We start from the raw sequence: 144,027 nt of genomic DNA, 5'->3' as shown, positions 1-144,027 counted from the left end.
AACTTTGCTTCCGAAAGGAAGGCACGTGCTTCTTGCGTAGTTCGGTCGCGTATGCCGCAAGTGTCGTAAAACGTCCCGAATTAGGCCCCCGCAACCCTCGGCGATTGGCTTCAGATGTGAAAACTTGTACACGTTGTGCAGTCGTCATTACCCCGCTGCACCACTCCTTCAGAAACTCCCATCGTTCCGGTGCGCAGTTAAAGCGCTGCTGTCAACGGGCGCTCGATTTTTGAGCCTGGAGCACTAATGACGATGGCGCACAACAGTACCGTTGTCAGATCAACCGTATTACGCGGCCATACGGGAAAAAAAACTAGCTACCGTACCCCCCTCTATTAGCAGTTAGGAGGTTAGCGGTGCTGGTGCCGACTGGAATGGCGGCTCTTCTATCAACATGCCTGCGTGTCCATAAAATCTGAAAAAAAAAAGAAAACCCTCCCGAACAAGTGCGTAATAAAGCTGTCACCACGCCGTAGCGTCCCTGCATTTTCATTTGCGTTGCCGTAGCTGGCGGTTGACGTTTAGTGTAAATAAGATAGTTGTTTCTGCATGGCAATTTGTTTTCTTTCGGTAGAAGTCACTCACCGCGTTATATGCTCGAGGACATGAGCAGATTTCATTTCTTTGTTATTTCTCTCAGTTTTCAACAAAACCTTTAGTATACGATATTACATTCGATATTCGATATTTCTGGCCACTATTCGGCACTATTCGATTCGAATTCGATCTGAAATGAAATTTCACTATTTGCACACCCCTTAAAAAAACATCTGTGATCTCTCTGTCATAGGAATCGGTGTAACACGAAAGTAAAACGTGTCTTCACAGACGTAGTTGAGCATTTGTTGTGCATTGTTTCACTCCGAGGGCGAATGAATGAATGCTATAGCAATAAGTTGTAATGTCACGCGAAGAACAGCACAGAGCTCGAAACTTGCAACGCGCTGCTCAAGCAGAAAGGACGCACGTCGGTATATATTCAGAAGAGCTTGTGTAAGGAGCGTTCAAACGTAATGGATGATAAAGGCAGCGCTGCAACGTTCAAAAGACAGCAAATCGTCTGTGTCATTCCTGTTTGCTTTCTTTTGAACTCCGCAGAGCTGCCGTTATCATCGGTATGTATGGCAGTACCGCATTACTGCAGACAAAGCAGGTCTGCACAGTTGCCACTACATGTAGCCATACCATACACAGTATAGTGTTGCATAAGTGATGGCTAATCTTGGCTACTCTTGGCTACTCCTGGCTGAATGATGAATAGTGATGTTTTGCGTTCGCTGATGAAATGATGAATAGTCCAAAAGAGCTGCTTCTTCGGCGAGTTGGGGCTTAGATTGCTTAGGCACGGTTGCTTGTGGAGCGAATTACATTTCGTGAAAAGGAAGATAGAAAAGAGAAGAAAATGAGGCGACAAAATACAAACTGTTTAATGACATTCCTAGAAACGTACAGAAGAAAGACACCTTGCGCGCAAGACGTGGAACTATATGGTTATAATAACCTGCTTTCAAGAAAGCACATTTCTGAAGAATACAATGTTATAGATATGTCACTAACACAATCGTACCTTTTCTTTTTAATGTGGAGAGCTTCCAATAACTCTCTGGCAGTTTGTTCCTTACTTTTGCCGAGAATCAACGCTTGCGCTCGTGTAGGATAAAGTGGGCTACAGTGTTGCCAAGCGAAGCCACCACGGTGAGGTGTCCCGCCTCTTTAATGGATCCCCGACTCCAAAATTGCAAACTCGGGAGGTTTGTGTTGTTTCATTGCCCAGCGTACATGGGCATCCCTGACCGATTATTGGTGACCCGTAGTAACACTAAGCGAGTGAATATTGTCGACGTCACAGTCAAGTTGGCCCCGACGGTGGTCCAGTGGTTATGGCGCTCGACTGCTGACCCGATGGTCGCGGGATCGAATTCCGGCTGCGGCGGCTAAATTTTCGATGGAAGCGAAAATGCTTGAGGCCAGGTGCACGTTAACAAACCCCAGGTGGTCGAAATTTCCGGAGCCCTCCACTACGGCGTCTCTCATAATCGGATCGTGGTTTTGGGACGTTAAAGGGGCCCTGCAACACCTTTCTTAGTTATATTGGAATAGTCTCATTATTGACGTATGACTCTTCACGAGTCATATGCCGCAAAAATTTTGCGAATCCGTCAAGTCTAAGTGGTCTTACCAAATTATAGAGATCACGTTCCGCAGCTTTCTCCCTCAACTCAACGCCGCGAGCGCGCGGAGAGCTAGGCTGGCTAGGCAGCGAGTCGAGGGAGGGAGCGCAGACGAGCGAGGCTCCGCCCAAGAGCGCCGGCGGAAATTTTTTCTTCATTTTTCTCTCTCTGACGTCTGGGCGCAACCACGTGGTCTGTGCCGCCACTTCCGGTCGGCTTGCGTCGTTCTCGTAGAGCGGAGTCGATCGCACTGTGTATCGCGCGTGCTTGAAAACTGCGCGTCGGTTTGGTAATGTTGGGTGTGCACCTCGAACGCCGTAGTGTTTTCATCGCTTTGCCAACCATGGAAGCAAACCTGCGCGCTCGTTTGGAACGAATGACAGCTGAGATCGGTTTCGGCCCATACTCCGATACACCGCCTCGTAAGACGGCACTGGCAGACGACACCGAAGCGCCGCCATTACCGGACGCCAGCATTGTTATCGGAGACATGCTGCATGGCTGCCTCGGTCGGTCGTGAGAACGTGCCGACGATGCAGTTCCCAGCTGACGAGGCAACACTCGAACGGCTGCCACTCTCAAGGGCAACCGGCGATGGTCAAAAGCACAGAAATATTCACGTTTTCGGCACTGCGCATGGCGAAGAAAACGGAACCACGCAACTATGAGCAGACGAGCTGTCGGTGAGACCGGAAGTGCTAATATTAATGTTTGTTCGGTGTTTTTAACGCGATAACAGAATATAAACATACATATTATCTAATTATTCAACTCAAAATTAACGAAAGTAATAATGAGGGTGTTATCGTGATTATAACATCAGCCAATGCTGGAACTGCCGACAATCGCGTCATATTTTGCGGACTAATACATCATTTGTCGAGAGAAGAGGGAGCGATTTTCAGCTGACTTTGAGAATTTATTGTAAATTCCAGGCCGTGCGCATCGCTATAATATTTGGCTCGCGTGTTCTCGGGAGCCTCGACTACCGATCGGCAGCGCTTTTTGAGCATTCTCGAAAAGTGTTGCAGGGCCCCTTTAAACCGCAGATATTATTGAAGCGGTCTGCAATAAGCGCACGGACGAAGATGAAGTGGAGTAGGGAAGTGAAGGAGGAAGAAGTTTGAATAAAATGGTGGATGACACCAGTCTGATTGAAGCCATGTCTCTTTGTCACTGATCCCGTTAATGCGGATGGCAATCGCTGGGCGGATTCTAAGGGATGACGTCTCGGCCCTCCAAAAACGCACCACGAAAGCGCGGACAATTCAGATTTGGTCCTTTGGTGCGCCAGCGAACGCCGGTTGTGGTCCAAAGACCGAGTCAGAGCCGAGAGTCGATAACACAAACGAAAACGAAATATATTCTCAGTTAAGGCAATACAAATATCACAAACACATGCACACTCGGCTGGTACCAGTTACAGCTTCACAATATAACTCAGATGGTGTTTACACAACGGTAACTAAACAAACAGATCACAAGCTACAAATGCAATCGCATGCATTACAACTATTCAAGGACAGTTAAGTTCCGGAATATACAATGGCGTATCCAGTCCACAATTCTTGGACGATACTTGAATGCTTCTCTTCAAGGAAACACTCACGCCAACTCCAGCGGTGTCTGTCGTAGCTCAACCGTCGTCGTAACTTGTCACGGCTCACACGGCGTCGTCATCCGATTCTTCCAAATCGACGATCGACTGGCCGCACAACATCATAAACACGTCTTCTTTCGCTGACGGAGCCACACTCAGCATAACTTCACCATCTCCTGGCCGACTGACTCACTCACTCACTCCTTCACTGTCTGATCGTCGTCGCACGCTTTTATCTCCTCTCCCGGTTTCTAGAAGCGTCGGGAGCGTTCTTCGGCGTATAGTACAGCCAAGGCTAGGGAAAGGGCGATAGCTTTCTCGTAGGTTCGAATCACGGCGGCGTCGCCTGGCATTGCATTACGCTCCAGATGTTTCCAGGCTTTGCCGGGCGTTTGATCGCGTTGTCTGCGTCTGGCTCGAGTGGGTGAGGAGGATGCGGCGCGTCGGCGTCTTTTGATACTTGTTTTCTTTTTCTTTTTTCTTTTTTTTTTTTTGTCGTGCGCGGTTCTTGGCCGAGCGGCTCGCGCCGTTTTATCCCGCTGCTGTTTGAAAGCGGCCGCGCGCGCGCTTTATAATGCGCTCGTTTGTGACACTCTTATGTGTTAGTTCTTAGAAGGAACGCTACATTTTGGCGCAGCCATTTAGTCACAGTCAAGTTTCCGGGGCGCGCACAATACCAACACTAGCGCCCGGCAGGGCGCCCGACACCTTCGCTCTGTTGCCGGGCTGTTCTCGAGGCCTTGGCTTTGGCTGCTTACGAAAGTGGCGTTCTAAATATCCTGCCAAGGAATTACATTTTCCTTGTGCAGGGGGGGGGTGGGGTGGGGGAGGGCACACTTTTGAGAGTCTAATTGGACGCTTGGAAGGCGGATGCGTTGCGTGGCGTTTCATAGAACACAGAAATTCCGGCATGATAACGTGTCTGCTACCACAGCACCCACGTTGGTTCATTATTTCCAGCACACGGGAGCCCGATTAAAAACTGCGCTCTCAACGTCACCGAAGTTTGAGCGCGCGTGGTTTATGCCACTTAGCCGCGGCGGGGTGCTAGATCTAATGATTTTAGGCGAGAATCTTGAATTGATGCCATAATTAGTCATAATTAACGACGCTGGCATTAATTTCCCGATGCGATAGAGCATTTAACATTCAATTTCTGGATTGTCAGACACTTACCTACTAATTAAAGCATAAAGGTCACATAAAGCATAAAGTTTGGCTGTCAGGGGTCATTTTACACTAGTGACGGCGCGACAGTAATCATACATGTGCGCCATCGGAACCTCGTCGTCACGCACCATTTTACAGTTTACTTTTAAGGGCTCGTTTTTCTTTGTTAGACACAATATTAATGAGAACTGACAGACAATAATGCCAAGGAAAGTATGGGGGGCGTTATTTGTAATAATGGGGATATAAACGTGAAGAAAGTGGCAAGTTGTCTTTTCGTCCACTTTACTTGCTTCTCATCTGTATCACAATTGCCGCGATACACTTAAGAGTACAAGTAACGTTCCCTATACCTCCCTTGGCTTCATTACCCAAGCAAAAAAAAAAAATGAGCTCGGCGGGAAAGCGGGCCGACGCGCATGGCCAGGTACGAAGGCGGTGGCCCGATCGCGGCCACCGGGATGGGGCCGGGCTTCGTTTTTGTAAGTGGCCAACCAGTTTGCCGACCACCGGCACGTAGTCGGCAGTCAGCGTCGGGCCAAGGTCATGGCTGCCAGCGACTTTATTGTGGCTGCGCTTGGCCCACGCTCGGGCCAGTGACCTTAGCCCAACGGTCATTGCATGGCTTTTTCACGGCCAACATTCTTTTTTCAGTATTATATCTAGGCTATGATTTATACTCACATGCACTGAATCCGCTTCTTCAACTGGCTGAACATAATGCAAGGCTGGAACTCCAGCCTTGAAGAAGACAAGTCCACTCGTCGAAACGTCGGCTCGAGCACCCACCCCCTGTTTACGAATTTTTTCATGAACCGACATATGGCATTTAGTTGTAACCAATTTTATAAACTGCAGTTTTGAGATGTGTTTAAGTGTGCGGCGAAAATGCATTGGCTTCATATAGTTGTAGCTTCACTGGGAACATATGTATTACTAGAGGAGAGCAATTAAGACTCATTTTGCCGACATTGACTTCGCACGTCTCGAAACTGTTTCTGTGGTTGAGTAACTATCAAATAGTTCGTGCATGCTGACGGGAATTAATGCCGGCTATTCAACATGCACTGAAGCTATTCAAATAGACAACGCGACTTTTTAAAAATAAATGGTTCTCAACTAGCGACTTATCCTAAATATGTATATTAAGTCCACTCGTCGAAACGTCGGCTCGAGCACCCACCCCCTGTTTACGGATTTTTTTTCATCGCGAGCTTCCATCTTCCACGTTCTGCCGTTTTTTTTTTCTTTTGATATGTCGGTCGAGAGGTTCAAACACGACCATTTAAGACGTCACCTGAAGTCAATAATTAAAAAGGTTTTAAGCAATCTACTGCTACACTTGTATTTTTCATGAGATAGTAATTTATACATGTTATAGCGCAATAATAAGGCAGCAGAGGCAGACTATACATTGGTACATCTGCACACAAATTTTATGCAAAATTGATATGAGAAGAAGAAACACCTAGTATCTTTGTTACATGCATGTGCGTGTCTTAAAGCGCACTATAAAGTGAGCGCTTTGCAGAAAAATTACTACAAGAGTGGATTTCTTTTTTTCAGTTTATTGATTGTGCTTGAAGAGGAAACAGTAAAATTGAAAAAAAAAAACAAGATAAAGCAATTATTGAATGTATAAATAAATATTTAGAAACTCCCATTAAGATAAGGAATATGCAGCCATTTAACAAATTGCCAAAATTTTCTTGCCTATCACTAAATAAATGAATGTAAACTATAACAAAACTGAAGAAAATTGGCTCCAAGAAGTGAATACATGAAGGAGTTGCAAATTTATGACTAGAAAAAAAGAAAACAAGAGAACAAACTAATTTTTTTGGCTGTGGTTTCGTCTTTCGCTGCGGCCTCCCTCCCGTTCACTTGCTCCAGAGAGCCACTTTTTCACAACCTGTCCAACGCTCTTGAATGACGTCTCCTGATATGTGCCCCGTACACGTGCTGTAACAAAAATCAAAACAAAAAAAATGTAAGCTACTGGAAACAATAAGCTTTGATATACATGCTATAGAGGCCATTCGAACTTGCCGCAGAAAATGTGAGGGCCCGTAGGACGGAAATAACATTTATTGTTGTGGGTGCATATAACAGGAAGGTTCATCGTTTACTATGGATGATTGCACACATTGGTAAATAGGTAAACCTAGCAGGATCGTATGCTACTGGCTTGTTTACACAGTACGCGCCTGTGTATCATTAGAAAGTTTGTAAAATCATTCTCTGACACTTTATATATCGTCAAGTTTTAAGTTGAATGCTCAGGCCTAAGTGATGAGTTACTTAGGACAAATACGTAAACGTTACAAGTCTATTGTTACTACAGGAGGAGAGCTAATGATTTCTTACCTAGTATCATAGTAACAATGTTGTGCGATTTCTCGAAGGGTTGCCTTTTCCCATTGAGCCTTTCCAGCTGCACTGCATAAGCCAGCTGTTTCGTGATGACATGCCTCAGCAGGCTGTGCACAGAATCCTGTACGTCTGTCCCTCCAAATCTGGAGTGGTAGTCCACCTGCATAAATTGTAGACAGGTGTTATAAATTGGCATGATGAGGGTACAAAATTGGGCTCGTTGGTTTGCAAATGCAATATATGGTGAACAGTGCCGAGAACGCAACAAAGTCAAATTGTACGCTGTGAATGTGTTCTGCCATAAAAGAGCTTACAGACAGTTCTCCTATTATTTGACAGTATCGCGTCAGCGTCAATTTGGCCGCCAGTAAAGACCTTGAATGTGAACAATGATGCAAAGCAACGACATCAGCAAGAGTAGCACATGCGCACAAAGTGCAAGGACCTTCTCGCAGGCGCATGACACTGCCCTCTTATTTATTTGATATCCTCAAGGTACCTAGATCATTACAGATGGGAAGGGAATAAATGTAAAACTGGCAACTTAACAATTGCAGAATTGCAGAGCGAAATATACACTACAACATGAATAAAATTTTCGGATAAAGGAACTTAGCAGGCACATGCTAGTATAAATCCCAACATAAATCCATGATAGCACAACTTCAGGATTTACTTCTCATGGCATACTCTACAAACTGTGTTTACGACCTCATCGCAATTAACTCAGCAGAAGCTTCCCGCTCACTGGAGAAGGCGATCCAGCAACGTGCAAGTGAACCTGTGTGCGTCGTTTTTATTTATAAATTATTTTTTTATTATAATGAATAATAAAATTAAATATTTATTTCCTCTACATGTGCACTAGACCAACACATGGTAAAAAGGAGAATAAAAAGGACGCAGGCCAGTGGCACACGTTCATCCCATCTCCATTAAGTTTGCAGAGAATTAATCGTGCCAGGGACTGTGATGATGGCAGGATGGGACTAGCTGGCAAGAGGCGCTGACTGATTGGCCAGCCAACACGTGCGCAGTACTGTAAAAAAATATATCAACTGTATTCTATTTTTTTCACGTGTACTCACCTGTGATTACCCCAAAACTCGATAAGATGATGTTCCTGACAGGAAAACTGAACAGGGTTCATTAGTTACTGATAGCTCTGCTCAATCAACTTCATTTTGTTGCGATGCATTTCTAGTAATATGAACATTCTGGCTATGTGCTATGCACGCTAAAGCTCACAAAAGTCAAGAAAAGCAGGTCATGCATAACTGACAAGCTTCTCGGAATTTTCTGGAGAATTGAGATATTCTTCATGTTGCAGCAGCGCTTCAGCATCTTCAGCTGGCAGTCGAGGACAGTCTTCTGAAAGCACTGGGGCTACGGTTGACTTTGTGCCCGTAACCCTTCATAGCGTGGCCAGTTCACTCAAAATCCTAGCATGATTGTCGAAGACTTTGTTGCGGAACACTGGAGGTATAGTGGTAAGTCATACATAAAATGGAATTGATGACAGTAAGATTCTTATTACAGCATTTAAAATTTTTTCGTTGCCGAACTGCATAATTTCATTATTACCAGAATACTGTTGCGCCAGGTCGCTTAGCTGCTTCTGCAGTGACGCTGCTCTGACATCTGAAATGAAAACATATTACGCCAGTTTCAGAAATTGACACTTATACCTGTTTTTGTATCCCAGTATTCATTTACACATTGGAATTAGCAAGTTTCTACAAATACATGATTTCTCAAGACAAACACTACAGTAACAACCGTAATTGATGACATAACACTGCAGAATGCTCGAAGTGCGTGCTCAAAGAAAAGCTCGATCGAACGAAATGTTTACTTGTTCCGGTACGTTGTCATCTACCTTATTAATGAAACTAACTTGGCCGCCATAACCCAATTTAACGAAGTGTTTTCTGAACTGAGCGAGTAAAATAGTCGTTGCATATTTTTAATTTCACCACAGGCGCAAGTTTTCCATCGGGAAAGAGTCGCCTGCTCGAGAGCTGTCCAACTGCATGGCAAGCGTCGTTGGCGCGGCAAACATATACGTTCCCGCCTAGCGCACTCGCAGCATCCACGCGTGGCGGCGAGATCGCGCGCACTCGAAATAGCCCAGCGTGTTGAGAAAGCCCGGAGACGTGTAAACGCAACTGTGGAATTAGACAACGCGTGTGAAATTAGACAACGCGGCACTTCGATGAAACAATGGCTGAACGTGGCTTATGTTTTAACGCGCCGAGCCGCGCCAGAACTACGATATATACCCCTATAATTAATACAAAATTAGTATTATCAAGGAATTTACCAGCGGCCCCTGCTACGAGTAATGCATTGACAAAAACAGAAAATTAAGTTGATCTTATTCTCGGTTGTTTCGAATTGCCTGATGCAATTGTTCACTCAAAGAAAACTATAAGACGCGTGCAGCACGCATAACGCGATGACAGCATATGTAATTGTGCGGTGTATAGTATTTGAGCATTGGTGTGGTAATTAACTCAATACGCATCGCGCACGCAGCCTCGCATTTTCTAGCCGAAAAAGAGGCGTCGCATTGAACCTGTTGACGAGAGCGGCGCACAATGCACAACTGCAGCGTACTACAGCGCGCACACGATGGGCAATGCCCCAAAACAGCGGTGCTTCAAAAAAAAAAAAAAAGCTACTTCCACATGCTCAGAATAGATTTCATTCAGTCTCGAAATATGTGACAGGCAGTTCAACATGTCGGATGAAGAGATCGAAAATCGCAGACGAACTCTCTAAAGGAACAAAGCCTCAACGGTCTAGGCCTCGAAATTAACTGTTAAAAATATAGGCGCGAATAGTGTAAACAAGACGCACGACTTACGTGTAGATGTGGGGGCCCGTAGGTGGGAAAAGTTGGCAGCGCGGAAACTTGGCAGCGCACAAGTTGACAGCGCGGAACAAAGAAAGCGTAGATGCAACGACCACCACAGAACTTCTTCCCGCCAAAAGGGCCTTGCCGGTCTCCCACGTGACCTGCGAGGCTAAAGCGCCACTCTCCTACTTGCGGTCTTTTTCCGGGTTTCACTCTGAGAGAAAGAGGAGGAAAGGAAAAGCGAAAGACGCAAGGGTCTTTTATAAAGGTGGAGGAGGATGGCGGCTGAACTGCAGGCGCGCGCGCGCGGAGCGTCATTCACCGGCCAACAGCGTAGGGCCAGCTCGAAGCTGACGTCTCTGGCCAGCCAAAGCTCTTGAACTCGGCATTACACCGTCCAAAGCATCCGAGCCAGCATTCGCGGCCGAGCTAGCGCCAACGAGGTCGGCAACACAGATTGGCCTTTTTGCTACCCAAGCTCATCATGCCGACTTTATTGGCCTGCAGCGATCTCCCGCATATTGCCGGTGATCGGCCATCGGCCAGTTTTATTGGGTATCTGCTTGTTTTCATTACTGAACGAACATTGGTATTACTCACGAAAACATCGAAATTCTGCTCGGAAGATGCGGCTGTTCCGATTCCCAGCAAGCATGCCGAGCATTTTTGAAGGGACGCGGCTTCCCCAAGGCGGCTCACTGCATCCTACACAAGTCATCAAACATAGACACATCCAGCCCACGCGTATCCACTTGCCCTGGACTCCTGGCCATGCCTCACTGCCGGGTAATGACCACGCTCACGCGATCGCTCGAGAAATTGCCCACCGAGCTGCCCGAATGGCGGGGCCGAGAGTCCAGCTCAAGTGGGCCCTCCAGTCACATAACGAGACATATTAACATACTACACCATAGCTAGACAAACCATGTACCCGCCACCACCTTCGTTCTCACGAGAGGAAGAGGTGGCACTCCGCTAACTTCAAAACGAGTGTTTTCCCCAACCTCATCTCCATGCATGTAAATTCTACACTGACCGCTACGCACTCTTGCCCGGGCTGTGGCAGCTCCCCAACGGCGTTCCATGTCATGGTGGAGCGGGCCGCAATATTATTCCCTCACCTTCCGGTCATCCTGTGCCCCTTCCGCACCAAAGAGCTGCGGGGCGATGCCCTCTGCGACGGGCCTCCCGAGGTCCGCCAGGCCTTGGTTGAACGGGCCCGTGTCGTCGCTGAGATCATCATAGGGACCCCGGACGACGGTTCCCTCCCACATGCTTGGTTTATATATTTTTAATAAAATGTTTCTCTCTCTCTCTCTTTCGATAAACAGGGTTTATTTCACGTAATCTTGAACAGTTCGCTGTATTTTTGGGTGGATTGTCAGCGCGGTGTGGATGCACGCGAGCGCTAGCCGTGACGTCACATTCGTCGCGGCGCATGCAGGGTGCACGTGTTCCTGTCCTCTTTTTCCCTTTTTCCAACTCTCCTTTACATCTCATTCTCCCCCCCCCCCCCCCCCCCCCGAAACAAATTTCTGCCTACGCCACTGGCGGACATGGAATGCCAACTAGCCCGGTCACACACCTTGCTTCTGTAACTTGAGTTTGTCGTACACGCACATCATGCTATACACATTCTGGCGAATAAGTATAGCGATGTAATGAAACGATCACGATAGCAACTTGTTAGTGTGTCATACCTACATGTCATGTATTTAAAGCCATGACGCGTCATTCAAGTTCGTCATACACTCATGTCATGATATGAAAATTTTGGTAGCGACAAGGCGTAGACGTTGATAGATAGATAGATAGATAGATAGATAGATAGATAGATAGATAGATAGATAGATAGATAGATAGATAGATAGATAGATAGATAGATAGATAGATAGATAGATAGATAGATAGATAGATAGATGGATGGATGGATGGATGGATGGATGGATGGATGGATGGATGGATGGATGGATGGATGGATGGATAGATAGATAGATAGATAGATAGATAGATAGATAGATAGATAGATAGATAGATAGATAGATAGATAGATAGATAGATAGATAGATAGATAGATAGATAGATAGATAGATAGATCTAGTTATCTTGGCGTTCCCCTTGATTAATTCTGCAACAGTAACGCACATTGGTCTGATTGTGGCATAAAACTTCGTCATGCACCTTAGGCTTGTGGTGGAAGAGATCTGTCCATATTTGCAAGGGCAAAGGTGTATTTTTGTCTGCCAAACTAATTTACGTGCTTCACGTCCTTCATTTGCGCCAGAAAAAGTATTCAGTTATTTCGCAGAATATTCGCCCGCTTCGTCTGGCGCTTCACTTGGGAACCAATGAGACGAGATAACTTGTTCCTTCCGCTTGAAAAGGGTGATATTGGCCTTGCACAATTGTTTATATGGCAATTAGTCGCGCGTTTTATTTACTTTCGCAATGTGACACATCCGTTTCTACGAGAGATGATTCAAAGTCGTCTCTCACTTCATTTATCATCTCTTATTGTGTCATCATTTGTGGAAAATTGTTCGCTGTATAGGCTTCAAAAGGAATTGTTGATGCCGTACTATTCCTGCAAACAAGATTTTCAACAACCTATTTATTTAGCGCAAGCTAAAAGAAGTTGGTGAAGAATGTTATTGATGTGTGCTTTCCTATCCCACTATATAGGGCTACGTTTGAAAGTCGTCAGTTCTCTGATGTATTAACTCGAGTTCAAAAAATACGCGTGTCCCCGGAAACAGAGAGTTTCTTTTCAACACGAAAGTGTTTTATGCCGGGGTCCACCAAGACTTCAGTGATGTATTTCCGTCATGGAAATGACGTCGAAAAACTTTGCACGATCAGATGACAAAGAAAAAGTTCCGTCAACGGGCATCGAACCCACGACCGCTCGGTCCACACCAACAGATGCCGGGCACACTATCCACTGCCCCACGGTCTTTTCTTTTTCTTTATTGCCTGCTTTTGATGAGAAACAAACAAGCACAAGAAGAAACGCTATTTACTCCCTTTTTTTCTGTCGATCCCTCTCCCTTTTTACGCTGCGCCACGGTCACAGCCCCTAGAGTCTTTACAAACGCGCCTTTTATATCTACCACTCTCCCGGTCGGCGGGGTGGTGTTGCCCTCTGGGAGCGGTAAGGTAATTCGTCATTACTGTGGCCTCCGCGATTAGCACCTGCAAGGCGTTACACGTCCGTCCCATTCGGCGCGTTTTCAATAGACGTTCAATTTTGTCAATGCCTTAACGCGCCGCGAGGTGGCGACCTTAGCCAAGCGTCGTAAAAGCGTCGGCCTCGCTCATAGCTCTGCGACGCACGCCTGCCTCACCTGGCTGTAACTCCGAGTTCCCCGCTCACGCACTCGCCCCTTGAAAAATCGCAGCCGGGCTACCGGGGCTGCACGACGCGCTTTGCATTTCCCTCTAGTCCGGCCGTTGTGTTCAATCATATTTGAACATGCCGCGGGATGGCGACCAAGTTCTGCGTCCAATATGCGGCGCTCTTCTGGCTGTCACACCTAGTTCTCTGATTAGGCTTTCACCGTTAACTACTACAGATGTATCAACGTGGGTGCATCCACGTTAAACGGTGCTATAGCTGCCAGACATCAATATACATTGTACAAACTCTCTTATATCAATGTACAGTAAACATTCAGTTACTTTTGTAAGGGCACGCTTTACTTTCGTGTTATTCCGATTCCTATGACGGAGGGATCAACCATCTTTTTTAAAGGGACACTAAAGGCAAATATTAAGTCGACGTTGATTGTTGAAATAGCGGTCCAGAAATCTCGTAGTGCTACTTTTATGCCAAGGGAGTGCTTATTTTGAAATAAAATCACGTTTTAGTGGTCCGCATTGCGTTAGCGCACTTCAAATCACCCGCCTGAAATCAGACTTTCATACCTCACTGCTGACATGCCCAACGTTGCCCGGCTTTACTGCGCGGCCGCCGACACTAGTAGCAGCAGAGCGAAAGTAGCGGGACCCACAGCAGCAATAACGGACATCGAAGCCATCGAAGCTTGCCGCATTCGCCGCAATGGATGTGGACGGAGAACTTGACAACGAGACATTCGCTCGCGACGCTGGGCTCCATTTCAGCGACTTGAGCCCCGATGAACGCGGTATGCTGCTGAGGGCTCGTAGTGCCGGCGTCGTTGCATGCGGCATTTTGTCGAACTTTCTGTCAGAGCAACTTTCACGAGCGCGCAAAACACACGCGGCAGTACGCAATCCCGAAACTACCACTGAGACGCGGCCGCGTGAGCGAAGCAGGGCGCCGGGCGAAGCGCAGTTCGGCGAAAACGGAACCTTTGAACCACGCGCGCCGTTCCCCATGGCAACGCCACAGAGGTTCTTTTTTTTATGAATGAAACGAAAACGAACAAACAGCATTTTATTACGTCTTTTGATGCACGGGAGGTTCATTTTTTATTGCTGCTAGTTTGATTAATAGTGATTTATTGTAGGCAGACTCTCATACGTAATCGGGATCACTTCGAAAATGTCCCACTCGTGGCGCTCATCATGTGATACATTTAGCTTAATTTCTCTGTAAGTAGGGCACTGCTGTTTATAATATTGCCGTTTTAGAAGTTCTCATACATTGAGCTTTCACTCTGACATAAATTGTTATTTGCCTTTAGTGTCCCTTTAAGATGCACACAGGTACTCTTCATGTGAAGAAATGGCAAAGGACTACACGATTCTTTGTTCCCTGGGAAGTAAATTGTAGATTGGGCAAAAAGCCTGACGCTATTGATCATTGTTTTATTGATTGTTTTGATGCAGTGTTCTTTTGGTATGTTCTACAGCGAACACTGATAAAAGACTGAAATCAACCCGGAGAACATTAGGTACCTTGATGTGATAAAGGACAGGACATTACCATGTGACCTAATATTTCTTCTTGGTCTGCACACTCTCTGGAGAGCAACTCATTGACAGAAATGCTGAACCTCTGCGAACAACAAAACACATCTTCCAGGAACAACTATGCAGTATGCTGGATATATGCACGTTCTAGTGACGCTCTAGACTGCTTTCCTGTGTTTGATTTGTGTGTAAATATGCCTGATTAATAATTTTTCAAATGTCAGTCTAAGTGCAACGGTTTCCTTCCCTGTAAAACAGCAAAAAAAAAGTGTTTGGCTCTGTGGTAGAACACATGCTTGCCACGCAGAAATCCTTGGTTCGATTCCCACTCGAACCGTAGATTTTTGTGTTATTTCTTTATTTCCATCTACCTCGAATTTTCGCTCACAACCAACGACAGCGACGCCGACACCTACAGCGGAATTTCTGCGAAACGAGCTGTTTAACGCTATCGCGGACAAGAATAATTAACGCTATCGCGTCCAAATCATTCGGGAGTTCTACGGTACGGCGTGCTTTCGTTTTCTTTTTCTTTTTTTGTCATCATAATTGTAGTCTTTCAGAGGCACTGCCCAATTATTGTGCGTTATAATGTTGTGCACATGCGCCGTAAAGAGAAGGATTAAAAGAGATTTGAAAACGCAAGCAGCGTCCAGATCACCCGTAACACTCATGAAAATGAGCAAATAAGAGGCTGTTTTGTTTAGAAGTATTTGCAGGGCCTTATTTCTTCTTTGTTACATGGGAACTATTCCTCTTCTCAACACTTTATGCATTCACGTGAATGTCCCGCTGAAATTGCGGTGAGTCTGTGCCGCTTACGCAGGCACTGCATCCGCTATAATCACGTCTGCATCCATCATCACTGCATCCATCAACATAAGGCGAAGAAAGCCTTAGGCATCTATGTTAAAGGTGACCTCGCGTGGAGGCGAGCGAAATCCGCGCCGTCCCGGAAAATCTCGATGGGAGCAAGTAATAAAAAGCAGGATTTGTGCCGAATTCAAACCGAAGCAGTGCAGCATTCTGTAGCACAGAGCCACGACATTGCTTCAAACTGCTTTGGAAAAAGACCCGATACAATCGCCATACCGGGCAAGGAGTCAAACGTAAAAGTGCGTGACAAAAGCGTAGAATTGCACCAGGCCTCACACTATGTGAATTCGCCGTCATCATCGTCATCATTGTTCTCCATCATGATCAGCGACCGCATCAACGAAGTGCGCGTATTGCCTCTCAGACGTGTAGTGGGTATTTCGCAACAGGGGCGTACCCAGACATTTTTGTCTGGGAGAAAGGGGGTTCTACTATACCTTAAGTACATTCGTGCGTCCGTTTGTATGTGTGCGTGTATATATGCACATGCAAATTTGAAAGAATTTTTTTTTTTTCGGCGGAAGGGGGGAGGTTGATACTCCCCACCATCTCTGATTACGCCAATGCCTCGCAACTCTAACGGTGCGAGGTACCCTAAGAGAACTTACAACGGCCAATTACTTCGCGGACTAATAAGCTAAAGTGTGCAGAAAAGTGGGTGCGTGCGCACGGCGCATTGACGTCACATTCGGAACAGCTGCGGCGGCAGGGAATCGATCGCGATGGAGCGTCCACAGCATGAGAGGCTGCGACGCCACTCCAAAAGAAGCTACGGCTGCTGCGTGTGCACGAAAACGATGTCGAAGACAAAGAAATCTCGAGTTGCGGATGCCGAACAAAAGTCTGCACACCTCATGAAAGAACAAAGACAAAAGCGCTCGCATGAGGCGTTCAAAGGGTCGATTTAATGCCAAACATATGTACTCGATCGTTACGGCTCATTTGTCTTACATGAGGGCAGCCAGGCTTTCGCGGTCTTGTGCTGCAAGACTGTAACACCTGCCGAATTTTCTTTCCTTAATATTTTTTTATATGTTGCACCAATATTACGTCTTGCTTCTTTATCTGCCGCACCTCACCCTTTTTGTTTAAAACAAATGTCATTATTATATATATATGTATTAGTACACCATATCAAGCAGCGGGGACATTATGGTAGAGTTACTGTATCACCGTAACTGTAATCGAGGGCGCGCAATCACGTGATAGCAACCACGTGACGCTCGTGGGGGCGTGCAGATGAAAAACAAACGCAGCTCGTGAAAGATGTTGTTCTATAGGCTGTCAGCCAGAAAATCCGGCTTCGCATTCGGCTGTGCCACTGTGCTTGCGACCCCGTCCTCAGACCTGGCGAGCTCAAGGTCCACGCCACGCTGCCCGACGCACCAGTAGGGCTGCTCCTACGGAGGTCAGTGCAAAACGGTTATTTGTTGTTCACTCGACGCGTGCATACCCCTGTACAGCACGCCGATATCGATGCAAACAGAAACGTTGGCTTCTGCCTCGAACTGAGGCGTATTTTTTACCATGAGGTTATGGCTGTGTTCAAACAGTATTGATAGTCCTGTACAGGCCCGTAGCCAGGAATTTTTTTCGGGGGGGGGGGGGCACTTGGTGAAGCTCTTGACTATTTGAGAAAACACATATTTTCAATATATATTTTTGGTAAAAATGGCAGTATGTAAGTTATCTGACCTTCCAAATACTATTTATTGGTAGTTTCAAATTTTTAGTTTTGAGATGAATCTTCATAGTAGTGTAATATTTTATGCGGACAATTCGTCTGAATAATTGCATGAAAAAAAACTCAGAGCCAACATTTAAAAGACGGAGAATAGAAATGTTCGTTTTATTGTGGCACACTCAAGAGTAGCTTAACCCGGCGTCTGGCGTGGAACGGTCGGCAGTGATCTCGACAGGTACCACAAGTCCGTGGCGCTGTGCGTCTGTTTGCTTCAAAGTTCTCCGTACTGGCTCCTTAAGTACGGAAGCCTAAAAGACAAGTCTCCGTGCCTTATTCGTAAACGTTGCGATTACGTTGCTCACGTCAACGGACTCTCTGTAGAGTGACATCAGAGCCAACCCATTCAACCGTTCCTCAACAGAGCTGTTGCGAAGGTAGGTTTTGAGGCGCTTCAGCGTCGAAAAGCTTAATTCTCTCAGCTGCAGCTGTGGTGACAGGAAGTGTGGCAAGTATCTTGAGCAGAGTGCTGATGTTAGGAAACAGGTTGGTGTTACAGTGCTTGAGGGCCTGAGTCGCATATCTCGGCATCTCTTCCGGAGGTGTTGCTTGCCATTTTTGCTTCCATATCTCCCACTCTCATTTGATCACTCTGAGATTTTTCGGTTCCAAGTCCGCCATGTAGAACTCTACTGCCGGCTGTAGCGACTCAAAGCTGCTGTGAGCGGCGTAATTCGGGAGCACGAGTTGAAGACTGTACAACGTCGCTCTGTGACCGGTGAAGCGCTCGGTCAATGCAGCACGCAGACCGTCCAAATACGGAATGAAGCATGCACGTCTGTAATATTATTCAGGAGAAGGGGAATCGTGGTTCTCTCTGTACTTCTGAGAACCGACTTTTCTTGGAATCTCTGGCTGAACACCGAATCCTTTCGCCGCTCCTTCACATGATTAAAAATCTCCTTGAACTGGTCATGAGCATCTTCTCTGATGTTGCCGAGCTCTTTCAGCACCAAGTCTATATGCTCGAGGACGACGCTGATGTCCACGAAATTGCCTTGCAGGTACTGAGACAGACGAAGCGTTAGACTGAGAAACCTTTTGCTCACTGCGAGAGAGACGAGAAAGTTGAAGCTGCGCAGACGACTGTGAAGTGCGGAAGCAGTCGCATTTCTCCCAGTTTCGCTCTCCATGAGTTCTTCCAGCGACTCGACGACGTCAGGTAACGCTTCACTGAAGAGAGTTACGGCTTCGTGGCGCTCAACCCACCTGTTCTCGCAATATTTATGAAGGCGTGAAAACGAGCACGACGAAGACTCGAGGTGCTTCTTGAGAACATCGGTTCTTCTTGAGGAGCTTCTGAAATAAGAGCAAATTTCGCTAATCGTTGCGAAAGCGTTTAGGATATCGCTCACCTTCGATGCATCGTTCAAGCAAAGGTTTAGCGAATGCGAAGAGCAGTGCGTATACACTGCCAAAGGATACGCTTCGTGAATGAGAGCCTGAACTCCACGAAATGAACCACTCATGACAGCGGCTCCATTGTAGCCTTGACCTCTCATACAATCAAGGTCTAAATCGAGGCGAACAAGCTCGCTTTTTAACGTTTCCACCAGACCTGATCCTCGGAGATCTGGAACTGGCACAAAAGTAAGAAAATCTTCTTTAATGTTCATCGTTTCATGCTCCACATACCGTACACAGAGGGGGAGAGAGAGAGAGAAGTGAACTTTATTAAAGCACCGGCGGAGGTAGCAGGGTGCCACGCAGGGCCCTCTTGCTACCCGACTATATGCAGTCATCAAGTTGCGTCTCGACGCTTACGCCGGGGAACCCAACGTTCTCCACGAGGCTGTCGCCCCTGGGTCCCGTCAGGTGCGTCCCTGCGCGTTTGTCGAGCGAGAGCTGTCTCGATCCGCTGGACCGCCTGTAGCTGTTGCCCTAAGTCCTGAGCCGTTACGGCACTGGCAATGTCCGTTGGCAGTCTGCCTGGGTAGGCCGCTGCCTCTTCTGGATTCAGTTTACAATCCCACAACACGTGAGTTAACGTGGCGGTCGCACTGTTACACACACTACACTTTGCACTCTCGTAGACGTCGGGGCACATGAAGCGCGCGAGCGCAGGCGTGAGCACCGAGTTCGTTTGCAGCTGTCTGTAGAGTACCGCCTGTTCTCTGGTGAGCTGCGGGTGTGGGTCCGGCATGGAGCGGCGTGCGCTCCGGTACCATTCCAGCACATCCGCGTAGCTCGTTACCAGTTCGGCTTCGTCGTCTTCATCGTCGGTGGCTACTCCCTCCGCTAAGACGAGGGACGCTGGTGCCACCACGCGGCGAGTAAGACCTCGCGCAGCGCGTTCGCCGTCTCATTGCGGTTTGGGGAGTTGCTCCCGAAGGAGCAGCCTTGATGCGCCGGGAACCATCGGAGACGAGTCCGCAGTCCGTCGGTGCACTGTCTGTCACTGCACTTCACCACGCGCACCGCACTGGCACACACATTATTTCTGCCGTAGTTCCGGACCGCTGTGCGGGAGTCGCTCAGGATCGTTGTACACTTGTTGTCGGCGAGGGCCAGCGCAATGGCGGCTTCTTCCGCCTGATGCGCTTGCTTCGCACGGACGCTGCAAGCACTGTAGATTTCGCCCGTTGTGGCGCGTATTGCTACGGCCACGTATGTGTCTTCTTTGTCTTTGTATTTAGCGGCATCCACGTATAAGGCGCCGTTATCGTTGGCATGTGCTTCGGTGGGGGCCTTGGCTCGTGCGTCTCGTCGGCCTTGGCTGTGCTCCGGGTGCATGTTCTTTGGTAGGGGCGCCACCACCAGTCGGCGGAGGGCCCTTTCCGGGAGGGCGTGATGTCTCTTCGCTTCGTTGTTAGTAGTGTTCGTGCCTTGGCCTAGTCTGGCCAGGATGCTTCGTCCCGTTCATGTGGTTTGGAGTCTCTCGCGCTGAGATGTTCTTTGCGCTTCTGCGATTTCTTCGAGGGTGTTGTGCACCCCCAGCTCGAGCAGCTTGGCTGTGCTCGTGCAGTTGAATAAGCCGAGCGCAGCCTTGTATGTCCTTCTGATGGCCGCATTTATCCGGTCGCGCTCCTGTACTTTCCAGTAGTGGAACACGCCTACGTAGGCAATGGGAAGTCCGAGCGGTACTACAAGAGCTCAACTGCAAGTCGGCGTCAGGACCAGACCGGCTTCACAACCGGGCGCTGCGTAACCTCAACGATGGGGCGATCGCAGCACTCACAAGATACTTCAACCAATGCTGGAGAGAAGGCAAACTACCGAAACAATGGAAGACGGCTCGCACGGTCCTCATACCGAAGCCCGGCAAGCCACCCAACATTGAAAATCTACGGCCCATCTCCCTGACGTCCTGCGTCGGAAAAGTGATGGAACACATCATGCGTAACAGGTGGAACCACTACCTCGAAGACAAGGGCCTCTACCCGGACGCAATGATCGGCTTTCGAGAGAAGCTCAGTACCCAAGACGTCATGATACAACTCCAGCATGAAATCCTGGAACTATCAGCTCCCACTCACGGCAATAGAGCAGTTCTCGGCCTAGACCTGCAGAGTGCTTTCGACAAGGTACGCCACTCGGCAATCCTGTCGCAAGCCTCACGGCTAGGACTTGGACGAAGATCCTACAACTACATAAGGGACTTTCTGTCTAACCGAACGGTAAAAATACAAGCGAATAACCTACAACTAGAAGAAAAGACCCTCGGAAGCGTCGGCACACCGCAGGGCTCCGTGATATCGCCGCTGCTCTTCAACCTGGTCATGATAGGAGTTGCGGAACGACTAAACGCGCGAGTCCCGCACGTCCGTTGCACGATCTACGCGGACGACATCACGCTATGGGTTGCCGGCGGCAGCGACGGGTACATCGAAGAAACGCTACAAGAAGCAGTGAACACAATAGAAGATGAGCTGGATGGCACTGGTCTCCGATGCTTGCCACAGAAGTCCGAACTCCTGATCGTCCCACCACCCGGGCGATATAGGAAGATAGCCACTGAAGACTCGGAGAAGATCGTGCTCCGAACCAGAGACGGCATCGTCATTCCGAAAGTCTCTAAGCTCCGTGTCCCAGGCATGGTGCTCGAAGCCAGTAGGAGCAACGGCGTCACCGTCGACAAGATCATCACTAAGATGGGTATCGCCACGCGACTCGTCAAGCGAGTTGCGACTCGGCACAGAGGGATGAAGGAGGCCAGCCTACTACGTCTGGTGCAATCAAATCAAATCAAATCAAATTTTATTCATTCATAACATAATGTACAAGATAAGGATATACAGAAGGAGGTCCCGTAGTGTAAACTGAAATGGGACCTCCTATGCAATATTAACATAAATATTTGATTGGCAACAGCAGTAGCAAAGAATAGAAATATTACAAAATTCAATAATAATGAGATACAGATACAATAAAAAGACGATGTTGTCATAAACTATGTGTCATCGATAATAAAAAAAATATAAGTGCAAATAACATGAAAAGAGAAAAAAATAAAACAACAGTTTCAGGTGAGATGACAAGTCGAAAAACCAGTTACCTTATACAGAACAGTGAATGTCACATAACAAGAACTTTTTCAATTCATGGCGAAATTTATGGGTTTTTTGGATTTTTATTAGAAATGGTAATGTATTCCACAATGATATGGCTGCAAAGTGAACTGTTTGTTTGCCATAATTAGTTCGCACTTTGGGCAGAATGAAGTTGTTATGCTGCGCGAAACGAGTTGGGTTAGTATTAAGTAAAAATGATGAAGGAATTAATGACAATGAGATTTCTTCATTAATTAGTTTGAAAAGAAAAGTGGCGAGATTGTATTTTAAAAGGGCGGCAACATCGAGAATGTTATTTTCTTGAAGTAACTGTTTAGCATTGTATGTGGGTGGACTTGACGTGATTAATCTAATTGCCCGGTTCTGAATGATTTGTAGCGGTTTTAGGTGAGTATTGTACGTGTTACCCCAGGAGGTTATGCAGTAATTAATGTGGGAGTGTACAAACGCGAAATAAAGTGAGAGTAGTACCGGTCGTGAAAAAAATGAACGTGCCCTAATGAGGATGCGTATTCCATGTGATAACTTTTTTGTTAAACGTGTTACATGGTTTTGAAATTTCAAGTTACGGTCGATATTTACGCCTAGGTATACGCATTCTTCACTAGCTGATAATGGGTGGTTATCAATGAACATGGGCGGAATGCACTGTGGTGATTTATTTTGTGATGAAAACACAAGAAATTGAGTTTTAGAGGGATTAATGGTAAGTCTATTAATTTTACACCATCCTAGCAAGTTATGAAGGTCACTGTTAAGCCGGGTTATTACTAGTGATAGATCTTCGTCAGAATTAATGATTGTGGTGTCATCAGCATATAATATGCACTTAGAAGAAGTAAGGCAATTAGGCAAGTCATTAATATACAGTAAAAATAGTAAGGGGCCCAAAATTGACCCCTGTGGTACACCTAAATTAGTTATTTTAGGTTTAGAATAAGCATTACATACACCAACAACCTGATACCTGTCACGTAAGTAGTCGCGTAGTAGTAGTAAAGGAGGACCAGTTATACCAATTGAGTCTAGTTTACTATTAAGAATGTCATGGTCAATGGTGTCAAATGCCCTGGAAAAGTCTACGAATATGGAACCTGCAAATTTACCCTCATCAATAGCTTTCCTTAATTGGTCAGTAAGAGATACAAGTGCTAGGTCAGTAGAGTAACCAGATCTAAATCCAAATTGGTCACGTGAAAGTATATTAAATTTATTCAAATATTTTATCAATCGCTTTTCAATTAATTTTTCGGTGACCTTGCTAAAAAAGGGCAAGACACAGATTACATCAGCCACGACACAGAGGGAGAACTGCTCAGTTTGAGTGCCATCAGTTGTGCCATCGGCGAGAACGGAGAAAAATCCAGACTTGTTCACAGCTTTAACGATTCCGTCTTGTATTTGCTTGCTGATTATCGCAATCAACTCATTTTGGATCGTTGGGCTTGTGTAAAGGGCATTTCCACCAGACATTTTTATGTGCTCGGCAAGAATCTGATCGCCCCCCCCCCCTCACCCTGTAGCGCAGCAGTGCTCTAAAGTTTCCGTTTTTTGGCGGTTCATCCAGCGTAAGTCTGCCGGAATCTATGTCTCCCCTCAGCGCGATTTCTTGACGGCCACAAAGCAGTACTGTTTCGATGACTGTCTGCAACATTAACCTGTTTTTTTCTGATTCCATCTATGCTTGCTTGTTCAGATGAAGACAAATGTTGTCGGTTTTTCCATGCGTCACTTCCAGAAATGACTGTGCCGTGATCGTTGCGTCTTTGTGGTACTCCGTTCTCGCGTGGTTTTTGAATGCCTCAAGTGCATTTTTCCACTTCGTAAAGGGTGAAGTGACGAGACACCGCGCAATTTCATGAGAACCTTTTCCTGTTCCAGAATTCGTAGAAAAAAGGACGCAGACCTTGCACAAGGCGCCTTTTTGTACGTCTGAGTAGGCGAGCCAGTGGAAACGTTGCAGCCAGTTCAGCTGGAATTTTCGCCTTTTCCCGTCCTTGGAAACAGAAACCTCAAAGTCGTGCCTAGAACAAGGTGTCCACGTGCTCGTGTAGACACGTTCTTTTGTGTCTTCGGGAAGGGTCGGGCAGCCTACGTACATTCAAATATCATTTTGATTAGGTGGTTCATTCAGCTTCGCGGTCAGGCTTTCTGAAGACGGCAATTCAGCGACTTTCTCGTCGTGGACGACCGCAGCTCTCGGATTGCTACCGGTCTCATCCTCTTCGCACGACCGCCCAGGTACTGCATGCTAAAAAAAATATTACCGTTCGTAAAGAACAACGTCGCAGCTCAAACCCCCATCAAATTATACGTCTAAAACCTAAACCCTTTGTTAATTCTTGAAGCAAACTCGAAATAGGTAATGTATGCAGTTGTATATCTGTATGTTGTCGCCACTCGTTCGATTATACTCTTGCGCTTATCGAAAATTGCACAAATCTGCGAAGCTTACCTTCGGAAGCTTGTTGAAGTATCTCATTAGGTTGAACCTTGCCGCTTCTTTTTCGTGCTCATAATGACGAAACGCAGTGCCCACGACACATCAGAGTACGAACATGCGTAATATTCCCGCCAAAACGCAGGCTGAACTGCAGTGCGTCTTCTCCATTGTGGCGGAATAGCAGGGAGGCAAAGCTTTCTTTAGTGGGTTGGACGACGACGGGGGATCAAAACGTCCGCTCGGTTTGAACGCATCACGAAGACTGCTTTATTTGTACACTATTTACAGTGCTCTCGTAGAGAGGGAAAAGGAAAGTAGATATGCAAAAACACACGCACAGTCGAAAGAGTTTTCTCTGCACCCCGCACGTGCAACAGACTTGAAGAGCAGAGGGAGAAAACGCCTTCCCTGTGTTGGATGACGGTCCATGTGTTTCAGTGTTCTTTCACGGGCTGGGCGCGTAGGTCGTAAAACGACGATGTCACAGACGTTTTCCGCTTTTCCCGTACCCGTCGACGCCTCCAGATTGCGGGCCGCTGCGGTTGCAACGCCGAAAACGCGTGCCCCCGAGTTGCCCTTCTTCCTTCTTTTCGCTGCAGGGCCTTAAGCTGCTCCCAATCTTCAACAAATACAACATTCTCTGCTTCCACTGCGATAGGCTTCGCCAATGAATTTGAACCAGTGGCGCCCGCTGTCGCGCCGCGTCATACATTTTGCTTCGTCCGTGCGTGGCCTCCACGATTAGCTCCGATCACGCGCTTTTGAGCAAAGGTGCGCTCACGGAGCTCATCTCGGAGGCCACAGTCCGTGCAACGCCGGCCCGCTGGCCCGCGTGCAAGGAACCCAACCTCGACCGTAACCAAGTTCGCGCAACGCCGCCCGTCCCCTCAGAGGAGAGAGGTCTAAAAGAACTTGTTGTTGGGCTAGTTGGTAGAACATTTTCAAAACTTAATTAGAGCGCAACCGCTGGACACATTCACACACCCACACACCCAGACACCAACGACGCAGGACGTCGCACGCAGGACGTCGCAAAGGTCGCACGGACGTCGCTTGGTCGCTCGTGTTCGCATGTGTTTTATATTTCGTGCGCGGAAAGTGTATTTCTGGAGGCTTTTATCTCGCGTTTGTAACCACGGCGGAAATATCCAATTTTCCTTGAAAGTTTCTTTGCGCAGCGTAGTTGCGGGAGTCCTGCTCGAGAACAGCCTTCCCCCATCAAAATTTCGGGTGGGGCCCGGGCCCCTTGCCCCCCCCCCCCTGGCTACGGGCCTGGTCCTGTAACAAGGAGCGTGGTTCAGTTTGATCACAGACCCGTCAATACATTTAAATAACCAAAAAGTATGTGTCGAAACCAAAACTGAAACAGGCAGCGCGTAAAGGTCTACAATGACGTCACATAATACCCTGGGGGAGAGAGGTACAACCCCTCTCTTTCCCCCTCCACCTCTCTGGCTAGGCCGGTGGCTTGTTCCTATCCCTAGAAAAGGGAATCTGGCGTTGTCACCCGACGCTGGATCGCGCTGTGTTAACCTTTTAGAACTTGACTGCAACGATTTCAGCGACTCATTGAGAGCAGAAGGTTTGCGTTCGCTTTTCACGAGCCGCCGCGCGAAGCGAGGTAGGCAAACCGCAGAAAACAAACGTAACGAACACAGGGTGGCCCGGGGCAATCGGTGATTTGATAGAGATTGAAGCCGGCGTACACTATTGGTGCCGGACCGCTCACCAGCTCTAAAGATTTAGCCAATCTGAGCGTGCTGAAATGGACAGCTAGTCCACTTAGTGGACACTTACAGAGTACCATTCCCGCATTAGTGATTCCGGAATAGGCTACCAATCATACAAATTCATTCTCAAAAAACAACACAAGTTAATTACAGCCGTGTCGTTTGTCACACGCCATCACAGTACCGAAGCAAAGATATGTTGAAAGTTTTATAAACATTTACTGCTGCTGAAGCTTTCAATGCAACGCGGAAATTAATAATTGCGTAAAGAATTTCGACAGAAGCTCGAGGCAAAGAACTCTCCTCTGGAGTAAATAAAACACCTTCAATCATGCTTTGTAGCGCAATTACTTTCTGAAAACCTGCCTTAGACACAGTGCCTAGACTGATAAGTAAAGCTTGATTGATATGTTCGAGAGCCATACGCGTCCTCGGTAGGGTAGGCGTGTGCGAATAGTGTATTTTCGCACTGAATCTAACACGAATCGAGTAGTGATGACACCTAATCGAATACGAATACTAATCGAATACTCTTCGAATAGTTTTCGAATAGTAAGACAACCATTTTCAAAACAGTCCTAGAACTCCACAACACTTTAATTTAAACGAATATTCTGAAACTTTTCCCAAAGAACATTACGGTTACTTTTAACCGACTCAAAATACTTCAGTTAAGAAAACTAAGGTACATAGCAACGAACCTTTTTACTCATAGGACATAATTTAGGCTTTCGCTTTAATGAATAACATGACAACAAAGGTGACCATCAGAATTGTGGCTAGCATTTGGGCCTATAGGTTCGGCACGGACACAAAAAGAAGTCTTCTTTTGTGTCCGTGTTATTTGCGCTACAAATTGTTACCAAGGTTACCATATCTTGAAAAGCAAAAAGTAATACCTATGCCAAGTATGAGACTGGTAAAGTTTCCAATTTAGGAGTATTTTTGTTTCTGTAGGAGTAGAAGGATTTCTTCCTCCTCCTATTAAATAAACATTTTTTTCAAAATTGGGTAGCGCGAAATCGACCAGGACTACGAAAAAATTGGACCATCTCCCCGAAGGGAACCCTGATGGGATGCGAAGCAGCAGCGTTGCGCACGGGTGGCGTCACGGGTTGAACGGCGCTAACGCGGGTGCTGCGGTGAGCGCTGGAAGATTCGTTTGAAGCGAAACTCGGTGTAGCGTTTACTGGTGTAAACGTTTGTTTGAACACGGCCGGTCTGGAGGCGCGCGCTCTAGACCGGCCGTGGTTTGAAACGCAGACACGGGAGCGAGCGGGCGTTGGAGCCGGCAGCTGCGGCGCTCCGGCGGGTGAGGAAGAGAGTGACGTACGCGCGCACCTGCGAGGGAAGCGTGCGAGGGGAGCGTGACGTCAACGCCCAGCTGCGGCGTGACCTACACCTGCGCCGAGGGAAGCGCGTTGCCTCGCGTATGTGCGGACGGAGGGACAGCGTTACACAGGCTAGTCAAAGAGCTGCTTCGCATCTAAAACACAGAAGCTCAGGGCCCCCCGTGCTTCTGTGTTCTTTCGTAGTCCTGGTCGATTTCGCGCTATCCAGTTTTGAAGATTATGAACCAACTAGCCCAGCAACGTATTCTGTTAAACGTTTATTGTTCGAAGCGGTATCGCCGTGCTAGTCCCGCTTCTACCCTGGGTGGGAGGTCTCCTCATTCCAAGAATAATTTATGTCGGGTAGAAGAGGCACTAGGCAGGAAAAAAAAGGATCTTGCTGGCGCATAGCTCTAAGGGGACGCTCGCAGAATCCATCCACTCATGCAAGAGCTATTCTGTTATTTAAAGTGAAGCAAGTAAAAGTTTGGCTGTTAAACAACAGCATACATAACTGTCGCATTGGAAAAGTGCCATACCTGACAGAAATTGTAGGACCGCCGGCAAAACCGGGCGCACGGTTGTTGTTTTGCTTACTTGGTGCGGTAAACTTGGGAGGCCACGCCAGTCGGGGTGCTGCGTTCCCTCCGGCGCGCGGCGCACCTTGGGCGGCTTTTGCTCAAAGCAGATGCGACCGGATGGGCCCTGTCCGCAGGCTTCGAAGTGCCTGTGCGTCGCCCCTTAGGCTCCGGAGGTGGGTGAGCCCATCGGGTTTCTTGTCGCGCCCAGGACAAAGGAGCCCGCGTCGCGCGGGCGGCGGCTGGAAGGATTGGAAACGCCGTCGTAACGACCTCCCTGATTGCCCAGCGATGCCTTCCGGCTGCGCGTGAATGGGCCGCTTCCAGGCCCCGGCGCGGCGGTGGCGACGTTTCGCATCGTTTCGGCCCCGCCGTTTGCCGTTCGCGCGCTTCGCGGTCGCCACCCGAGGAGGTACAAGACAAAGCGGCCTGCTTTTTGGGCATCGCGCTGTCGCCGGAGGCATTTGTCATGTGTGGCGTGCATCGGATGTCTCAGACGGAGGGGGCCCTTGACGCTGGAATGCGTGAACGACGAGGAGCGGGCCCACGTCGCGGGGCAACGGGTGCCCCGGTCGGCACCTTTGACAATTGTTTGCGCGCCGGCATTCGTTCGGCGTGGTAACCATTTCCGCACTTTGCTTTACAGTCCGGTTCGGCAGAATCGCTGGAGCGGGATTTGGGGTGACGAGCTTTTAAGTGGTGCCACATGTCACGTCGTGCGCGAAAGGGGGGGGGGGAAGCAGCGAAATGGCCCGAGGGTAGCCGGAGGATGGTGTCCCTTCAGCAATGTGTTGACATGCCACCCGGGTTGTTTTTCTTAAGGAAGTTTTTCGTTTCTTTTCTTATAACTGCACACGTACATTTAGCTCTAGGCACGTGTCGCATCAGCTAAGTCGGTGCATGCACCGCCCAATTACAGGGCAAACAGGTGACTATTCGCCGGCAGTAATGTGAAGGCGGAGCATCAGGGCAATAAGAAGCGGCCCCGCGGTGTTCCGTCTGGGGTTCTGAACCTGGCTTAAGGTGTTAGGCACCGTCGGCTCCGCCGAATCTCGTAGGGTCGCCGTACAGATGGTTCATTTCCAGCGTTTGTTTTCTTTATTTATAATTGTACCACGTATGCCTGTAATTCTTCTGTAAGTCTGTAAATATAGGTTGTCTTGATTTTCTTCTAAGCTTCTCCAGCGTATCTCATTCTTCAAGCAACCAGCGAATCCAACGCCGCTATTCGCATAGCGACAGTTCTCACTTAATTCCTCCCACTTCGTTTACACCACCTCGGGTGGTGCGTCTTGGGCGCCAAGTGTGGAGCGTTGTTTTCTACCTTCAATACTTAATTTCTCCTCCCACTTCGTTTATATCACCTCGGGTGGTGCGTCTCGGGCGCCGAGTGTGGAGTGTGGTTTCTTATCATCTAGAGAACCTGAACTTTACTGAAATGTTCATATAATATGAGTAATTTCCCAACCTTCTCCCCACTCCCTCTTGACTCCGGAGCAGAGCTCTCTCGGCTGCGTAGCCGCCGTCAATTCCTGAAGGGGTTGGAAGGTTGTCCGTAGCTGCCTTGCCTCATCGTGGTTGTTCACACTTCCCAAGGATGGAGACGACTCCTTTCTTTGCAAAACAACTCGATATTTATATACACACTGTAAACCATATTACACCCATATAGGTGTTTTTTGGTGTCTATAACTCACACCCTTACAACCCACGGAAAGGGCGTAACAGGCAGGATTACACCCTTCTTATGGGCGTTCTTCACGGACTTACACCCTTTATGCATCAATTTTCAAGGGTGTAATATGAAAACTACACCTTTATGGCAAAAGTGAAATGGGGTGTTTAAGCCAACATACACCCTAACACCCTTCCAAAAATAATTTAATAATAATGATTGTTGGGATTTAACGTCCCAAAACCACGATATGATTATGAGAGACGCCGTAGTGGAGGGCTCCGGAAATTTCGACCACCTGGGGTGCACCTAAATCAAAGTACATGGGCCTCAAACATTCTTGCTTTCATCGAAAATGCGGCCCCCGCGGCCGGGATTCGATCCCGCGAACTGCGGGTCAGCATTCGAGCACCATAACTAGGCCACCATGGCGGGTCGCTTTCAAAAATATAAATAAAGCGGTTACACCCGCCCCCTTTCCTCCTTTTCTTCTGAAGCACTATAAATCAAATCACATAGCTAGTTCTTCCAGGGTAGAACTATAGCTATAATTCATACTCTTAAAAAAATCGCGTGACCCTCGCTCCATTAAGAGAGAAACGGCGACAACAGAAGGCTGATGCAGAGGATTTACATACATTATATTGATAGCGCACGTTAACCGGTATGCGAGACACGTAGCACACACTCACTTAATTCAATACACAATTCATTCATACATATACAACCCATAGTACACACTCACTCAATTCAATACAGAATTCACTCATACGCATACAACCCATAAGATGAACAAGTCACTACAGCCGCGTATATATACAGACCCGTTAACACATACCCTAATAGAAAGCGTGGCGCTTATATAGTCAGTGAATTACGAACAACCCTTGTGGGTCAAGCGATGCGTCATTTTTCTTCAACTCTTCACAGTTCATGGCTGCATCACAAGGTACGCAGACATTATCATATTGTAGCTATCACTTGGCCAAGCACATTTTTTAGTCTAAAGTTGCATAATATTGAATGTTATAATTACAGATTTGATTAAGTTCATGTGAAAACGACCACCTTCACAAAACTGTATAGGTGTAACATTTCAAGAAACACCCCCACACCCTACCAGTTATTTAGGGTGTTATATTTGAACATATCCCCTTCATGCACCCTTATTTCAAATAAGGGCGTGCAAAGGGCGTTTGTGTTGTATTTACGCCCTTTGGATAAAAAATTGTCAGAAATAAGGGTGTACCAAGGGTGTTTCAGTGATTGAAACACCCATATGGGTGTGAAAAGGTTTACAGTGCAGTGTACAGTGAAACCTTGGTGATACGATCACAGCTCATACGAATTTCGGGGTGATACGAATTTTTCGTTGGTCCCGGCCAAGGCCCATTGGCTGCAATGTAATGGAGTACGGTTGTTGCGAACCGATTTTCACCCAGCGACGTTTGATACGAACGTACGCTACCGCCCAGGTACGAAGAGGTGCTGTCCGCGCTGTCGCGGAAGACGAGCCAAGCACGCGCGAGCGCGGGAACGCAAGCGTGCATGGGCATGCGCGCCGCACCGCCAAATGGTCAGAATCACGGTGTAAGAAAAAAACTTTTCTTACGGTCAGAATAAACCTTCAGAGACGCGTCACGGCCTCTGAGATTGTACGCGCGAATCTTTGAGGCCCTTATTTGCCTCTGTGTGCCTTCGCGTTTAGATTACAGAGGACATTAGCGCCATGCTTTTTTTTTCTTCTAACGCGTCGACGCGGGCTGCTGCCGTTGTACTGTGTTTACACGTACCTGCCTCGTGCACCAGATATCATATGAAAGGTGGACGAGGACCGAAAGAAGGCGAGGACGGTCTTGGAGAAGGAGTCAGGCTCCACAACGTCAACATGCGCAACCGCTGAGGTCGCACTTTTGCGGGCACGGCTGTAAATCTACCAAAATGCATCCCAAACACCTCCGCAATAACAAAATCATAACACAGGACCGTGGTTTTGTGCTGGTAAGATTGCCGACATCTAAAAACTTAACTGACAATCATTCAGGGTTCTTCCTGACGTTGCTGCGGCCCTGAAAAACAATAAATGAAAATGTACGCCAGCTTTCTTTTGTCGCATGCTAATTTTCGATGCTTTCTGGTGATACGAATTTCGGATGATACGAATATCTTTGCTGGTCCCGTGAGATTCGTATCACCGAGGTTTCACTGTATATACAAGGTTATAAGGCAGTTATGTACATTGGAACTTGCGCAATATAACTCGGCAGAGCCGACAAGTGCATAGCACCGCTCCTGCGACAAGAACCCCTGTGAGGAGCCGGGAGCCAGGTTTTAACACCTTGATTGCTCCTCCCAGTTCTCAGAAACTCAGCCCGCTTATTGGACCAACTGTAAATTCGTCTCCGGGGGCCTCCTCTCTCTCTCTGAAGCCTTCTGGTCCACCTGCCTGAGAGAGAGACGTGGGAAACGGCCGACAACGACATTCCTAGAAGTGCACTAAAAAAACACACACGATGGTGGCGTCGTTAAGCTCGTCTGACTGTGCTACATACACTGTGCGGCCGGTTAGTTAGCAGGACCCTCCTCGGCGGCATACCGTCTCCGTTGACAGGCGGTTCGCGGGCACTAAGCGAGATTTATTGGTGTCAGCGTCTCGGCTCCCTTCTCGTCGTCTCCCGGAATCCCGCGGGCCGCTGCGATCAGGGGCGTAGCCAAGGGGGGGGGGGGGGGGGGTTTCAAACCCCCCCGAAAATTTTCAATTTTGCTTGCGTATATATACACGCACACATACAAACGCACGCGCGAACATACAAAAAGTATGGTTGAACCCCCACCCCCCCGAAAAAAATTTCTGGCTACGCCCCTGGCTGCGATGGTTGTTAAATCGATGGTAAACAGGGCGCGGCTTTTGTTCGAACTGTTACGGGCAGTGAGAAGTGTTCGTCTGCACCACGGTGTAAGAATAAGTTATTATTCTTATTTAGTTAACTTATTCTTACACCGTGGTCTGCACCCGCGCCTCCTACGTTCGAATCGAACGTCGCTGCGCTTCGACCCTCGACTTCGGGGCTGGCTTCTTGGAAGACGCGCTTCTCGAAGACAGACACCACCATTCCCCCCCCCCCCCCCCCTCTCGTTACGCCAGACCTTACAATATGTCGGCAGGTATCCACAGTTAAGAGCATATCCAATTTGGTAATGGTAAAACTCAAAATTTTCTTCTTGTCTTTTTGAATGCTGTAGCCGCAATAGTACTGTAGATAAGTTACTGCAGTGAAGGTGTACTAATAATATTAATTGATATAACAATCATTAATAATAATGGAATACTTTTATTATTAATGTAGGAAATTCCTTATAGCTATGATCTGTACAAGGAAAGCGCGGTCGTAGGTTGGTGCATGGTGGAAGAGTTTCACACCACGAGCAGCCGGAAAGCCACCATAGTCGAGTGATGCTACCGGCAACAGGTGTGCAATTGTATAATTGCCCGGAAAGAAAACCGCGCGCACGTTCCCGCGTGATTGGCGCAAGTCACGTTTTTCATGAAAGGGCTATTTTGAGAAATAACGCCAAGCTGAGCGAGCAGTCGGACATTGTGGAACCGTGGTAGTGCTTCCGAGTCGAAGCTGAGAGCGCCTCCGAGCATAGGCATGCGCAGGTTTCCCCCTCAGTGGGGGGGGGGGGGGGGGAAGGGGGGGCGAACGCGGCCCCATTTCCCTATTTTAAAGGCCAACTCCGGCGATTTTTTGGCCATGTCAAAGTAATGGTGCTTTTATGTTCCTGAGACGCTCCTGTTACGGGCCCGATAGCAGAAATACTCGGCAAATTGGAGAATAATTTTAAATAAGCAAAAAAGCGCAACACAGAAACCGAAACTCCACCGAGTGTACTGTCTACGTATGACGTAGACGTTGTTACGAACAAACCGGAAGTCGTGCAAGGCATGCCAGTCACGCCGGCACGCACGGAGTGTGAAAACTGTGACAGCCGGGACGAGCAGGCGCACAGTGGAGAGGTGAGCACGCCGCGTATCAGCTGTAATCTATGCGACTGACAGTGCCGCGTCTGATAATGACAGTGTCTCGGCCAGCACAGCTAGCACAGCAGACGCTCGCTGTAGCGGCCGAAGTTAGCGGTGCGCTCGGCTGCGTCACTTCCGCCGCCTTCCCAACACTGACGTCCCAGACGTAATGTTGCCAATAATTGTGGGAAGCCAAATAAACGTTTGCAGACAATCTTTAAAATTCATTTGCAAACAATCTGCGCATGTCTCAAGCCTGTATTTTGGCATAGATGACGGAAACGTGCAAAGGAACGTATCCAGCGAATTTCATTGAGATCCATCGACCTCGAAAACTGGCCGGAGTTGGCCTTTAATAATATATAGTCAATGTGTGGAGCATACTTTGCGCCCCCCTCTTCTTGTGACTAGGGGGGGGGGGGCTGCCCCCCCCCCCCCGACCCGTGCGCACGCCTATGCCTCCGAGCTATCTGAACCTCCGAGCGTCTGCTATAAGTGGATTGTCAATCTTAGCACGCTCCGATTGGCTAAATCTTGACGGCGAGGGGGTCCGAGAACATGTCCGACAAGCCAACGTTTATAGAACCATGTCAGTTGCAAAACTGAGCGATGTTGCGCGGCGCCGCCACCATCAGCGACAGATGTGGCGCTGCTGTCGCAACAGGATTCACTCACTCCGGCCGGCGTTGCGGCGCGTCGCGTCAGTATCCGTGGAGGCTGCTTTCTGCGCGAACAGCTTGGCGTTTTCTGTTGTGCTTCGGATATGCTGCGTGTCTTCACCATGGCGACATGTTCTGTTCCGAGACACCCCGACATTTCTTTTGTGCCTAGGGTTACCAACTCTTCAATGAATGGAGTCGGGACGGGTCGAGGGGGGGGGGGTTCAATGGTTCGGCGCCTCTTCAGCTGGCTACGTGCTGCTCGCGACACTTCCTCTTGCTGGAGAATGTATCCGTAAAAATTGTCGCGTTTCGCACAGAAGTTCAGAGAAAGTAACTGAAGCCCTTCGCAGCCCTTCGTGCGTGCTATTCGTGAGAACTTGTGTTCTGGAGCGTGACGCGCGTTGTCGGGCGTGCGTTGGATCACATAAAAAGTTCTAACTGGACGGTACGGAATAAATCCGGGACATATAGCTGTCCCGACAGGGACGGCTCGCAACGCTGTATAAAAAGTCGGGACAGTCCCGCGAAATACGAGACGGTTGGTAACCTATTTGTGCCCCGCGTGACCTTGACCAGCGAGCGACGTGGGATCGCGCCATTCCTCGTATGGACAAGAAACTGTCCGACATATCACTTGTATGTGATATGCACATTCATGAGGAAGACATCCTGAAGACTTTCACTCACACGGTCAACGATAAGAATTAAGGTTGAAATCGCCAGCGGAAAGGAGCCTCGTCGAAGATTGCGTTCCAAAGGTATTCCCGAACTTGCCTGATTTGAGTGATTCTAAAAATTGTGCTGTAAATAATTTTTTACAGTTAATTAGAGCTGTCTTGATAAGGTTTAATGCCTGACACTGTAAATAAGTTGTGCCGTTTGTGTGCATCACACCATACATGCAATATCTGAAAAATTGTTTCTCTGCATTACGTGCGAAAAATAAATACAATTTTTCTTTTTGTTGCAGGACTGAAATTGTGGCGTGCAGTACACACTCGGCGATTTCACCACTCAATAATTACAAGTAACGGCAGCCGCGGTACAAAGTGAAAACTCCTCACTTCAAAAAAGTGAAAGTGAAGAATTATCGAAAAAAAAAATAGCGCGAAAAACTACGGAGCACCAGAAAAAGGACTACACAAAGATTTATTCGTTAACACCACGCAATACTTGCACAGTCAAAAACGAAAAAGATATAAGTAGCAACACGCTCAAGCATCCGCTTTATCTAAATAATTACGCTACGAGAATGCGCCATATAGTTAATTTCTTATAGGGTAATGGACAGACTCGTATGCTATGCTATCAAGCGTCAGTTATCTTGGACGGTCTTGAAAGCCATAGCTTTACTGACTTTGCCTTACCGCTGCTAAATGTTACTCAGTTTTAGATTGCAGCGCAACGAAAAATCGCGATAATATACAGTCGGCGAGTAAACAACCGAGCCCTTTCTGAACGGCTGCCCCGGCGTTTGCCACGCAGACTACGCGTTTTCGTCTGCTAGCAGAAGCTTGTTGCGCCGCCAGCGCCACCAAACCGGAAGCTGTCCCGGCGCCGCGCGAGTCGCGACGGTAGCGACGGGTTGGCTGACGCGGGGAGTTTTGCAACTTACCTGGTTCTATAAACGTTGCGACAAGCTGACCCTCCATGGCTTCGATCTCTATCCAATCAGAGCGTGCTACAGTGGTGGACACTTACCGAATACCACCCCTGCAGTGATACGAACTTGTTTCCAATAAAAATGAAATACTCTCCAGCGCCAACGTTGTTCAGCGCTCAAAGGCGACTTCACCATCACACTTGAAATCAGAACGAAAAAAAATTTAAATTTGCTTTAGGTTACATTTTAACTTTTTTCTTGTTAACAAATTGTAAAATTTACAGAAAATGTTGCGCGCAAATTATTTTTTGGTGGCGTGAGTTGATGTCGTTTTTTTTTCTACAAAATTAGACGGTTAAGGAACGACGGCTGGCTACCATGGCCACGTCGCAGCCGCGGGTTCAAACAGGTAAAAGCTGTGCAGTTTGTTACGGCATCGGGCCCGTTTTTATGCGAATTCTCGCTTTCCCGTTGTACCCTTGGAGTTCGCGAACAATCCAGTAACGTTGTATTGCATCTGGCTCGCGTGAAAGTGCTTCACCGAACCTCCCAAGCGTCGCGGTAAGACAACAAACCCCGCACTTGGCACCAGTTTTCGTTGCAGACGACAGTTTGCATCCCGCCTTGCGCGTTGAGACGCGTTTCTTTGTCCTCTGCAGGAGCCTTTTGCAGGTTTTCATTTTTCAGCCCGGCCGATCAGCTCTGCGATGGATGACGACAGCGTGTGCGTGATAGAGTCGCCGTCGTCGTCCGAGGCCGACGACAACGACGACGTGGACTACAGCCCCACGGCGCCTCGGGCTCGCAAGGCGGGAACCAAGAACCGCGCGCCGGCGCCTAAGAAAGCGGCCGCCAAGAGAGCTGCGACACCGCGGCGAAAGCAACCCGAGCTGATCGACCTGGTGTCGCCGGCTACCCAGGGCACGGTGAGTGCACGGACACGATGTGTTGTGTAGAGTCGTGAGCAACAACGAGAAAGAGCACCATGCAGGTTTCTTAATGAGCACCGATCACGTCACAGTAAACGTTTTCCTTCTTTTCAGTCTTCTCATGTAAACTCTGTGTATCGAGTCGACTAGTGCTGCAATGCGGGCATATCGGTATGAGCACCGACGTTTGGGCGAGTTGGTTTTGCTCAGCAGAGCACTGCCAAGCACACGCAAACAAAGACAGAGGGAGGTGATGTCAACACAAGCGCTTGTGTTATGATCACCTCCCTCTGTGTTTGTTTACGTGTGCTTCACAGTGTTCTGCTATGTCGGTATGGCATCTTGGAAAAATAAATGCGTTCAATTCACCACAGGGGCGTAGCCAAGGGGGGGGGGGGTGCAACCCCCCCCCGAAAATTTTCAATTTTGCATATGTATATATGCACGCACACATACAAACGCACGCACGAGCATACATAAAGTATGGTTGAACCCTCCCCCCCCCCCCCCCAAAAAAAAAAATTTCTGGCTACGCCCCTGATTCACCATCTGCAGCGCTCTGGACCGTTTCAAACAGCGGTGCACGAAAAGCTTGGCAATCGTGCAACACAAAATCCGTGGCGCAGGCAAGTGGGGAAACGAATGATGGATTGCCATCACTGAGATCGGGCTAGGTGCTGGTGTGCCGCCACGGTCCACGCTGTACGTTTCTGTACGCCTAGTGTAGCGCTCTCCACGACAGTTCAAGTGGTCACGATCCTCACACAAGTCGTTTTCTGACACAGCGGACACGCGTAAGCTGTATTCAAATGGCGCCCAAGTCCTTGTGCTGCGTCACCCGCTGCTTCGTGTCCGCACGTATGCACCAAGACGGCGTCGTCTGCATGCAGGGTGGCGAAAAATTGTGAAACAATCCAGCCCCTTCTCAGCATTTTTGGTAAAACGAATGGCGTGGTTCAATGGACGCCACTTCTGCACCAGTGAAATGGGTGGCACCTATGTCATCTAAGGTGCAGCATCTCTTGAACTGGTTCAGGTGGTGCAGGCGGATCAAACTGGTTTGATATGCCAAGTAGCGCCGTGAATGCATGTGCCTTGTGTGCATGTGTCCCCGTCTGTATGCACTAGAATATTGATCCGACTTTCCATAATGAACTATTAATAGGCTACAACATGCTCATCCTGCCATTCTTGCACACTTTGTTGCTAGCTCATCAAGGCCTTTTACGGGCACTGAACTCAACTTCACAGTGCTTGTCTCGTCCGTTTCATTTCTGTGTTCAAGTTGTCTTGTGCAATGCTACCGTGAATAAGTTCCACGTTGCCCATTTTGCCATTCTTGGGCCATAAACCTTAAGCCAACATCTTAAAGGGGTACAACACCATTTTTCAAAGATGAGTTTACTCTGCCATGCAAATCTCCTGTATACAGAGACGGCTCTGAACAAGTGTGAAGCTCGCCATATGCCGATAAGATAGATTATTTTGATATTAAAGTCAATTTTCCCATGGTGCACCTACCTACATCAACGCTAGCATGACGTCAGGCTGCAGTACTAAGTCTGGTGACTTCACGCAGCAGTCTGGCTAGTTGTGATGACGTCAGGTGCCAAAACTTCCATAATGGCCGCTTATGCATCACCAACGGAGCCACGGTGCGCAGTGACCATGGAAATGTCACGATATCTTGCGCAAGCACGTGACGAGAAGCTTATACTGTGTTGTGATGTCAGCGTACAGTAGGAACCGAAACTAGCTTTTCAAAATGTACTGTAATTACTTTTAGAGGGTGCACTCACGCTTAGCAGTACATTATCTAGGCTCTTGAGGGCTTGGCCTCTCATTTGACGCAAAAACACAACTGAAAATTTTCGTGTCAGTACCTCTTTAATACATAATATGTAGCCTTTCCCATCCAACACTGAGCACCTTTTATGTGGCACATTGTATCAGTGTTTAGCCACACCAGCCTCTCGAAGGCAATTTAAGGTAATACAAGCTACATCATTCATTTGTCAGCCTCATTTGTTAGTATTTGTAGGTGAGCATTCTATAAATTTGCAATGTTAAACGCAATGACTGCAGTAACGAAAAGTGTCGTGCTGCTAAGCATGAGGGCATGGGCACAATTTCTAGCCACGTCTGTTGCATTATGATGGGAACAAAATGTAAAAACATCCCGTTTACTTAAATTAGGTGCACGTTAGAGAACCTTGGGTAACTAAAATTATTTTAGAGTTCCCGACTAAGGCATGCCTTATAGTCATGTCACGGTTTTTGGCACTTAGAACTGCAGAATTTAATTTACAGTTTAATTCAGGACGGATTCTCAGTGGTAGTTTGTGCATTCGCCTAGGTTGACTCTAAAGCAGCATTGTCACAAATTCTTTTCAGGTGGTAACGTGTCCACTTATAATCACACTCACTCACCAAGAATAAGTTATCGCAAAGTTTATAAGTGTTCTTTATCAAGGCGAAAGCCTTGGATGCCTCATCATACGCGAAAATTGACAGGCAGCGGCGTCCCCTATTGGTGGCGTCAACACGAGTGATGCAAAATAGTCATCATCACACAATGATGACTTTTTTTTTTGTGATCATGACATCACAGATTGCCAAAATTTGTGACGTCATAAGATTACATCGTTACTTGCTTAAATGTGGGCCGATCACGGAGGCAGTGCAAAACCGTGTTAGGTGCAGAAAGCGTTTGGAAGGGGGACGTTGGAGGATGCATCCACTGAGGAGGAAAAAAAGATGGCTTTTACCTTCGAGTCGTCGTAGGCGAATGCGTAAGGGACCGTGTAATCTCCCCGTTGTCTTTTGATTCCTTAAAATCAGTGTGTTGAATCTTCCTTCACTATCTTCATACTGGCTGTGAGACATGTTTTAAGAGCAAAGCTGTTTAAGCTAGCTGTGCGGCCTATCAGAAAACTATCATCATCATAAACGTGTATGCGCCTCAGAAATTGGGTGAATCCCACTACTCACCACTGGTCCACTAAGAGAGAGAGCGAGAGAAATAGTGAAATAAAGGCATGAAAAGATAGAAAGACAGAGAAAGAGATAGAAAAAAAATAGAAAGCTCAAGAGAGAAATAAAGAGAAAGAAGGAGAGATAAAGAAAGGCAAGAAAGACAATAAAGATTAAAAGTGAGAAAGAGAAAGAACCAGAAAGGAAGAAATAGAGATGCAAAATAAAGATACAAGAAACAAAGAGAAAAAGAAAGAAATAGAAGAAAGAAAGAATAAAATAATGAGAAAGAAAGAAGGTCACCCAGCTGCGCTCTTCCTTCAGGCTTGGCACGACTAGTGCGAAGCTGTCGTATGGGAACGGGAAGGGCAACAGCGGCTGCGAGAAGGGCCCGAAGCGATGGAAACCGTACGCCAACGACGACGTGCCCATAGATCTATGAGAGGTGCGAACGCTCGGTTCTGGAGTTTGGGCACCCGCGTCGTCACTAACCTAGCTAAAGCCTAGCAACAACCAAGAAGCAACCAGATTAGACTTCAGAATCGTCCAGTTTCGCTGTTTCAAGCCTTGCGCGACTTAGCGCAAGCTTTGCCAATTTTTTCCTGCAAACGTGTAAATAGCTGACAAAGAACTTCTGCTTTTGTCATCTTGGTGAAGTGACCTCCGAAACGTGCAGGCTTCTGGTACGAAGGCGGCGCCAGCAGCTGGTCGGAAACGGAAACTCGGTGCAGCTGCGGCTAAGTCAGAAGCCTCCAATGGCGCCGAGGAAGCTGAAGCCAAGCCGTTGAAACGTGCCCGAACGGACTTGCCAGATTACATACCTTTGGAAGGCCCCATGAGGGTGAGTGAGCGGGACTTTGGTTATTTCATGTCAACTGCGTGCTGGCTGCATTTTTCATTCCTGTTGTTAAGAGGAAATCTAGTAGAACATCACCTAAATTAAACTGTACTAGTTAAGTTATGCCTCTGCAATAACCATTAATCTGCTGTTACCACCAGAGTAGGCTCAGAAAGCCAAAAAAATAAAGCAAGAGCAAAAGAAGTCTGCTGGTAGCATCTTGAGAATTTCTTTACAAGGTCAATATGATATGTTGAATATTGATGCCATCTTCTCTGGGTTAATTTATTATTGGCACATACGGACTGCTGATGGACAGATGAGATGCATAAAATTCGGGAAGTGACCGTTTCTCTTTTACTGCTTTTGCTGTCACAGAAATGTTTTTATGTATTTATGGAAAGTTGAATGAATTCCCTTTTTATCTATGCTGATTTAGTGATTTTATTTTGCGTATCTTTGAGAAGTGCATGTGTTACCAGAGTGGGGTCATATTTCCACTCGTGGCAAGTCTGGAAATGTCTGCGGGCTTTGTGGCAGATACCGCATAAAAATTCACAGTGCCATTTTTTAGCGGCGCGTGAATAATCCAAATTTCGAATTACGAATCGAACAGCATTCTCTTCAATTTGGTACTCAAATCGAATAGTGCATATTGTAAATAAAAAGTATTTTTCTAATATTTTTTGAATAATCAGTACTGACAATAAAACCCTAAAGGAAAGAAACACTGGAACAGCGAGCGGTCATTTTTTTTTAATTATTGAATAACTAAGATGCATGCAGCCTCAGCTTTCCCAGGAATATTGATGCTATTAGCCCCGAGAAGTTGGGGTGGCGCCGCCTGGTGGGAGGCTTGGACGACGTCACGGCACGGACTCTTCGACGCTTGCAGTAGCCCGTCTACATAACGCGTGCTCGCTTCGTATGCGGTGTTCCGCTGTTTACGGTCGTTTTTCGCCTGGCTCAAGCTTCTGATGAAGGACGAAAACAGCATCGACAATGCTCGTAGTAAGACGACAAAAAACCGTACATTATTGCAGTGCAAGCGCCAACGGTGCCCACGCTCTGTCGTACACACTTTGATCAGGTTCGTTGTCGTGTCGCGCTGCTAACCTCGAGAACGGGAGCAATTCTCAGCCACGGCAGCCACATTCGAACAGGAGTGAGCAGCAAGAACATGTATGTGCATAGATACACGAGCACATTAAGGAATGCCAGGTGGTCAGAATTGTTTCACAGTGAGCCTCATAATCACGTCGTGGTTTTGACACGTACGACACCATATTTACATTATTAGGTTGCACTGTTCTCGGGCGATTCCTTTCAGATATATAATAGTTTCACCTCCACAAGTGTTATTTGCATCGGACGCATGGCCATACCCGCAGACAGCGTTTTTGCCGGTGTACGAAGCCCCGCACAGTCACAAAAACACATGCAGTATCGAAGCTCACAAAATATCTCGAAAGCGCTTGCCCGAGAATACTGCCACAGTTGTGTTTCTTTTTCCTGTGTACTGGCTTACTCATCATGTTGTTTAGTTTCGCTTTTCCTCGAAATAATTTCGGGGCTTCATTTCACTACAAAAACAAGTGGAGGTTAATTGCGGACACTTCTTATTGCTGTTGGGTTGTGTCTTCGTGCAGCATCTTATCAATAGCGCTGTTACACTTGTATAAGTACTAGTTTAGATAGCCAGCTCGTAAATTATTTTCCTTGCATTTGATTACCCCTGAACATCATGACGTGCGAGACCAATCATTGACTCATTGAGGCGAAGGACGTTCAAATATTACATGAGCCACGTCACTGAGAACGCCATCGAAACAGTTCAGAATGCTCATATCGATATTTAGGAGTGTTTTTTTTTTGCAAGCGATTGCTACCAACAGTGCTCCCACGTGAATTTAACATCACTGCTTGTGACGCAGCAGTTGTGATGATGTGTGATGCAAATTAGGGTACACGGCCACATAATCCCAGACGACTGTTGAGAAGAAATCGTTACATAATCCAAGTATACTAACATCTCAGCATTTCCGAAACCGTTTTGTGTGTGGCACATAGGCGTGCGCAGGGTTGCCCATTAGGGGGGTCAAATGTTCACTGCAGCGCCCCCCCCCCCACCCTACTAAGTCAATGTATGGGGCAGATTTTGTGCCCCCCCCCCCTCTTAGGTGACTAGAAGGGTCAATGTACGGAGCAGATTTTGCTTCCCCTCTTAGGTGAATAGGGGGGCCGGCCGCCGCCCCTGCCCCCCCTGTGCGCTCACCTATGGTGTGGCAGTATTATTTTGTTTAATGTTGTGGATATATTATGTAAATCTTTATGATAGACAGATTCATCCAAAGTGTCCTGTAGCAGAAAGCGCAACTTCGTCAAATTACCTAGATAATCTGCCGAGGCAGACGTACAATGCAGTTAGTGAATTGAAAATATCCTAATTTTATGTGTAATTGTACGGGACACATGCTCTAACCATGGAGTGTACGCCAAATTGTAATGAAGTTAGAACCATTAGCGTAAATGTTTCTTTAGCACCGATTTCTTGGAATACACGGTGAAAACAATGAATGTCTTGCTTCTTGCAAGGAATATCTTCTGTTTGGACAGGAGTTTGCCCATTATAAGCTATAATATTCAAATATTCTGCAGCGTACTTAACTTTCACTAGTAGAGAAAACATCCGCCTTCTACCTTAGGAGACTTGAATCGCGAGAAAGCAGTAACCACCACTGCACTGAGAAAGAGCGGGTACATGGTGGGCGCCGAAAAAGGTGATCCTTGCCTGCAGAGCCAGTGAGTCCTTGCCGTGACGTCACATAGCTGCAACTACCGTGCCGCCAGCATTCGTTCTCGGGGCTTATATTGATCACTGGATGGAGGTGCTTTTTTTGTTTTGTTTTGTTTTGTTCTGTGCTAGGATATTAGCACAGAACGGTTTTCACAATTTACTGATGTTTGGGATAAGTTCACAAGGAGTGAGTGTTATTTATCTCATAAGATAATTGTTAGCATTATGTAGGTGATATAAGGTATTTTTTGTTTGCATTTTCATTGAAAATAGGCTCCTGCATGTTGTTTCCTGCAATTTTAGGCATATGTTTCCCTTACTGTGTTAGGCTTCGTCGTGTAAAGTTTTTACTATGCTGCAGCTGCATTGCATCAGTCGGTTCCTGTCTTCATCTTGCACTAATTGAAGGTGTGGAATACGGCTGCATTCACCTACAGAAGTGCAATTTTTATGCACGTTTACATGAATAACAGCAGACGCAAGTGCTCTCTGTGTGAATTATTCTTGCAGATACGTTGATGTTTACTTGCTTTTGTAGCTAATACCCATGCCGGGGTCTCCTGGTATACTGTATGCCTTCACGTAGTATGTGAGGGACTATTGGTCAGCTGGCTGCTCATAAAAAGATCACTTGCTTCGTGATGCCAGCAGGCAGATAAAGAGTGTTCCACACTCGCTGTCATGGCTACTAGCGGCGCTGACTAACACTCCTACATTTAAATGCACATATATATAGTACCCCATAAAGTGAACGGGAGGACGACCGCTGCCGTAGCTCAGTGGTAGAGCATCGGACGTGTTATTCGAAGGTCGCAGGTTCTGTCCCTGCCAGCGGCAAGTTATATTTTCATCCACTTTACTTTCTTCACATTTATATCCTAATTAATACAAATAACACCCCCAATACTTTCCTTAGCTTTCTTTCCTGTGAGTTCTAATTAATGATGGAAGTCTGATGTTTCCTGTGCGTCTGTGCTAGAACCAGACCTTTTTCTAGCACTTGGGTGACATGTGGCAGTCCACATCGCCAGGCTCACTGATGTACAGGGGTCGCATGTCATTCCCACAACACTACTGCACTGCGCTGAATGGGCTGATAAGGTTCAGTAGTGGTCAAAAGTTCCTAGGCCGCTAACTCATGTAATTCTATGGCAGTGTGGCCTGGGAACTTTTGACCACCACTGCACCTCATGGGCACATGCAGTGCAGTGACAGCAACATATCATGCCGGAGTGTTGCGGGAACGAAGTGTGAAAAGTGTATTCGAATATATACGTGCCTGTAGATTCCTTGCTGGGACTGGACAACAGAAACATTATGCATGGGAAAACGTATAAGTGAGGGAGGTATAAGCGGAGTTTTACTGTTCGTACAAAAATGCAGTATGGATTCATGTTTCCCAGCAGTGAAAAAGACAAAGTGGAAGTTGTTGTCACGCAGCCTGCACCGCCCGTGCCTCCCAAGAAGCCCATGGCAAGGCCCCGTCCTCGCAAGCCTGCGGCCACATTACCAAAGAAGCTGAAGCTGGAGGTAGGAGTCTGGCAGGATGCAGTGGTGTCTGCAAGCTTCTTTTATTATTTCTTTCAGGCATCCGAGACAATTTTAAACGAGCTGTGGCTTACCGCTGTTTCAAGTGGTTGATGTTTGCGGCCAACTTGAAAGGTATGAAGGTGTGATGTTAAACACAGCCTACCCCTAGGGTTAGCTGTGTTTGCAGGCCACCTGTAGGAGTAATGCTGGTGGAGTAACACCTTAGGAGTAATGCAGCCCACCCTGTGGTTGGGCTGCATTAATCTAGCAGTAACTTTAATCAGCCAAGCGTGGTCATGTGCCTTATCTTGAGGGGGATCAGCCAACGGCTCATACCTTAGTACATGCTGTGCTCTTACCTTTTACTTTGCCTTGAAGCCACAGAGAGCATGGTCGCTTCGCTTGCTGGAGTAGCCGTGTTCCCTTGCACCGCCATTGTTGCAGTTACATGACACTGGATCCTAAAGGAGGTAGCTGCTAGCCTTACTTCGTATAACATTCTAATTTGTTGCTGTCGCTTTCATTGTTTTGCTCTTGTAGCGAAACTGTGACTTTTATTGCGATAGCAATTATATGGACACTCTCGACCGGTTTTTACCGTCGCCGTCACGTTCCGTGTAAAGTTCATATCAATAACGTCCCCCCGCGCACCGTATGTTCTACTCGCGGGTTAAAGCGCGCGAGCAGGGTTGACGAACACGGCTGAAGCAGAGATGAAACAAGCCTACCAATCTCTGTTGCATGGAGGGCGCATGCGATAGCATCACCCCGCATGCCAGGCCTGCCGTCAATTGCCGCTCAAGCAGAGAGGAAGCTCCTCGCCCGTCTTGAAGGAGCATGAAAGAATACAGGGGGGGAGGGGGGCATGTGTCGCTTGAGCAGCCACTGTGATCTTTGATTATAAAGGCGCTATCACTGGCGCATGCACTATCTCGTCAGCAGGCATCAGCATGCGGCATGTATACCTTTCTGCGCACTGTGCTCTCAATGGCAATAGACTACGCGAAAAGCGCTTCTCTCCTTGGAGCAGCCTTATTCTCTTACACCAGCGTTTTGTAGAGTTACGCGAGACCGGATCCAAAAGAGTTAGCTGCCAGCCTTACTTCGTATAACATTACAATTTGTTGCTGTCGCATTCATTGCTTCGCCCTTGCGGTGAAACTAAGTTTTCTCTCCTACGCTCTTACTTGCACACTCAAAATCAAAAGCAAGCTTGAGTGCTGTGTTTCTATAAAACGTTTATTTTTTTTTTGCCATGAGACGGTTTCACTGCGAACTTCAAGACTAGTTGCAACAGACGGCGAGTTTCCAGTTGTGAATTGCCTAATAAAAGAGTCTTAAAAAAAGATTTCAAGTTTAGTTGCATTGATCTATTTTTGATACTTGATATTGTCACGTAGTCTTGCTACTAGTGCGGTAGGAACCTGAAAACAGTCTGGGAGGCAACCACTTTATTGGTCGAACATGCGCCTGAATTCCTCGGCGGTAACGTCGACAGGCGCGGCTGTTGGTAGGCGGAAAGAATGCTGCACCTCGGTGCTGTGCGCTCTTTTAAAACAAGGCGTAGACCATGTGTGACGTATCTTATCACAGTGATTCGACTCCTGCGCCAAAGTGCGCCAAATAGGATTTGCTGCGCCATCCTGATAATCTCGACGGAAATTGCGCCAAAGTGCGCCAGAGTCTCGGGTTTGGGGTCGTCTATCACCGGCAACTGCACCGCCGGCATGTCAAAACATGTTCAGCTTGATCTTGGCGCCGCCAAAGTCACAACCACAGACCAAGAATTATTCCGCTGAATAGCTCACGCGTGCGTCGCGAGTAAGCCGTGACGCCATGCTCGTTGCCGATGCAGGTTTTGTTGTGCGTTTCGGCTTCACGGCAAAACGAACTCTTTGCAGAGGCTCGTGACGTATGGGCCAATCGGTAGCGAGAAAGTGTGGCGGCGATTCATCAGTGCACGTTGTCTGTTCCAGAAACGCTTCTGATAGCTCATTTCAAGCATCGCACGGCACGTAATTAAAGCACTGTTCACTACCTATACGCGCGACGCTAAAATGCCTGTCACTTCTGTTTCTGGACATCGCGGAATGAAAAATGTACTTTCTTCATGTACCTTCATCCAGAAGAGCTTTTTTGTAATTCCTTCCACCATGCAGCACACCCGGGTTCGTAATCGCTCTTGCGGTAAATACCCCCTAAAAGGCTCTGCCCTTTCGAGCTCTTGAGTGGTGGGGCACGTCCCAATTCGAAATTTAAAAAAAATGTAATTTCGATAATAAAAGCATGCCTCCTGGTTGGAGCAGCTGTAATTCGGTTTTAATACGCTCAGCCCTCTGTAATGGGCCCGTCGCTGATGGCCCTGACGTCGGAATGCTCAATGTGAAGCGGCTACGCCATGTTACACGTCCTCCCCTCGCCTTCCAGGGTCCATAGCTGACGGTTAAAAAAAAAATCACAGTTTAATTTAAGGTCGAAGCAATGAATGCGATACCAACAAATTGTATTGTTATACGAAGTAAGGATAGCAGCTGACTCTGTTGGATCCGATCTCGCGTAACTCAACTAAACGCTGGTTTAATTGAGTATGGCCGCTCCAGCAGGGACTGAAGCTGTTTTTGTGCTGTCAGTTTTTAAACACGAAGTAAGCATTGAGAACACAACAAGCTTACGAGCCATCTCCTGATGCCTCGAGATAGCAATGCCAGTGACCTTCGAGCAACGCACCCCCCCCCTTTTCTCCTCCCCTGGCGTCACTTTATGCTGCTACGAAAGACGGGTTGGGCGTTTCCTGTTTGTCTGATGAGCAATCGACGGCAGTGCTCGCACGTGCGGCGCTGTTATCGCATATGCGTCCTCCGTGCGACGGAGAACGCCGGCTCGTTTCATCTCCGACGCGTTCGTCGCCATATAGCTCGCAATCTTTCGCGATCAACTCGCGGGTAGAACATACGATGCGCGGAGTGATGTTATCAATTTGGAACATGACGGTGACGGCAAAAACTCGTTAAGGATGTCCATATAATTGCTCTCGCAATTGAAAGAAAAGAAATTGAGGAGCCATTCCACTCTGTGAGGTGGATGACCAGCGAAGCTGTTTAGCGCACGGCACAGTGGCGACACGGTGGAGACCAGTTTGATATGCAAGGCCAGGTTGCTGAAGGCCAGGCTGTTAGCGTTATTAATGTGAAAGTCTTAGATGCCTCGTCAAATACAAAAATTGACCGCCGGCGTCGGCGGTATCCAGAGGAGTGATGCAAAAAGAATTATGACGTGATGACGTCATCATGATATCAATTGCTAAAACTTTATTTTTTATCTTTATTTTTATTTTCGAATACTGCAGCCCAGTTATGGGACTATTGCAGGAGTGGGTACACAGCAAGAAGTAATAAAAGGTACGCAAACAAAAACAGGTGAATACACAAGTACAGTGGCCGGTCATAGAAATACAAAAATTTTATAAACAGAGTTATACAAACAGTGCAAAGTAGCAAGGTTTACAGCACACTGTCTTTTAATGCCTTCAAAAATTCACCTTTCTGAAAAGACCGAATGTGACCTTGTATGAGGTTCCACATTTCAATGCATCGAGGAAAAGAGGTGTATTTGAAGAAGTCAGTGCGAAGATGAAACACAGATACATTAAGTGCATGGCTGTTTCTGGTGGATGATCGTTTGGCAGGTGTTATATAGTTGTTGTGTGATGAATATTGCGGTGAATGAAATAAAGAGTGAAAAAGTTTCAGAGACTCGATGTCGCGTCTTTTAGAAAGTGATGATAGATCAAGTTGCGCTAGATGGCATGATGGTGAGAAATTACGATCATAGCGTCTGTAAATGAAGCGAATAGCTTTTTGCTGGATGGATGCAACGCGTTTTATGTCAGTGATTTTATAAGGGTACCGTACAGTGGCGCCATACTCAATGATCGGTCGTACGAAGGTTTTGTATGTTAGCAGTTTTGTTTCCCTTGGGGCTAAACGTAGTGAGCGGTTAAGGTATCCAAGTTTTATCAGAGCCTCGTTGCATGTTATATTGATCTGACTTGACCAAGATAAGTTAGTAGTGAAAAGGAGGCCAAGGTACTTATATTGTGAGACCCGCTGCACTACATAGTTATTAAAAGAATAATTAAACATAGATGGGGTTTTCTCTCTACTGAAACACATAGCAGCTGTCTTTTGGAAATTAATGCTCATCTGCCAATTTTGGCACCACCTGCAAAATTTTAAGAACGATGTATGGAGTGTATGATGATCATCACGTGAATTTATTACGTGATATAAAACGCAGTCGTCAGCGTAAAGACGAATTTTAGCGGAAACTGTGTCGGGTAGGTCATTTATATATAACAGAAAAAGTAATGGCCCTAGCACGGATCCCTGGGGCACTCCGGAAGATACACTTGCTTTAGATGAATGGAAAGTGTTAAATGATACATATTGGCTACGACTTAAAAGGGAACTACTAATTCAGTCAACAAGCAAAGGGTTTTTTAGTAAAAGATTGAGCTTATATGGGAGTTTTGAATGGATGACAGTATCAAAGACGTTAGAAAAGTCTATGAATAATGCGTCCACCTGAAGACCTAAGTCAGGAGCTATAGATATGTCATGAGTGAATTCTGTCAGCTGAGTGGTGGCACTGAATCCATGCTGAAACCGTGCTGTGTATTGGACAGAATATTGTTAGTTTCGAGAAAATTGATGATGTGTTTGAAGACAATACGGACCAATAGTTTGTATGAGTGAGAGGTTAATGATATTGGCCTGTAAGTTAATACAGATTGCCTATTTCCTGATTTGTGGAGTGGAAGGACTTGTACAATTTCCCACGATGATGGAACAGTTGATGTGGGAAATCACACACTGTGATTTCCCACACTGTGAAATCACATGGTGATCTCATCACATGACATCGTTGCTTTGCACTTCCTCAATGATCGTCCTCAATGATGTGATGTGTGATGATCTCGTAGGTTCAAACCAGCGCTTTCGCGAGTCCATCTGTTTGAGACTGTAGCAGAGTCCGAAAGTCAGCTTTGCCGCAATGCCGACGCGTTATGGGGTGAAGCAGACCAGAAATTCAAAGGGGCCGCTATCGCGGCGCCGTGCGGCGATGTTACGAATAAGCAGCGGAAATGCACGGAGGCGTGTTGGCAGCAGCTGGCAAACGCGCCAGTACGGCTTAATCGCTGATAACCCTTACGATAAGCATCTACAGTTCGGTAGTGCACGTGGCCTAGCGCAGTTGCATGCGTACTGCACGCATTTAATAGGCGAGAACCCAAATGCGCCGCGCCGCCATTCTTGCTGCCTCTTTCTGCGAGACCGCTAAGTGCACCGCGTAGACGCGTTGCCTTCGTGGACGAAACCAGCTCACCATTGCCGCGCCCGTGTGCGGTCAGGAACTAAGTGCGCATCACGAAACCTTTCATGATAAATGCGTGCGTACGATACAGCAACAGTAAAGTGACGGCGTCAGCTTAGTTGGCGATGTGCTGCACACAACTAGAAACGATCAGCTTGACACGGCAGCGAATGCTGCGTATCGGTGGCGATTCGGTGATGTGTGTGCTCATGTTTACATGCGCACACGCATCGGGGAAAGCCGGTCGAGTCGTCCGCTCTTCCGCCACAGTCTTTGTGTTCCGCGTCATCGTTTACAAACGCTTCATGCGAGATAGCCGTAATATATTCCGCGCTTTGTTGTTATCAGCGGCGCTCATCACGCGATGCAAAAGTGGCGGTTGGCACGTACGTAGTTAAACGGGGTTCGCGGCAGGTACCGAATGTATTTGCGAGAGCCTGGGCGCGCACCAAAATGCCTGATAATTGTACTGGGAGGCATTAAAGCTATTTTGGACGTGGCTGTGGCGATTTTGACCACTTGAGCAGAATAAAAAAGCATGAATTTATTTTTTCGGACTGCCCGATTTTTCGGACGATTTCGCGATCCCTAGGAAGTCCGAAAAATCGGCAGTTGACTGTACTCTCCTCCTCTAGTATCCTCTCCTTCAAGTGGTAGAGTGCTGCGCATGTTCAGCCCAGCGCTTCCTTCGGTTGACTCCTCTGAAATGCGGGCTCGACATGCCGACATTCTCTCCTGCGCAGCACCACGATGAGCGCCAGCGCATGCCCGTCCCCTCCCCCTCTCTCTCCTCTCCTACGCTGCCACCCTTTCGCGCGCCTGTAGACCGTGTTCCCAGCTCGCCCTGTGAGAATTAACGGCCAGGCTAGAGGGAAGACACGACGCACACAGCGTTCCTCTTCGCGTTCCACGACGCAAGGTCGGTAGCATGCCCAATGAATGCCAACGGAACGCGATCGTGCAAGTGCTCCGGCTTTGCATGGCCTCATGGTCCCCTTTAGCGGGAGATGGTGTAATTTTTTTTTGTCACTAAACCTCTCAGTTGATGTCCAGCGCCTTTCCTGTCTATGTGTCTCTACCTTGAGTTAGCTGTGATTTGTGCTTGCTGAGATTTCTAAGTTGAGCTCTAGGCTTCATCTGTTGGTGTGCTTCCTCGCCTCGCCGCAGAAGGCAACATCGTCGGTGTCCTCGGTAGCCAAGGACCCAACTGCCGGTACAACACCGGATGCGGCGATTGACGTGGAAGCCGAGTGGGAAGCCCGCTACGGCTGGCGCGTCGAGGAGGCGGTGGCCTCGACGGTCGGCGTGCAGGTGGATGTAGTGCGCAACGTGGTGAACATGCTGTCCAACGACTGCACCATCCCGTTCATCGCGCGCTACCGTCGCGAGCAGACGGGTGGCCTCCAGGCGGACGGACTGCAGGATATTCAGGACACCTATGCCAGCCTTCTGTGAGCACACCATTCACCTATACGCGTACTTAACTTTTTTATAGGGTAGAGCCTTGAGTGACTGATCCAGAAACAATTTGAACTGCACGGCTGTTCTCCGAAAGTTGTATGTATTTCAACTGGGGGGGAAAAAAGTGAAAATTTGAATTCTTGAAGCGACACTCAAGAGAAAGAACGATTTTTCTCGTATTAGTAAATTACTTTTTCATGATACAAGTACCAAAAACACTATGCTCACCACAAGTAGACACTTGGTAAGCAAGAAACACGCAAAAAGAAAATGCGGATGGCGACGTCACCTTGAAATTCCCAGGCCAAACTCCGTGACATCATAGATTCTGACGGCGTCTAGTTCCCAATCATAAAAATTAAGTACAAGTTCCAGGATATTTCGTTGGGGTGGTATCGCCAAAATATGAAAGATGCACTTTGAAATTCATGACGTCATGCATGGAGATTTCGGCACCAAAGGTAAAAAATGAAACTTTGACCTTGATTTTCTCTTTTATTAATAAACCTATAATGGTGAAATCAACGACATAAGAGTTTTCAGAGTAAAATTTACCAATCCAAACCAATTCATTGTTTCACTTTTGTATCAGATTGCAGTTTATCAGTGTAACTGTAGACATCACACTGATACAACTGTAGCGTTCCTTTAAGAACCACCCAACAGTTATTTTGAATGAAATTTCCTGCCCCTGTTAGATTGCCTTTCAGAAAAAAAATTGAATTGCATTGCCCCTGATGTCAAGCAGACTTATTCAATCATATGAGCTATAAAACTCCGCATACGCTCCATGTGTCAGAATCCAGGCATGGCATTGGTCAAAATTACTGAGACATGCTGAGGAGATACAAGAAATTACATTTTTGTGTGTTTAGCATTGTACAGGACCGCAAGCAATGTCGCACTGATGAAGTGAGCAGTGCGTTAACGTGCACAGTTCGCTGTATTTTTTGCACGTGATATTGACTGTGAACTGTTGCATTATCTCAACTTCTGCGTACCTGCTGGCTGTTTTGCATTGCAGGCAAGTGAAGAAAAAGGCTCGCACCATATTGGAGACGCTGACTAAGGAAAACAAGGGGGACCCCAGCGTGCGCAAGCTCATCATTGGTGCACGCAGCAGCGTTGAGCTGGACCACTTGGTAGGTGCATACCACGGGTGGCACGATTATCATCATCATGTTTGTTTGTAGTACAGTGAACCGGGCTAGTTAGTATTCATTCATTATGTGACAGCGCTGTGTCCTGTTGTATGTGTGCCTTCGAAAGCTTTCCTGTTCTTTTCGTGCTGTTACATAATGAAGGAAGTTTATTTGTGCCTTTCGCTAAGCAAAGTGATCACATATTACCCTCACCTTGCGCTAACCAATTCCTCGTTATGTCTGCCACTTTCCTAAATTTCATCATGCTCCAAATTCTCCACCTTTATGAACTACACTTTTCTCCCCTTGGCACCTGCTCTGTCGCTCTAATGCGCTGCCATTTTATCAACTTTTTTTTGGACTCTTGTCCCATAAACTTTTCTGTTCAACAGTACATTATGGTCAAGAATGTTAATCACTATGAAGGAGAATTCACGCTGGCCAGTTGCAGATGTCAAGTGGCCAAGTTGCCTTAAAAGTGACCCCTTTCTGTTGGCCATGCATGGCTCAATTTTTATAGCGAATCTGTATATGGCTAAGATCCGAGATTTGATGGCGTGTGCGAGTGAGACGTCTAGTTTCCTCAGGCTCTCCAAGGTGGTGGTCGCTGAAGCGTGATAAAACCAGCAGCTGCCGCATTCGCACTCCACCAGGACACATGCGTGCCTTGCGTCAAGAGTAAACAATTCATAAAATAAAAAAAGATCCTGGGCCTTCATATTTTGATATAAGATGGCTTATATTGGTGCTGGAGAAACATCTTTCCAGCAATCCATCTCTATTTAAAGGTGAAATCGTCTTTGAGGGGACCGGTGTGAGCTTGGTCTTTGTAAGCTGGCTTTCCCACTGGGGGAAACATGAAGCATTTAACAAAATAGTACAAAAAAATACTCTAGGGCCATCATATTTTAATATTATGGTTTATTTTGCTTCTGACAGCATTTCTTTCTAGCAGTTCATTTGTGTTTAAAAGTGAAGCCGACTTTATGAGAATGGGTGTAAGCTTGGTTTTTGCAGGCTGGCTTTCCCGCATTATTTCTTGCAGTGAAGCCTACTCATAAGCTTGATGGCGGTGTCGTCGTCGATGTGTCGCGATAGACTCTGCACATTGGTTTGAACGGTGATAGGCACATTCGCAACTTGGCCTTTGATACCAAACTGGCCTCCGCCATGTCACCTCTGTGTTGTGTGCTAAACAGCTTCACTGGTCATGCACCATCACAGAGTGGAATGGCTCATAATTTTTTGTTTTGGAGCTGGAGCCATAAAGCCTATCAACCAACCAGCAACGCTTGAGTAGGACATGGGAATATGCTGATGGTTATTTCACATGGTGATGGCAGCAGTATGGGCAGGTGCAAACTGCGCCAATAGCGAGGCATTTCACTGTGGCTACAGTGAAACAACAGGCCCCAGGTGACCTTTTACGCTTTCTATGTTTACTAGTATTCACTTATCTGTGCGAATGAAGCTGTTACTTTTCAGCACATTGCTGTACTTGACCTCTTGAACTCTGTCATCTGAAATGCACAGAAGTTTTGTGGTTTTTTTTTTCAGCTTTCACATGTGAAAGGTGTGTCATAGATGTACTTGGTTCACTCTATAGTAGAGTTAAACCTCGATGCAGCGGAATTGGTAAAATTAGCAATTTCCTTTGTTATGTTGATATTTGGCTGTTTTGCAAAATATAGTCACTGTTGAATTTTTTTTCCTAGCAGGCATCGCATGAATTTTGTTGAACCTGATAGCTGGTGACCACATTTACAGTTTGGCATCGTGCCATCGAAGTCCGCATCACGGTGCCGTTATTACAGAATGCGGAAAGCTGAAAGAAACGCAGTTCCAGCACACAGTTGTAATCAGTAAAAGGTGTGAGTAAAAGTAAAATTCATAATGAACGCTTATCAACTAGTCCAACTTACCATTTTGTTCTAAGTGAAGCTGTCGCACACATTCCGTTGCTGTAGCTTGCCATCAGAACCTTAAAGGGGTACTGACACAAAAATTTTGGCCTCGCGTTTTTTTGCTGCAATGTGTTGCTGGGGGCCTGTTAGTCATAACACGGCACATCGTTTGCTGCAGCGCGCGACAGATAATTAATTACAGGCTCCTCATTACCGACCAGTGTCAGTTTCGGTTTCAAAAACGACAAGCCTCCGGGTGCAACTATCACCACCTAGCGGCTGCAGCGCTCGATCACGTCAGCACACAGAAGTGTGACGCACTTCCGCGCTGTTCGCGTCGTCTCCTCACATTCGCGCGCTTGCCGCACGTGCTGCGCGATGTCGTCGCCATCATCGTCCTCGTTGTCATCGTCCTCCTCATCGTCGTCTGTTGGCGACGATTTCCTTGAGACACCAACAGCGCAGCGGCGAGCGCGTCAAAACAAAAATGGCGGCTACGACGTCATCACAACTTGTTGTACCGGCTACAACGGTTATGTAGGGGAAGTAGGGGGGTCACCTCGGTTCACCTCCGAGGGTGTCAATGCAATAGGTGCGCCCTATAATGCTGGATCGCGCACGCGAACTTCAATATTCATATAAAATATGTTCCAAGCTTTATTCGCTGTCGATATTTCGCAGATGGTACACGCACGTACACGGAAATCGATCTAGCAGGCTATCTCGGCCGCGAAATTTTGTGTCAGTACCCCTTTAAGGGGCATGACAACCTAACGCGCGGTGTCCCAACTCGTCGCACATTTGCTGTAAAAACAAAAGATCTTTGATTTGAAATTGTATGAAAGTGAGGTTCATGGTTGCCATGCTTCCTATATGTGCCACCGGAGATTCAGCCCGCACGGCGTCATGCGTGCATGATTCCCTCTATTTTGTGTCTTCAAACACACAATTTATTTTGTTAGTCGCCTTTATTACAGAGTACCCACATACAGTACACTCTTTAAATGGAACCTGAATTGACCAGGAGAATATGTTCCACTTAAGAGGAGTTCCATTTACTGATAGTGGTGCGGAACTCAAGTACAAAACCAATCATATTAAGAGAAGTTGTTTCATCTAAGCGGCTCTTCCGTTCAGGAGTTTGCTGTATATTTATGGAATTGGCAGCAGTGTCGGGGGATAAATGCATCTACCTAATAGAAGTCAGTTGGTTACTTACGAACATGCTGTGACAGTTAACTCACTGACAAAAACTGGTATTTGCTGTAACAGTGCTTGGTAGTTTTTATTGCTCATTTGTTTCGCCTGTTAGTTCTGCTTGAGCCAGTAAATAACCTTTTTGTGGAACTCAAGGCCACAGAATGTAGGCTCTGTGATAACCCTATCAAGCAGTAACATCCTTTTTCTTGCAAATCGAGATCACTAGCTAGGCACGAGTTTTGACAGCGACATCCGTTTTCTGAATGATCAAGATGGCTTGTAAGATAAGCGAGAGGCTGTTATGTTTAGTGCTATAACGTAATCTTCATCCTTTCCTGCAGTACGCCCCATACAAGGAGTCCAAGGGCCGTTCCCTGGCTCAGAGGGCCAAGAACCTCGGCCTCGAAGAGACGGCACAGCAGATTCTTCGGGGAGAGGCCACCGTCGAGTCCATCAATCCCGAGAGCCTCGTCAAGGCCGACGTCAAAGGTCGGGAAAGCTTGTCGTCTCATGGTGCTTGATAAGGGCGAACACGAAAAAGGCCTTGACTTGCTGTTTTTGTGCTTGTACGATGCAAGGTGTTCTTCTGTAACTAGTATTGACCGTACTGTAAATCTCACTAAACATCTTAAAAGAAAAAGATGTAGCACTTACTGCTCCTCTGTTCTTGCTCTAATTTCACAGCAAAGGTCATACTACTAGTTTATGGTCTGGATAAATAAACGAGATGCTTGGAGCAGTTTCCTGGTTTTTAAGAAAAATGAGTGAAAGTTGATTTCACAAGAGCAAAAATTGACAGCCACCTGTTTTGGAGTGCAGAAGCTACAAGGAAATTCATATGCGTCTCTTGGCAAGAAGGTTTCTTAGTTGGCGAAAAATTCGTCCTGGTCTGGGCATCGAACCCCGGACCAACGCCATCTTGGGGTGGTCGCTCTAGCAATTGAGCTAGAGGCCAGCATTTTGCGCACCACGAGGGTGACTTAATCGACAACTTAGACCATGGACACCTAACACTTTGCATATTCAGTGTCCATGTGCTTTGAGTTGTAAATTAATTTGCTTTTGCTCTGCCAAATGCTTGCCATTTTGGCTAGCTCAATTGTTAGAGTGACCATCCTAGAGTGGCTTTGGTCTTGGTTTTGATGGCCAGACCAAGACGAATTTTTTGCCTCTTTTCAATTTTTTGCTTGTTTTCAAGAAATCCACATGAATTTCCTTGTAGCTGTGTGCTACAAAACAGGTGGCTGTCAATTTTCTCTTTGAAAAGTTGATTTCCTTTTCAAAAGTTGATAACGTTTCCTAGCTTTAGGGGCAGCAGTTACCTTCCCCCAAAACTAGAAAACGTCTTTCTTAGGGGCGAAGCTTCTTTGGGTGTGGGTCTCTCCCTCCTCTGTAGTATGTTGTAGTAGTAGTAGTAGTAGTAGTAGTAGTAGTAGTAGTAGTAGTAGTAGTAGTAGTAGTAGTAGTAGTAGTAGTAGTAGTAGTAGGTAGCCACCTCTAGTTCTTGGAGTGTTCACTAGATGGCGCAGTCGTAGCCACCTCTAGTTCTCAGAAAGATCCCTAGATGGCGCGGAGGCGCTCGCTGCGTTGCAGATGCGTGCTCTAGTCCCCCCTCCCCCCTCTCTCTCGCCTCGCGAGGCCGACACAGGCAGCGTCTGCTAGCGAGTTTCTTGATTGAAAAAACCGACTGCTCGCGCTGCACAACCATTCACTGACCACCCCGTATATATAGGCACTTGATTTTGTGCGCCAAGGTAGTGCCTGTGTGAGATTTCTCCTGCGCGTGATTAAACAATAAAACTTCACAGTGTACATGTAAAATTAAAGTGAGCTGCAAGTTGCCATGACTCTCATCGACCTTTTAGTATAAACGCACCCGATCTCACGTCGTTGATGATGTACTGGGCAGAATTCACGGTAGATTCACATATGGCACGTGTCATTGGTGGAAGGCAATCGTTCAATTTAGTGCGACGACGTATGCTAGGGGGACCGTTGTAATAAAATCCGCTCGCTGTTGGCGCGCTTTCACTTTTGCTCGGAGTATTCATGGTTTACCGATAATTCCCTCCGGAGCTTCGCCCCACTCATCATCATTCACCCCGTGGATATGCTGTGGATTTTTTTTTCTTCAGTGCACTCTAACTGTATAATTTTGATCCTATGTGGTTTATCTCCTTGCTAGTTTTTTAATGCATTTTCATAGCTCCTGCGGGGCCCGAATTGGGCACGCTGGATTTTCTTAAGAACTAGAATGAGTAAATTACATTCCAGGGTTGCAGTCGGCCAAAGAGGTTCTGCTCGGTTGGCAGCACATCCTTGCCGACGTCCTCTCCAAGGACAGGACGGTCCTTGACTACTTGGCCAACATGTAAGTACTATACTACGTAGCGTGTATTTTTCATGCTCTCATTATTGTCCTAATTTTATTAGTAACCATTACATGGAGATTTGCTTCGTTTTGGCTGTGTTTTTAATCGGTTGGAATCGGAGGTGTCAAGAAGCGCTTGTGAAAAATACCATTTTTAATCTGACACACAAGTCTCTTCTCATTACAATGGATCACCATAATCCGATGGAAAATGTTTGTTTCATTCAAAGTCTGTATCATTTGAAATCACAGCTGCGGGTTGTGTTGAAACGGTGGATTTTTTAGTCGTCTAGTACGGGTACAGTTAAATAGTGGCGGGCACTGCAGAAATAAAGCCATAACAGATGCTGCTTCACCTCCGAGGCTGCTTTGTTGCACCATTTGAAGGATACTTTTGCAAAAAAAAAAAAAAAACTGCATGATTTGACTACTTGCACCAGCAGATGTTTCAATTAATTGCCTTAAAGGGGTACTGACACGAATATTTTCAGTTATCGTTTTTTTGCGTCAAATGAAAGGTCAAGCCCTCAAGAGCCTAGAAAAGGTAGTACTAAGTGCGAGTGCACCCTGAGAAAGAAATTGCAGTATGTTTTTAAAAGCTAGTTTCGGTTCCTACTGTACCCTGACGTCACAACACGGTAAGAGCTTCTCGTCACGTGCTCGCACAACATATAGTGACGTTTCCACGGCCGCTCCGCACCGTGGCTCCGTTGGTGACGCACAAGCGGCCATTTTGGAAGTTTTGATGACGCACAAGCGGCCATCTTGGAAGTTTTGGTACCTAACGTCATCATAACTAGCCAGACTGCTGCGTGAAGTCACCAGACTTTGCACTGTAGCCTGACGTCGAGCTAGTGTCGATGTCAGTAGGATCGCCATAGAAAAATTGACTTTATTACGACATTAAAATATCTTATCAGCATTTGCTGAGCTTCACACTTGCTCAGAGACGTCTCTGCATACAGGAGATTTGTATGGCAGAGTAAACTCGCCTTCGAAAAAAGGTGTCATTACCCCTTTAATGTGTTAGCAGCAACAAGATTAGTGCCTATATTGAAAGCATGGATAAAAAATTAAACATGTTTCGTAGTGTTGAAGTTAAAAATATGAAGTGTTCTATGGACAAGCAGTCATAAAGAGATATATTTAACTTTGTTATATCAAGAATTTTGTTATAGTGAAGTTCATTACAGCATGGACCACTTATAACGTAAGTCTCCGGAGTTGCGAATATCCGTACCATAAGCGGTACCGCACTATAACCAAAACAACATTTTTGAAAGGTTGCACGCGTGCAAAACATGACCAACAGACAGGCGCACGATTCCGACTATCGAGGCATGCGACTGGGACGTAACTTTGCATCTGCTTACATTTGAAAATGTTGAACGGTCAGCATCCGCGGACCTGCGGTGCCTACATAACGAACGCGGAAAAAATGCGCCGTCACGGGAAGTCGCCACGGTAACACACTGCGCATGCGCGATGTCGAAAACGGTGGCTACCACAAACCACCACTCGAGTGTTTCACACGCACGCCCGCGTTTTCGTTAAAGATGCAAGTCACCCCTTCTAAATGCTACAACTGCAGAATGTTTCATTGACTCGGCACCAAACCACAACTTCTGTAGTCCGCGGCCGCCGACATGGCAGCTAGCGCTCGTTAGGCCTAGCGTGCGCGTTGCAACTTGGTATGTCGTCGCGAGAAGCTTGCCCTAGACAACACGGAGATCAGGCGTAGAAGAGATCGCACTCGCGAGCTAAACCGAGGGCATCACAGGTGAAACGAAGTTTCGCTTCGCGGTCGGGAGAACAGCCGCGGCAACTATCCTGAAAAAGTCTTTCAAGCTTGTAGGTCCGCCTGTTGGTGGCAAAGGGGCATGGCTCAATTGCGTCTCAAAGCATTGTTATTTGCGGGGGAATTGAGGTTGTGCGCACGATATCTGCGCTCTACGATGAAGCAGCTATTTTCCCGACGGAGACAAACAGCGCTTTTTTTTTTCTCTCCCCCCACTCCTTGTTCGTTTGTTCCTCAACCCCTCCTCCTTCGTAACGCCGTCGCCACTCTCTCCCCTGCCAGCGCATCTCCGCTGAGAAGCATGCTCGCTCCTTCGCATCTCTGAGAATGTTCCGGCAGCCACATTATAACTGGTCTTTCATCTCGGGGGACTGCACAATAAGTGGTATGCATATACATGGAGTTTTATGGGAGGGTAAACGGGAGTCAGAAAAAACCGCATTAGAGCTGGTACTGCACTTTAAGCGGTTATGTTATAAGTGGTCTGAGCTGTATATCGAGGCTTGAATGTAATACTTTTCACCATGTGCATGGTGCTCTGTGGTCATAACTGACTCTTGAACCAATAAACATTACACGTTATAGTATATTTCCATATTACGTTCATGTTCCTAAGCTGGCTTCTAGTACAGTGTTCCGGATTGCCAGGGTATGTTACTTCCTGAGAAATGTGGTACCAGCTGGTAGTTAGATCAGTTTTGTTGCGTCGATGGTGCCTTTTGTTAGCCATGGCAGCTTCAAGACAACCAGCTAGTCGTAATAAAGGCAGTAACAAAAGATTTATGATTCTAGTTTCAGCTGGCTGTTTTTAAGGCACATACAAAAGCAGTTTACTATGCTATCACTGTGTAAATTTAGGGGCATTTCGCAAGACTGCATGAATTTTTACTTGTGGTACCCATTGGTCAACTTGTCAATTCTGACTTGTGAAAAAATTAAACCCACTGTCACATGGGTGGTCCTTACTGAAGCTGCTACAGGAATTTACACATAGGAATGTGACACGCCAACCATAGAGCTATCAGTTTTCACGCTTTATAGTTTGTACAGGTTTTGTAGCATGTGTGAGTGTGACGTATGAGGCATTGCGTCAAGGGGTACAGGATATATACGTTAATACTAGGCTTGTGCGAATAGTAAATTTTAGGCTCAAAGCGAATTCGAAGCGAATAGTGATTTGGCCGAATAATTTCGAATCGAATTTGAAGAGTATATGTCACATATTATGAAGAAAAATCAGAATATTTGTCATGACCCAACTAACCTGCACAATGATATTTTTAAATTGAAACAAGGCATCTGCAAGTGTCATTCTTTTTGGTTGAAAGGAAGTGGCAGCAACTCTGAATAGTACTAGCAGGATTTGACTTTCAGTAGAATGCAAGTGATAACCTGGAAAATATGTTACATATTAAAACTTACTATACTTAGAGCATATAAGCCGGTATAACGAGCTTTTAAACTTAAAAAATGATGAATTGATGTGAGGGTAATATGTTGGAGCACTGCACAGGCCTGGCCCGGGCCCTGAACTCGTTAAAATTTATCCGCCTGAGCCCGGCCCGGCGACTCAAAGTGAGACCCGGGCCCGGCCCAAACCCGAGAAAAAATTTCGCCTACCCAGCCTGGCCCGGCCCGGCCCGGCCCAACCCCAGATCGAGCCCAACAGAGGCCCGAGCCAATAATCTAGGTGGTGTTGCCCAGGGGCGTAGCCAGAAAATTTTTCCGGGGGGGGGGGGGGGGGGGGTTTCAACCATACTTTATGTATGTCCGTGCGTGCGTTTGTATGTGTGCGTGTATATATACGCAAGCAAAACTGAAAAATTTCGGGGGGGTTTGAACCCCCTCAACCCCCGCCTTGGCTACGCCCCTGGTGTTGCCTGAAGATAGAATCGACTGCAAGAGCGTTTTAGGCGGCAGTTATCTGCACATGCTTGGCGCATGCTTCGCTAGCATGTATGCTTTAACCTACAGTACTGTACTTTCTTGCACTGGCTCACCGTGGAAACAGTTCAGAGGACATACTGGATATGATGGACGTTTGTTCGACAGTGGTGTACTGTACCCAATTTTTTAGGAATACCATAGGGATCATCAAGAGCGTTTTGTAGCAGATACTGTAAGAAGAAAAGTGATTTTCAGTATGAGTCCGGTTTTGATAAGGAGTGCAATAAAAACAGAGGGGACAGAGAACAGAACGTTCTCTTCACTTTGCTTTTTGCTCTCTCTATTGAAATTTAAATGGTCACGAAAGTGAAGCAACGAATTGGCTCAGATTGATAAATTGTAGTCTGAGAAATCTAATGTCGTTAGTTTCACCAACAGAGATTCATTATTAATGGAGAAAATCAAGGTCAACTTTTCATTTTTAAATTTCGCGACAAGTTCTCACACGTGACAACACGGATTTCAAAGTGCATTTTTCGTATTTTGGTGACTTTGGCTTGTCGAAATTTCTTGAAGCTTCGTATGTTAAATCTATGGGCCCCCCCTCGGCAGACAATGCACTTCATTTTTACTGATCATAGAAACTGCGTCCGATCTAGCAGATGCCATCACAACCTATGACGTGTTTGATGCAGGAATTTCGTGGTGGCGTTACCAGCCATAATTTCTTTTTGCGGGTTTTCGCACTTCTCTTGTGTCTTCTCGCTGCAGGTGTGGTGATTTTGGAATTGTGAAAGAGTAATTTGCAAATACGCCAACAATCGTTTCCTCCTTTTAATGTCCCTCTAAAGCATGCTGTAACGACAAAGTGCATCCTTCTGGATGTGTAGCACATATATCTTCATCATAATAGCACCTTGCCAATCAAGAGAAGCACAGGAAAAAATTCAAATTTATTAGATTTCATGTAAATACACTAACCTAGATAAAAATTATAACGAACCGCGCACATCACGTGCACTTTGGAAATACACTCAAACCTCATTATAATGAAGTTACATCTTACACAAAAATAACTTCGTTACATCCAAAAATTCGTTATAAAGGTATATTCCTAACACTGTATGTATAGCAAGACCATTTTTCATTTACTCCGTTATAACCGATATTTCGTTATATCCGTGTTCGTTATATTGAGGTTTCAGTGTATGCGTATGAGAAGCCAAATTTGTCAGCATCTTTTTCATATACAACACCACTGCTATTATATATAGTCTATAAATTTTTGTGGCAATGTTTATGGTTTATTTGTTCGCATGTTATTGTACAAAAAATCAAATTATAAAGAGGTTCCACTTGAGCACACCATGCGCCGTTGCACCACATGTCCTGCCGCACTAAAGTTTCTTGCACTGCTTGTGCTAGCCACAGGGGCGCACATCTGCATTAAGCAATGTGAAGGCGTCGACAGTCGTAGTTCTTAAATTACACCACTGGAGCAAGTTAAGGATGTCTTTTTGGACCTCTGCAGAATGAAAATAGCTGTCCAGCTGATCCCTTCATTTCTCTCTTCCCAAATGTTGTGCCATTCTTCAATATAATCTATAAATGCCTCTGAGTAGGGCGTCTCCTTGCACTTTGCAGCAGTGTTTGTTAGGCACGGCTTGCACAGGGCTCTTTTTTTTTTCCATATTATAATGGTGTATGCCTTCCCAACGATGTTGTACCGGTAGAAGGTTGCCTACGCTGGTAAGACTACACTGGTAGGAATGGCAATAGGTGGATGAAGTGATTGCGATCTATTTTCGGGGTTCATTCCAGTTTGGTAATAAAGGTGTGAATAAGCTTCTTGACATTTACTCATTGGATGCATATGATTCGAGGTAAGGGGACATCCCCCGGTATGGAATTCGTGATTCTTATTTCAAGCCAGATATTTCGTCAAGCTAATATACGTTGCCTTTAAACATGAATATACATGTTTATTGGACTTATGCTATTTCTGCACATTCCAATGCTGTTGTGGCAGTATCATGCAGCTCTCGCACTATATAGTGCAGGGGTCTCGAACACGCTGCCCGCGGACCTCTCGCTGGCGGCCTGCGGCTCACACATGGCTGTCTTCGTTCCATCTTTTTTTTACTTTATAAGTATGTTCTTGAGCTACACAGGCATGCAGGTCTAAAGCATTTTTTTCGTGAGGCACCATCTGCAGCCACCATGCGTTGATACATAACCGTGAAATAAAACTGTGTTGCAGAATTGGTGTCCATAGTTTAGTCATTTTGGAGATAGGTATTGATATATTGGTGGAAAAATGCCGCCAAATACCCTTCAGAAATGACCAATATATGAAATCTTAGAAAGGTCTTTAAAATTTCAACGTTAGCTGACATCTGCTAGAACCTATTCTTCCGGGCCCGGGTTTTCGGTTAGGCCCGAGCCCGTGCAGTGCTCTATATGTTCATTTACCCTTGAAGTGGTGCTTCACGGCAGTGCTGATGTCCCCTGGATAGGTGTATTCACGGCATAGCACCCCTCCACTGCAGTGAAACCACTTTTACAGGGGGGTTACAGGCAGACTAATATACACCTATTCGTTCATTTCGAATACTTCGAAATTTCCACTAATTTAAATTAGAATCGAAGCGAATTCGAATACTGTAACATTCGTTCGAATATTCGAAGCGCTCGAATATATTTGCACAAGCCTAGTTAATACCCTGGCCAACGTGTACGAAGATTCCATAGCTACAGTGCTTCTCCCCCCGAAAAAGGGAGGAAAGTTACAATTGCTAAAGGAGTCCACCAAGGAGGTGCGTTCTCTCTAGTGTTGTTCACTGCATGCACAAAAAAATTTTTCAGACTACACTGGCAAGAAATAGCAATAAAGGTTAATGGAGAACATCTTGGTAACTTACAGTTCGCAGATGACATTGCGCTCTTCAGCAATAACGGCGATGAAATAAAAAAAAATATTGAAGACCATCACCGAAGAAGTGGGAAAATAGGATCTAAGATAAATACTGCCCCGTGCACTTCTTTCTGCACTTTCATGTGACCAGACTACTGCTTGTGTAACCATTGCTCAGTGCAGGTCACATCGGAATGTCTCGGAACCTTGCTGATTGCTTTAGACCGTTCCGATACGATTGCACACACGGCGTGAGTAGTTGAGTTTATTCAACTACTCACGCAGTGCATGAGTAATTGAGTTTTTTGTGGAACTAATGTGGGCATCTATGATAATGCTGGAATTTTCAATCCTGCGAGTGTAACAGCTGCTGCATTTGATGAACAATCAGATTACTCAACGATCGACTGTGCTCCCCGCTATCGTATTTTGAGTGTTACTTGTACATTGAACGAACGAAGGGAATTTTTTCCGAGGGACTGGATTATATTTTAGGCACAACCAAGCGAATAAAACGTGCAGTTAGGCCAGGGAAAGCATAGAGGACTTTAATTGTTGTCTTTCTAATCGTGACTTAAATTGACATGAACTATTCACCATTTTTGTCGGTGGGATCTGAACCCAGAACCTTTGAATTACGCGTCCAATGCTCTGCTAATTGGACTACGATATAAGGCGCTGCCCCATCCACTTCATCGGGTATTTCTGTGCATTTGATCTGTGCTGGCTAAGATTCCCAGGGATTTCTTTGCATTTGTGGCATAGTGGTCAGTGCATCCTGCTTCCATGCTCAAAAGTCCTGGAAATCGGGGATTTGATTTCCCAGTCAGGCAGCTGTGTCAAAGTTTTTTTTTCCTGAATGTCTTCTTAAACTACCCACATGCCCTTTATTGATGTTAGTTCCATGACAGAAATGACATGCGTCAGTTCTTGTTGGACCCCGACATTAAAACACTTGTGTTGAAAGATTTCAAGCATACAAAGATCAAGATTGGTGCAAAACACAATGGCGGGACTGGACCTGACGTTCAATCTGAGCCACCAACATTGAGGTGCTGTGAGACAGGTGCCGGAGGTATTCCAATCGCACCTTCATTATGGCGAGGGCAGGGTACCTGTCACACTGAATGTAACGCATCTTCACAAGAATGAGCTTGAGAACGTGAAGTACATTATTGCAAGCATTAAAGATTTGAAGAACAATTAGATGACCCTTTATACCTACCTAAAACAAACATTCTGATCTATTGCCTAGTACTTAGTGTCTAGGCCAGCTAGTGGCCAAACAATATTAGTATTAATGTTCTTTATTTGCTTTTCTTATTCTTTCTCATGGCCATCTTTTGTGTGGTGTTCATGAAACCAGGGCCAAGTCTCCTGGCATCCTTCTGACGGCCAGCAAAAGTGCCTCGGCAGCCAAGCTGGAACGGCAGGCAGTCGCCGACGGCACGCCAGAGATCTGTGACAAGAAGTACGACAACTACGCCAACTTTTCCAGAGACGTGCGGTCGGTGCAGCCTCACCAGGTGCGTGTTGCCAACCTTTTGTTTAACGTGCACCATCGACAAGTTTTCTAGTGAGAAATGGCAGGGTATCGATTTTTTTTTTTAGTCTGATTTCAAATTTAATGCTGCAATTGTTGCATTAAAAGGCCGACTGCATTTAAGTCTTTTTGCGACAAAATTACTGAGCTTGGAGACACACCGCACACAACTAGCGATTCACGATTGGCCACGTGAGGCGGTAGATGCCACACTTCTACGAGGCAGGGGTGGTTTTCACTTGGTAGCAGATTGCATATTATTATGAACATGCACTGATGTATTGGGGAAAGACGGATGTGTCGAACAAAGACTGTGCCATCATGTCAGCTGGTCTACATGACCCCATTATAGCTTCAATATGCCCCTTATCATCATCACTCTGCAGTATCATTTGTCATCTGCAAGATTTAGTTTCTCCTGTATGTCAGTAAAAAGTAAGCAAAGGCATTGCAGTAGGTATTTTAGACAGAATTTAGGTATTGCATTTATTTTTTTGTTGGGTAGTGGCGGCACACGTCAGGAGATACAAATTGTATGTGGTGGTTACTGTGTGCTAGTGTTTAGTAAGCAGTTATGCCGTGTTCCTGGCAGGCATGCAATGACAAGATTTTACAGTATCTCAAAGCAAGACGGATATTCAAGGGAAGCTGAAGGCTTGAAGTTTGAAAAAGTCTTTGAGCTATAGCAATGTTGCTGGCACCATAGTCGGCAAGCTCGCTCATGAGTTGACTCACTCAGACTCAGATCGAGCCGTTAGTCTGAGTCTGAGGGAGTCTGGGTGAACAATATTCTGGTGAGTTTGAGTCCGAGTTTGGTTGAGGAAGATTTTGGTGAATCTGAGTCAGAGTGAGCCCTAAGTGCAAAATATATTTCTTGAGTGAGCGCCACAGTTTTTGCCGAATTGTAGTCCTATCAACTCAACTTCAGCTTTTCTATCAGTCTTATGTCGGCTCACGTTTATACTCACGTCAGGCCCGTATCCAGGAATTTTTTTCGGGGGGGGGGGGGGCACTTGGTGAAAACCTTCACTTTTTGAAAAAACACCTATTTTTATTATTTATTTTTGGTAAAAAACACGTACTTCATCAAAATTTTGGGGGGAGACCTGGGCCCCTAGGGCCCCCCCCCCCCGGCTAAGGGCCTGACGCACGTCTACTCACACATACTTTAACACCCAAGCTTTCATATGTCAGCCCAATACTTATTGATCAGAGGCATGAGTTATGAGGGCGGGGTGGGTGCTTTGACATCCACCCACACAAACTCTTTCATGGGAAGTTCTTCCTAAAAATTTCTCGTGTGAGTCGCCTTTTTCAATAAAAAAGTTCCAAGTAGAGCACCGGTTGTGCAAGATATTGGTGCTAAGGAGCATTGACACCTTGGTCGACAAAGGTAATTATACACTAACGGACTCATAAGTTGACTCACTCAGACTTACTCAGACCGAGATTGGGCCGTCAGTTTGAGTCCAAGTGAGACCAGTTAAGAAAAATTTTGGTGATTCTGAGTCCGAGTGAGCCCTAAGTGCGCATATATTTCATGAGTGAGTCTGAGTGAGCTACAATTGTTTTGCCAACCTCCGGCTAGCGCCAATGTTTTGACAAGGGAGCTTGCCAAGTGTACTGTCTGATTGCTTATGTTTTTCGGTGCGGTCTCAATGTGCATGTTAATTGTTTAGTAGCACTAATTGTTGCAGCAATGTTACCAGAACTTGTGAATGTTGCCTTAACGTTGCAGACATTGCATTGAAGACATTATGGCAACAATGCATGCTACTACTAGGGTTGTTGAGACTTTGGTAGGCCAGGGTGACAAATGTGCTCTTGGAGGAGATGATAAGCAAACAAGAAACCTTATATATGGTGTGTACAGGGCTAACAGAATGTAGCTGTTAGAGCCCATCATACTGTGCGGGCTGTGGTGGTGATTCTCTAAAGGGAGGCATTGTGCATTAAATGGTTTTGCCAACCCATGACCGGGCATCGTAAAACTAATAATCCTGTTAGTCAGTAATTGAATCAGTTAAATCATCAAATCTTGCTGTTTTCATTTCATATGATGCATGTAACCCATCATTGGTTTTCTATCTTTTAACACTTGCATGAGAACATTAAGCACGAGAACTTGAACATTACACTTGCAATACCTATCATTCATTCAGTTGGAGTGCTTGAAATTCTGCTACTTTCAAAGTCATGTTGTGCACCTCTCTTTTTTCCTATGTTAATATTGTTACTGTAAATTCTAATATGTTGATGCTGATGTTGCTAGTTTGAAGTTTCTCTACGTACGTCCGTCTGCCCCCCCCCCCTCTTTACGTAGTTCCTTTCAGGGCCTGCGAGTCATCTTTAAATAACAACTGGTCAACCAATCTGGTCAGCCAATTAAGAGGGACATTTGTAACATTCGAATAATTGAGTTGCATTGGTTAATCCTTCATCACCCCTGTGTGCCAGGTGCTGGCCATCAACCGCGGAGAGTCTCAGAAGGTGCTGACGGTGAAGCTGGTGCTGCCGCCGCGGTTAGCGCCGGGGCTCAAGCACTTCTGCGAGTCGTGCCTGCGCAACATGGGCGTGAAAATGCAGGGCCAGACGGCACAGCTGGTGCGAGACTCTATCGAGGACGCCTACACGCGATTGCTGGAGCCCCACCTCCTCCGCAGCATAAGGTGGGGAAAACAATGTCTTGTGGGTCTTTGCCTCAAACGGCAAACTTACTTTCATTAAAGGGACACTAAAGGGAAGAATGATTTTTCTCGTATTAGTAATTACTCTCTCACAGTACCAAAATCACAACACTTGTCACGAGAACATGTTTGGTAAAAGAGAACATGTGCAAAAAGGAAATGTGGGTGGCGATATCACCTCGAAGTTCCCATACCAATCGCCACGGCATCATAGACTTTGTCGGCTTCTACTAGGGCCTCTGCAGTTCCTCATGGGTAAAAGTGCAGTACATTGCCCTCAGTGGGGGCCAAAGGCTTAACAGGCCAAGTTTCAGGAAATCTCATTAAGCCCAAGTCGCCAAAATACGAAAAATACACATTGAAATCTGTGATGTCATACGCGAAGATTTCAGTGCGAAAATGAAACTTTGGCTTCGATTTTCTCCTCTAATAGTAAACTTATGATGGTGAAATTAACAACAGAGTTTTCAGAGTGCAGTTTATCAATCTACACTGATTCATTCCTCAACTTTACTGTCCCTTTAATGAAGTTCCGGGGGCTTGTACATGCCAAAAGCAGGCTGTGATCAGGGGCATAGCCAGATATGCTTTTTTTGGGGGGGGGGTGTTCAACCATACTTTATTATATTCGTGTGTGCATTCGTCTGTGTGTGTGCATTCGTCTGTGTGTGTGCATATATACGCAAGCAAAATTGAAAATCTTTTTTTTTTTTGGGGGGGGGTTGAAACCCCCCCCCCCCTCCCTCGCTACACCCCTGGCTATGATTATGAGGCGCGCTGTGGAGTTGGAGGCGCTGGATTTACTTTGACCACCTGGGACTTTTTTTATACACGATGCTTTCGCATTTCACCCCTGTCGAAATGTGGCCGCCCTGGATGGGAATTGAACACACGTCCTAGTTCTTGGCAGTGCACGATTATTGTCGTAAGCTGCCATGGTGGATGTAAATAAACATACTTCATAATGTAGGATCCACAGGCACAGCATGAATAAGATGAGCCCATGCTTTTAATTTCAATAAGGTCAGTGCGAATATTTAAGGCGCTTCGAATATTTGAATGAGTATTACAGTAACGTAATTATCTTCGACACGGATTAAAAACTTTTTGAAATTTCGACGCATTCAAAACGAATGAATAAAAATATACAGTGAAACCTCGGTGATACGAATCTCACGGGACCACCAAAAATATTCGTATCATCCGAAATTCGTATCACCAGAAAGCATGGAAAATTAGCATGCGACAAAAGAAAGCTGGCGTACATTTTCATTTATTGTTTTTTCAGGGCCGCAGCAACGTCAGGAAGAACCCTGAATGATTGTCGGTTAAGTTTTTAGATGTCGGCAATCATACCATAATATACGGCCCGTATGCGCGTACTTATTTAATGAACCAGGTGCGTTGTGACCCGCGACAGTAGTAGCTCCTTCCAAATTTTAGTATGCTTTTTTGTATGACACCGAAGTACTGCAGCAAAAGTAACAAAACAAGTGCTTTGACGCGATGCATCGAGGCCACAAAATTACAGAACCACGGTCCTATGTTACGATTTTGTTATCGCGGAGGTATTGAGGATGTTTTTTGGGATAATTACGGCCGTGCCCGCACAAGTGCGACCTCAACAGTCGCGCATTTTGACATTGTGAGGCCTGACTCCTTCGCCGAGACCGTCCTCACCTTCTTTCGGTCCTCGTCCACCTTTCATGTGATGTCTGATGCACGAGGGAGGCACGTGTAAACACAGTACAGCGACAGCAGGCCGCGTCGACGCATTAGAAAAAAAAAAGCATGGTGCTAATGTCCTCTGTAATCTAAACGCGAAGTCACACGGAGGCACATAAGAGCCTCAAAGATTCGCGCTCGCAATCTCGGAGACCGTGACGCGTCTCTGAAGGTTTATTCTGACCGTAAGAAAAGTGTTTTCCTTAAACCGTGATTCTGACGATTTGGCGGTGCGACGCGCATGCCCACGCTTGCGTTCCCGCGCTCGTACGTGCTTGGCGCGTCTTCCGCGACAGCGCGGACAGGACCTCTTCGTACCTGGCCGGTAGCGTACGTTCGTATCAAGCGTCGCTGGGCGAAAATCGGTTCGCAACAACCGTACTTCATTACATTGCAGGCCAATGGGCCTTGGCCGGGACCAACGAAAAAATCGTATCACCCCGAAATTCGTATGAGCTGTGATCGTATCACCGAGGTTTCACTGTACATATTGCCCTATGCTACCGCCCTGAAAAGGTGGTTTCATTGCGGCGTGAGGCCGCTATGCTGTGAAACAGCCTATTCAGAAAAAATCTACAATGCCACAAAGTCACACTTCAAGATGTGCATATTAAGTGAAACCTGATCACTTTTATTTTTATTTAGTTTAAAAGCGTAATATACAAGCCTGTGAGGGCTGTTGTAGCAAATTTTACAACTTAATGTATTTTACCACTCTTAACTCACACCTGCTACTACTATATTAATTTACCTAGCGGTTATTTCATAATGATTACTAGAGCTGTGCGAATGGCAAACTTCTCGGTGCGAAGCAAATTTGAATATTAAAGTTTGCGTGTGCATTGAATCCAATATTTTTCAAATATTTCTCAAATATTTTTCTAATACTTCGAGGCAAAATTACAGAAAAAGAGTTGCAGAGGATCTCTAAGCATACTCATATGACATAACAACATGAAGCCGTTTCTTCTGGCTAGGTTGGTGAAGCACTAGAGTGCTGGTGTTACATAGTTGTCTTATTAAGAATGAGGTAATGCAGAGGACGAATGGCATTTATTTACATGATTAGGTGCAACCAATGTGGTGTCGACAACGCTTTACATGTGAAAGGAAAAGACGCTATTTCCTCAACCTCTCCTCCTCCTTCAACTTCTGTGGAGGCCCAACTGATGTGGTGGACAAGGGCGCGCTCCCTTCAAGTCCGGAGTTCCTTATCTGCCCCATAGACGTCAATGTATAAGAAGATCTGAAATTTCGGACACTGAAGCTCTTCGGCATGCAATTTTTTGGACTTCATGCCCAAATTTCAGGTCTGAAGTGGCAATAATCAAAGCCCCCACCTCTGCATCGTCTATCATCTCATAGGTTCGAACCAGTCATCTCGTAGGTTCAAACCAGCGCTTTCGTGAGTGAATCTGTTTGTGTCCGTAGCAGAGTCTGAAAGGCAGCTTTGCTGGACTATTACGACGATCTGGGCGAGTTGGTACACCACCGTAAAATGCCAAGCAAGCGTCCCGACCTGAGCAAGCGCCCCCCTCCCTTTTTCGGGAGATCTGAAATAAGAGCCAGTGACCGAGCAAGCACCCCCACCCCCTCCTTCCCTGCGGCCACATTTTTTTTCAATACGAGCATCACTTGTGTAATAAGAACCACAAGAATGAGTACACTGAATGCGTATCTAATGTTTTTTATGAAATTCAGTTGTCATGTAGTCGGTCGTACCTTTCTTGTCCTTCGTCTGTGCAGCGCTGCACATTTTTCCGAAGAAGCTTTGCTGGATTGCCTGGGTGTTATGGGGTGAAGCATATCGAAAATCTGAAGGGGCCACTGTCACGGCGCAGTGCGACCATTGTCTTTACGGATAAGCACCGGAAATGCATGGAGGCGTGTCGGCAGGTGTGTCGGCAGGCGGCAAACGCAAACGTGCCCAACACTTCTGATAAGCACCTTCTGCTGACTGCTTAGTATTGCATGTGGCCTAGCGCAGTGGTATGCGTAAACCCCAAGGAGGTTGAAAAAAAACTTCTGGAGTGGAGGCGGCGAGCCGCCGCTGAAGCCGACGACCGCCATATTGCTCCGGGCAGAAAACATGTCGGTCGTCGCTTGAGCCCGCACGGAAGTTCCACAGGTGGCGAATTTCTCCGCTCCTTTGGTGACAAGCGAGTGTTGTGGATGTCTCACTTGTTCGACTGCGATCTACTCGATAACCACATTTACAATTTGTCGAAGTTTACCAAGCTGTATATAAAAAACGCCGGGCCTGCGCGCAGCACAGTCACAGCGAAAGCTGAAAGAGCGGCCTTTCTAGAGCCCGTTCTAAACTCTCTTGGGGAAACTAATACAAGTACACTTTCAAGGTACCCACTACGTCGCAAATCATAATTTTTGTGAAGTACGGAAGCAATCACTATGCCATTATTCGTCTTTCTGCGGATAAGTGAGGTGCCGCTACACATCTGTAAGGCATTATGTGAACTTTGTTCATGCTGCCTGTGGTTCCTGGATGAAGAATTATGGCTGAGCCTTTTGTAATGGATTTGAAGCAATTAATGATCCGGTCACTCGTTGCGCAATTAGCATTATGTGACGCCTGGTCGTTATTTTACTCTTCTGACACGCTATATTACACATTTAACGCAATTCCTTGCCCGACATGACGCCTGTAAGGATGTTTTTGCAAAGGAGTTCCAGTCACTAGCGTGGCTCTGTGGTAGAATACTCGACTGCCATGGAGAGGACCCGGGTTTAAATCCCGTATGAGCCTGTTTATTTGTATTTATTTCATTTTTCTTATTTCGCACGATAGTAGTTACGGACACCGGCGGCGGCAGCGGACAACCATCCCACAGATGTTGTGATTTGATAAAAGCTTTCGCTGTAAAATCAGGCTTCACCACATTTCAAAAGAAATCAACCGGAAGAAAATTCGGCAGATCCCACGCGTTGTGGGAATCTGTTTCATGCGAAGCAGTCAGCGAGTACTGCTATGCTGTATTTTATGGCTTTGAGCCAAGCGTTACGAGGTGGATCAACGTGTTTTTGTAAGTGTAGTAGCTGTGTGCACATCGTGGGCTTACCAGGCACGTCAACACTGGCGTTTAAACGGTAACTTTGAGGTGCAACGTAACGTCAGCCCTCACGTTAGAAAACACACGTCAGTATTATCGAAACTAGGTGCACATTATGGTGCAACCATGTGGATATCATACGTAACTTTCGTTAATGTATTCCTCTGGGCCGAGCAATGCTTCAGTATAGCGTGCTGAAACATAGGAATATAAATGTAATGTTTATTACACTACTATAAAAGCGAAGCCAACACTGGAACCGCAGACGTTAATCTGATATGACGCCTGTATCGTAGGAGTACATACGTACTGTGCATTGCTTTTTTGCAAAATTAGATAGCCAGCACCACAACCACACTTGACGTTGCACAGACATTACGCCTGCATAGGCTGTTTTTCCGAACCAGTCTATATACCCGACGTACCTTTGTGGTAGAATACTTGATTGCCACGCAGAATGCTTGGGTTAGATTCCTGCTGTGATCTTAATATTTATTCTTTCCATTCGTCGGGTCAACGCTGCCGATGTCGGTTTTTCTTAACGCTCTCGCATTTAAAGTACCAATGTCTGTTCTCGCGGTTCCTGGGTAGATATAAACTGTCAATCACATGTGGCGCATACCCGTACACCACGGCCAGTGGTAAACGGCTATGTGCCACATCAGGCACGTAGCCAGAATTTTTTTTCGGGGGGGGGCCCAAGGCCTAATTATTCGAAAGAAAGTCTTTTCATGGTAAAAAGAAAAAAAAGTTGCCCGGGAATATAAAAGGCTGGACGAATTTCGGGGGGGGGCCCGGGCCCCCCGGGCCCCCCCCTTGCCTACGTGCCTGTGCCACATGTGTCTGGAGGAAAGGGTTTGACGACCTACGCGACAGAATTTTCCCGTTATTCATGTCATGATACGACAGCCATATCCGTCCAATCCTCTTACCCTCCCATGCCGATTTTGGTCTGCACCAAGTAAACGAGGCGATCATGAGAGCACCTCGGCGTAGGTGGCTAGGCAGATAGATTCGTAGATAAAAACGCTGAATGTGCCAAAGGTTCGCTAAGAAATGCCTCGTATTTAAAACTCCCAGAGCGGAGTAAGAACACGGCTGACAATTAAGGACTGTTATTTTGAAAAAAATTATAGACGAGTGTAAACAAGAGCTGCAGCAAGCTAGTCAATTAATCTGCTTTCGTATCTCTTCTTTTGCTGTGTTTACTTTTTAAGGACGCGTGTTTCATACGGTTAGTTTCGTGATTGTGTGCATTATGATGCATTTTGAAGTTATTTTGGGTTTGTTGCTGTATCGATTCACGTATAAACCACATTGTATATTCTTCTTTTTTCTTTTGAAGTTGTGTAAAAGCCGGGGGTGAATAAAATTTTATGTACCACTTATTAACTCCTCCATGTGCTTCATTTCGGGAATGCTGGAAGCAAATTCTACGTGTTATCAGGCACGCTTCAGCCCATGTATAATGGTGTAAAAAACTGCCTCCTTCAATCCTGCAGGACAACAAAAAAATTCGGCCAAATAAGTGACACTAACTATCCAGTTCTCACGCTGAAACGCCCCCGCGGAAGCTCACAATTACGCTGTCCGCGCTCAAGCTGCGCTGCCTCTTGCCCGGAGCAAAATGGCTGCCAACCGGTTTCCCAGGCTTCACCCGCTCGCGTGGGCGCGTATAGGGGACCTCCACTCCAGAAGTTTTTTTAAAACCTCCTTGGTAAACCCAAACACGCCACGCTGCAGTTCATGCAGCCTGTTTATGCGAGACCACTAAGTGCGCCGCACAGACGTGTTGCCTTCACGAACGTAAGCAGCTCGCCATCGCCGCGTCCGTGTGCGGCCAGGAACGGAGTGGGCATCACGAACACTTTCAGACAAACGCGTGTGTACAGTACAGCAAGCACCCCGGCAGTGGCGGCATCGCTTAGTTAACGATGTGCTGCACACAACTAATAACAATTGGCTTCATGCAGCAGCAAATGCTGTGTGTTGGCGGAGATATGCGTGTGCGCATAGGGGAAAGCTTGACAAGTCGTCCGCTCTTCCACAACAGCCTTAGTGTTCTGCATCATCGTTTCCAAGCGCTCCATGCGAGAGAGCCATGATCTATTCCGCACTTTGCTGGTATCAGCAGCGCTCATCACGAGACACAAATTTGCAATTGGTGGTTGGCACGTAGTTAAGCGGGCTTTGTGGCAGGCACCAAATGTATTCACAAGAGCCTTGGCGCACACCAGAATGCCTGATAAATGTACTGGGAGGCATTAAAGCTATTTCAAACGTGGCTGTGGCACTTGAGCGGAATAGAAAAAGCATGAATTCGTTTTCTCAGACTGCCTGATTTTTCAGACAATTTCGCGCTTCCTTGAGAGTCCAAAAAATTGGACGTTGACTGTATTTATCTTCCGGAAATTCGAATATACATTGAATGGTCAAATTCCGGTGCGAATGGAATCGAATAGCAAACACTATTAGAAAAATATTAGAAAAACACTATTAGAAAAAGTTCGAATATCCGCACACACCTGCATAAAATGCCTCCCTTCTTATTTCATTTTTGCCCTTTCGGTAGTTACTCAGAGCCATTTTTTTTTTTCCATCGCTGCTATCCAATAAATCCCCACTGCCTCTCTGACTTCTTGCTTAAAGGGACACTAAAGAGAAACAATGAATTGGTTTAGATTGATAAAGTGTGCTCGGAGAACTCTTGTATAGTTTATTTCACCACCATAGGTTTATTATTAGAGGAGAAAACCAATATCAAAGTTTCATTTTTAAATTTCGCGCCAAACTTTGTAATTCGTGACGTAAAAGATTTCAAAGAGCATTTAACGTATTTTAGCGCCACTGGCTCGACGAAATTTCCACAAACTCGTTATGTCAAGTCTCTGGCCCCCTCAGAGGACAATGTACTTCGATTTAACCGATTAGGAACTACGTAGGCCAAAGCAGGCGCCGTCAAAGATATGTGACATCACGGCAAATGGTGCGGGAACTCCAAGGTGGTGTCGCCACCTGTATTTTCTTTTTGCGCGTTTTCTCGCTTATTAAGCGTCTTCTCGCAGCAAGTGTGGCGTTTTTGGTATCGTGGAATACTACTTTACTAATGCGAGAAAAATCGTTTTGCTCTTTGGTGTCCCTTTAACGTTCTTTGTTGCCGTATCGCTTACACTGGCAGCTGTATACTACTTGATGGTGAGTCTCCTAGTTCTTTTTCTCCACTATGGGTCAGCGCGGTTCCTATTGGCCTCAAGGCCCACCACTGGAAACGCCGGCGCCACCGTCGGCGTGACGTGGTTGGCAGGATCACGTGGTCTCAGCGGCTGCGTCGGCTGCTTGTGGCACACTGCTGCGTGCTTTGAAAACGAGTTTCAAGTCCCACATGCGCTGCGGTCTGTTCAAATTCGGAAGTTTTCTCACATTTTCTACTCAATTGAAACCATTGTAATAGAGTGGCTGCCTCCGAAGGCGACGAACATGAGGCTCTACCGCTCGGTGCCGCAGTGCCGCGCTTACGCAAAGGAGCCCAGTGTCAGCCTGCACTGGTAACCGCGGGACAAGAAACAGCGTGTAGCATGGGTTGTGAAGCTAAGAACCGGCAAGTAGCCATCCGCTACGGGTCTTGTGTGCAACAAGCACTTCCGCGACGAAGACTTTTGTTACTGCGTCGGGCCTGCGATGTTCGGTGAGTAGCAGACAGCGCGCACTGAGATGATGGCTCGCGCACGCTTCCCGCCGGCAAATGATGCTTATCTGCCACAGGATGGTAAAAGCGCTACCTTTTACCACGTGCGATGCCATCTCAGAACCCTCCAATGCGACCTCTTGATCGTCGGCCCCGTGCTCAGCGTCCACAAAATCGGCTGCAGATGCGCAGGTCATTGTTTAGATACGTTAAATTAAAAAACGCACAGGGTCCCTTATGCATTCGTTAAAGATGACTAGAAGGCGAAAGCCATGTTCTTCTTGTCAGTCGATGTACTGATTCTCCCGCGCCCCCCTCCAAAAGCGTTCTGCGCCTAACGGGGTTTTGCACGGCCTCCGTGACCGATCACGGAGGCAATGCAAAGCGACCAGGACGTGTGAATACGTCATCATGTGACGTCACATTATGTGACGTCATAATGACGCTACATATTTTGGCGATCTGTGACGTCATGATGACGTCATATGGTGACACCATCACGTTACGATTATTTTTTGCATCAGTCGTGTTGACGCCGCCGACGCGGGACGCTGACGGGCAAACTTCCCATTTGATGAGGCATGCATTGCTTCATAAGCTACATAAATTTTGCATTGCCTCCGTGATGGGCCCATCGGCCAACCCCATGTATTTTCTTGGAGCCTCATTTATCTACGTGGGAAAGATGCCACCCTGTTGGCGTTAGACACGACACAGCTGCCAAAATTGCTGGGGTACTCGCCGAATAATTACTATCCTGTTTTGCGGCTGCAGGTTGCAGCCGCAAAATACCCACATGAACTTGAAATAGCGGTATTCACCTAGTTCACCTAATTCACCTAGTTGGGTCCTAGTTCACAGCCGACGTTTGCAGAACAGGTCCGGCAAATGTTACTGTAGTTTCTTTTCCTAGGCGTCGCATGCTACTACATGCTTGGTCTCGTAGACTGATTCTTCTTCCACCAGCAATCTCGAAGTGGTGAAGCTTTGGTCTATGAATTTGTTTATGACAGAGAGCGGCAAGTTCACTGGAATGCAAACGGAACGATAATTAAGGAGCATTAAAACAAGGCGTTGCATTTGCTCACGTTTTGCGTAGGCACCAAACGAAACGAATGCGCGGAATAAAGAAACAGAAGCAGCGGCATTTGCCCGCTGAGAAGACCGATCAATACGCAGTGCGATACAACTTGTCAAATGACATTGAAACATACCCTAATTTAGTCCAAAAAAGGAAAAAAAAACTGAATCGTCGGGACGGCAGATCACAAAGTTGCCATGCGCACCGAAGCCGCAGTTGTAAGGAAATTGTTTTTGAACTGCTGATAGTGTCCGCGCAACAGTAGTTGTTTGTTTACTCAAAAATTCTCATATTTTGCGGCCTAAAGTTCACAGCGCGGTGCCAAAACGCGCTCGTAGCAAAAGCGAAACCATCAGTACGAACATACGTGCAGACGCTCATACATGCAGAGGCACCGTCAGTCGTCGCGAACCTTTGCGATCGCTGGCTTGAGGCTTCTTTCTGTTATGCACCGTTTGGTAATACAGGCAGTCTACTCTAACGAGATATTTCACATAGTTTGCACTCAGCAAGTGACTACCTTTCACGCAAGAGGCCGGTTCAGGGGTCTCCAACGTGGTGACCGCTTGAAGCGGGTGCTCGGTTTTCTGCAAAGAGACAGCGACTGTAGACTATCTTGTGCTTTCAGTTGACATTAAATGTTTATTTGACATTTTGACATTAAATGTTTATGATTATTTTGACATTATTTGAAAATGATTATTTTGACATTAAAGAACACAGTTTATTTCGAAAGTACTTACAGAAATGCCCTGGAGGACTTCCGCGAGGTGTTTTGGTAGAGCGCCGACAGCAAAACCTATGGGGAGCGCGCCGGCGGTATCCTGCCTAGTACGCAATCGAGGCGCGTCCGATAGAGGGCGACTCCGTAACTCCTCGAGGCCAATGCAAATACAGAGTGCTTTGAAGACAGTGCCATCTTGTGGTGTTGAAAGGAACGCAGCACCTGGTCATGTGGTTGCCACAGTGTGCCCAATCAGAAGCGGTGCAAAAGCAGGCTCAGTAGGCAAGAGCGACGTCACAAAAACTCTGAGCAAGTGTCAAAAAGACGTTAATCACATCAAAACAACATTTTTGACGTTTATGATGTATTGTACAACACTGTGAGTGTCGTACATTATGTCATAAAAGATGCATCGTACAATACACTGGTGTCTCATACGGCACTCACGCGGCAGAGTATCGTAGGTCGCGTGATCTGCTGCGGGTGCAAAGGTGAGGAGCAACGAGGGTTGTGCCAAGATGACTGGCAGTGTAGTGCACACCATCTTGCCCATTGTGGAAAGCAGGCCTTTACTGGTCTGCCGAGTTTCACTGGTGCATGACAGCTACATAGTGGTGGAGGAAACAGCAGCACTGAAAGCTTTAGCTTGCACACACCTTGCTGCCAGTGCTTTTTTTCATTGCAGCAGCATTGTGACCAGTTGCCATCATCGAGGGATGTTTGTGTCTGTGGCATCTGATGCATCGCTTGTTTGATTTGTGGTCTCATGAATATTTTATGCACGTTGTATACTGCCATGCTCTGTGTAATATTCTGATGCTTTGCGTTTGCAGCAGTACTGAGACATTTAATTCTTGAGGTTGGGAAATGCCTGCTATAAAGGTTTAATACAATCATTGGTACTTTCTAGGCTTGTGGCAATATTACTTTATTGGTTCACTGTGAAGTCGAAGTGACTGGAAATTAGTATTCGCCTTGTGCACTGCTTCTTTGAGCTGTACAGGTCAGGTGGCGCCACCTGCAGCGAAAAGTGGTGAAAACTGGATGCGCGTGGCTCATAGAAGCCTTGCGCAAAGCGTCTGTTGCTCACTGTTTATATATATTCATTTTTTCATTCTGGTTTTATATTTGCTCTGCTGACACTGTTCCACTAGGTAGCCGTGCTGTTTGTTACATTGATTGTTCTAGTTTATTTGTTTGAAAATGGCAGGCCCATTTTTTGATTACTGTGTGTGCATGCAGTGCACTGCATACTTTTCTTACATGCATGCATTTAATGTTGTTTGCGTCATCTGTTAACGCAGATGAAATAAAAACTGTTGCAATATGAAACAGTCTTCTTTTTTATATTGATCATTCTAAATAGTAAAACAATGCATATTATGGTCATGGGCCTGCTTCAGAAATGCACAAAAGGCATGCGTTTTTTCTTCGCCCAACACTTGTAGCACTCAACTATACAACTAATTATGTCAAGAAAACCGAAAGTTAACTTCTTTAACGTTTTTAACAGGTGTCACAGAGCTGCATAATAATGTTTGAAAGTATTAGAGCAAATGACCGACAAACATTCACGCAGCATTTTTTTTTTCTATTTCACAGACCATATTAAATCATCAGAAACTTCAAGCTGCATTACGATCACATATTTCCGAAAATCTAATCACTTTTACTGTTTAAGCAACAATCCTCTGTCACATGCATTTTAAATTAAGCACGGCATCACTCAGGTTTATACTATAGGAATAGCGCACATGTGAAGCATGTATCTCACATGCTAGATTCTCCTTTGGTACATGAAACTCCACACAGAATGCGATTCTAGAAATATTACTGGACTAGCGAGCATAAAGAAGGGCAACTACTTACAGCCTCACTCACCTGTGTAAAAACGATATTCCAATTGCAATTCAATATTAACCGACGTAACAACCATAGCAACACACTTGTTACAGCACAGTAATATCAAGATGACACCTGAGCCCAAGCGGGGTATCTTGAAGAGACCGACAACTGGCCGGAATGTGCGATTAGGTTGTGGTGGAACTAAAAAGACCACGAATTATAGTGACAGATTCAAACATCCTTTTGGCGATCGGAATAGGATTTGTATTTTTAAATTGCAGTTAAGAGTTGCAAGAAATCGGTATATCGCGCAGCCTAGCGGAAAAGCCTTGAAGCTGGATTATGGAGTCGTTCACTTGGTTTTCTTTGCTGTACATATTCTGGTGCGTTAATTCGCACCACATTTAGCACTTAAAATTAGAGTATGTATATATTATTATTCATCCACGCTCTATTCTGTACTACTTGCGAGGTAAAAAATTCGGCAGATCCCACGCATTGTGGGAATCGATGTAATGCGAAGCAGCCAGCAAAGAGCTGCATACATCGCCTTGTTTGTCTTTGAGCCAAATGAAATCATTCATGCCATGGCATCTAGTCCACCATATATCGCATGTTTGCCATACACGCATGCATGCACAACCTAGTGTACACCATGCCAATGAAACGCATATTCTGGTATATAAATGCATGACCTGTCGCTTATGTTCATCACGCATTCGTGTCATGCCATACCAATTTTGGTATATATCACGTTAACAAAACGGCCGGAAGCGCACCATGACAGTGACATGTAAATCATACCGTACATGACATGCATAACATGATTCGCATGTTAAGACCTCTCATTTATGTTCGTCATACAGTCACATCGCACAATACCAATTTTGGTGTATATCAAAGGAGCGAAATGGCCGCGAGTGCACCATGAGCGTGGCATGTAAGTACAGTAGACTCTCAATAAACGAAAATCTCTTAAATGAAATTGCTGCTTAAATGGAACAACTGCCTCTAACATGATTGGTTTTGTGCTTGAATTCTGCACCCCTTTCCATCTCTCAGTAAACGAAACTCCTGTTAAATGAAACATATTTTCCTGGTCCCTTCAGCTTTCGTTTAACAGGAGTCTACTGTAATGACATACATGGCGTGCATGTCATACTTTTCATGTTACCACCTGTTATTCATGTTCTTCATACAGTCACATCGCACAATACCAATTTTGGTGCATATAAATCTAGCGAAACGGCCGGGAATGCACCATGAGCGCGACATGTAAAACATGACATACATAACCTGCATGTCATGATTTCCATGTTACCACCTCTCATTTACGTTCGTCATGCAGTCGCGTCGCGCAATACCAATTTTGGTGTATGTAAAGCAAGCGAAACGGCACGAGTGCGTCATGAGCATGACATGTAAATCATGTCGAGCATGTCATGCATGTCATGATTTTCATGTTACCACGTCTCATTTACCTTCGTCGTACAGTCGCTTTGCGCAATACCAATTTTGGTTACATCAAGCTAGCGAAGCGGCCGCGAATGCATCATAAGCATGGCAATTAAATCATGACATACATGACATGCATGTCATGGTTTTCATCTTACCAACTGTTATTCATGTTCTTCATACAGTCACATCGCGCAATACCAATTTTGGTGTATATCACTGTACTGAAATGGCCGCTAGCGCATCATGAGCGCGGCATGTAAAGCATGACATACATAACCTGCATGTCATGATTTCCATGTTACCACCTCTCATTTACGTTCGTCATACAGTCGTGTCGTGTAGCACCAATTTTGGTGTATATCACACAAGCGAAACGGACGCGAATGCACCACGAGCGTGGCATGTAAATCATGACATACATGTCATGGATGTCATGGTTTTCATGCTACCACCTTTTATTCATGGTCTTCATAAAGTCACATCGCACAATACCAATTTTGGTGTATATCAATCTAGCGAAACGGCCGCGAGCGCGCCATGAGCGTGGCATGTAAATCATGTCATACATAATAATAGGTCCTTTATTTTTCATCAAGCATAAGATGAGGGAGGCAGGGAGAAAAAGCTGACGAGCAGCTTGACTAGCTCCGGCCCCCCAAAATGTACACTTCGGCGCGTTTACAGCAGACTGTGCTGAACATATTGAATAACCAGAATGACAATGAGAACGCAAAGTGACAGGTTATTAAACAGTGTACATAAACAGGGCAAAGAAACATCAAGAAAAAAAATTAAGACATGGAAGAGAGAAAACATTTGGAAATAATACAATTCATTTTCATTGAAAATATCATGTAATCACACAACATTTGTTATCACAAAACATTCGTAACTAGAAAACATTTTTGAGAAAATATTCGTGCCTAGAGAAACCAGTGTTGAAATTCATCATGGGCAAACGAGACAACGTATGGGTTAGATTTATAAAATGACAATGGTGCTTACAGAACATAAAAAATTGTTTCAAAACAAGCATTAGAAATATGAGGGGAGAACCACTGCAAAACTATGAATACAATTAAACTTCAACATTTGAAAAAAAAAAAGTACGCAGTTTTTTTGTAGATGATCTCTCCGGTGCAATGTTTTGGTTGCTAAACAAGTTTAGTAACTCCGGAAGCTTGTGTTTTAGCATTTGTGTCCCGTAATTTGTTCGACATAACGGTACTTTCCAAGTCTCTGGATGGCGCACTGAATATGGCTGCATCCTCCTTTCTAAACAGGCTAATCGAGCTAGGAAATGGCCGTTATCTTTAATTTCGGATTTGTATGCTATGGACAGGCGGTAAGAATAGAGAGATGGAATACGTAGAGTATGATGCCTATGGAAAAGCGACGCTGAAGGATGATCAAAAGCCACATTATATATATACCTTAACATTTTTTTCTGAAGGGAGTACAGTATTCGTAAATTCGTGAATGTCGTTGATCCCCATACAAGATGACAGTAGATTACATGTGAATAAAATAGCGAGTTATAGATAAGAAGTTTAACGTACGTGGGGAGAGTTCGTCTGTTTAGATACGTTATCCCTACAATGCTAGATAATTTTTGTGCTACATAACTAACATGGTCGTCCCAAGACATTGTTTCCGAAAATATTACACCTAGTATCTTAAATGTTTTAACTCTGTCTATAAGTGCGCCGTTATACACTAAAACTGCATCGGTGACCACGTCCCTGTTTTTTGGCCGGAAAACTACAGCTTTTGTTTTGGTAGTATTAATCTTTAATGCATTGTAATCGGTCCACTTACCTAGCTGCGTTAATGTATTGTTTGCTCTATCCATTATATCCGACAATACCGTACCGGAGAAAAGTAAAGTCGTGTCATCGGCGTAAATTACAAATTTTGTGGTTTTATCAATATTGACAATATCATTAATGTACAAGTTAAATAGAAATGGACCCAAGATACTTCCTTGTGGAACACCGGACAAAATTGGTTTGATGTCGGAAGAATGGCCGTTTATATTTACAAATTGCTGCCTGCAACCTAAATAAGAGCGGAGAAGGGCCAATACCTTACCGCGAAATCCATACTTTTCGAGTTTTTTTAATAACAGGCTATGATTAAGATAATCAAAAGCCTTCGTGAAATCTACGTAGATGCCCAGAGCCAAGTGTCGATGTTCAAAAGCATTCAAAATGAACTCCTTCTGTTCTAACAGAGCGAGTTCTGTTGAGCGCTTTTTCCTGAAGCCGAATTGCGCCGTATGTATTATCTCATGTTTATCGCAAAAGCTGATCAGTCTTGACAAACAAACTTTTTCGAGGCCTTTAGAAAATATGGGCAAGAGGGATACTGGCCTGTAGTTAGCTATACTATTTTTGTCTCCCTTTTTGTGCAGAACAGTTACTTTGGCTATTTGCATTCGTTTTGGGAAAACCCCTTCTGCTAAGCAAAGATTAAAAACATGTGTTAGGCTAGGTGCTATAAGGTCTATCACGTGTTTGACAGGTTTTATTTTAATACCATCAGCATCGCTACTAGCACTGTTGTTGAGCCCTACAAAAGTAGAGATCACCTCTGTGGTTGTGACAGGGTTAAGAAAAAACGTTTTGTCGCAAGTACGTTCTAAGTAATGCAGGGCATTGTCATTAATTTCTCCGGTATCAATATTGACGAAATAATCATTGAACAAATCTGCTAGTCGTTTTCCACTAAATTCGTCGTCATTCTGTCTTATTTGTGTTAAAATTCCTGAATGCCTCGATCGATTTAATAAAGCGTTTAGATTTTTCCACGTTATGTCTGCTCTTGACTCAGACATAGAAAAAAGGTCACAGAAATAGTTATCCTTAGCCTTTCTAATTGCTTTCGTTAGACTATTACGATATGTTTTGTAAGTTCTGAGTAGCTCAACATCGCGAGTTTTAAGAAATTTTTTAAACATTCTGTCCTTAACCTGAATCTTGCTTAGTAATTCAGGCGTAATCCATGGCTTACGAATTTTTTTCGATGTTCGTAAAAGCTTGTGTGGAAATGACTGATTGTATAGAGACAAAAAATTATTCACAAATTTACTATACGCGCAGTCAGGATCGCTTTCTTTGAATATTTCGCTCCAATCAAAACTTTCTACTTTCTCTCGGAAAGTCTCCAATGTTCGAGGTGTTATTTCTTGAAAGGCCATTTTTTGTTCGTTAGTTATCTTAAGCGTATTTGTATACACACATAAATATATGCTGTTGTGATCGCTAATGTCTGTACTCATGACTCCCGCCTTTCGTCGACAGGGATGTATATTTGTTATGAATAGATCAAGTAACGAAGAAGAGGTAATGGTGAGTCTTGTAGGCACGGTAATAACATTACTACAGCCAAATGAACAAATTGTTTGTTCTAGCGTTCTTTTGTTAGCGGTGTCAGCTAACATGTTTACATTAAAATCTCCTCCTAGTATGATATCATAGTTATAATCACCTACGTAGGAAAGAAGGGATTCGAGGAAACGCATAAAATTTTGAAAATTGCCGCTTGGGGGTCGATAAACAACAGCCACTAAGGATCGGTTGGAGATCACAGACAGACATTCATAGTCAGTGTTCATGCGACAGAACTCCGGTAACATATCGCAAATAATATGGCCTTTCACCATCATGTATACACCGCCCCCTCTGCTAGCAGTTCTATTTAGCAGAAAGTTTTGATACCCAGGGATACTGAAAATATTGCTTTTTTCGGCATACCACGTTTCCGTAAGCATGATTATATCAAATGCGTTTTCTAGCTGGTTGAATAGCACCTCCAACTGCGTTCCCTTGTTTACAGCGGACTGTACATTCAGATGAAACATTTTGATAGAACTAGCCTGCTCGTGTCTACAAAGCTGTCGAAATTCTTCTGGTTCAATAAAGTCACGAGTTGCCATGATCGAAATTCAAATCAAAGTAGTACTAAACAATTGGAATACAAGGCGTCTTATTCTACTCTCTCTAAATCAGCAGCATGACGCACAATGACTGCTGTGTCGCCATCCTTCTTTCTGATAAAAATTTTGCCATTCTTGTGCCACGCATACCTGTAGCCATGGTCCTTGGCCCAGGCTTTTGTCTGTCCTAGCAGAATTCTGTTAGCTTTCGTCAGATTCTCCAGAATGTAGCACTGTTCCTTGGTTTCTTTCAGCACATGTCGCTTGCTCAGAAATTCTTCCCTCACTGACTGCTTTGCGAAGTGAACTATAATTCCGGGTGCTTTGTCACGAACAGCACGTAGTCGGTGTATCGACACGATGTCGCTGTCGGTGAGCTGAGGCAGACCCATTGTTCGAGCTATATCATTGACTTTCTGCAATGCGTTTTCATTTTTTGAAACCGGAATCCCGTGGAACTCAAGATTTAGCTTTCTACTGTGCCACTCGAGTTCATTGAGTTCCTGTGTGACATTTTTTGATGCAGAAATTGCCTCGTGGTTTTCCAGTTTCTGCACTCTGTTCTTTATATCAGCAATTTCTTTGTCCTGGCGACGGATGTGGTTCAGAATTTCATCATATTGACCAGACATCATTTTTACCGATTCCTCAATGCTTTTCACCGTGTCCTTCAGTCCCAACAATCCATCAAGTTTTTCATTCACACTCAAGAACAAGCTTGCAAAGTCTGCCTCGTTACTGTTAGATTTGGAGCCCTGAACACATGTAGACTTTTTTGATCTGCATGCTGGACATCTCCACGACCTACGCCACGCTTCGCTTTTTGACTTGTATGTGCTTAAAGCAATGGAACACTTTCCAAAGTGATAGCGACAGCTACACCCTTCACACATCAAACCTTCTTCATCTGAGCACAGGCATTTGCAGCATGGACAAGTGTCAGCATCCAGATCGGACATATCTACGTGAAACGTCTACTTGCGTCACCGAAGGTCACAAGGGCCACATGAACTGGTAATACACATGCGGCAATATCAGCAATACACACAGCCTTGGCAGCGGCAGCAGAAAGAGGACGTATTCACCGTTATTATTGCATAAGGAAATGCACACTAACCTGAAAAAATCGATGCAATGAGCTTGAGTACGCGTGTGCGCACAGCCTGCCGCCGCTGCCAAAGTGTGAGAAACGCCCGCCAAAAGCCAGGAAGGAAGCCACGGGAAAACGTCACTGTACGTCACGCCGAAGTAGGCAGATGGCACGCCAGGAACAGTCGGCGATAGCAGCAGGAACTGCTGGTACGGGCGTCACCACTTCGATAAGTCGATGAATAGGCTGCAGCAGGTGGAAGAAGCAGACAGGCTTGGTAAAGGTGGTAACACAAACGTTGAGTCAGCCCGGTTTCCACAGGGGACCAGGGTCAAGAAAGCACGCCTTGGCAGGCCACTGCAGTACCTGAAAAAATCGATGCAATGAGCTTGAGTACGCGTGTGCGCACAGCCTGCCGCCGCTGCCAAAGTGTGAGAAACGCCCGCCAAAAGCCAGGAAGGAAGCCACGGGAAAACGTCACTGTACGTCACGCCGAAGTAGGCAGATGGCACGCCAGGAACAGTCGGCGATAGCAGCAGGAACTGCTGGTACGGGCGTCACCACTTCGATAAGTCGATGAATAGGCTGAAAAAATCGATGCAATGAGCTTGAGTACGCGTGTGCGCACAGCCTGCCGCCGCTGCCAAAGTGACATGCAAATGACATGCAAATCATGATTTTCATGTTACCACGTGTCAGTTATGTTCGTCATACAGAAATATCTCGTCATACCAGTTTTCGTATGTATCCCTTCATGTAAACGGCCGCAAGCGCCGCGAGACCGTGTCATGGAAATCATGCTGCACATGACATGTGCGTCATGATTTGCATGTTAGGACCTGTCATTATGTTCGTCATGAACTGTTGTCACGCCGTACCAATTTTGGTATATATGAAATTAACGGAACGGCCGCAAGAGCCCAAAGGCCGTGGAATGTAAATCATGCTGTTCATGACATGCGTGTCATGATTTTCATGATATGACCTGTCATTTATGTTCGTGATAAGGCCATGTTATGACACACCAATTTTGGTATACATCCGATTAACGGAACGGCCAGGGAGCCCAAAGGCCATGGAATGTAAATCATGCTGTTCATGACATGCGTGTCATGATTTTCATGATATGACCTGTCATTTATGTTCGTAATAAGGCCATGTTATGACACACCAATTTTGGTATACATCCGATTAACGAAACGGCCAGGAGAGCACAATGTCGTAGGCGGCTGATAGATAGATAGATACGCTCAAAGTCGCAGAAGTTCGCTAAGAAATGCTTCGCATTTAAAAAGTGGCACACTGATAAGCGGCGCTTTCTTCGTGGCAACTAGTGGAACCTGTGGAGCCACGGCGCATGCGCGCGGAGTGCACGCATGCACATCGAAATGCCGCGCAGAAACGCAGACTGCTCTAGCGCTCACCTCCCACTGTTTGCAGTATGTGTTACATGTATACGACTCTATAATCGCCGCAGATCGAAAATTTTGATTACAAATGTTTTACGGCGTTTCCCACGTTACAATTGCGTGATTATTAATGAAAAGTAACAGACAATAATGCCAAGCAATGTATAGGGGATGTTATTTGTAGTAATTAGGATATAAATGTGAAGAAAGTAAAGTGGACGAAAAGATAACTTCCCGCCGGCAGGGACCGAACCTGCAACCTTTGAATAACGCGCCCAATGCTCTACCACTGAACTTTGGCGGCGGTCATCCTCCCATCTACTTTATGGGTATATATATGTGCATTTAAACCTAGGAGCGTTAGTCAGCACCGATCGCAGCCATGGTGGCGAGCGTGGAACACTCTTTTTCTGCCTGTTGGCCCTTGAAAGTCATCTTCTTTCCTTCATTCATAGCGAGGGTCTCATTCTGGCAGACTTGATGCTTTCAGGTAGTATGCGAGGGATTATTGGTCAGCTTCCAGTTCGTAAAAAGATCATGTGCTACTTGATGCCAACAGGCAGAAAAAGAGTGTTCCACAGTCGCTGCCATGGCTGCATAGGTACCATAACAAACAGGTACCATAAAAATTGGTTGCTGGTCCCTTTAGCTGTAGCACAATCGTGCGCATACAGTACGCTAGAGTATTCTGGCATGTTGTCGTAAAGGTTGCAGTCATTTCAGCGGTTCCCACAATGTAGCACCTGTTCCTCATCTCACATCATCAAACAGCTGCGACGCTGAATACTACTCACATCGCTGACGGCCAAGGAGAAGCGCCGTCCTGTATAGGAGGCCATCTTGTCCAGCGAGCAACGGACAAAAGTGCACGACTGAGGTGGCCGAAGCATTGCCGTTTATGCAATGGCAGTTGAGCGAAGTCAGGGCTCATCGTCCGACGTGTGGCCACCGCCTTAACACTATTTTAATGTTGCAACGTCCAAGGAAGACTGACAAAGGCGACGAGCACAGCTGGTCTTGCCAGGTGTGCTGCCATCTGGACAGCACGTGCTCCCCCCTCCGGCAATGAATAGAAATAAAAGAACTGGAGAGAGGGGTAAACCGAGTGCACGGCAAATCGGCGAAAGCAAGAAGAGGTGTTGCGTTGTCGGTGTGGCGTGTTGTCGAGAGATCACGCTAGTTTGTCGTAACGAGCGTGTGGCGCCCCGCCTAGCTTAGTTTCGTTACCTCGCCGGGTTCGGCGGGCAACCTTGGTCGTGTGTGGATAATAAACACTGATGAGCGTGGCTCGGCAGTCGGTAGCTGTTTACCCCACCGTGCGTCTGGGTCGTCCTTGCTAGAGCACGGACGCCTCTACGCCCCCTCGTCCACGGTTCCGGGGCAGATCGTGACATTTGTTTTTGCGCAACGGAAGCGCAGATTTCATTCAAGATACATGGGATCCTCTGGAGGGTTGGGAGAGGGTGCAGCTGCCTTTCTCCTCACTAGTCACTAGGGGAGCCGAGCGGTGGCGCCACCATACCAGTGCACGAGGCGGATAAAGCTATTTCAAAGCGAATTCAAATAGCAGTGAGGTTTCAACAGCAGTAGGGTGCAAGTTGTAAGCGGTAAAATACATTGCGTTTCAAGACTTGGCGTACATAGCCTGCGTAAGACTGTATAAAACACTTTAAAACTTCAAAAAGAAAATGGTCAATCAGTGTGTATGTAACATGTGCACTCAACTTTGAAGTGTGGCATCGCAGCAATAGATCGTTTCACGTCATAGCGACCCCTCACTGTAGTGAAACCACCTTTTGCAGGTAGGTCACAAACAGCAAAATGCATCGATGTGTTCATTTCAAATCCTTTGAAATTTCAAAAATTTTAAATTCGTGTCGGAGAGAATTAGATTATTGTAATATTCGTTCTTATATTCGAAGCGCTCGAATGTTCACACAGGCCTAGTAATTTCATGCTGTGAGCTCCTCTTAGTGTGGACCCACCGCGGTGGTCTAGCAGTTATGGTGCTTGACTGCTAACCAGAAGGTCACGGGATCGAATCTAGCCATGGGGGTCGCACATCGATGAAGGCAAAATGCTAGAGGTCTGTGTGCTTAGGTTTAGGTGCACATTAAAGAATCCCAGGTGGCCAAAATTTTTGGAGCCCTCCACGACAGGGTCCCTCATAATCATGTTGCGGTTTTGGGACGTTAAATCCCAACAATCATACTAGACTCTCGTGAAGTGGAACCTGAAGGGACCTGGAAAATGTGTTCCATTTAGCAGGAGTTCCGTTTACTGAGAGAGTCAAGTGAAACCAATCATATTAGAGGAAGTTGTTCAACTTAAACAGCAATTCCGTTCAACAGATTTCTGTTTACCGAGAGTCTACTGCATTATAAATTATCCCATTAGTTTGGTAAAATGTGCACCCTCCTCTGTGCAGGTCACAGCTCACCAAAGAAGCCGAAAAGGAGTCTGTGAGCGTGTTTCGTTCCAACCTCCGGCAGTTGCTGCTCACACCTCCAGTCAGGGGCCACGCAGTGCTGGGCATCGACCCTGGGTTCAAGCATGGCTGCAAACTCGCTGCAGTCTCAGCCAACGGTGGGTCGTCTTCTCTGTGGGCACTTTGACAATTGAGCTAACTCTTCACGCTTTGTTTTCCAGGGCAGTGATTCTTGACATTTTCACCTTTGTGCACCCGTGAACCTACTGGCAGGCTTATTCGAAAGTTCATTAGGCTAGCTTTCTGCTCGGCGCAATAATATTTGGCTCACAAGTTCACAGGAGCCGGGATCACACATCAGCATAGTTTTATACGTTAAAAAAATGCTTCAGGGCCCCATTAATAATTTTGCACTTAATTTTTCATTTTTATTCGAGCATTTTGCATGTTTTGCATGAACGAATATTACAATATTCAAATTTGCTTCCACGTGAGTTCGGAATTTCCGAAATTTCGAAGTACGGTTGCCGACCGTTTATTCGGACTCAGCGGGAACTGCCGAAAAGTCCGAATAATCGGGAGTCCGAAAAAAAGGATTCACCAGAAAAAAAGCACATTTATTGGCCCAGCGGCCGGAAAAAACTTGTTAGTGCGCGTCTGTACACATGTACGCTTACGCGCGACCAGGTTGGCCTGTATTTCAGCCAATGTTTGGCCACCCCTGATGGTCGGCAATAGCACTGCAACGGCCTATGCTAAATCCGCATTTGATGGCTGGGCAGGGTTCTGTTTGGTGTCGCAGAAGTCCGTGGTATGCCCGTGTCACTGGGGCGCACGTAACCCACGAGCCGCTTCGCCCTCCTCAGTATTTTGCCAGCGTCCGTGGTGTGCCCGTGTCACTGAGGCGCGACCCACGAGCCGCTTCGCACTTCTCAGTCTGGCAACAGACTTCTGCGACACCAAACAGAACCCTGCCGATGATCGCTGTGGTGTCGGAGGTGCGTCGTCACAGCAGTCACTGTCCACATGCGCTGGTTCGAGTAACTGACGGATTATCTCATCGCCCAACTCGGCGAAAACTCCCAAACAACTTCCACCTGGTGAACAATCGCCGCTTTTTTCGCCATCGTCAGGGCCTTGTAGTTGCCGCGTTTCTTTAGTTCCGACGGCGCACATGGAACAGGCAGCGTCGGAGCAATTTCAGCAGATCAGACCTCGCACGAGCGGGACACAAAGCTCGGGATGCAGGTCAGGCCTAGCCACAGAAACATCCGAGAACGCAAACCCTCACACGCCAAAAGAAAACGACGTTGGTCTAGTTGATGTTGCAGCGCTTCTGTAATCTGTTGTCTACTCTCTTTGTCCGAATTAGGATCCGTGTCGTACTCGTACACGCTGTCATTCACCTCAAACGCCGCACAGAGCCGATTCCAAGCTTGGCTTGGCTTGCCCTGCTGTTTGGCCGTAGTAGCCTTTCAGTGGATACGTGACTGGCTTAACCCTTTGAGGGTCGAATTTTTTCGCGAAATCCAGTCCAAAAATGTGTAATTTTTTTATTGCTGAAATAAATTCTTCAGACGATTCTATTCAAGAAAAAAATTGTCAAATTTTTTTTCGTGACTGTAAAGTGACAAAAAAAATCAGTTTTGTTGTTACATACATATGGTTTATTCGTAGTAAAATCAAGCAGAATCCTAAAAGAAAAGCTTCACAGTTTTTATGAATAAAAATTATGCATTGTATTAAACATTGCTCACAAACATACAAAAATAAGCGCATCAGAGTACGTTTCCGGTTAAAAATGCTCGTGCTCTAACACTAAAAACTTTTCAGCGTGTGATAGTCTTTGAAGCATGGCTCCCCGCGCACGCGTTCAGATGTCGCTCCTTGATCGTCATCGGAGTCTGAACTCGTCAAAAAATCCTCGTCTCACGAACTGAAATCCAATGAATCAGATTCTGATCGGCCATTGGGGAATAGTCCGCATCGGAAGAATCGCTGCTCGACTCACCGGCAGCAAAGCAACCGGCGCGCTTCCATAGCGTAAACGAACTGCGTCAGTGAGCGCACAGAAGAAAACTCTGTGGTTGTGCGGCCATCCGGAAAGCGAAACGAGTGAAAAATCTACAGTAATCCTTCGCCTTATCGCCAACAAGACGTAGTTAGTTTTTCCGAGAACCCAAAACAGGAAACACAATCACGGCGGCGTCGTTTGTGTAATTTAGCACCGCACGGAAACAGATGTAATCGCGCGCCGGGGTGCAATAAATGAGACAGTAACAAGCGGTCGCCCTTTGAGAGATTAGAAACCAAACAGCCATCAGGTTTGCAGGCGCAAGAAGCGAAAACCACCCGAAGGACGAAACCGAAACGAGCCGGACCGCGTGCGCGCATTCTGATGCGAGACTACAAGCCGCCGCGCCTTTTTGGAAAGAAAAAAAAAAGAAGACGGAGAGACATTGGCGCATTAAAAAAATTACACGTATTCCCGAAGCATGGCAGCACATTCCAAGCAAGAGAAATGGGAGAAGGCGCGCGTTTGAAACCAAACCGCGCCGCGGGCGCTCTCAGTTGCGCAAGCGATAGCCAGCGCATGGCGCGCCATTTTGCGAAGCATAAAAAAAGCAACTAAGGAGAGACATCGGCGCATGAAAAAAATTCCACGTATTCCCGAAGCGTGGCAGCACATGCCAAGCAAGAGAAATCATCGAAAAAGGCGCGCACTTTAAACCAGCTGCACCGCGAACGCGCTCGGATGGGCAAGCGATAGGCGGCGCGCCGTTTTGGGAAGCGGAAAAAAAATACAACAGAGAGACATTGGCGCATGAAAAAAATTCCACGTATTCCCGAAGTGTGGAAGCACAGGCCAAACAAGAGAAATGATCGAAAAAGGCGCGCATTTTAAAAATAAACGCTATGTCGTACATGTACGACGAAAACCCTTTGGTACCAGGAAGCTTCTGCTGTACATGTACGGCGAAAACCCTGAAGGGGTGAAAGCCAAAAGGCAATCATTACGTGTGGCCAACAAACATAGCCTTCGAGATCGATAACTTCTGCATGGACTTTTGACACTGGCACGATCACGAGTTATAGCCAGTGCAACATTTCGGTGCTGGCAACCTAGTAAAAATATTGTAAACATTGCTGTGCTGACAGCTTGTTATGGCGTTCAACGTCACACTCTATCAACCAGCCGGAGTCCGAAGAATTGAACGGCAGGCTGTGAGGCGTCCGAATTTTCGGTGAGTTTACATTACTTCAATGGCACGAGTGACGGTGCCGCGAAGGTGTCCGAATAAACAATCATGTCTGAATTTTCGGCGTCCGAATAAACAGTCGGCGACTGTACTTGAAATGAACGAAGGAACATATTTTACTACATTTAGCCCTCCTGAGAAGGTGACTTCACTGCTGCACGGGGAAGCTTTGCCATTCAATGACACCTAAAAGAAGCACAGATTACCACTGTTTACTGAACTGTCTGCAACGAGCATGGTAACATAGCATCAGGTTATGTATTTCATAAATAAGTCAGTGTTGACTTTCTACAGGCTTCTTCTTTTTTAGTCAAGTGTTGCTGTGAAGAGCATGCCCCACATTTTAAGTTAAAGCCTTATGGCATCTACAAAACATCATTGCTGTCCTCGCAAGAAGTAGGTGCTGTGGTCTAATCAACTTGCTACTTTTTTTGTTAAGGGACTCTCACCAGCGAATCGTGCTAATTTTTTGTTGGCATGATAGTCTTGTTCGTTTACTCTTGTCTTGTCTTGTTCGAAGTTATCTTCATTAGTGACCCCTATATGCGGACCCGTGCAGGCAGTCTTCTTCAGCATGCCGTCATCTACCCTCACAGTGGCCACAAGGGCCCGGCTGCCAATATCTTGAGGCAGATGGTCCACACACACAAGTAAGTCTCGTAGTGTCACCTTGCTGTTTAAAGGGACAGTAAAGGTGAATGTAATGGCAACATACATTGTTAAACTACCATTTCAGGAACCTTGCAGAACTGGCTTCAAGCCGAAGAAACGCCGAATTTAAAAAAAATCAACATACATTGTTGTGAATATCGTCAACATATGTTGTTAAACTACCATTCCAGGAACCTTACAGAGCTGGCTTCAAGCCGAAGAAATGCCAAATTAAAAGAAAAAATCTTATTTGAAAGGTCCGTATAACTTTCGTGCCATTCAAATTGCCCGCCTCCAGCGGGGGAAATTTACATCGCATGCGTTACACTCAACAGGTGGCCCCACGGTTTTCTTGCCTAAAACATTCCTAAAATGCAAAAACGTGGCCGGAAAGCAAGCTGACGACATCATGTAGACACAAAGCTAGGGAAGCAGTACAGACAAATGAAACCAGTGAAATGTAAGAACTAGGGAAAACTTTTTGACCACCCGTGTCGTCTGCTTCTCTGTTAACAGACAGTGTCTTAAACATGGCAGCCATTACATGTTTTCGGCTGTAGTTACTGAATGTGTTGAATTTGGCGCTTGCAATACCCAGAAAGTGTAGCCTTTTAGATTGGTGGCCGGTACTCGGGGGAAATTGTTGCTGGAATGCAAATTTATGCAGTTCATGCTGGAGTCTCATTTTGTGTCCTACATTTGCTGTAAAGGGGTACTGACACAAACATTTTGGCCTCGCGCTTTTTCGCTGCCATGTGTTGCTGGGGGCCTGTTAGTCATAACACGGCACATTGTTTGCTGCAGGGCGCGACAGATAATTAATTACAGGCTCCTCTTTACCGACCAGTCTCAGTTTCGGTTTGAGAGAGCTCCAAAAACAACAAGACACTGGGTGCAACTATCATCACCCAGCGTGTGCAACGCTCGACCTCGTCAGCACACAGAACTGTGACACACTTGCGCGTAGTCCGCAACCCAGACAGCACAAGGAAATAAAGAAGTCTTTTCAAACAGGAAACGGGAAAGTAGTGTCGCCAAACACAAAACTTTCAACGCGTGCGCCGTGGCTATGGACTCGCGAGCAGCTGCCCAAAAATAGTCTGCTGGCGCAAGCGCCGCAAAAGGGAAATGGCGACTATGATGTCATCATAACTTTCTTGTATTGGCTGCGGTGTGGTGACGTCTGGGAAGTAGAGGGGTCGCTTTCGAGTCACTTTCGAGGGTGTCCATGTCGTGAGGTGCGGCATGTAGCGCTGGACCGCGCACGCGAACTTCGAAATTCCTATAAAATTCCTTGCAAGCTATATTCGCTGTTAACATTTACAGATGATATATGCATGTTCACGGGAATCGATCCCGCAGGCTATCTTGGCCGCGAAATTTTGTCAGTACCCCTTCGATAGCTCAATTACTAAAGTGTTGTTTTAAAATTAGGGTTTAGGCACTGCCACTCTGTTAGTGGAGCCTAAATTATTTTCCTTTAGTGTCACTTTAAGGAAGATAACAAAAAGATAGTTTGAGCTGTATGAGTAAGTTAACCTCCCTCTAATGAGAAAGGATGCTGTTACTGCAACAAGAGATCTGATGAGCCAGAAAAAATGCAATATAATGCGAGACAAATGGTGACACCGCTTGCTAACAAAAAAAAAAAAAAAGAAAAGTCCTGCTCATCATGTTTGAAGGTTGTCTGATGCCGAAGGAATACCACAGGTGTCCTCGCTTCCAGCAAGCAAGGGAAAAACACAACTGAAGCAGGGATGAAACTAGCCAGCCATCTCCCGTCGCACGAAGGGTACATGCGATAACATTGCCCCGCCTGCGAGACCTGCCGTCGGCAGCTCCTCAAGAAGAGAGGAAACGCCCCTCCCCTCCTTACTCAGGTGAAGGAGCGTGATGGGGCGCCGGGGAGGAGGGGGTTGCGTTTCTGGAGCACACTGCGGACTTTGCTCATAAGGGCACTGTGGCAAGCGATGAGACGGCTCATAAACTTGCTGTGCTCTCGCCTCTTATTTTGTGTTGAAAGAACAGACAGCACGAAAACCACTATATGTTCCCTGGAGCGGCCGTATTCTCTTAAACCAGTGTTTTGTTGAGTTACGTGAGATGGGATCCAAAGGCGTTTGCTGCTAGCCTTACTTCGTATAACAATACAGTTTCTTGCTATTGCATTCATTGCTTTGCCATTGCGGCGAAACTGATTTTTAAAATTTAAAAGCACGTTAGATGAGCATATATGGGCTATGTATGACAAATTTAAAAATTTAATGTTCAGTAGGCTCTCAATAAATGGAAATCTCTGAACTCTTTCGCTACGGACCCATAGGCCATCGGACACGGAGTTCCGATGATTTCAAACCTCCCGCAAAAATTGAAAACTCGCACTTTACGGACACCTAACGCCATCTAGCCTAAGCTTGGGCAACTAACTTTCCACTCTCACCTTACTTTGTTTACATTTCGCCCGCCGAGCCGCTCCCGCGAGCGCACTTTGAACGGAATGCGGTTTCGTTTTACGTGAGGATAGCCGCCCGTCCCCGCCGCCCGTCCCCGCCGCGCGCTCCGACAGCCGATTGCTGTTGCAAGCACTTCGGCCGCTTCTAGCGATGATTTTTTCGATCATAGTAGTGAAGACGACTCGAGTGACGATGTGGAAGCTTCAGATTCGAGTTCCGACGATGACACTCCAGATCAGACGCCTCAGACTTCAACAAGTACTACCAGGTAAGGTTCGTTTTTGACTTCGCGCTGCATATAAAAAAAAAAGGCACTTGATATTTGACGACTACGGTATCCTTTCTTTGCTTAGGGTCTCAACAACGTACGGCAAGGATGTTTTGCCAAATGCAGCACGCCGTATCAAATTTTCACCCTCAAGACAGCCTGGTGCCCATGTTGCAGCAGCGCTACGGAGTGATGTGCGTCGCTTCTCAAGGGCGCTTGATTTTTTCCTTTTGTTTTTTACGACAGAAGTGATCCAGACGTTATGTGATAACACAAACAAGTATGCCTGGATGCATATTTTGGACAGACAAACGTACGCTCGCCAGGACGGCTCCTGGGAAGAGGTAATGCCACTTGAGATGCTGAGGTTCATCAGACTTATCCTCTACATGGGTGTTGTTGATGTACCACGGCTCCACATGTACTGGCGGACGACGGGAATATTTTCAGGCCTTCTCCCACCAAATATTATGAAATGGGACCGATTCTTTGCGTTGTTATCTTTCCTAAGTGTAGGGGACCCGGAAGATCTTGCGGCTGCAGCATCTGATGGGAAGACTTGGAGGGTGTCATGGCTCCTGAGACACATAAATCTGCAGTCACGAAGTTTGTTTCAACCACGGCGCAACCTTGCGGTGGATAAACGCATGGTAAAATCAAAAGCCAGGTCAGGAATCAGGCAGTACATTCGGGACAAAGTGACGAAATTTGGATATAAGCTGTGGGTGCTGGCGGATTCGAATACCGGCTATACAATTAATTTTTTTGTGTACACTGGAAAATGAGAGGTACCAGGACCCCACGGATTAGCGTTTGACGTTGTGACTCGGCTCTGCACAGAGTATCTCCATCAGGGATATAAAATTTTTATGGATAACTTTTATACATCGGCAAAATTGTTCGAACACCTCCTTGAGCACAAGACGCTTGCCTGCGGGACCACTCGCAAAGATCGTCGGGGCTTCCCAAAAGAATTGAAGGATGCTACGTGGGAACGAAGGGCGCAGCGTGGGGACGTTCGCTGGATTCGGGAAGGCAACATCCTTTTCATGCAATGGAAGGATCGACGTTCTGTGTGTCTGATGAGCACGATGCACACAGCAAATAAACATGTTGCTGCGAAAAGGAGAGAGAAAAGGGGGGGCCAGTGGGTTGTGAATACCATAAATAAGCCCCTCCTTGTTCATGAGTACAACACCGGAATGCTCGGCGTGGACAAATCAGATCAGATAATTGCCACGTACAACGTACTCAGAAAGTGTGTACGTTGGTGGAAAACCCTGTTTTTTCATGCTGTGGACATTGCGTGCGTAAACAGTTTTATTTTGTTTCAGGAGCACGAGAAAGATAATCCAAATGTCGAAGAACTTTTCAGAAACAGGAACTTTGACCAATTGGCGTTCAGGGAAGAAGTGATTCAACAGATATTTCAATACGATGAAGTTTCTCAAGGACACGCCCCTTTCTCACCCCCCTTCTCACCTCTAGATCCTGTTCGGCACCAGCCGAAAAGAATGGAAAAGAGAAGGAACTGCAAGCTCTGCTATGAAAAAACAAAAACGCAAAACAGAACGAACGTATTCTGCTCGACCTGTAAAATTTACCTTTGCTTCCTGCCTTCACGAGACTGTTTTGCCGAGTGGCACAGTCGTCGGAGCCATTAGGTTGATGGGCCGAAAAAAATTGTTGAAATGCTGCACTGGATTTGTGTTTATACTAGAATGATAGCTAAGAGAACTAGTAACAATTTGTACATTTCAGATTTCTCAAAATAATTTTTTCACTCTCTACATTCACCATTTTGTGAAGTGCTTGTATAACTTTTTGTACGTTCTTTGTTATTTGACAATTAAATTTTCCAATTCTGTAAGTCTCATACCAAAGTGTTTTATATGTATAAAAGACCGAATCAATAAGCTACCATTTCATATATTGCAATGCTATATGTGCCTTTTTTTTCAAGAGAAATAAATTTTATTGTAAAAGCACCAAAACAGTGCCGTTTTTCCGCCGTAGCGAAAGAGTTAAACGGAATTGATGTTTAAACGGAACAACTGCCTCTAATATGATTGGTTTCGTGCTCGAATGCTGCAACCCAGTTCACCTTTCTGTAAATGGAACTCCTGTTAATAAATGGAATATATTTCCTGGTCCCTTCTGGTTCCGTTTAACAAGAGTCTACTGTATGTATTTATTTTTTCGCTTATAACTTGCACCCTACGACTGTTCAAATCATGCTGCTATTCCAATTAACTTTGAGCCACAAAAGCGACGTTCGCAGAAGGCTACAATTTTCATTGTTTTACAGCTTTGTGCACATTCTAAAATGATTTGAACTGATTTGCGAAATTGAGGTGTCTCCTGTCATGCATCCGCCTATGTATATTTATTTTCAAGTGGCCCACACTCGTACTTCCTTGCTCAACATGTTATGCTTTCTTGTAGTGCTCAAGTGCGCCTGAGGCTGCCTGCAGGCATTTCATGCTTTGAATGCAATGCGCAGCTGTGACCTGGTGGCCCTGGGTAACGGCACGGCCTGCCGTGAGACCGAGGCATTCCTCTCGGAGCTCATCTCCAAAGGCTGCTTCGAGCCGGTCAAGCTCAAATACTGGTAAGCATGCAACGTGTTTTGCTTGCTGCATTAAATTATTCTTTTCTTTATTACCCGCTGTGGTGGTCTAGTAGTTATGGTGCTCGACTGCTGACCCGAAGAATGCGGGATCGAATCCCGGCCGTGGCAGCTGCGTTTTCGATGGCGGTGAAAATGCTAGAGGCACGGGTACTGCACGTTAAAGAACTCCAGGTGGTCGTTCAGAGCCCTCCACTACAGTGTCCCTCATAATCGTATTGTGGTTTTGGGATGTAAAATCCCTTCAATTATTATTATTATTATTATTATTATTGTTATTATTATGTTTTCTTTCTTTATTAACCCTTTGAGGGTCGACTTTTTCAGTGAAATGCATCCCATAAATGTGTATATTTTTTTATTGCTGAATTAAGTTTTTCAGATTAATCTATTTATGAAAAAAATTGTCTAAAACTTTTTTGGGTGACCATAAAGTGACAAAAAACCATTTGTGTTATTACATACGAATAGTTTATTCGTAAGTAACAGCAAGATAAATTCTAAAAAAACACATACGGCTGTTAAAAAACTTTTGCGTTGAAGTAAACGTTTGTGTTGTACACAGACGTAAAAAATAAGCGCAGGAAATGCCGTTAAGTGGAAACATGGTGGGAGAACAGTCACTTTTGATCCAATCAGCATTGTCTCGCCGCGCGCGCTTTTGAGATGTCGCTCACTCATCAACATGTGAGTCTTATCTCGTAAGTAACTCCTCGCATGATGGGCTGACGCTTACCGAATCAGATTCTGATTTGGCAGTCGAGTGGCAATTCTGAGGAATTGCCGCTAGACTCACTTGTGGCAAAGAAACTGGTGCGCACCTCCATAGCAAAAGCAAACTGCGCGGGTGAGCGCACTGAAGAAAACTGTGTAGTTGTGAGTGCGTCCGGAAAGCAAAAACAAGTCCGAAACCTATAATAATCATTCATCTTATCGCCAACGAGACGGAAGCGGTTTTTGTAAGTCCCCGAAACAGGAAACGCAACCGCATCGGCATTATTTGTATCAGTCAGCGCCTGTACAGAAATAGGTGTAATCGCGTAGCGGGGACGAGAGAGTAACAAATCGGTCACCTTTTGAAAAATTATAAACTGGAAAGCCATCAGTTTTGCGGGCGCAACAAGCAGGAACTGGCTGAAGAACAAAACCAAAACTAGCCGACGGGCCACTGTAGTAAAGGATAAAACAATAACGCAGAAACATCGGCGCAAGGAAAAAATTACACATATTCCTGCAGTGTGGCAGCACACGCCAAGCAAGAGAAATGATCGAAAAAGACGCGCGTTTTAAACATACATGCAATGGCGTGCATGCACGTCTTTGACCCTCAAAGGGTTAAAGCAGAAGAAGGAATGTTACATCACTGCAGGTAGAAAATCCTTCAAAGTCTCAACTTAACATTCGAAGTATTGAAAAAAATTTATGATGGTAAGGAAATAAGATTGCAGTGAATTTCCTTGGGGGGAACTGTCTTGTCTGTGAAGCATTAACTGCTGACGCAATGCATCAGTAATGCTAGGCAACAATAGCATCTTCAGTGGAGGTGAAAGTGCTAGAGGCCCGTGTACTTAGATTTAAATGCACGGTGAAGAACCCCAAGTGGTTGAAAATGTTGGAGCCCTCCACTGCAGCGTGCCTCATGATTATATCGTAGTTTTATATCGTAGTTTTATATCGTAGCCATTAATACTGAACCACATTAAAGAGTTAACGAAGGTTAGCCATAGTTGGTACACTGAAACCTCGATATAATGAAGACCGATATACCGAAATATAGGTTATAACGAAGTAAGTGAAGAATAGTCTTGCAATACATACAGTATTAAGAATGTACGTTTATAACGAATTTCCGGATATAACGAAGTTATTTTTGTGTAAGATGTAACTTCGTTATAAAGAGGTTTGAGTGTATTTTGTGTCTATAGGCTTCTCACTTCTCATTGTTAGTTATGGCTCCCTATAAAGTTTTCTTTCTAAATTAGTATTCTATGTTTTTTTCTTCTGAATTATAGTTTGTGATAGTTTATATATTCTATTTTTTTTTTCTTCTGAATTATAGTTTATGATAGTTTTTATGGCCTAGTTTAATTTGCCCGACTTTCCAATCCAAGCCTTGAAAATGGCGTAAGTGAACCCAGGAGCAGCTGCTTCTAAAGCATCAGGTTACTCACTGTAGAATGATTTGAATTGAAATGAGCTGGTTATGCATTTGAATATTAGATGGATTGCAAGCGAGTCTACAGGCTTGCAATCGAAACGAACGTCGATGCAGCACAGTGGAAGAGAGCGGCGTCTCCGTCTACTCGGTGACCAAGGACGCCGAAGCTGAGCTCCCTGGCCTTGACCCGAACATTCGCAGCGCAGGTGAGCTGTTTGTTTTTTTATTTTCGTCGCGTTATAGTGGCAAAGGTTGAAAAAATGTGTAAGAATCATGGTGCCGGAAGGAAATGTTTTTCGTTTCGATTTTAGTTTCGTTACAACGAAAAAAGTTCCGTTCCGTACCTATTCCAGAACGAAAAATAAGATGCTCCACAACGGTTCGTAACGCCGAGAATGCCCTCTCCACGCTGGCCTGGGTGTCTGGCACGCCAAAGTCCACTTGCGTTAATATAAGCGGCTCCGGTTGCCACTCTTTTCGTTTTTCGCAAAATTTGGAGTCCCTCCCTGAGGTAGATGCTAATACTGTTGTTCTCTGAGATATGCATTAATGCTCACATTGCACATGCTCGGTGGTTCTGGATGGCCAACTTTTCCCTTGAACCAAAGACCGACAAACGATGTTTCAGTTTTACTCCGGTGCGAAATTAATAGATTACGTTTCGGTTACGTTTTCATCCCGGTGAAAAATATAGCGTTTTCTTCCTTTTTTAGTTTTTTGTTCCATTCCGTCACACTGGTAAGAATAATGGGTGATGGAGAAGTTGTGGCTCATTCATCTGGCGAATTAAATTTTTGGAGCACGGCCTGCTATGAAGAACGTTTTTCCTAGTAGGCATGGTACAAAAAAAAAGAAGCGTATATTGGCTGCATAGAAAGAACGGATGTGGTAAGTAAACTGATTTAGGCTAGCAGCACAGAACCACATCAAATATGCACACCATAAGAAAAAAAAGCGCAGTGGACATGTCACACTCCTACTTTGAGCCAGTGCAAATTATTGTCACAAGCTTGTATGTGCTCAGTGTGCACTTAATGTGATTAACTATCTTTGCTGTAATAAATGTTTAATGACATTGAAAAAAAGCCATTATTCACAAACCAACCTCATAGATATCGTATGCCATGCTTACAGTTTTCATGCCCTTCAAGGGCAACAATTAATTTCCTAAATTATTTACAATAAAGTAGTACTCTTGGAATATCACAGAGGCTATTTCACAGACTGCTTATGTTTCCCATCCGAATTTATAGGTATCAAAGCAGGTTAGCACATACAGAAGTACATTGGGCATTATAGGGTTAATCATTACCCGCCACAGTGGTCTAGTGGTTACGGTGCTCGACTGCTGACCCGAAGGTCGCGGGATCAAATCCTGGCCGCGGTGGCCGCGTTTTCAGTGGAGGCAAAAATGCTTGAGGTCCGTGTACTTAGATTTAGGTGCACATTAAAGAACCCCAGATGGTTGAAATTTCCGGAGCCCTTCACTACGCCATCCCTCATAATCATATCGTGGTTTTGGGACGTTAAACCCCATCAATTATTATTATTATTATTAGGTTACTCATTGTTTGCATTTTTTATTGCGACAGCAATTATATGGACAGTCTCGGCTGGTTTTTGCCGTCGCCGTCGCCACCGTCATGCACCGTATATGTATAAGTATGTGTGTATATATATATATATATAAAGAAAAATAATTCAGAAAAATGCTTCCGAAGCGCGGAATCAAACCAGCGACCTCTCACTTCGCAGCGCGTGCTGCTAACCACTATGCCACAAAACGCAGATCCTTCAGGTAGCTAACGGCGAGCATTATATACACAGCCTTTACCGCTGGCAGGACTCAGAGACGGCAGGTGCTTATAAGCATTTCTTCATTACCAGTGAGATGGCGCGAGGAGTGCAACGGGTGCATTTAAAAGTCATCGGCCAGCTCACTCGCTTCTTCTAATATCTGCGCAGGGAGAACCTTGCCCTTCCGCTGTCTGCTCGCATGGTAGTTGCTGCCGGCGGGGAGATGTTTCTGCAGCGAAGTAGCGCGTTCATCACGGGCCACTTTTCTTGCTATCGCATTCATTGCTTTGCCCTTGCGGCGAAACTGTGACTTTTTTTTAGGTTCCATTCGGATGTGGCCTTTTGTTTAATGCAAGTGTATTTGGTCAAACAGACCATTCTGTGGTTGACCTTCCCACCTTATAGTACTGTTGTGTGCATTTACAGAGAACCCTAGGAAATCATGTTTACTCTTGAGCTCCAATCATGTGCTTAACGTGAATCAAAATGGATCAATCAATCAATGAGTCAATCAATCAACCCCATTTCACTTCCCTACATTACTTTTCCCAGTTGTGGTGAAGTTTGAACAATATTTGGCAGGTTATGTTAGGCTGTTTTCATATATACCTGCTGTGGTGGCTTGATAGCCATGGTGTGACAATGCTAAGCAAGAGGGTGTGCGTTTTATCATCGACCATGGCAGGTGCATTTTGTTGAGGTAGAAATGGAAGAATGCCTGTGTACTTGGGTTTAGTTGTGCATAAAAGAACTCCAGGTGGTCTAAATGAATATCGAGCCTCACAGTACGGCATGCTTCATTTCATATTGTAACTTTGCACATAAAACCTGGGAATTCATGATGTCATTTAGATGTGAAGTTGCATTCTGCTGCACTTTCTACGACAACATTTTGCAGTGGGCATTGCGCGGAGATTGCAAGACCCCCTGCTAGAGTACGTCAAGGTGGAGCCCAAGCATCTTGGAGTCGGCATGTACCAAGTAAGTGTGCGCTTTTCTAGCTCAGCCATTAAACTGCAACTGCTTTGGCCCTCAGAGAAACAGGGAGTGTTCTTGGCGCAGTGTCACCTTATTGAAAGGGTTGTTTAAGAAGTCCCGCATGCTCTCCTCTGCATATCTATGCAAATCACTGCAAATCTATGTTGTATCATACAGAGTCGCAGCAATTGCACAATGGAATAGACATCAGATGCAAGTAACAGTTTTGCAGGAGGGTGCTGTTTAAATTCAAAAAGGGTGTGAGTCAGCCCAGCCGTGCATGTGTTCCACCTGGCAACGGTCTTTGGTTAGCAGCAGATTCATTCTAAAAAGACAGGGCGTGCAAACACGGACACAAGAAAGAAGTCAGGACACCACAAACGCCGTCTAACAACTGAAGAGACGCACAACGGCGGAAAAGAGAGAAGGCACGCGTGGCGGTCTACGTGGAAGATAACTGTTAAGGCATTTGATTTCATCTTTATGCAAGTTAACCACCCTGTCTTTTTAGAATGAATACTTACCAACTAGCTCAGCTCTCTGTTATTCAAAGTAGCAGCTGAGTTCATAGGCAGCCGGCATTCCTTATCTTGCAGTTGATCTATGGCAGGTACAAAAAAAAGTCACAGTTTCACCGCAAGAGCGAAGCAATGAATGCGATAGCAACAAATTGTAGTATTACACGAAGTGAGGCTGGCAGCTAACTGTTTTGTATCCGATCTCGCGTAACTACAAGATGCTGGTGTAAGAGAATATGGCTGCCCCAGGGAGAGATGCTCTCCGCATAGACACTTCACGTTGAGAGCGCAGCACGTAGAAGGGCATACAAGCTGCCTCCACCCCCCCCCCCTCGCTCCTTTTAACGCTCGTTAAAGACGGGCGAGGCGTCGCCTGTCTGCTTCGACGGCATGCCTCCTGAGTGGGGTGATGTTATCGCATGCACCCTCCGAGCGATGGAAATGGGCGGGCTCGTTTGAACTCTGCTTCGGCCGCGTTCGTCACCCCCGCTCGCGCGCTTTTACCCGTGGTAGAACGTACAATGTGCGGGGGGATCTTATCAATTTGGACTTCATACCTTCATACCGGACTTCATAGTCGAGCCCGACTATATCGAACCCGTTTATATCAAATTATCCTGTATATCGAACAATTTCTAAACACGGTAAATTTACATTATATATAGCAAAAGTTACTGTTACATCGAACGAAAAAAGCAACGACAACCGATATATCAAACTCCATGTGCCTCAAAAGTGCCCCAGCAAGTTGGCTTTCCCTCGCGGTGGCGGAGAAAACTGCCGGCGCCACCCTAGAAAAAGTGGTTTAGACCCGGCTGTGCACGGGCGAACACCCCCCTGCAAGAAATGATCCTGACCCGCTCGCAGCGCTTACAACCAATCAGAGGCCGTCGTGCTTTCTCCGAGGCGCGGAGGCGGTAGAAGTGAGCGGCATTTTCTCTTTCTTTATGCTTGTGTGCCTGCTGCTGCCTGTTTTCCTCGAGTCCTCATTCAGCGTGGTCCAGGGTTGCGAATGGTGGCTACTTTTCGCCAAATTGGCGAATTTGAGAGGCCCGTGGTGACCTAAAATTATGAATGGCGACATGGCGAATTTTTGGCGATTTTCAGCTTAGGTCTCCACTGAGTTATGCATCCTAAGCTCAGTGCCTTCCCAACGAATGAGCGGCACTATTCTCTGTATTTTTCTGGGTTTTGAGGTGCACATTACGCGCCGTTCTGTATGTCCGTCCTGTAACTCGTGTGTATCTCCTCAATTCATCTAGATGCTTCTAACTCAATTCATCTAGATTCATCTAGATGCTTCAGAGCTTCGCTAAAGTTTCGCTTCTGAAGGGGCTAGATGACGGGTTGGTCGTGTGTTCCGGCCATTTGTTCCGCCAAAGCTCCAACTGTTCTGAGTAGTTTGGCGACTTATTCACTGCTGCAGTATCCCCTAATCGAGCTCGTATAGCGAAGATTGGCGGATACGCGGGTGTTCGTGCAATAAAAAATTATTTATTCAGGCATTTTCTACTGTTCTCGGTGAGCGTGTGCAATGAAACCAATTGCTATATAACATTTTGCAATGTCTACCTGTTCAATTATAACGCACTGGATTGACGCGAGTGATTATATATGAAAGGGACAGTGGCGTCCGGTATCGTATTAGTTCACACTGAAAGGTATAAGACTCACTAATGAACGATACTTGTAAGAATTCTGTCTTACTACTTTCAATAAACCTGCTAATCCTTTTTTTTTTGTTCATATGAGGGGATGTAAAGCTGTCTACAAACAACGCCTTCGCGGCTTTCGCCCAAGGTTTACCGCACTTTTACCTTTGAAACGAGCGGACAGGGATGGAAGGATATAACGAGCGCTTTATCCATTCATACTTGCCCCACCGCGCACATCTTGCGGCTAGTCGGAGAACCAGGTGCACCAAGCACTCCCATGGTGAAGGGGCGATGCGCCTGGCATTGAGAAATGTCAAAATACTTTAAGGGCTTTGAATGGCGCTGTGTTCTACGGGGCTATACCTCAGTGAAAATTCTTATTACTAGGATATGCCGCACACATCTAGAATGGCGACTTTTTTGGCGAAATTTCTAAAAAAATGGCGACTTTTGGCGACTTTCTGCTCGTCGTTTGGCGACATTTACTTGAAAGTCAGTGGCAACCCTGGCGTGGTCCATGCTGGTGGTGTTGCCTGTTGGTGCTCTGTGAACTTTATTGGCGCGCTGTCGTCATGGCTTGTGCAAAGAGGCAGAATTTGCCGTTCGCCGCGAAACTCGAAATCATAAATCGGGTCGAGCGCGGTGAAAAGAAGTCCGACGTCGCCGCCGCGTACAAAATTCCAAGGAGCACCTTGAGTACTATCCTGAAGAACAGGGCCAAGTCGGACAACAGGCCAGATGCCTACGGCGCCCGACGTGTGCGCACTGCTGTGTACGAAGATGTTGAAGCGGCCGTTTACAAATGGTTTGTGGACGTTCGGTCACGAAACATCCCGGTGTCCGGCCCTATGATCGAGCAGAAAGCCAAGGACCTTGCTTTCCTGCTTGGCAGGAACGATTTCCAAGGCGGTTCAGGCTGGCTAGTGTTTCCGCCGAAGTTTGGAGCGAGCTGGCAGAGTTCCCAGGAGCTATCAACGGATCGACATTCAACGAGTTCGTCAGTGCAGAAGATGATGTCGCCATCATGCGTGAGCTACAAGATGAGGACTATGTTGCAGACGTCGTGCCGACCACGAGCCAAAGCGACAGCAATAAGGAAATTGACGATGGCCCATTGCCTACATCCTCCGAAGTGATTAGTGCACTTGCATTGGTCCGGCGCTATTGCATGAATGTGGAAGGTTGCGGCCTCAGCTGCTCCGACTCGTTGGACAACGTGGAGGCGTGCGTGCTGTCGCAGGCAGCGAAGTCGTTGACACAGAAGAAAATCCAGGACTATTTTGTTCCAAAGTAGGGCACACAAGTAAGCCACCATATTAATAAAGTACTTTTCTTATTGTTATGTGCCTTTGTGTCAAAATCCTATAGCGGGCCTATATCGAATTATGCCATATATCGAACTAATAAACGTTTTTTGGCGAGTTCGATATACCCGGGTTCGACTGTACCACGATGGCAAAAACCTGTCGAGAATGTCCATATAATTGCTATTGCAATAAAATAGGACAACACAAAATATAGCTGGCAGCTGCATGAGGACCGTCTTGCCAAGTGCCTAGTGTTGACGATCACACTATCTCAATGTTTCAGAGAGATTGAGGGGAGAGGCATTGACATGCAACATTTTTTTTTAATGTGCAAGACATTTTGTTCTAAATTGCCATTTGGCAGTTCTTGGAGTTTTAAATTTGCAGGAGGTTTTTGGTATTCAAATGCATTATTCAAATGCTGGGACAAGCTGTCCAGTTTGAATTGTCTATGAAATCGAATTAAGAGTTCGAATTAATTCTGCTGCGTTTCTTGCTCTTGCTGCAGCATGACGTGACCGAATCGCTGTTGAAGAGCGCCCTGGAGGGAGTGGTCGTGGAGTGCGTCAGCTTTGTCGGGGTCGACATCAACGTCTGCCCCGAGTTGACGCTCAGGTGCGTGTACAAAAGAAAAGGCACTGTTGGGACTTGCAAGCCCTGTTGTAGAACGCCATTCGGTTTACCATTCGTGGCACTTTGAAAACAGAGCAGTTCCAGGTAAGGGTTTGAAAAACTCTCGCAGAGCAGATTAGCAAGTGTTGGAGCATATTCATAGCAAGGTGAATTAAATGTCTTGGGTATCTTTGTGTTTCTCTACATGTCACTCCACTGTAGTGCACCTGCTGTTAGGGCTCGTGTCAATCAGTCGGCATTAAAAACTGGATTGAGTGCTTCTGAATGTGGCAGGTGAAAGTGCTCGTCCATTAAGAAAAAAAGAAGAAAAAAAAAGTCAAGTTTTGTAGAATGAGGAAGAGTTTCAGGTCTGCTGCTAGTGTGGCAGCGACTACATAGAGCAGCATATTTTCTCTAAATCGTCACATTCGGACGACAACCGCATCTCAACGTATCGGCAGTGGACGCCAATAAATCCAAGTCCCCACTGGTGCATCCAAGGTTTTTTTTTACGGTCTCACATTTACCTGGGCTTTATTTTTTATTTATTTTTTTTGAATTTGAAAGAGACATGTTCTGCGCTGAAGGCTGTAGATGTTACAGCACTTTCTGTGGTGCAGTGTAGTGAAGCCAGTCCTCTGTATATTTTCAAAAATATATATTTTGCTTGTATCTTCCAAATAAAGCGCCTTTAAATTGTTTTTTTTAGTTGTTTCAAGACATGTACACTCAAATAGGCAAATAAAAAAATTGTATTTTTTAGGGTTGTGCGAATATTCGAACATTCGAATATTTCTTTAATAGTGTTTGCTATTTGATTCGATTCGCACCGGAATTTGACTATTCAAACTATACAAACTTGTGGAAGATAAATACAGTCAACGTCTGATGTTTCAGACTCTATAGGGAACGCGAAATTGTGCGAAAGATTGGGCTATCTGAAAAAACAAATTCATGCTTTTTTATTCCGCTCGATCAAGTGGTCAAATCGCCACAGTCACGTCCGAAATAGCTTTAATGCCTCCCAATACACTTGTCAGTCATTTTGGTGAGCGCCCAGGCTCTCGTGAATACATTTGGTACCTGCCGCGAACCCTGCTTAACACTTTCGTCACCGCGGAAAAATCGGTTGTTTTTGGCTAGTCTAGGAAATATTTTTCCCCTGCCAAAGAATTGTAATTGATGCTAAAGTGTAGGGTATGAAATGATAGAGGAAAAATTGGTCTTTCCAACTGTATTAATTTCAAACAACGGTTTTATATTTAATAAAATAAAAAAATTATCAAACAAAGAAAAATGCATCAAAAAGAAAGAAAGATTCATAAAAACATCAATGCTCAGCAAAGGTTAAACATTAAAAAAAATCGAAATATACGTTTTGAACGCAAAGCCCTCGTAGAATAATAGTGGAAATATAAGCTCTGTAAGTGCAAAGATTATTTACATAAATACAAGAATATGGGCACTATAGTGCCTATCATGCCACCGCGCGATGCAGGTTCTCGACGCGGTGAAACAAAGGCTGGCTGCGCATGTTTCGGGAAAAAAAAAAAAAGTTTTTTCTGTTCAGCTTTCCTAGCATAGTTCGAAGTTCTGGTATTTTTCAATTTTCCTGTGTATTTGTTGAAATGAACAGTGTAGCCTGTTCCAAATCTGCAAAAATCCATAATTGTACTCTCATTTGACCTCTTTCTCGCTCATATACTGCCGAATACCATACCGACCTTCACATTTCACCATTTTCTCATTCACTGAAAGGTTCCGACGGGGTTAAAAGATAGCGTAGAAAAATCGTTCATGTGTTGCAATAGTGAAGACATGTGGTGAAGAGTCTCGTGGGATGCGACGGTCGTCTTCTTCAGATCAGAGACACTCAGGAAGCCTTGAACCTTTTCCGTGGCATCACTGAGGGTAGACGAAGGCCTGGAAATACGTGTCGTCGACCCCAGCACCAATGCAAGCGCGGGACTTCAACGATTACCATGTACACATGGAGTGAGACGAACTTGCTCATCTTCTCCTCAGTAACCTCCCTCCATGGATCCATCCCTCTCACTGTATGTTGACTTTTCGAAAGTATGCATCCACGCATACTTATCTGTGTGGGTGCATATCTCTCTGACGACTTCTGCGGTAAAAAACAACACGAAGGCGCCGCCGCGCAGCACACCGGAGCGTTGGGTCAAAGTCCGCTCCGCGCCGTCTTCGCAAAGAGAACTGCGCTCTTTCTGTAGCCGGCGCCAAATGCTCCCGCCCGAATGAAGTTAACACCTTGCAGATAAGAGCTGTTATGTTTAGAACACACCGGATACGTTTACATCGACGCGCGGCAGCGATAAAACGACCTGAGGAGAAGACGAAACTTACCGGCGGATAGCTGCTGATGTTCCGGGGAAGTTTGATGCACTTTCGCCGTCCGTACGACTTCGCCTGGAGAATCGAAGTCGTCTTTCGTGTCTGTGCTGCTACCATCATCCAGAGATTCCCGCTCATATTAATCGTAATCCGTCGAAATTCGCCGTTTCTGTGGAGCACCCGCGAGCGGCGTCGACGCGAAGTCTGAAACAACGAGCGCTCACCTACCCGACTGCGAACGAGCTTTAAAAATCTCCCCGCGGTGGAAAAAACAAACTCGCAAACAAAACTCATAAAAAACATGTTATTTTATGCTTTGTATTGCGTTAGCTGTCCAGAACCCCTCAGAGAGTGTCAAAACTTGATCTTGAAGTCATCGATAACATACTATCGATGGGAATAGGCGCGGTCACGAAAGTATTAACTACGTGCCAACTGCCAATTGCAAATTAGCGTCTCATGATGAACGCCGCTGATACCAGCAAAGCGCGGAATAGATTATGGGTGTCACGCCTGCAGCGTTTAAAAAACGATGACGCGGAACGCGAAGACAGCGGCGGAAGAGCGGACGACTCGTCCGGCTTTCCCCGATGCCGAATCTCCGCCGATTCGCAGCATTTGCTGCCGCGTGAAGCCGATCGTTCCTAGTTGTGTGCAGCACATCGCCAGCCGACCTGACGCCGTTGCTGCTGTACCGTACGCACGCGTTTCGGATAGGCCTACTTATGACATGGCCACTTCGTTCCCAATCACACACATTCGCGATGATGGCGAGACAAACGAAACAGGGTTGATGCCTACGAATGTGCCTCTGGCACAGTGCGTGAATCGTGATTTTTGAGGCTTATTCGAGTAGTGCTGGAAGAGAATTTAATCGAATTGTGGCGACACACTCTGCACATAAATCAGCGCAAACTCCACCTCATCATCATCTAGCCCAGCATGACACGGCTTCACGCTGCACTATGTCTCCGATAAGACACAGCGCCACGACAGCGTTACCGGACGCATAGTCACCGGCGGTGGCTACAAGAACAGGCTGCCCGGCTTAGGAGGGGATCATTAGCTCGCTGCCCAGACGGGTGTAGTGTTAGTATGCATGTCCGCTGCCGCTGCTCATCGAATAAACAGTTGCTGAGATTTTATGTCGGGATTCATACTTCGGCAGAAACGACATCCCACAGAATATTAGATACATTTTTGAACATTGAACAGCCATTTCGAGAATATATAGAAGGACATTCATATGCCAGTTTTCTTAATTTTAGCACTGAAAGCACAAACAAATAAGCAGAAAATTAGTTTCTGAAAACTTTCAGATAGTTTGACTGATTATTGCACAGCCCATAAAGTTCGACTTCTCTTTAAGTGTCCTGCTTCACCACGTAAGCTTTAATATTTTATGGCTATACATGCCTCCTGGGATGCAATTTATTGTAGCTTTACATCCATTTCGTGTTTATAGTATTAATGCAGTTCACATTTTGAGCTACAGTAGACTTAAGTGGAATCCGAATATCAGGAAAATATGTTCCGTTTAAAGGGAGTTTCATTTACTGAGATGCGAACAGCAGTGCGGAATTCAAGTACAAAACTTATGATGTTAGGGGCAGTTGTTTTAGTTAAGCAGTAATTCCGTTTAATGAGATTTCCATTTACTGAGAGTCTACTGTGTTTGTAACCTATTGAACATGTGCTCATATTTATGAATGGCCACTATTCAATACAACATTAAAGGGGTACTGAAGAAAAAGTTTTGGCCTTGCGTTTTTTTGCTGCAATGTGTTGCTGGGGGCCTTTTAGTTATAACACGGCACATCGTTTGCTGCAGCGCACGACAGATAATTAATTACAGGCTCCTCATTACCGTTAAGTGTCAGTTTCGGTTTCAAAAACGACAAGCCTCCGGGTGCAATTATCACCACCTAGCGGGTGCAGTGCTTGATCACGTCAGCACACAGACCTGTGATGCACTGCCGCGCGGTTCGCGAGCAGCCACCGAGAAGTAGGCTGCTGGAGCCATAGAGTTTTCTAAAATTAACTAGAGGGAACTCTGGCGCTGGGATCGTTCAGCCACCATGGGAATGATGGGTAGTATGAGGATTTGCCTAACCTTCGTGCTTACGGCTTCAAATGCACTTGTGGCTTTGTTTATTGCTGTATTTTGGCATTCGTTTCAGATAACAGAATGCACCGTTGTGAACTTCGTGACCTGATTTGAACTGGTGAGCCTAAAAAGGTTAAAGTGGTGAAGTGGAACTGCTGACTTTTGCTGAACTTCGTCTTGCAACAAAGCAGATGCAGGCGACGCGGAGCCAAATGGAGCCGGAAGAACGAAGTTTAGACAAATCCGTGTGCACCCCATCATTCCCACGCTGGCTGAAGCTCCATGCGTTGCAGCTCCCATAGACACTAGTGCCAGAGTTCCGTCTATAGGAAATTCTGTGATTGGAGCGAACGCGGCAAAAAACCATGGCGGCTATAATGTCATCATAACTTGTTGCAGCGTGGTCACGTGAGCGAAGTACGGGGGTCACTGAGGGTCACCTTTGAGGGTGTCAACAGCACGGGGGTGTCGATCGCTCACGCAAACTTCAAAATTCATTTAAGATAACTTCCAAGCTATATTCGCTGTTGGTATCTTGCAGATGATATACGCATGTTCACAGGGATCGATCCCACTGGTTATCTCAGCCACGAAATATTGTGCCAGTACCCCTTGAAAAATGTTTTACCCCTTTAAAAATATTTTAATATTTGCACACCCATAGTTGCAAGCGTGTTTTCCAGCAGCGGCAGCCACACTCTTATGCTACATTAAGATTAAAATGCCTGACAGTGTAGGTGCACAAAGCACCATTCGTACTGAGCACCAGATTTGAAAACTGTACAAATATAGTATTAAAGCAGAACAGGTAGGTGCATAACCCTGACTCGTTGAATCTTGCAGGAAGGTGTCCGGGCTGAATGCTGGCACGGCCCGCAATATTGTGGAGTGGCGGACGACCAACGGTCCCTTTCGGAATCGCCAGCAGCTGCTCAAGGTCAAACGACTGGGCAACAAGGCCTTTGAGCAGTGCGCGGGATTTGTCAAAGTCTTTCCCGAAACTGCGTCGGCGGCAAAGCCAGCTGGTGAAGGCGCTACGTGAGCTCTCATTGTGTTTTCATTCTCAGTTGACCCCTTACCTCCAGAATACAGTTTTTTTTTCATTCTCAGCTTATTTTATGTCCACTGCAGTATAAAAACCTTGATAACGGATTATCGGTTATAACAAAGTAAATGAAAAATAGTGTTGTCATAAAATGCAGTGCTACAAATAAACGCTTTTAACGAATTTTCGGATATAACGAAGTTATTTTCGTGGCAGATGTGACTTTGTTATAATGAGGTTTGAGTGTACAAAAACCTGTCTCAGTGATCTCCGACCTACCCTGTCTAAGCAGTTTTGCTAAGGCAGAAGCTTTAAGTGCATTTTCAGATGTTGGCCTCACGACCTTGCATACAATGGGAAACAACAACCAGGGTTCGAGCCAAAATCAAATCAAGGTATTCTGCGTTGCAGTCAAGTACGCTACCACAGAAACACGCCAGAGCTTGAAACCACTTCAGAAAAAGACCCTATGCAGTCCTGTCGGTTAAGGAGTCACGTTAGCAGATGTAATATTGAATGACAGAAGAATAAAATCACACCAGGTGTCAAAACAATCGAAAAAAGGCTCGGAGCTTTTTTTTACGTGAGACTAGAATACATCGACAGTGTCTTTGTAAAGCTAATGTAGGCATTGCAGGACTGTGGAAGGGGCATGCAGTGATGTTCGTCGACTCATATGTCGACTGTTGTTGTGCGAGGCAGTGGAGTGCAATACTTAATTTATTTTCCATTTTTGAACATGCCATACAGTGAAGGTATATGCAGTATCACACCTATGTGCCTAGCACACCTGTGTTCATTATGCAATAAGAGGGTCCAAAGAGGTCAAGTGTCTTTTTGCCACTGTATTATCAGGCCCATCCTTTTATTGTATGATGCATGCCACTCTAATGCAAAATGATGTCTTATTTGCCCCATCTATCACTTTTGAAACAGTAATTTAGCAGCTCCCAGCCTGCTCCTAGACACTATCAGTTTGAACTATTGAGAGTCTGCTGTAGTGCCTATTGTAAAATACCTTGAGCAAGTCGAAATTACCGGCAAAGCGCAGGGGGGGGGGGGGGGGGGGGCTTTCCCGGAACAACACAAAATTGCAAGATGGCGTCAGCAAAGTTTTCATGCCAGAAAAAAAATGGAGGGCATGTGGACTTCCTCAGAAGTCTTCTAGCTCTCATTCATAGCACGGTGCATTACAACGATGGCTCACAAATACAAGAAACGCAATTGCAACACGATCAGACCGCAGGAAGCATGGCATGAAAGATTCTCCGATGATGAGCCGACGCAACAGCTCTAAGCAACAAATGCAGATCTCGAAGGCCCTACCTTTACTGAATACAGTGTCTTAGGCACCATCTTGGAATACAGATCTTGAAGGCCATGCTTTTGCTTGCGGGACCCTGGAAATTGTCACGAGTGTGTTGCAATGAGTTTAGGGAGCGATCGTTATGCGGGAAAAGAAGATCAGATATTCACGTGAAATTTCAGGCACAGGTGCTTTGAGATCGGGCTTCTAAGCAGTGCTGGATTGGGTTCTTGCAATCCAGTGTTGCATGGGCATGGTGCGTGACCGGTGTGCGGAGCGGAAGGGACGAGGTAAGGGGGAGGAGGCACTTACCCAGAACTGCAAGGAAATTTGACATTACCAGTGAAATTGGAGAGAGTGCCTGCTTGGGTGGGGGCGTTTGCTCGGTATTTTACGGTTTTCATCTCCAGAGGAATGACAGTTTTGCTTCTGGTGCCTTTTTGCTGTAATACGATCTGACTTCTTAATTATGTTTTCTCTTTTTCTCATTTTTTTTTTTGTTGTGTGTGCATAAAACTACTTTATGAATTTGTAGGCTAGTCTTACACAAGCTTGACTGTACTTGCATTGTGACCCGCGTTAGCAGGGGCTTAGCGAGAATATTAGTTTGTAGGTGGCGATCTCATTTGTCTATATGTATGTGCATGTGTGTGTTAAACTTGCGAACAGGAGTACCACGAGTACACGGTGACACGTACACAAGAAGAAGATATGGACGAATAGGGGCAGTAGCGTTTGTCCGTGCATAACTCCTTTTTCTTGGGTACATGTCCTTGCATATTCACTGGTAGCTGTGTTTTCAAGTTGATCATCCACCAGCTGGCCCAAAAGCTAGCGCTTATGCACCTGTGTGTTTCTGTGTCTGCTTGTATATCAGTATTTACACGCTACTAAAATTTCACAGGGATTCAAAGCACCCCATCCCCATCCTGGCAATGCCTGCAGTTTCAGTGTACTGTTCTTCCCTCTCGGCAGCCAAGAGAAGACGGCACAGCCTGCCAAAACCGCGAAAGGCAGCAGCAGCAAGGGCGACAGTTTCAACCCACTTGACATGACTGTCATTCATCCGGAATCATACACTCTGGCAGAGCAGTGAGTTTTCTTACCTTCGTATGTCCTACAATACCTTTTTTTTTTATTGTGGTCTTGCAGTCTTTATATTGAGGCCATAGCAGGCGAGTACAGTAGAACCTCGTTGATACGTTCCCGCTTGATACGATTTCCCGGCTCCTACGCTCGAAATCGCGAAAATGAAAAATAACCCAATACAGCTGTGTGTAATATGTTCCGGTTAATACGTTCCCGGAAAATACGATTATTCGGCAGCAACGTTCAGCACCGCGGAAAACTGGGGTCGTATGATACGTTTTCTACTCAGAAACTCTCATTCAGGTGTGCAAAAAAAGGCCTTCTCAGCGACGGCAGCTTCTCCGCAGTGCCTTTCCCTCCTCCGTGCTTTCTCTGATTTGCTCAATTGTCCCCTCCGCGTCTCTTCCGAATTGCTCGATCGCCGCTCTCTGTCAACCACGCGGCGACGCGGGCCGTCACAATCTTCGAATGGCTTGCCGTGGAAACGCACATGCCGCTGCCGCATCGCCACCGCTGCACAACACGCCGCGACCCGTAACCATAGCAACGCCGCCATTGTGCCTAGTCAATATGGCCGATAATTTCCCGCACACTTTTCTCCCGGAGTGCAATCGTTTTTGGGTTGCTCCGCCCGGCGCAATTCCAGTCGGCGTTCGTATTTCTCTGGCTGGGCAGTTCTGCCTACCAGTGGGTCGTCAGAAGCTGACCGAAAAGATTTGTTCTGGAAGATATCTAGGAGGTTTCTGGTTATCATACGCTCGCCGCCATCTTTGTGAGGACTCGACAGATCGCAGTACGGGCGCTTGGGGACTTCACCTTCGGTTGCCATTACGCCGGGCGTTATCTTTTAAAGCCCGTTTCGCCGTGCGAGATGGTGCGATTACGAGTGGCGGCGAACATACCAGCACATGTCTCAAGTTAAGACGGAACGCAAACTGATCAGCGCGAGTGTGCGACGTAGTATGCGATAGCCGCGAACAGCTGTCGCTTTCGGGGACGCTTATCACTCTCGCGAGATATCGCATATCGTGTTGTACCACGATTGTTACGTGCACTGCGAAGAGTTGAGCTTGTTAAGCCTTTAGAGGGGCGGCAGTTTTCTTCACGGACGGGGCGAGTTACGCGTGATCTTTCGAACGTACGTGATCGTATCCCAAATGCGTATGTTCGAGAATATCACTTCTGCTCTTTGGCAAACCTAGCCCCATATTTCCAAGCGACAATGCAGAAAGAACCAACGCTCACGTGGCGCAAAGTTTCGTCTGCTGACATGGCGGTAGCGTTTCTTTACGTTTACGCTGGTTGTCTCAGAGTTCGATTTTGCAATATTCGGGTTGTCTCGGGATTTCAATACACGTGACCACGACGTTATTTTCGGTCAGGATCGGAACTAGCTGGCTGACCTCTGGCGGCCAGCGAGATGCCAGGAGTTCGAAAATCGAAGAGTCCCTCCATGTTTTTTGAGAAATAAATGTTTTTTGCCGTTGCACCTCAACATGGGCTTGTCAGCCTCAATTTTTACTGGATTCGGATCGTACGTTTTCCCGGATCATACGTTCATTTTCCGCGTTTTTTCGGAAACGTATCAACGAGGTTCTACTGTATATATTGTTACAATGTGATGCAGCACATTTGAGAAGTAATTTATATAAACTAGAGCTGTGCAAGTAGCAAAATTTTGGGTGCGAAGTGAATTCGAATATTGAAGTGTGAGTGCAAATCAAATCGAATATTTTTCGAATATTTCTAGAATATTTCTAGAATATTTTTCGAATACTTCAAAGCAATATTGCAGAAAAAAAACTTAGAGGATTCCTAAGCATATTCTTATGAGATAGCAACATGCAAGTGTTTCTTTTCGCTAGGTTGATGAAGCACTGGCGGGGTGGTGTTTCATAGTTGTCTTATCAAGAATTAGCCAATGTAGAGGCCGAGTTCTATTTATGCGCATGATCTGGTGCAACCAAAGTGTTGCCGACAACACTTTACATGTGATAGGCAAAGACGCCATTTCCTCAGCCTCTCCTCCTCTTTCAACTTCTGTGGAAGCCCAACTGATGTGGCGGACAAGGGTGTGCTCCCTTCAAGTAGGAGTTTCAAATCTGCCTCGTAGACGTTGATATATAAGAACATCTGAAACTTTGAATGCGAAAAAGCTTCGGCTTCCGATTTTTCGAACTTCCTGCCCAAATTTCAGGTCCACAACAGCATTAATTGAGCCCCCACCTCTGCCACGTCTTTCATCTCCATGTTGGAACCAGCGTTTTCTTGAGTTAATACACTTGCGACCGTAGCAGAGCGTGAAAGGCAGCTTTGCCACAATGCGGGGGTGTAATGAGTTGAAGCATATTGAAAATGTGGGGACCACTTCTAATTGGACGTTGACTGTGTCTTGGCAAAGTTCGACCGTAACGGAGCTTGAAAGGCAGCTTTGTCGCAGTACGGGGGTGTGATGAGGTGAAGCATATTTTCAATCTGAAGGGGTCACTTTCAATCGGACATTGACTGTATTTGTCTTTGGGAAGTTCGAATAGTTTGAATAGTAAAATTCCCGTGCGAATCGAATCGAATAGCAAACACCATTAGAAAAATATTCGAAATTTCGAATATTCGCACACCGCTAGTATAAACCTATTACAAAAAGGAGCTAGGCTACATGTGCCCACGCAGTGATGTCTAAAGATCAAGGTAACATAGCTCTAATAGCAATAAACTCAAATACAACCTAGCACTATGAAACCTAGCGCAGTGCAACACAAGTTTAGAAAAGTACAGTGAAAGGTCTACATAATGAACGCCATACTGGCTCTTCTGCAATTCTTTAGACACAATGTGCATGCTATGGTGCAGAACAGGAAAACACGGCAGCCATGAACGAAGGTGCTTTAAATTCAGGTTATGGCCTTGTGTCAGTGCGATCTTAGACCGAAGCTCTTGCTTTCGTGACGTGCAACGATTTTCAATGTTCCGCATTCTCTGGACTGGAGTGGAAAGCAAGTGGTTCAGATCGGTGTCGCATCCCTCAGGGCAACACCCAATGTCTTGGTGGCAAGCCGTGGCGGCAGAATGGGTACGATAGCTTCAGTTGCGCTAATTAAGGCAGTGTCTTCGACCTGCATTTCTTTTGGCTTTATGCGTGACGTACAGTTTCTGTGAAAAAGACTGAAAAAAAACCGGACAGTCTTCTCTCACCATTCATGCTGATTACTGAATATTAGTGCATGAAACATGAGAAATGACCTAGGTATGTGTCCCTCGCGCAATTTGATCCAATTTCTTGTTTTGTTCGATGCATCATGCCACAAAATGTGGCCTGTTTCTTACTCGGTGTATTCTGCCTCTTTGCAAATCTTTACATTTAAACAAATCTTTACATTTTGTAATGCAAATCTTTAAGCAAATCTTTACATTTTCAGGATTGATGTTAGGTTATTTTAATTATGTTCCTGTTTGTGTGAACATTGCTTTTTTTTTCTTTTCCTTACACTTTTTGAGATGTTCAAGGTGTTATTACTTTCGTGCTTTGCTGTACGAATTAGACACTGTCTTTCTTTCAGTTTTTTTTTTCCTTTCAATGCACTGTATGTAAATGTGTCTTTGTATTGCCTTTTCAAGTACACTTTTGCCCCTCCTGCTAAGACCCAAGTTGGGCCTGCAGTATCTTGTAAATAAATAAATAAAATATGTCACTGCATCATGAAAACTCTAATAAATGTTTAGGTTAAGTTAGGTTAGGTTTCTGTGTTTCTTGGGAAATTATTATTACATAGTTTTTATACAGTTAAAGGTCGATGTAACAAACCTCAAGAAAAGAGTGCCATTACCACTCATCATAAATGACACTGAACGCAGGAAGTATTAGAACCAGCGACACCGCCCTGGCGTCACCTCAGTGACGAGGCAGCACCTACAGGAATCCGTTTTCAGATCATACTCATGGTAAAGCATGTAATCTGCTGAAAACCGATTTAAATGGCCATTAACTGAATAATTATGCCGATAGCAGCAGCCCATTGGCTTTGCCAAGATTGCTCCAATTGTATGTGCTACCGATTTTCAGCAATTCAGTCTGCTTGAACTTTTCTTTGCGTAGTCTTTAACGAAAGAGCCAAGGCTTCATTTTTCTGCGGCATTTAATAGCTGTGTTGGATTTTCGTTCATTGTCCGTAGTGCGATAATGTGCCCATAATTACATACATTTTTAAGTAGCATAAATTATGGTGATGGTTCTGCTAGCTAAAGAGACAGTGCAGTCTGAAAGTGGCTATATGGTTTTTATTGTACTTCTGCATCGGGGTGAATAAATCATCAGCACTGTACACATCTGGGCTGGTTGGTTGTTGACTTGAGCAGAAAACAATGCGAAAGATCAGGGCATTAGGGAGGGACGGGCAAGGGTTCTGACTAACAGCCAAATATTTGTGTGCTTTCGAACAGTGCATTGCTGAACATAAGAAAAAAAAAGGAAAATACAGAACCTGTGTGAGAGTCACTGAACGAAACCACTGCGATAGCAATGATATCTCATTCATTGCTCCTTCACTCTAGCAGGTTGCAGCGTTTGATGCAGCAACTGTGCTCAATGCTTTCATCACCGGACCGCACTCTGTGGCTTGAGCCTTTAGCACCAAACACAATGTCTTGGGTTTGGTCCCCAGCCTTGGCAGCTGAATTCAAATAGGCTTGTGTATTTGGTGCAGTTAGGAATCCGACGAGGTCAGAATTGGTCTGGAGCTCTCACCAGCACGACATCTCACAAAACTCCAGTGTTCTTTGAGTTTTCCACCAATCAACAAAGTTTCATTGTGACTTAAACTCCTTCACTCCTTTGGAAATGCCATGAGGTTGCCGAAATGTGCTGTTTTTCATGCATCGCGCTTGCAGAGTGCTTCATTTTGTCTGTGCACATTTGCTGCCTTTTGACAGGACATGATTTATTTATTATTTACTTACTCATTGAAAAATACTTTACAGGCCCAAAGGCGCTGAGCTAAGGGGGTTACTATGAAATCGCAAGTAAACTTGAAAGGGCAGGGTTGCAATGCAAGTGAATAATAACAAAAAAAGATACAATGCAACAACATGAACAGTACAGTTCATTAGCAAAATTAAACAGCAAATTACAGCATGCTTAGGGAAAAAATAAACATAACAAAAAATAAACAAAGCCTGAAATCTCAGTGATAAAACAATCTTGTAGTGCTATTGTAAGAAATTGTGCCACAAGTTTGAGTTGAAATTTGTGTTAGGGTTGCTATCAAAGGCAATATCATCAGGAATATCATCATTCCACATGCGGATGGCTTGTGGTAGCGCTCATTTGTAAACGGCATGCTGCCTACATTTTCTGCCGTTTTTAACGTTCGCTCTCTCTCACCCAGTTTCATCTCTCATTTGGGACTGGACAAGGAGGCCATCGGGAAGCCACACTTCATCGAAAAAGTGCGGCAGGACACGGCCAAGTATGGTGAGTAGGCTTCACCACTTTGCGTGCTCACCTGTTTGTAGCTGTGTTGTGTGCACCAGGAAAGGTGGAGAGGAAGGCGTGATGCAGAGGCGCAATAGCTGGAGAGGAAAAACCAGCTTCTTGCAAAGGATTTAGGTTTTGTACGGACATTTCCTTTTTAACGAAATAGGGTAACCTCTACAACTAGAAAAAAATTGTAGAAATGATCACGTTCTGTTCATGCAAGGTATAGTGAAATATAGTGAAATACGAAGCTCATTGCATTCGCACTGCAAGTGACCTGTTACAATCATGGCCCATTGTATTGGCAGCTTTTAGCTCCCGGCTTCTGCTCATAGTCTGAAGCGTAATGTGAAATAGTGTGGAAAGTCAGAATTGCGCTTTCAGCAGTTCAAAAGCTGAACCGTTTTCTCGCCCTTGTGTGAATGGTCAGAATTCACTTTTTGTAGTGAAAGAATGGTTTTGACCAATTAAGCTAGGGTGATTGCGAACAGTTCACATTCGATACTTTTACGAGACCGTATACCGGTTCACAAATGCGTGCACAAGACACTACTGGGTGATGAGGTTTACGAATGAGGCTGTGCTAGTGATACGGCTCACATATCACTGGCATGGGCACGCAACGTCACAGGGTTGATTGCTTCGAGTGCTGTAATCCATCATTTTCGCTACCCTCTGCAACCTTTGCATTGGTGCTGTATTCATTAAGCACATTATGAAAAGTTATCTCATTTAATTTGAATATTACTTCTACTCATCCACTCCAAGGAAAACCAAAATATCAAGAAAAGCTCATGAGCCTGTGTACATCAAGATGGTGCCGCCAGTGCATTTGATAGAACCTGTGCATCAAAACTGCCGCTTCAGCGTTCCGGGTGCTTTCCAAAAACAGTTCTAAATAGCTGCAAAGAAGGCGGGTCTGTAAATGGCGAGAATGACATTAAAAAGGGGTGCCATGTGCATCTGCTGCGCGTTGCTTTGCATTATGAAAATTTTAAAGTTTAAGTAAGCCTATTTAAGCCTTTTTCGAAAAGGTGTGCACGTTGTGCGAAATGGCTATTGGCCTGAACCTGTTTGCAATGTTGAAGTTAATTGAGATATCACCTTTTAACCTGTTGTCTTTTTAAGGATATTTAAACGAATACTGAATGAAACTTTTGTTATTGAGGTGTTCAGCCCAATTGAAAGCTTGGGTGCTGAAATTGGTTAACACATTTACTGAAAAACCAAAAAGACGCGTACCATCAAGGAAAAAAGTAAGGGCAGGACAGAAAGGGCGTCGCTCGCAGCTAACTTTATTCCCAGAACATCAGCATCATATATAACCACAGCGACCCTGCGCGCGCACATCGCCTCACAAGCTCATCAAAAACCCGCGATAAAAAGATTAACTAATCGAAAAATGAATCGATGAAACTAAATTCACCCCCACGCAGAGCAACAGATGTGTCACTAACGCAGCATTCTTTCTTCTTTCTAATATAGTATGCTTCCATAATTTCACGACATCGTTACTCTTTCCAAGAACGGAAACACTGGCAAATCCAGGCTCACACTTGCAGGAACCGCAATGCACAGGCAAATGTGCTGAAAGTTTATTTTTCACCGAAAGTTCGTGCTCCCTCATCCTGTCGTTTATGCACCGGCCTGTTTGGCCGATATATACCCTACCGCAACTAAGCGGGATCTCGTACACCACGCCAACCGAGCAGGCGACAAAGGGCCTTGCATGCCTCTTCCCACACGGGTACAAGGTACAAGGTACCCTTGGTGTTCTCGGCGCCCCGCAAGTTGGCTAGCCTGTGCCCAGTCATGGGCACGTTACCAGTGAAAAGTAACAGTGTTACAGTTACAGTTACCTAAGCCAAAAAAAGTAACTCTGTTACAGTTACAGTTACAGAGTTTCCAAAAGTAACCTGTTACAGTTACAGTTACTCTGAAAAAGTAACGCCGTTACTTTTCCGTTATTGTATAGATTATGTAATAGATCACAAACCAAATGATAGGATTTATTTAATGAAAAAATACGACGGCATACGCGGGTAGTCAAAATTGCGCATTGTAAAACCATAGACGAAGGAAACCAAAAAGATGGCCCAACACCAGCCTTCTTTGTGTAAGCTTCATTTTGTTGCATCAATTTAATTGTTCATGCACCGCTGGTGAAAATGGACTTTATTTGCAAATAATAAACGTCCTTGAACACTAGAAGTGGAAAGCGTAGTTGATGCACTGGAACGACAGCATTATCCTAGGACGTTTATAGTGATACCCAGAAGCGCATGCGAAAAGGAGGGGGGAGTGCGTCACGAGTCAAGACAACGCCCATTGTGTCTACTGCCTACGTTCAAGGTGTATCAGACCCTGATCGGGGGGCTCTGCGTCCGCTGAGCGCAAGCTCTCCTTGGAACAAGTGTTCGTGAAAATTACAAGCGCGATGCGGGGATTGCGACGCGACTTAACATCGGCGAAACGGGCAGGAAAGAATCGACAAACGGGATATTGCTAAAGCAACTGATGCAACGCGTTCTAAAACGGGGCTTGTTGGACACTGCTGGACAAGTGGGCATAGCTTTGACCTAAACAGTGCGATGACGCTGGCTCGCGAACGAAGTGGAGTGGCGAGAAAAAACTGCGAGTCGGAGTTAACCTCTTAGAATCAGTTCCAAAGATGTTTTAAAAATGATTCGCTAGTTCACGGTATTTCTGACTCTCAACCGTTTTGCGCTCTGCTGCTTTCTAGCCGCCTATCAAACACGATTAGCTCGGAGCTTCGGACCAAGGAGACTAAACTTGGCGTCCTAATGATTCACCGTTACACCAAGAGCAGAGCTAGCCGCTCAAGTGACCAAAAGGATATATATGTCGAAAACAAAAAAACGGACCTGAACTTAGCGACCTCCCCTCCCAAACTGCGAGGGGAGCGGTCTTGTGGAAAGGTGAAAGGTGGAGAGGATATGGGAAAGTAACTGTAACGCTATTTCCCGTTACAGTTACTGCGTAAAAAAGTAACAGTGTTACAGTTACAAGTTACTCTAACTTAAAAGTAACTAGTTACAGTTACAAGTTACTGAAAAAAGTAACTAGTTACCGGTAACGCGTTACTAGTAACTAGTTACTGCCCAAGACTGCCTGTGCCCACGCATTTCTTCTGCACCGAGGCCCTCCCCGTGTGGGAAGAGGCATGCAAGGCCTTTTGTCGCCTGCTCGGTTGGCGTGGTGTACGAGATCCCGCTTAGTTGCGGTAGGGTATATATCGGCCAAACAGGCCGGTGCATAAACGACAGGATGAGGGAGCACGAACTTTCGGTGAAAAATAAACTTTCAGCACATTTGCCTGTGCATTGTGGTTCCTGCAAGTGTGAGCCTGGTTTTGCCAGTGTTTCCGTTCTTGGAAAGAGTAACGATGTCGTGAAATTATGGAAGCATACTACATTAGAAAGAAGAAAGAATGCTGCGTTAGTGACACATCTGTTGCTCTGCGTGGGGGTGAATTTAGTTTCATCGATTCATTTTTCGATTAGTTAATCTTGTTATCGCGGGTTTTTGACGAGCTTGTGAGGCGATGTGCGCGCGCAGGGTCGCTGTGGTTATATATGATGCTGATGTTCTGGGAATAAAGTTAGCTGCGAGTGACGCCCTTTCTGTCCTGTCCTTACTTTTTTTCCTTGATGGTACGCGTCTTTTTGGTTTTTCAGTAAGCATGTACCAACTAGCCCAACAAAAAGTTCTATTTGGTTAACACAACCTCTTTTTTATTTGGCAGAAACTACTGAAAAATAATGAATTTATTGCATTTTTTCACAAACTACCGCATCTAGCCGCTGCACTCTGAACTAGAAGAGATGACTAACTTTCTGCAAAATGGCGTGTTAACCATGCTGCCTGTGGAATTGCCTATCTGCCGGCATTGCCAGCCATTGCCCGCCTCTCTCGGCCTGTTCTGCTCCAACTACAAGTTACAAGTTATGAACAGTTCATAACTTCTAAATTCTGGCCATGGCTGTTATAGAGTTTTTAGTTCACTGGAAATCATCATTTTATTGTCGTGTCTATCATGTGAGTTGGGTTCAAAGACCACAGCAGCTGTCATGGAAGCACGAGATCTCAGGTTCAATTCTCAGTCGTCGCAGTCACGTTTTGGTGGAGAGCTCATGCACTTAAAAATAGCGGCATGTTAACAAACTCCTGGTGGCGAAAATTAATCTGGAACCTGTCACTGACTTTTCTCAGAGCCAAACCATTGCTGCAGGTTAAAGTGCGCAGTTCAATAAGTCATTTCTCTGCTGTTAGTACCTCTCTCTCATCTCAAAATCGTGCCGTCATTCTCAACACTACTGTCTTTGTACTTTTCAGCTCGTACTTTTCTTTTTTTTTTGGCAACGGCTCAGACTTTGCCTAGCTCAGTGCTCTTCCATTTCTTTGCTAGCATCAAACTGGGGAGCAGTAAGTGTTGTGCCCCTACACCCACGCATTGGTGCAACTCGTGTTTTATGTGTTTTCCCCTTGCGCAGGCGTCAACCATTTTGTGAACCTACTGGGTGGCAGCATAGCTACGATGCAGCTTATTGTGGACGCACTACAGCATAGCGTCGAGTATGACATCCGCTCAGGTAAGCCGTTACCTACACCAACAGCTGCATTTACATAGATTGGAGAACTGCGTTGGTTTTCAAACAACAGATGCTGTATGAATTATTGTGACTAGCAGGATAATATCACTTAGCTCTGCTTGTGCAATCAGCTTAGAAATGATGTTGATGACATGAGGAAAAAGAGACCGGGAATGGTGTCGATTTGATGAAAATCTGAAGACATTCGCACGGGCATTCTTGACGTGGCTGTGAGCAGCCATGTAGTAGTGCCCAATGCATGATACAGTATGCTGTGTTCATACCTCAATATTTTGCCCCCCCCCCCCCCCCCCCCCGGTATTATAGAGAGCGATCATTACAAACACCGTAGCATTTAGTACCTGTTTTTGGTGTCAGGCTACACATTGCATAAATGACCTGTAGGGTGCCTTGTGAACACACAAGGCCTTAATGTGCCATTTCGTGTGATATTAAATGTAGCCCATGTGAGCCTCTTGCACCAGCTAAAACTAGAAGCTTGTTTTATGTGACAAATCATGCATTGCATCCAGTGCACAACATACTGATTTGTTCTAAATGCCAAAGGCCGGGGAGCACATAATCATTCTTTGTCAACAATTTAACTGTGATGAGCCCCCCTTGTTAGTGCCAGCTACCAACTTGCCTTTAAGTGACGTAGGGTTATTGGGTCCTTGGCCGGACATTTCAAAGAAGTGAGCCATCAAGGCACAGTTTGTTACCAATACTGGCTCAGAAAATTGCTTTAAAATTGGCTTTCCAGACGCGACCAAGTATCCATTAGTCATGTCATGCCACCTGTCATCATCATCATCATGACTGTCATCGTACCTTTTGGTTTGGTCCAGTCCCAACAGCATTAACTAGTTGTGCAAATGTGTAAGAAGGAATGGGAATGGAGTGGAACTGGCTGAACTCTTTTTGTATTCCTGTGCGTGTGTTGTCTTTTTCCCAGCTTGGGCACATTTCGCTAATACTATAGAAATGATCCATCAACATGTTCTTCAACACGTTCGTCTCCCATTCCTTTTGGGCAGACCATAGAACTGTTACGTCAGGCTAACCTCTCCACATTTTAAGGCTGCCTTATCAGATGCTGGCTTCGAAAATTGTAGCACGCGGTACAGGGCTCATGGGACCTTAATAAATATTACATAATAAAAATCGGGGTCCTAGCCAGAATTTGATTTGATCGCACCATTTGATTTATGTAATGAGTGCATGTTTTAAAGCTGTCAACCTATTACGAAGGGCTGAGTCATAATTCATTGTCATCATCATCAGCCACAGCATCAACAAGGATGCTGGCCTTAAATTGCGGCATGTGGCGCAAAAACTAACGCATGTTTCAAGCTCCAGTGATGAGGATGGATTTCACCTTCGAGTAGTCTTAGGCGAACGTATAAGGGACCCTGTGAGTTTTGCTTCAGGGAATGCCGAACAAAACTTTTCACATACAGATTATTAGCCTAGTTGAAAACTTGGGTGCTGAAATTGCTTGACACGGCGTTGTTTTTTGGCAGAAACTAGCGGAAAAGCGATTAAGGAGTGTTTCACCAACTGTGGCGTCTATCGTCCGCACCGTGAGGTATAACTCGCTGGAAAACGGCGTGCCAACTGTCTATGCCTATGTCTCTCAACCCATTCTGCTACGGTCCCTAGAAACGAGTGGAAACAGCCCAGGCAGCAAACAATGCTCCTGGGTGGGGGTACATCGTACCACCTTTGTGGAAGGGGGAGAGTGGGATGTAAAGGAGAGGGGGAGAAAGGGAAGCAGCGGCACAGAAAAGCACACAGCAGCTGCTAGCCTATGTTGCTCCTGCTTCCGCTGCCGGCACGCTTGACGTCAATGCCTTCGATGTGCAAATCTGTGTGCACTGGCGTGCAGCTGCCGCATGCTCACAATCCCACAAATATACAGCCATCTCTTTAAAGAATATGTAAAATAAGCACTGTTTATTGGAACAGTCGTATCTTCAGAGACAAATTTCGATGCTTTCGTCATTTTTTTCCCCCATATTTGTTCAGTATCCCAATAAATAAGTTCACGCCTCTCTCATCTTAAATCGTTCTCTTCCTGCGGGCAGAGCAACACCAACCGTTGTTCAAGAGTGGGGTGCTCTCCCTGGACGAGGTGCACACGGGCCTCGAGCTCACGGGCAAGGTAAAGAACTGCACCAACTTCGGTGCCTTCGTCGACATCGGCGTCGGCACCGACGGGCTCATCCATGTCAGCCAGATGAATGGCCAGACGGTTGCCCTGGGTGACCGTGTCACCGTGCGCGTCATAAACATCGAGAGGGACCGCCGGCGCATCGGGCTGCGGCTACTGTCCAAGGGATGAGCTACCACCGAGACATTAAGGACACTTGGCCACTAAGGCTTCCCGTGTTTGTGTGCTTTGTGAGCAGCAGTGGGGCAGTCACCGCAATGTTGCGGCAAGCAACATTGCGGTGATTGGCTTGCTGCGTACATAGCCGTTGGCAGAGCCAGCAATGGCTTTAATATTAAGAATGTGTGAATATTTATTTTTTAGTACGAATTGAATATATGTGTATCAATGCGACTTTCCAGTGGCTGGCTTGCCTCGTGCAGTCATTGGCAGAGCCACCAATGGCTTCACTATTAAGGGCGTGCGAATATGTGATTTTTCGACTACAAATCGATTATTCGTGTATATCAATAAAATGTTGCAAAACAACGTAACAACAGTATTTTACTTGATTATTTTCTTGAGGCTATATTTATAGAAAATTACATGTGCTGTATGAGGGAGCCATGGGGTAAAGCTTGGTCAGTGACTTCTAAAATAGAGGAGGCGTTGGCTTGGTGGAAAGGACCGCTCCTGTCACTCGTAAGGCCCCTCTCATATGCGTTCAGGAGGTCAGACAAACTTTGCAGGAAGGCAAATGCGCACATCACGCGTCGCTGTGCGCTAGAACATGATACATGCAACTGCAGCGCAAGAATGCACAGCCTAGTGGGCAGAATGGGCAAAACTGGGCCACGGTCGGAGACTACCGTGCTCAAGTGATGGTGTATCGAAATGCTTAGTAGTGTTCCAGCGTTCCCATGAGCTGGACTGAAGTGGGAAGGCGTGCGCTTCGCATTTGCCGCTAGCATGGTCGGACTAGAGTGGACGGACGCGCTCGGTTGATTTTTTGACAGCGAAGCTGTTTAGGGCCCCGTTAAAACATACGCGTTTCACGGAAAGCCAGTTGCGCCATGGCTGTATCAGACCGAGCGGCGGAAGCCACTCGATCAAATACAGTCGTGGGACGCGCAAAGAAAGTACATACTCCCAAAGAAGCAGCGCATTGTGAAGCGAGGCTTGTCGTTGTGCGAGAATGGAAACAACGAGCAGATCCAGAATACGTGGCCAGGGAAAGGGAGAAGAATAGATGATGAGAAGATACTGCCGATCACCGTGAGTGGAATGCTGTGCGTGGGCGAGCTCTACCTCAGGATCCTGCCTAAGGGGGGGAAAGCCGAGTACGAGCGGCGCCCTGCTCGGCCAGCTTCTCTATGTCTCAGCCCTTGCGCGGATGAGTGCAAGCTTTTGCCTTCTTTTTCTTTCATGCTCCTAGTGAATTTTGTCGGCAACTCTGGGCCTTTAAATGAGAGAAATGCCGCGCTCTTTGGGCAGTGGATGGTGCAGCATGCAATGGAGTTTTCTGCATGCAACAGCAGCACCCTGCCACACAGCCTATCGGGCAGAAAAAGCAAAACTGGGCCGTATAACCGGACTAGGAGCAAACGCGATGCGCACGTCACCCGCCTCTGGTCAATGATCTGACGAACCATGTTGTCCCACCTTTCTTTTTTTTTTGACGTGTACTCCGCTTCTGCAGTGGGCTGGACCAGACAGGCGACTCACACTGGCAACATTGGCGAAACCGGGCCGTTAAATGGTAGCTGCGTAGCGCCCTCTGGTCACTGCAAGGGGCCCATATCTCACCGAGTAAAGTAACGTCGCTACTTACCTGCCGGGAACTTACCATAACTGTGCAATGAATGGCAGTACACAGAAACCGCGAAGTACAAGTTGGTATTTATAAATTCAGCAAAATGCTAAAAATATCCTGGCTCTCTGTGCGAGAGCACGCATGCTGAGCCAGGAACATTTCAAAACTGTGACGGGGAACACACACAGCAGCTGAAGCAGCGGTAGAACTGATGGACTTGTCTGGCCTCCCCTGATGCACGTGTCGCATGTCTTAAGTATCTGCTATTGCACGAAAATCGGTGCCATTTCATTGTCGAGATGTAGTATCCGCTGCCTCATGGAACCCATCCTCCTACCCTAAGTAGTTGCACGTAGCGCATCGCCTGCCCACGCCGTCACTGTCAGAACGCTTGCTGTACCATATACGCGAGCTTGCTATTCGAGTTTTCTTCGTACCTGCACCTCTTGGCTGTGCACTGGTGCCATGTGTTCAGTGAGTGCCGTATCAGATCAACGCGACACTTTCGGTCCTGCAAGCACTGCGCACCCGGTGTCCCGGCAGCGCACTTCGCGGTGCAGGGACACCGGGTGCGCGATGCATTTACATTGTTGCTTATCCGGTTGGCTAAGGATAGGGTATCGAAACCTTTGTATACGCACATGCTTGCGTTTGAGGCCACTGAGCATGCGTCACATGCTAACCTTTTGGGTACCAAGGTTATTGGGCAGTTCTAAAATAGCGTATGCAAAACATTTCGTTAGCGTTTGTCACCACTGCGCATGCGTCATACACTAACTTCTTGAGTAGACACATTTATGTTTAGAGAATAGCATACATTCCTGAGCAACGCAAACCCTATGCCTGCTATTCTAAAAGCGCCTAGTGTGCGTGCACCAGGAATGCAATGCCTACATAGTCTACGCTAAAACTGCCTATATTTTAAAGATAGCACGCATCTCCGAGGAACACAATGCCTTGTCTTGCGTCATCCTTCTAGTTAGGCCACGGCCCAATTTCGCTTCTTCTGCTCACTAGGCTCTGTGTTCATGTGCAGCTATCACATGTAGAAAAACTCCACCACACAGTACCTTGGTTAGGGGCTCGTTGCAAGCGTGCTTTAATTAACCATAGTAATTTTAGAACGGGCGTGTAGTAATGACGTTTTACTGTGAAAATAAGAATGCGAAGCCCTAGTAATGTGTTACTTGTTTGAAATTTGGCCGAACATTCACCACTTTGGCAGATAATTAGCCGTGGCCATATATTCGGAAACATCTGGATATGCATTTTTCGAATGAAATGTCCTTGGACTAAGGTTAATATTGTACTCGATTCGAAATTTTAAATATTCGCACACCCCTACCGAGTCATGTTTTTTAAGACAATGCACCAAGCATTGTGTGTTTGTTCATTTAGGATTATCATCATGTGCTTTCTTTCTTTAAAGTGTGATATACAACTTGTGAGTACTGCAGTTGGAGGCTGGTTGAAGCACTATGGCTTTCCTAGAGATTGCATGCTGCATCTCCCATTCATAGCCCAGTGTGTACCTGTTCCTTGCTATGTGACACTTCATGTGATGACGACATCCACAGCTTGCCCTATGCATTTTCAATGCCAAAAGTGTTTTGTTGCCACATTCGAGGGCTCATGATATCCAAGAAGAATAATGGCCCAGCCTGGTTAGGCATGGTTTGCTGTGACTGTGTTAGACATGCTGTGCAGCTTTTACAAATGTGAAACGATGTGACCTCACAGGAAGCCAGTGATATGAAAAAGCCACCGACATGTAATTAGGTAAGTACTGTGGTGCATCTCCTTTTTTTTTTAAACTAGGTCCAGAAAACCTTGTAGGCAGCTGCTACCAGCCTGCAAGCTGGTTTCTCAAACAGTTTAGTAAAATAAAAATTTGTGGACAGACACCCTTAAGAGCAAAAAGTACAAGCTGGAGCCTTTTGCCTAGTGCTTGTACATATTACTGTTCATTTTCTGCATTGCTTAAGATTTTCTCACTCTTCAACATTGGCATCATAAGAAGAATGGGAGCAACTACAGATTTGCTTCACTTCGTTCATCAGCGCTGCATTGTCAAACATAATTGTGCAAAACTTCGTAAACTTCATACATATGATAAATCGCACCATTTAATTTCATGCCAGTGACTATGCAGTCGCCACTGCATTTCGTCAGTCATAATTACACAGCAACCCTTCACAGAGCAGGTGTACACTTTGTCAAATTCTCGCTTGTACTTCTCGATGTCGTGCGGTTATTTTGCATATGCATGCAAAATTTGACTTGTTAATCGAATTTTTTAGTGTGAGCGTCTAAGGCCCATTTAATCGTTTCAGGTTCTTGTAAAATGCCATGGCTTTGCACTGTGCCTGTAAAATAATATGGTTGAAAGGGCACAAAATTTGTTAGTGTAAAGACCTAATAGTACTTGAGGCGTGCTCATACTTTAGGAAAAAGGAAAAACAAACAAGCAAGCATACAAACTAAGTGAAAGTCAGTAGACAAGAAGGCTTTTTTTTTTGCATAATTTACTGTGGGTCACAAAAGTGTGTAAAAACTATTCCCACATAAACTAAAAAGTTCTGCATTGATAAACCATAGTGCCTCTAATTTAATCATTCCTCCATTTAATAAATTCCTGTAGTTCCTGCAACACTGAAACATTTAATTTGAGGCTAGCTACCCAGGCTTCCTGTGTATTGATGTTTTCACAAGTTTCCATTTCCTATAAACTTCTGCAGCTAGCTGTACCTCTTTTGCCTTATCTTCATATTTTAAGCAGTGACCTTCAGAAAATGCTCTATGATGTGTCCTTCTACTGAAGTGCATTACCAGACACCTAATTTCCTTTTTTTTTCCTTAGACTTAGCTGTTACCATGGAAGCTTCTTGTACAGTCTCCCCACTTGCCACCTGAGGCGTTTCTTATGCCATTCCAATAGTTCCATGTGTTTTCTTCGTGAATATATATATACATTCCACATACTTGATATGTTTCTCATGTGTTTTCATAAGAATCTGGAAGAATGTGAATTGTTGTAAGAATGTGGAATTGTTGGAATGCGATACGGACCGTTTCAGTGGGGTTCAGACTTCAATTTGTGAAGCAGCACATATTTCTGAAGCAAAGGACGTATCTTTTAACAAGGTTGTGTTGGAGCAACTTTCTAGGCCACTCAATGAATAGTAAGTTAAGTTAGCTGACAGGTTCAAGTTTCCCATGAGGTTAAGGTATTCTAAATGCTTAAGTCATTGCTTTTTGTCCCCATTAATTGTCTCATTCAGTTCACTTTGCTTTATTACCTTAAGGGCCCTTCTAAGGGGCGTTGTAAAGGGGTGCACATACAGAAAAGTTTTAACGCTGGAAACTGCATTTTAGCTGCGCAACTGGCAGTGCATTACATTCCACAGGAATATTGTCAGGCAAGGTGATAGTGGCAACGCTGTGGAAGAGATATTTCCACTCGGATTTCAGACTTATGAAAGACGCATAATTTAGCAGTGAAGCCATGTGGTTGGCTGACTTGAAAGGCATGGTTGGTGTATTAATTTAGTATGCGGGCTGGTGGAGTGGCACAGCTTGGCTAGTCACGGGTGCCGCTAAACGACACTGTGGAACGGGGCTGGAGTGGTGATGCGGTGACGAAATGCAAGAGTTACTTGTGTGAAAATTAATTAATTCTGCTTTTAGTCGTGCTACACCAGTATCACACAAGGATATGATGAATGAATCAATTGACCCCACGATTCCGTGCTGCCTCAAATATATAAATGCATATTTATAAGGTGCAGCTTATGCAGGCTCCAGATGGCAGCAGCATAGTCGAGATTTGGCCTAGTAACGAATTTACAAGTCAGCACATTTCATTGTTAGAATGCAGGACATAAATGACGTTTTAAAAAGCCGAGTGCTTTGTTAGCCGACTCTGCTGTCAGTGATGTGAGCGCCACATCAAATCATGTGAAGGGGCTGCTCCCAAGTGCTTTTGTGATTCGGCTCTCTTCACATTAGTGTTACTGGCTGTTTAAAGAAAAAAATTGGCAATTAATACGATGCAAGAAAGATTACTCGCATTTAACTGCACCTTGTATATTTGCTGCTTCATTCCGAATATTTATGGTCACATAAAAAATGTGTTATCTTTTTTTTTAGTTTTTGCCTATTTCAGTGACGTTTGATTTCCATTCTCATATTAAGCTGCTCACCAGTGCGCTGTATTACATAAAGCAAGCCATCGCTAGCCGTCTACTAAATGTATAACCTTTTAGCGACATTTCGGATTAGTGCTCTCAAATATGTCACTCATTGAGGCCATGAAGTCGCACATTACGGCATCATGAAGCCATTAAACCAAACAGCGCTGGTGTTTAAAACCTGGTAAACAGAGTTATTAGGGAGGTAACGCCACGTGTTTCAGTATGTTCGCATCTTCCTGTTGTACATACTATTAGGTCATATTCTCATCATAATACTTTCCCTTTTTTTGCCCCCATTGTAAGGTAGCCGATGAGGCTTTATTTCAGGTAACCTTATCTCCTCCATTGTCAACTCCTAACGCCCTCATAAAGTTGTTCATCCAGTCATGTTAGCTCCATTGAGACGCAGTCTGGCACCACCCAAGCAAATCCAAAAAGTGAGGAAGACAGCACATCTAGAGTATTATCGACTCCTTACTAACTCATTATCTACTTTATCTTTCACTCTATTGCGTAAGCAGACCTTCATCATTCATTGAAAGATATATCCAGATACGCGGTCTTTTGTGTTGCTTGAAAAACCAGCAGGTGGGGATTGTAGTCGTTGCCTGTGGAGAATTCTGGGCCCTCTGTGTGTTGTTAGCCATTACGCAACTGTTAGTTAAAATATTAGCTGCCAGATGACCGGTGCTAGTCTTTTAATTATTTCTGTTGCATATACTTGCCTGTTTTTTTATGTAGGAAGTGAAACTCAGGTGTCCTCATTTTAATATTGTTTGTAATAGTTCACTTTTGTTTGTGTTTATTCAAAGAACTAGTTTTGGCACTTTATGACCTTTGTACATGCAGAAGATCAATTATGTCTTTCAGTGACAAATTACGTAATTTTAACTGATTTTCTCAGTAATACAATCAGTCTGTATGGAGCTGTCACTCAGTGCTGCTAACTCCTTGTATCACCCTGTACAGAATGATAGTTTATAAACATGCATAAAATTGGTTGCTGGGGCCATGCTTTCGCTTGTATGTATGAAGAGAGGAATAAACATTTCGTTAAGTGAAGCTGCGGTATTTACTCTACAAAAAAAGGCAAGTTAGTAAGTTCTAAGCTTTGGTTTTTCATGGTTGCCACTCCAGCAATAAACCCTTGATGTCCATACTGTGCATTCACTGTTGCCTTCTCTTTCGATGTGCTATGTTTTGTTTCAGTATTTACCTCTTTCAGTTGAAGCTGAATGCTGGAAAGCGATATTAGCAGATTAGAAAAGATAGTTCGGCAGTGCTGGCGTAAAAAGAAAAGAGGAAGATGGGCCGTAATCATTAATGTCTGAGCGATGAAGCTATCATGAGTTCTTATGTCCGCAGCTGCTTTGACATTTGCTGAAAACATCAGTCTGGGATGATGGCAACTCACCTACTCTTTTTTTAAATTGATGCTTCACACTGAATCTGCACTACAGTGTAAATTAAATCCACTACACGACCACTAGACTGTCAGCCTAGGCACACACATACACATGCAAGTGTCAGGGGTTCTAAAAAGCTGTTATTAGCTGACGTTTCGGTCAGAGTCCGGCCTTTCTCAAGACAAGATATTTGCAAGGTTCCGGTGTGTTTTTATATCATCGTCACTCCCAGGAGAGCCAGAATGCGGGTTCCTTGCTGCGGCTTTATCTCTGCGACCGTCGCGAGGCTGTTCGTTCGACAAATTTCCCGCCTGAAGCAGACGATCCGCATACAGGAGCAGCGGCTGCTGCAGCGCGGTTCAGAGCGGAGTGCCCGCTCTGACGTCACACGCGAGACGGCGCCACTCCAAGATCTCGAGGCCAATAGCTAGTGGGTTGTACCACGGCCGCTCGATGAAAAACACATGGTGCGGCCTGCCGCGTGGAGCGGATACTGCGTCGCGCGCCTAGTGCTCCTGGCTGCCGCCGCGGCGCCACCAGTGCGAGAGCCTCTGGGGAGACCGACTTGACGGAGGATCGCGACTTGACAGCGCAGCTGCTATGGGGGGCGCTTGTTAGTTTTTGAAGGGTTACAATAAACTTGCTATAGCGTTAACTATATTGGTAATCGTCCTACCGAATGTGCGCCGGCGATGCTTCAACCTAAATGTAGCAAGTGTTAGTTTTATCTGAAGTGGTTGCTCGGGCGAGTTGCGATTTTTCGCGTCATGCTTTCTCTCTTGTTGCCGTCGCGCTGTTCACCCTCGATAATGTATGTTTGTGCTACAGTTATTTTATCAATAGGAGAGTCGCTCATTGACAGATCCGGTTGTATTTCCGGAATGACTGTTGCTCACACCTTAGAAACAAAAGCATTGTGAACATCAGGGGAGTCATAATTGCTTTATTGCACGTGCATGAAAAAAGGATCACTGTGTTATTAGAATCACAGGCGCAGCACTTTCCTGGCCAGAGGTCTTTGCGCCAAACGTACGTCGACGCTCAACAGACATATTAACATTTCCTGCCCAATTGGCAAGAAGCGCTCGTAAGAGCTTCCTGATGAAAACTTTGCAGACTTTCATGGCGTGGTCGTCCGCCCCGCAAGTACACTTTCAGTACTTCCATGGTCATAGAGAACAGCTGGTCACCTTTCAGACATCTCGTGAAAAAATATCCGACAGGAATAATAAATGATGTTGACAAGCCTCTTATTATACAAAACATAGTAATCGGTTTGCCACTTGGGGTACCGCTGTTGAGTGCTCTTCTTCACCACGGTCAACGAAACCAAAAAGTTTGTTGACCCTCTGCTGTATGGCCATCTCGTCAATGATCAGGGAGCAGAACACTTCTTGATCTACAGTGAGACCCTCGAATTCGATGCACAGCCGCTCCTTTATCAACGAAGTGACGCCGATTCCACCTGTTAAATGGCCTACATATTTCAGGAGTGTTGAGCGACAAGGGAGCTGAAAGATATTTCTGGACTTTGCATGCTCATAAGTTTTGTTGAAGCATGTCTTCCAAATTACCCATTCCCTTAGAATGACGTCACCGTAGTGGGGCTTCTTCGTCGAGAAACTGCGGACTTGGTTTCTAACGAACTCGGCAGTCTTGTCACCTTGCGCAGCACCATTGAGCACCTTCATAAAACAGGCAATGTCCGTGTTATTTTCATAAAACCGCACGCTCCTCAGCCTCATCCACTTTTTCTTGAAGGGCCTGCAGTGCTTTCATACGAGCGATCTTCGCTTGGAAACAGCGCTTTTTTTTTTTTAGCTTCTGTCAGTTTAACAAGGTCGAATGTAGTTTGACATGATGCATCTGAAAATGATGCCATTTCCACACACGTTTCATTCCCTAGTTCAAAGTTGTTGGGCGTCGTGGCTTCAGTGCTGTCACTTGACGAGCCGTTTTGGCTAATGACAAAACGGCTATTTTGAAGCAGCATTGCCCGAGCACTCGGCACGCGACTGCGCATTATCGGCTTCTATTTCGGAGCGTGGACGCTTCTTCCTCGGAGCAGGCGTGCTCCTAGCTCGTGCTCATGTAGCTTGGATAACCGGTGAACACTGTCGGCACAGCCGTTGGCAAAAGTATCCTCAACTTCTCCGTCTTTAGTCCTGCTCCGTAAAATGCAAGGCGCACACCAGGGACCTGTTATTAGGCTGCCATACTGTTCCCTTCCCGCCGGTTCCTTCACGGGAAATGTTTCGCAGCCATGCTGCTCTGCGTTCTGCGTTACTGGGAAACTCGTGGTAGCGTATTTGCGGGTCCTTCGATGCATTCGTGGAACACAACGGCACACAACAGTTACGCGGAATTTCGCCTTACGTATAAAATATCACACATGCGCAAACTGTCATGAGTGACACTCAGTGCGAGCGATTCGTGTGGAGAAAAACCAACCACTACCTCGACCTACCCGCTGAACGCGCTCTCCTTCCCGCCCGAGCGTCGCGTGGCCAGCGTGGCCGTGGAGCCCTCCCCAGAGCCGTGACCCTCCCGAGTGACTCTAGCCCTCCCTATAGAGTGCCCTCCCCTAGTACTGGCGCCATCCTAGCGAAATGCGGCGACAACTGTCAACTCCGCTTCCCCGCTCTCGCACATTGCCTGCGCCGCGACGCGGCAGGCCGCACCGTGTGTTTTTCATCGAGCAGCCGTGGTTGTACAGTCAAACACGACTATATCAAACTCGGGTAAATCGAATTACCCTTTATATCGAACTATTTTCGAACACGAGAATGTTTTATCGTCAATGTATGTATTGAAAAATTCGCGGCTACATCGAACAAAAATGGCCGCAACACTTGATATATCGAACATTGAGCACTGCGAAACGCCCCGAGATGAATTGGCGTTTCTCTCGCGGAAGGGGACACTTTCCCGCATGCATTTGGAAGAGTGAGCGGTTTGATTAGGAGGGCGCCGCGCAGAGCGAGTAAAATATGTCGCTTGTCATCGCGTGCTTTCTCCTATATTATTCCTTGTCGCGGCAGCCGTGCGGGGTCGCCGTTCGCTTCTCAGCTACCTTTGCTAAAGCAATGGCTGCCGTAAATCAGAAGAACCTTGCTGCTCTCCGCAAAGCTGGCAGTAATCAACACAGTCGAACGTAGAGAAAAGAAGTGTGAAGTCTCCGCTGCGTGCGCAATCCCAGAAGCACGCCGAGTATGATATTGAAAAACAACGCCAACATTAAAGCCAAGGCTGAATAGAGGCTTCCGGCGCCCGACAAGCACGCACAGCTGCGTATAAACATGTTGAGTCGCTGTTTACATCGATATCGTATTTTCTTGCCTACAACCCGTGCCTGCATGGAACCCACATCCGCCACTACAAACCGCGGGGAAAAAAAAAGTGTTCTGCCGTGAGCCACCTTCCTTACATTATCGTGAAGCAGTGCCGCGAAGTCAAATTGTGCACCAAAATTCGCACCGAAAATACGGTACATCCCTTGATAATTCCTGTTTTCTAGCGAGTTCGATATATGCGGGTTCGACTGCATTGGTATGTCACAATGAATCAAATGAGAAAAAAAAAAGCAGAAGCTGTGAACCTGTGAGCGGTCAGACCCAAATGACTTCGCCTACACAAGTTCATCCAAGCAACAGGAAGAGTATACGCTGCTAGTGATACCGACCACGGAAACCAACCTTTTTTTCCTTTTTTATTATTATATATATATATTTTTTTCAATCGTTATCCTATGGCTTTGTTAACTTCTTAGCTCTTTCCTTTTTTATTTACATCGCTTTTCGTGCTTATTTCTTTTTTTTTTTGAAGTTTCATATATAATAGTCAGTGTGGCCAATCCCCTCGTGGGTATGAGCCAGTCTCCTTAGGGCAAACAAACAAACAGACTTCGCCTATTTGCTATGAATCTCAACAGCTGCATTTCTACTTGATGATGATGATGCCGAGTCATTTTTTGCGATACTCAACCACTGAGGTGAATGGGCCAAGAACCGGTCTGCAGGAGGTTTACGATAAGTACCTATACAAGTTAAGAGAAACTAGGATTTTTTTTTTTTAATTGATGAGTCATTCCACCCTGTGAACGTGCATCACCAGTGAAGCGGTGTAGCGCACGATGCAGTGGTGGCGCAGAATTTTGACGGAAGGTACAGAAAGTATTTTTTTTTAATTTAGCGTATACTCCTTATAAGCACTTCCACCTCACTTTGCGTAAGCTACAGTCGCAGTGCAGTTTATTTACCTATTTATTTTTGCTTATTGATTTTCTCATTTATTTACTATTTTTCTGTTTATTTTCAGTGGACCAGGGGTGAGTACTGGGGTTTAACCAATTTGTGTGGCACATACTAGCTAGAGGTTTTCTGCTGCCTGGATTACCCAGGATTACTTAATAGCGTTTCATGTCGGGCTAGTTGGTACATGCCTGAAGTTGAATTGACTGACGCAAATGCTCGGACAGGGACAAAGAACACAGGATGCGGACAAGCGCTAGCGTGCGCTTGTCCGCGTCTTGGGTTCTTCGCTCTTTGTCCGAGCATTTGCGCCAGTCAATTCAACTTCAGACAGGGTTACTGTTCAGGAGTTACGAATGGCCTACAGTCGGATACAACTTTAGCAGCCCGCGGCATTTCCTCCTCAAAGGTCGTTGCACACAAGCCTGCACCAATGGGCACACACTCCTGACTGCTTAGGTCGGCAAAAGGTGTGGAGCTCACTCAAACTCACTCAATAAATATATTTTGCCCTTAGAGCTCACCCGGACACAGACTCACCAAAATTTTCCTCAACTGGACTCACTCGAACTCAGACTCACTGAAATTTTTCTCAGCCGGACTCACTCGGACTCAAACTCACCAAAATATTACTCGCTCGGACTCACTTAGACTCACGGCTCTATCCGAGTCTGAGTGAGTCTGAGTGATTCGACTCATGAGTGAGTTTGCCGACCTGTTCCCGACTGACGTCATGTGCCGGACGGCCGGTGACCCCGACTTTTCAGAGCATTGCCGTCAACCATGGGTTGATGGCCATCTAACACGGAATCGTCCGCGTCTGCTTTCTTACGAAATAAAGTTTTTTTTTTACAGCGAAAGCTGTTATGAGATCATTTCACCGGCCGTTTTTGGCGCCGTAGTTGTCCGCCGCCGGTGTTCGTAACCACAATCGCTCGAAATAAGAAAAAAAAAACGAAATAAGAAAAAAATTCCAGGCTGGAATGAGGTTGGAACCTGGACCCTCTGGCGGGGGAGCCCAGTATTCAACCTCTGAGCCATGCCGGTGCTTGAAACTGCTTTGCAAAAAGGTCCTATACAGTCTTCATGTCGGGAAGGAACCACATTAACATATGCAATATAGCGTGAGAGAAGAGTAAAATAAACACCAAGCGTCGCACAACGCGAATTCTGTAATCAGGCGTCACACAATGCGAATTGCGCAAGGAGAAGGTGTTGAATGCTTCCAGCCCATTACAAAGGGCTCCGCCATCATAATTCATCGTCATCAGGCACAGCATCAGCAAAGTGCGCATAATGCCTTACATGCGTTTAGCAGGTACCACGGCTCTCCGTAGAATGACGAAAAATGGCATAATGCCTGCTTTCCTACTTCTAGCATAGTGGGTTCCTCGCAAGTGCACTTGTATTAGTTGCCAAGGAAGCCCATAAGCGCATGATCCATTTCCTCGGGGTCTCAGTAATGTTCTTCGCCCCCCCCCCCCCGTCCCTCTCCCACGTCAACGTATGTTATACAGCATGGCGGGAGAGGGACATAGCGACCGGGCGTCACCTAATGCAAATTACAAAGCTGGTGGGCCGTTTAAAGCTTCCAATCTATTACAAAGGGTTGAGCCATAATTCTTCATCGTCATCAGTCGTCGCGTCAACAAAGTGCACATAATGCTTACAGACGTGTAGCTGGTGCCTCGCTTCTCGGCAGAATGACGAATAATGGCTTAGTAGGTGCTTCCCAACTTCACAAAAATTGTGATTTATGGCGTAGTGGGTACCTTGCTATTGTACTTGAATTAGTAGCCCCAAGAGAGCTTACAACGGTGCTTTAGAAACGCCGCTCTTCCAGCTTTCGCTGTGACTGTGCTGCGGTTTCAGCGCAGGCCTGGCGTTTTTTTAACACGAAA

The 144,027-nt window shown here is 45.8% G+C and overlaps 1 protein-coding gene across 1 annotated transcript; it reads left to right on the top strand.

Moving 5' to 3' along the window:
* The first annotated feature begins 36,897 nt into the window (after positions 1-36,897).
* Positions 36,898-132,281, top strand: LOC119395813 (S1 RNA-binding domain-containing protein 1-like). Its single transcript, XM_037662818.2, has 20 exons — positions 36,898-37,170; positions 40,823-40,987; positions 45,222-45,311; positions 51,852-52,135; positions 53,170-53,287; positions 56,733-56,880; positions 58,666-58,762; positions 66,728-66,887; positions 69,362-69,573; positions 92,042-92,199; positions 95,861-95,951; positions 101,177-101,284; positions 103,575-103,666; positions 106,156-106,238; positions 110,224-110,330; positions 115,633-115,827; positions 118,116-118,232; positions 123,611-123,696; positions 128,214-128,312; positions 130,400-132,281. Exons 1-20 carry the CDS (start codon positions 36,952-36,954, stop codon positions 130,654-130,656), a joined length of 2,886 nt encoding a protein of 961 aa, XP_037518746.1. The 5' UTR covers positions 36,898-36,951; the 3' UTR covers positions 130,657-132,281.
* Positions 132,282-144,027: the final 11,746 nt, after the last annotated feature.

The sequence above is a fragment of the Rhipicephalus sanguineus genome, chromosome 6 (assembly GCF_013339695.2).
Source record: "Rhipicephalus sanguineus isolate Rsan-2018 chromosome 6, BIME_Rsan_1.4, whole genome shotgun sequence".
In the NCBI taxonomy this organism is placed as follows: domain Eukaryota; kingdom Metazoa; phylum Arthropoda; class Arachnida; order Ixodida; family Ixodidae; genus Rhipicephalus; species Rhipicephalus sanguineus.
Note: the sequence above shows the minus strand (reverse complement) of the source record. Positions and strands in the feature narration are given on the sequence as shown.

What these genes read in the sequence shown, in the direction of transcription:
- LOC119395813 (XM_037662818.2), top strand. Translation starts at nt 36,952, where the DNA reads ATGGATGACGACAGCGTGTGCGTGATAGAGTCGCCGTCGTCGTCCGAG. An exon ending in CGCCGGCTACCCAGGGCACG is followed by an intron (nt 37,171 to 40,822) that starts GTGAGTGCACGG and finishes CGAAACGTGCAG; the next exon opens with GCTTCTGGTACGAAGGCGGC. An exon ending in CTTTGGAAGGCCCCATGAGG is followed by an intron (nt 40,988 to 45,221) that starts GTGAGTGAGCGG and finishes GTTGTCACGCAG; the next exon opens with CCTGCACCGCCCGTGCCTCC.